Here is a 136,911-nt window from a genome sequence, read left to right on the forward strand (position 1 = left end):
GGAATAAATCCCACTTGGTCATGGTGAATAATCCTTTTAATGTACTGTTGAATCCTATTGGCTAGTATTTTGGCGAGAATTTTTGCATCTGTGTTCATCAAGGATATTGGTCTGTAGTTCTCTTTTTTGATGGGATCCTTGTCTGGTTTTGGGATCAAGGTGATGCTGGCCTCATAAAATGAGTTTGGAAGTTTTCCTTCCATTTCTATTTTTTGGAACAGTTTCAGGAGAATAGGAATTAGTTCTTCTTTAAATGTTTGGTAGAATTCCCCTGGGAAGCCATCTGGCCCTGGGCTTTTGTTTGTTTGGAGATTTTTGATGACTGTTTCAATCTCCTTACTGGTTATGGGTCTGTTCAGGCTTTCTATTTCTTCCTGGTTCAGTTGTGGTAGTTTATATGTCTCTAGGAATGCATCCATTTCTTCCAGATTGTCAAATTTGTTGGCGTAGAGTTGCTCATAGTATGTTCTTATAATTGTCTGTATTTCTTTGGTGTTAGTTGTGATCTCTCCTCTTTCATTCATGATTTTATTTATTTGGGTCCTTTCTCTTTTCTTTTTGATAAGTCTGGCCAGGGGTTTATCGATCTTATTAATTCTTTCAAAGAACCAGCTCCTAGTTTTGTTGATTTGTTCTATTGTTTTTTTGGTTTCTATTTCATTGGTTTCTGCTCTGATCTTTATGATTTCTCTTCTCCTGCTGGGTTTAGGGTTTCTTTCTTGTTCTTTCTCCAGCTCCTTTAGGTGTAGGGTTAGGTTGTGTACCTGAGACCTTTCTTGTTTCTTGAGAAAGGCTTGTACCGCTATATATTTTCCTCTCAGGACTGCCTTTGTTGTGTCCCACAGATTCTGAACCGTTGTGTTTTCATTATCATTTGTTTCCATGAAATTTTTCAATTCTTCTTTAATTTCCTGGTTGACCCATTCATTCTTTAGAAGGATGCTGTTTAGTCTCCATGTATTTGGGTTCTTTCCAAATTTCCTCTAGTGATTGAGTTCTAGCTTCAGAGCATTGTGGTCTGAAAATATGCAGGGAATGATTCCAATCTTTTGATAACGGTTGAGATCTGATTTAGGACCAAGAATGTGCTCTATTCTGGAGAATGTTCCATGTGCACTAGAGAAGAATGTGTATTCTGTTGCTTTGGGATGAAATGTTCTGAATATATCTGTGATGTCCATCTGGTCCAGTGTGTCATTTAAGGCCTTGATTTCCTTGTTGATCTTTTGCTTGGATGATCTGTCCATTTCAGTGAGGGGAGTGTTAAAGTCCCCTACTATTATTGTATTATTGTCGATGTGTTTCTTTGATTTTGTTATTAATTGGTTTATATAGTGGGCTGCTCCCACGTTAGGGGCATAGATATTTAAAATTGTTAGATCTTCTTGTTGGACAGTTCCTTTGAGTATGATATAGTGTCCTTCCTCATCTCTTATTATAGTCTTTGGCTTAAAATCTAATTGATCTGATATAAGGATTGCCACTCCTGCTTTCTTCTGATGTGCATTAGCATGGTAAATTCTTTTCCACCCCCTCACTTTAAACCTGGAGGTGTCTTCGGGTTTAAGATGAGTTTCTTGTAGGCAGCATATAGATGGGTTTTGTTTTTTTATCCATTCTGATACCCTGTGTCTTTTGATTGGGGCATTTAGCCCATTAACATTCAGGGTAAGTATTGAGAGATATGAATTTAGTGCCATTGTATTGCCTGTAAGGTGACTGTTATTGTATATTGTCTCTGTTTCTTTCTGATCTACTACTTTTCGGGTCTCCCTTTGCTTAGAGGACCCCTTTCAATATTTCCTGTAGAGCTGGTTTGGTGTTTGCAAATTCTTTCAGTTTTTGTTTGTCCTGGAAGCTTTTAATCTCTCCTTCTATTTTCAATGATAGCCTAGCTGGATATAGTATTCTTGGCTGCATGTTTTTCTCATTTAGTACTCTGAATATATCATGCCAGCTCTTTCTGGCCTGCCAGGTCTCTGTGGATAAGTCTGCTGCCAATCTAATATTTTTACCATTGTACGTTACAGACTTCTTTTCCCAGGCTGCTTTCAGGATTTTCTCTTTGTCACTAAGACTTGTAAATTTTACTGTTAGGTGACGGGGTGTGGACCTATTCTTATTGATTTTGAGGGGGGTTCTCTGAACCTCCTGGATTTTGATGCTTGTTCCCTTTGCCATATTGGGGAAATTCTCTCCAATAATTCTCTCCAATATACCTTCTGCTCCCCTCTCTGTTTCCTCTTCTTCTGAAATCATTATTCTAATGTTCTAATTCTCTAACATTATTCTAATGTTGTTTCGTCTTATGGTGTCACTTATCTCTCGAATTCTCCCCTCGTGGTCCAGTAGCTGTTTGTCCCTCTTTTGCTCAGCTTCTTTATTCTCTATCATTTGGTCTTCTATATCGCTAATTCTTTCTTCTGCCTCATTTATCCTAACAGTGAGAGCCTCCATTTTTTATTGCACCTCATTAATAGCTTTTTTGATTTCAACTTGGTTAGATTTTAGTTCTTTTATTTCTCCAGAAAGGGCTTTTATATCTCCCGAGAGGGTTTCTCTAATATCTTCCATGCCTTTTTCGAGCCCGGCTAGAACCTTGAGAATCGTCATTCTGAACTCTAGATCTGACATATTACCAATGTCTGTATTGATTAGGTCCCTAGCCTTTGGTACTGCCTCTTGTTCTTTTTTTTGTGGTGAATTTTTCCGCCTTGTCATTTTGTCCTGAGAAGAGTATATGAAGGAGCAAGTAAAATACTAAAAGGGTGGCAACAACCCCAGGAAAATATGCTTTAGCCAAATCAGAAGAGATCCCAAATCGTGAGGGGGGGAGAAAGGGGATAAAAAGAGGTTCAGAAAGAAGAAAAAAAAGAAGAAATTAAAAAAAGAAAACCAATAAAGAAAAAATATAAAAAGGAAAAAATATATATATATTAGATAAACTATTTTAAAAACTTTAAAAAAGAAAATGGTAAAAGTTAAAAAAAATTAGCAGAAGAAGAGAAAAAAATTGAAAAAGAAAAAAAAAATAAAAAAAATTAAATTAACTGCAAGGCTAAAGAATCATGGGGAGAAAGCCATGAGTTCCGTGCTTTGCTTTCTCCTCCTTTGGAATTCCGCTGCTCTCCTTGGTATTGAAACTGCACTCCTTGGTAGGTGAACTTGGTCCTGGCTGGGCTTCTTGTTGATCTTCTGGGGGAGGGGCCTGTTGTAGTGATTCTCAAGTGTCTTTGCCCCAGGCGGAGTTGCACCGCCCTTACTCGGGGCCGGGCTGAGTAATCCGCTCGGGTTTGCTGGGTTTGCTTTTGGGAGCTTTTGTTCCCTGAGCGCTTTCCATAGAGTTCCGGAGGGCGGGAATGAAGATGGCTCCTCCCGGAGGAGCCGAGAGCCCGGGGCCCCACTCCTCAGTGCGCCCTCAGAGAACAGCGCCCAATTACTCCCGTCACCCTGGCCTCCGGCCGCACTCCGAGCTGACCAAGCCTGTGACCGGTTCAAGGTAACCCCGAGCTTAGAGCTCACTACTCAGCTCTGTCTCTGTAGCCGGCTTCCCCGTTCTAATACCTGTAAGCTCTGCGACACTCAGACACCCCTGATCCTTCTGTGACCCTGCGGGACCTGAGGCCACACTGACCCCGCCTGGGCTTCACCCCGGTTAAGCCTCTGGAGCGATGTCCCTCAGTGGAACAGACTTTTAAAAGTCCTGATTTTGTGCTCCATTGCTCCGCCGCTTGCCAGGAGCTGGCCCCTCCCCCCGCGGTCTATCTTCCTGTCGCTTTGGATTCACTTCTCTGCCAGTCCTTTCTTTCAGAAAGTGGTTGATTTTCTGTTTCTAGAATTGTTGTTCTTCTTCTCTTCGATCTCCCGTTGGATTTGTAGGTGTTTGCAATCTTTAGATAAGCTATCTAGCTAATCTCCTGCTACCTGAAATAGTCTCAGCCTGCTACTTCTCCGCCATCTTGACTCCTCTCTTAATAGCTTTTGTGATTTCAACTTGGTTAGATTTTAGTTCTTTTAATTCTTCAGAAAGGAATTTTATTTCTACAGAAAGGGTTTCTCCCATATCTTCCATGCTTTTTTTTTGAGCCCAGCTAGCACCTTGATAATTGTCATTCTGAACTCTAGTTTTGACATCTTACTAATGTCCATATTGATTATGTCCCTATCCATCGGTACTGCCTCTTGTTCTTTTTTTTTTAAGTGAGTTTTTTTTTTGCCCTGTCATTTTATCTAGATAAAAATTGATGAATGAGAGAATAAATACTATAAGGTTAGCAAAGACCCCAGAAAAATATACACTAACCAAATAGGAAGATAGAGGAAATCAGTGGGAGAAGAAAGGAGAAAAAAAAAAGAAAAAAATGTATATATTAGACTGGTGAATAGAACAGAGCCACACATATTGATTTTGGGTATATTTTGGTCTGCCTCCCAAAATTTTAAAGAAAGAAAAACTGATATATATACAAAAATAAAGGTAAACCTAATGAAGGGATGGAATATGACTGTAAAGATGAAAATTAAAAGAGATTTTAAAAAAGGAATTGATAAGAAGTTGGTTGAAAAAGGAAAAAGAAAGAGAACAAAAAAATGTGATTAGGCTGGAGAGCAGAAGAAAGGTACATGCTAGATTTAGAGTACATTTTGATCTGTTAGAAGAAACTGTACCCCAAAATTTTAAAAAAAGAAAAACCTTTATGTATACAAAAAAATAAGATTAAATATGATTAAAGGATAGAATATGACTATAACAATGAAAATTTAAAAAAAATTTTTTTAAAAAGTATTGGTAAAATAGTTTAAAAAGCTTACATTAAGAAAGAGGAAAAATTTTTAAAAATAGAGTAAGAAAAAAATAAAATTAAAAAAAATTTAACTTTGAAAGACTAAAGAATCATAGGAAAAGAACCATGAATTCTATGTGGTGCTTTCCCCTAACTCTGGAGTTCCCTGGTTCTCACTGATAGGTGAACTTGGTCTTGGCTGGATGTTCTTGCTGATCTTCTTGGGGAGAGGCCTGTTTGCAGTGATTCTCAAATGTCTTTGCCTGAGGCAGAATTGCACCGCCCTTGCCAGGGGCCAGACTAAGTAATCTGCTTGGGTTTGTGCTCATAGCTTTTGTTCTCTGAAAGCTTTCCATAGGAGTTTGGAGGACGGGAATGAAAATGGTGGCCTCCTACTCTCCAGCTCGGGGCCCCACTCCTCAGTGCATTCTCAGAAAAAAGCAGTCAGTTGCTCCTGTCTCCTTGGTCTCTGGCTGCACGCTGATCTCACCTGGCCTGTAACCGAGCATTTCTATCTCTGGCACACAGCCCCATTTGGAATCTCCAAACCCAGCAGATTCCTAACATGCTGCTCCTCCAAGAGGAGGAGGAAGGTGAGTCTCCCCAGATCTGCTACTTGTGGGGTCCCTGCTTGAAGAGCTGTGGCCAGACTGTGCGTTGGATCACAGTTTAAAGTAACCCTGAGCTGACAGCTCACTGCTTGGCTCAGTGTCTGCCACCGGCTTCCCCACTCCGATGCCTGGGGGCTCTGCCACACTCAGGCATCCCCCAGTCTGTGACCCTGTGGGTCCTGAGACCACACTGTCCTCATAAGGGCTTCACCTCCCCCACCCCTGGCTTAGCCTCTGGAGCGAGGTCCCTCAATAGAGCAGATTTCTAAATGTTCCAATTTTGTACCCCACTGTGCTACCACTTGCCAGGAGCCAGCCCCCCCACCATGGTTTATCTTCTCATGGCCTCCAATTCACTTCTCCACATGTCCTACCTTCCAGAAAGTGGTTGCTTTTCTGTTCCTAGAATTGCTGCTCTTCATCTCTTCAGTCTCCTGTTGAGTTTGTAGGTGTTCAGAATGGTTTGATAACCATCTAGCTAAACTCCTGGGACCCAAGGATATTAGGTTTCCTATTCCTCCGCCATCTTGCTCCTCCCCCTATTTTCCTTTTCTAATATAAGCGCTTAATACTTTAAATTTTCTACTAAGCACAACTTTGGCTTCATCCTGCAAATTTTGATATGTTGCATTTTCCTTCAATTCAAAATACATTTAATTCCCCTTGAGACATCCTGTTGCAGCTAGGAATTATCTAGAAATGTGTTAATTTCCACGTGTTTTGAGATTTTTTTTCCTGTCACTTTGTTATTAATTTCTAATTTAAATCCATTACAGAGAACATATTTTGTATAATTTTTTTAATTTTTGGTAATTTTTGCTTTATGACTTAAGATATGGTCTATCATGGAAAATGTCCTATGTGTATATCAAAATAATATGTATTCTGCTGTTGTCAGGTGTTCTGCTATATTGTCAACTAGATTTAGAAATTACTAATGAAATGGTAATTGGTCAGTTCTTTGTTCTTGCCTAAGTTCTGTTTACTAGTTTTATCAATACCTGAGAGGAGAATATTAAAGTCTCCAAGTGCAAGTGAGGATTTATGTATTTCTTCTTTTAGTTGTCAGTTTTTACTTTATTTTATCTTGAATCTCTGTTGTTAGGTACATACACATTTAAGATTGTTATATCTCTTTAGAAAATTTATCCTTTTAATTCTCATATGACATTGTCTTTATCCAGTAATTTTCTTTGCTCTGAAGTCTACTTAACCTGATATTAATATAGGCACTCCAACTTTCCTTTACTTAATGATTATATAATGTATTTATATCTAACTTTTACTTTCAGCCTACCTATATCATTATATCTGAGATGTTTATTGTAGAGGGAATACATTTAGGTCATTTTTTAAAGAACATGTTCTAATAATGTTGGCCTTTTACTAGCTATTTTTATACATTTTACATTTAATATAATCATTGATATGTTTAGATTTATGTCTAACATTTTGTTACTTTTATCTCTCAAATTTTTAAAGAAGACTTTATTTATCTATTTGAAAGAGGGAGAGTGAATGAGAGAGAACTTGAGCAGGGAGAGGGGGAGAAGCAGACTTCCCTCCTGAGCAGGGAGCCTGACATGAGTCTCGATCCCAGGACCCTGGAATCATGACCTGAGCTGAAGGCAGTCACTTAACTGATTGAGCCACTTAGGCGCCCCTACCATTTTATTACTTGATTTCTGTTTGCTTTCTCAGTTTTTTTTTATCCCTTTCTTTTCCTTTTCCTTCCCTCTTTTAGGTTATTTAAATAACTTCATTATTCTATTTTCATTCAAGCTTGTTTCTTTTCCTTTGTTCTAGCAATTGCCCAAGGCATTAAATATAACATACTTATGTTATAATATATTTATGTTTCACTTTCTGTTTAGAATCAATATTTTACCACTTCAAGTGATATGTAGATGCCTTACCACCATATAAGTTCTCGTACCCTCTTCCTTTATGTTGTAGTTAACGTATATATTGTATCTACCTATGTTGGAAAACTTATCAGAAGATATAATTCTTTGCTTTCAGTGGATTGTATCCTGAACATTTTAAGTATTTTGTTATGCAGATTTGGGTCTTGTTGAAATCCTAGGTAGAATGTCATTTTTGTTTAGCAAGTATTTGACCTAGTTGGATTCACACCCCAATTTCTAACCAGGCTTGTGGTTTCAATATCAGTTCTATTTCATTGTCTTTCAGTTCTACTCAGACTTATTATACATATACTCTTTTCAGTGGTCAGTCTGGAACTCTGGAAGTGGCCTGTTCTATAGCTTAATTCTCAATATTATAGTATTCTATTTTGGGCCAGATTTGTGCATATGTACATGCTTAAGGATGAGCTCAGGTGTTTGCAAGCAACCTCATGTTTTGTTTTTCTGGGCTCCTTTCTGTCTTCAATCCTCATGGCACTTTCTGATTCTAGAGGCCTCTTAACCTCTCTTTTTGCAGTTCTCTGGCTAGAATGTTGGTGTTTATATACCCTATAGTGCACTTCTTCAACTGCTTCTATCTCCACACCTAAATGGTAAGAGAACAGAGAGACCAAAAAAATAATCGAAAGATGTTTGCCACACTTTCTGGGGACCACAGTTTCTTGTATCAAAGGGGACAATTCCCCTTCCACAGAGATGAAGGCCCTCTTACCTCTGCTTTTGCAGAATTGCGTAGGGGCCAGGAAGTAAAAGAACATAGAAAGGAGAAAAATACAAGAGTGTTAGGAAACTCCTTTCCTGATCTTCACAGTGAAATGAGAGGGCTACTTCTGGAACCCTCTGTAATTACCAACATCCACTTCTGGGTTTCAGACTGTATTGAGTCCAAGCCAAGGGATATCAGAGGAAAATAAAATCATGAAACTTTGAATTCTAGTCCTCTCCAATCATTCTGCCTTGGTTTACCTTTTAAAAATTCTGAAACTGGGGCGCCTGGGTGGCTCAGTGGGTTAAGCCGCTGCCTTCGGCTCAGGTCATGATCTCAGGGTCCTGGGATCGAGTCCCACATTGGGCTCTCTGCTCAGCAGGGAGCCTGCTTCCCTCTCTCTCTCTCTCTCTGCCTGCCTCTCTGTCTACTTGTGATCTCTCTCTCTGTCAAATAATAAATAAAAAAAAAAATTAAAAAAAAAATTCTGAAACTGACTTTCTAAGCATGTGATCCATATTTTACAGCTGCAAAGAATGGGAGAGATAGGGTGGTGTGTACTTACTCCATCTTACCTAGAACTGCAATCTGGAAATAACAGAGATAGAAAATGTAGGTATTAAACCCCAGAAGATGCCAGGATGGCTGTGAGATTTGCCCGAGGTAACATCCAGGGTTAGTAAGGAGTACTCTCCAGTGTATATTAGAGACAGAATGACCATCATCCAAACTAGGGCACCTTTTCAGAGTGAGGTTATTATAGAGGGACAACAGGTGTAAACCAGAAACCGAACATACAGTCACCTTATCTAGAAAATGGAGTGGGGAAATTATGCTCTTTTCCCATTGTATTCCACTGAGTTCAACTGTTTAATTACCATTCGTCTCCTATACGTAGAATATTTGTCTCAGTTGCCTGCTTTATTTTGGTTGATTTGCATGTAAGAAGTGTAAATCTGTCCCTAAGGCTGATTTGTCATTTTCAGTGTCTCCACCAACCTAGAAAGAGTATATTCTATAAAATGTTGGCTTAGGTAGTCCCTCCTGTGGCCTTTTCTGAGTATGTACAAACCTGAGGCTCAGGGTGAGCTTCTGTTATGCTAAGAACAAAACTGTGGACCACTGGATCGATCCGTTTTAGCAAAATTTATTTTCGAATAAAATAAACCTGGGTCAACTGGCTCAAAGAGGTTTCTGAGTCTTAGAGCTCAGTGAGCAGCTGGCAGGGAAAGCAGGGATGCTGGCCATCACCATAGCACAAGGACACAATGACAGTGTGGATACTTTCCCCACTGAGACCCTACAATGAGCCTTCCCACAAGAAACTTCCTCCAGGAATAATTTATACCTTTTAACTCATCTTTAACTTCATCACTGAAATTCCCAACAAGGATGTCGCTTGGTGCCAAAGCCGCAGTGGTTTTTCTGATGTGGGAGCCTCTGTGGAAAAACCACTCAAGAGCATTTCATACAGGCTCCAAGCGGTAGCCAGACAATGATGCCTTTTCACCATTCTGAACTTGGATCGTGTTCGTACCAGGGAATGTGACACATTACATTTGAATGAGCCCAGAAGTTGCTTGTCTTTATTGCTCAGACGAATCATTCCATTCAGACAGGGATGGCAGAGGGTGAAGATTTTATAGTCTCCTAGGAGCAGAACACTGTTGTGACTATAGTTTGAACTCTCCTAAGGAAAATGAATTTACGAGAATGTGATCCGCCTTGGCGGTCAGGAAAACTACTGGGTACTCTAGCATATTGCCCTGTTACTCAGGACTCAGCTGAGATCACTAGGTCAGGAAGCACATGAAAGGAATGCAGCCTCAATGGCAAGCGGCTCAGACCAAAGCTCTGTCCAAGCTCCATCCTTGTTGTCTTTTAAACAATGTATACACTTCCCAGACTTGTACCTTGGCTGCTAACTCTTGCCATTGCCTTTCTGCCTTGTAAGTGCTAAGCTGTTCCTTGTCTCCTCATTGGCCCAGTCATGATGACCTGCTTGGTCTCCATTTTCAGTGGACCGGAGTAAGGTGGTGTTCTTCATGCCCTGCCCAATGGCCAGCGGGACAAGGAGCAGCTGCTCCCCTAGCCTTGTGTCCGGCATAAGGCTACCTGCCTTGCCTATCACAGGAAGTGCTCCTTCCTCTATTTCCTCTGCTCAGAGGGTGCGCTTCCTTCAAGGACAGAGTAGTGACTGATGGTGGCCCCATGTGCACCTGTCCCCCTCTGGTTTCTGCCTTTCCCACTTACTTTCTGTGCTCCAGAGTCAGTAGGTGAATGTGGAGCAAGAACTTTTTTTTTTTTTCTTACAGAAAAGCTTTAGACAAAGATTAAATCAGTCACTTCGAATAAAATAATATTTATTTGATTGCAAATAGATATAAATTGATATATATAATAAATAGCAGACCTGGTAGCCGATAAACTCAAAGCAAAAGTGACTGTATCTGCCAGTTCAGCTCAGACCGCTTGGAAAGTCTGAGGGGCATTATGTGCTGAATGTGTGCAAGCATCCAGAGAATGTCTTCTCCCTCTGTCCAGAGGCTATCGGAGGCACTATCCAGAGCTTCGGGGTTATTCCCAGGCCTGCCAGGCTTGCTCAGAGTCACAAAACACTTCCCATCCTCTATGAGCTCGATCCGTGCTGTGTGTTCTGTCCATCCACATCTCTACTCACCAGAGACAGAGAGGAGATGGTTCAAGGTCTGCTTCACCATTTCCTAGGCTGGGAGCTCCTCCCAGTGGTTTCTGTTTTACTGAGTCATTTCCAGTGAAAAAATTCAGGGATACTTCTGAGATGGTTCCACCTGAATCCTTTCGAGTTTTTCACTGGCATATGGTAGCGTATCTGAGTCCAGAACCTGGAATTGGGAGGGACTGATTTTAAGTTTCTCCAAGTGACTGTGGGCAAAACGCGGAGAGCTCTTTTCACAAGATGAGGTAGAGACTCTGGCTCTTGGAAGGAGCAGAACTTAATTAAAATTAGTTTCAGTGTTTGATCATCCAAGGCCAGATTCACTGCGGCTTGTAGTTCAAAGACACTGGGTCCACTGACATAGCTGGGGCTCAAGATAAATATTCCTCTTCTACTTTTCTTAATCACATTCACAATGTCTTCCGCATACACTGGAAAAAGAGTTCAAGAAACTGTTATCGCTAAACCTGGAGTCTCCGTAACCCCGAATCTCTGAGTCTCCCAGATCTACCCAGAGGGTTCCTTTCAAAGGCACTCTTGGGGAAGGAGAAAAGCAAGCATGGTTTTCTATGCCCCTTTTTCAGTATTAGCTCTGCTGACACTTGAAGATATACTCTGGTCTCAGATGACTCTCAGATTTACATGCCTCTCTTTGTGTTCCATGTCCTCAAATGCTCAATTCCTCTAGGAGCAGAGCTTGTTGGCACAAGGCAGGCTGGGATAACAGGGGGGCATGGGATGACCCAGGCTCCCTGGTGGGATGCCTGGGGAAGGGGAAGGGAGGTACGGAGTGAGATCTGCACATCTGATGAGTGGTCAGTGCCTTACCCAGTGCTGAGTGTTGTGGCCAGTAGAGTCTTACAAAGCCGGGGGATCACTTATTTAGGATAACAGAGATGACTTCCTACAGAGGAGGCAGGAACTCTATCTTTGTTCAGGAAGGCCTCCCTAGGGCCCAGTCATTTTCTCTGAAGATGGATTTTTTTTTTTTTTTTTTTTTTTTTTTGGACAACAGAACATGTCTCTGCAATACATGTTCTCCTGCACTGTGGCCCAACCTATTCCAAGCTCATGGAACTTTCCAGAAGAGGTATATCCCAACAGAAGGAATGACAGGAAAGCCCACAGAGCACTTGTTTTCAACTGTCCTTTTTGTTCTAGATCTTCTCTTGGCACGCAGGACCTACCTCCTCCCGGGGCCACATCTCTTTCGAGCAAACACAAGTTGTATCCATATTTGTTTTCCAGAACTTCAGGGAACAGATTCAGAGCCAGGTATTCCTCGCTCAGAGAGGAAGTGACCTCACTCCCAAAAGAGCTCCATTTTGCATAAGATATAAAAGCATCAAATACCTTTTTATCTGAGGAAGAAAAACAATTTTTAAAAAATTCAACCATTTACCTATGCCTCACTATCGTGGTATCTCTACACGGGCTTTGTATCCTACTTTATATGGGCAAAAATTAAGTTTCGGGCTCCTTACTGAATTGATGTCACAATAAAAAGCAGCATCTGTGTCCGTTTCAGAATCACACTGCTGAGTGGTGTCGATTATCCCACCGGATTTGAATTCTAATTTATGACGCACTCTTGCCTTCTCACTGAGGTCAGATGAAACATCTGTGGCTTCTGTGATTAAATGACACATACTCGGGGGTTCCTCTGAGTTTTCTTTGCACCACACTGTTGCCGTCTCAGGAGTTACACATCAAAGACTCTGTTCTGTCAAAGCGTGGTAACATCCAGCCAGCAAAGCACTGCCAAGACCCAGCACCTTGCAGAGGACAGAGCCAGCAGCACATGCACCTATTTTAGAATCCTCGTGTGTGAAAGGCTGTAATAAGAACGCCCTGGTGGGGGCGCCTGGGTGGCTCAGTGGCTTAAAGCCTCTGCCTTCGGCTCAGGTCATGATTCCAGGATCGTGGGATCGAGCCCCACATCGGGCTCTCTGCTCGGCAGGGAGCCTGCTTCCTCCTCTCTCTCTCTCTCTCTCTCTCTCTCTCTCTCTCTCTGCTTCTCTGCCTATTTGTGATCTCTGTCAAAATAAATCAATAAAATCTTAAAAAAAAAAAAAGAACGCCCTAGTGGACAGTTTTCAGGGTTGCATGATATCAGGTATATAAAGTGCTTGGTGTCCAGCTCACAGTAGGCTCGAAGGATAAATATCCTTTTCCCCTGCTTTCCAGACGGGAAATCATATTTACAAAACTCGTTTCAGGGTACTTGTAAAGTCTCATGTGCCTCTGTTGAGCAGGTCATGACAAATGCACGTTGAGTACTGGGATGTGCTATGTAACTAACCAACCAAGAGAGGGAGAAAATCTCTAAAGTTCACTCATGGGCATGGGCATCTGGACATAATTGCGTCATATTCTAGTCCTTTGCACAATGGCTGGCAAATAGAAATGTTACAGTAGCAAATGATAGCCCGGGGTTGGGGGTGGGGGGCTGATGCTATTGGTGCTACACTTGCTGAACAGGACATAAAGAGAACCCCTAGTGGATGGAAATGCCAGCAGTAGAAAAAGAAGAGAGGGGGGAGGTCCAGGACACAAGAAAGGGGGATGCTGAAGAATGCCGAAGAATGGAGGCCCATAAGGCTCATCTGCAAAGTTCCTCACTGGCGGGGGGGGGGGGGGGGGGGGGGGATTGGGGAGATGGGGCATGGCCAGCAGAGAAGGGCTGTGCCATTTAAATGTGTGACACACCCTAGTCACCTCTGTTCCTTCCATATCCCTGTGAAACTCCAGCAGGCTTGGATTTTTCTGTAACCTGGAAACATTAAATTTCTTTGGAAATGAAGTTAGCGAATGGGAGTATTGGACCTCTCACGTAGGTCCTTTGCAACTTCGCCCATCTATGTCTCTCTAAAATTTTGGGTATCCAGCATTAACTTCTAAGGAAACAGCCATTTTGTTGTAAAACATTAGTTTGGCCACAGAAGAGCAATGAATCACCATGCCTTAAAACCGGGTTCTGCCTCCTCAATAGGTTACTGTCTATGCAAAGTGAAAAGAGGAAGGGCAGATTTAAAAGATTCATGGTTGATTGGCTCTCCTGTACAAGCTCTAGAATCTTAAGATAAATATCATTTTAATAAAAAAAAAAAGCATAAGTCATCTAGGGGAATGACTAATACATTGGTTAAATAACTTGCTCAACTCGTAAAAGCTAAAGAACCAATTTAAAGAAATAATTCTCAAAAAACAGTCTTGGCTTAAGGATTTCTTGCATGAATAATTGGTCCAAAGAAAGGAACAATTGATGCATCGCGTTACTTGTCCTTTTTCTGTAGATCTGACAGCTCCTTACTGCATTCTCAGTGCGGGACAAGCACTGACATGGGAAGTAATTAGCCTGGGAATCCAGCAGAAGGCATACTGCCCTTTCCAAGCAAGAGAATCATTCACTAAAACTGCAAATCTTCTGATCTTAGGGACCTCTGGGGCTAGAAAAACACTCAAGCAAGCTCTTCTATCCTAAAGAAGCAGACACTAGTAAGTACTATGATCCCGTCTCCTGGGGAAGTGTGCATTCATTGTAATAGTACTTGGATTTTATAGACTTTCATACTTCTTGAACATTGCCACCATCTTCAAAGCCCCTCATTTTATAGATGAGGCTAATCAAGGTAATAGCTAATGGGGGCTCTAAACGAAATCATCTGGGTCCAAATCTCCAATTCTAGCACCATCCCTGCAGTTCAGTTTTGGGCCCATGACTTCATGTCCCTGTGCCAGGCTTGCAGGATCACTGTGACAGTTCAAGCCACCAATACACCTGACTGGCATGCACTCAGTACTCAAGAGACAATAACAGTTGGCTTCTAGTGAATGTTTACTATGTGCTAGATGCTCTTCTAAATGATTATTATGTCTTAACTCAGTGAGTCCTCAGAGCATTCACTACAAAATGGTGATTACAATCCCATTTTACAGGAGAGGAAACTAAGGCACGGGGATGTTGGGTCATTTGTCATATTGCATTAGGTTGGTGAGCAGAGAGATTATTTTTGAGCTCAACATGCTCTATCTACAATAGCTTCGCTGGTCAGCAAGATTCCTGGTAAATGGACTGAGAAGAAGTTGTGCCTCCACCTGCTCCCAGCTCTCCCAGGTTTGAAGCCACCAGACGTGGAAGAAGGCCTCAAAGGCTGAGTGACAGGACCTTCTCTACCAGGGAACATGCATTTCTTGAGTTTCTCCCTCTAAGTCAGTTCAGAGAGGAAAATTCAGAAGCAAGTTGGGGGTCGCCTTACCCCCGAGGGTCTCATCCTTGCTCTGGTAGGTTCGGTACAGCAGGACTATTTCAATCCAGTACATGTAGAGCAGAGCAGCTGCCGTCAGCATGCCTGCCAGGGTCATGACCGTGCCAAGCAGGATGTATAGGAACACCACTGGGGGAAACATGGCAGCCATGAGCAAATGCAGAGACAGCTTTCCTGGGACAAGACCACATTCTAACCAATGCTGTGGACCCACCCAGCACCTTTTCTGATGCTATTATTTTATCAAAATCACTTCTCTTGGAAGCATCCTCTTGAAGCTGGAAACATGTACAATTACATCTCGAGGGGACTGTCTTGCAATGAATCGGAGACAGTTCACAGGAACGGGCCATTCCTGATTGGGGTGGCCAGGGAAATTGATCATGGCCACTTTTAGTTATTTTTCTCCCATAAACCTCCACACAACCCATTTACATCCTGTCATTGCATATCATAAATTATTTTCATGCACTATCATCACCAATAAAGTCTAAACTTCCTGAGGCCAGGAGCTATGTGTGGCTTGGTTACATTTCATACCCTCCACCATACCTAACACATCAGACCTTCCACACCCCTCTCCTAGCTGGAGCCCCATTACGGAGCATCCACTATGACCAAGCACAAATTTTGTCTCCTATAAGCCTCAGTAGCATTCAAAACTTGCATTTATTCATTTATTAATTAATTTATTAATTGAATGAATGATATCAAGCTTATCGTTGAGTGTCTTAAAGAAATTTCAAAACTATTCTCTACCAGGAATTTCCACTCCACCTTTAAAAGGCTGTGATCTGTGACGTTACACATACCACCCGGAGTAATAAGCAGGCTGACTCCAATACCCGATCATCATGTTCTCTGAATTGAGAAGGCAGGAAAAGAAAACCCTAACAGGGGGCTGGGTCCTAGCACGGTACCTATTAGGTATTTGTAGACTGAATAAATGAGTAAGTGAATGAATGAATGACAGGTTTTTCTAACAGAGCTCCCATACATAGGGTATTAGTTAAGATGACCAGTTCTGGATCACTGATATGAAGCTTACTAGTGATGTGTCCTTGGTCAGAGTATCAAATGGTTTAATACAAGTGAAGTGCAGAGTGTCCGGCGACTAGCAAGTATAATTGCTGTCATCATCATCATTATAATTCTTCAGGAAAATTCCTCTCCTCTCAGATACAAGCAGTTGTGTGCATGGTGTGGCAACCTTCCAGGCTTACCTGCTTGCTTTTCTTTCAGTTGGAGGGACTGGGTAGTGTTCCCGATGGAGTTCTGGGCGAAGCAAATAAGCTTCCTGCGAAGCTCCCTCTGAGTAACTTCTTTGAAGTGGATAACGCGGGCAATGACTTTATCCTTTTTGGTAGATTTTACACTAGGAAAGAAGGATGAGCACCCGACATATTCAGTAGCACAAACTGACCACCTTTTGTAATATTTGGCATTTATATTAGCTGCCAAACAGTTTGGCTTTCAGAAGAGCTAGGGGATCGAAGAGTAAAGGGAGATGCCCGAAGAACATAGGACTGACCATCTGATCATGGGGTAACATTTTTTGATTATTGAATCTGCTAGGCATCATTTTATGCATTTATACCAGGATTTAATTTCTGGCGGGCCTCATCTGACCTTTATTACTCTAAGCATTTCCCTTGAAAACAGACAGTAAAGAGGTGTGTGGTGGCTCAGTGGGTTAAGCCTCTGCCTTCAGCTCAGGTCATGATCTCAGGGTCCTGGGATCAAGCCCCGTGTTGGGCTCTCTGCTCAGCAGGGATCCGGCTTCCCCCCCTTTCTCTGCCTGCCTCTCTGCCTACTTGTGATCTCTGTCTTTCTGTCAAATAAATAAATAAAATATTAAATAAATAAATAAATAAAAATTTAAAAAAAGAAAACAGACAGTAAAAATACTTTAAGAATAATATTGACTATTGACTCACTTCCACCAGGGATTTATCATGTATCTGTGCTCACTCTTTTGAACACTAAATGTGGACTATCGAGTCTCCTTCATGCCTCACCTCACAGGAGCCCCCATGAGGTAAGAGTATGAACACCCCCACTTGGCCACCTGACTTGGCCACCAACACAAACAGTAGGTAGGTGACAGTCCAAGGTCACTGTGCTTGCAAGTGGCAGCCTGAGTCCTGAGCCTAAAGCCATTCTGCCCCATCCAGCAAATTGTAAGTCTCAGTATTTATTCACAGTCTGGGTTCTCTACAGTTGCGAATCTATAGTCTGTCTTTACATGAAGGGATACTGTTTATATGGATGGGGTTTTAGGCTGTGTTGCTTGGACCCTGCAATACCAACTCATAGTCACTGAATGCTTCTTACTGGTCAGGCGAGCATGTCACCTCTACTATATCAGCTCCCTACCAGGATCTTGGAAAGTGGACATAAGTGTCCATAGATTACAGGTGGTGGAATGGAGTCTTGCAGGGGTCAAAGGTCACATTGCCAATAGGTGGAAAACAGATATTCGAACCCGAGCGCTTTTGTGACTTCTCTTGTCTAAGAAGTTCTTGCTAAATTCTATTATTGTTATCAAAATTTGTTCTTTACTTTTTGTAGTAACGTGTACTTTTCAAAATATTATATTTGTTCATTGAAATGTTTTAAGAATCAGAAGGAAGTGCTTAATGCGTAGACTATTACTTGGGAACAGATTTTGGAAAAACAAGAGACTCTTTTTTAGTGACAGTCCTGACTGATTAGATCCAAACACTGAATCCTTCCAGGGACCAGAGTTCGGCTTCAAGAGGTGCTGGATAGCTCTGAATAGCTAGAGTTTTCCTTTCTATTAAGCCAAACTGTCTTCCCAGTAAATTCTGTCCACTAATCGGGGTTCTGTGCTCCAGAGAGCAACAAACTAAGTCTAGTTTCCATAAAACGTAAGGACTTCAAGACAGATATCCCATCTCTTAATCCTCTTTTCCATTTGGATTGCTTCAACTGTTCCTCACTTTACATATTTTTGGTCAGACTCATTATTGGCATTTTCCTCCAGATACATCCCAGACTGTTAATAACTGAAGATTTGGATGCCTGAACCCACCACTACTCTAAATAGAAGGCGCTGGGAAAAATGGGGTAGGGGGAGGGCAGCATTCTTTCCCATTGGCTGGACGTGTTACTTCTATTCAGGCAGCCTGGGTGGGTATGCCTGTCTGCTTGTCAGCCTGATGTTTTAAAGCTGCATCAAACTGTTGCTACAAACATTCACAAAACTTAGATATTTTATGGCTTATCAGAAACTGCTGTTTAAAATGAACCTGGGGGGGGGGTGCCTGGGTGGCTCAGTGGGTTAAGCCGCTGCCTTTGGCTCAGGTCATGATCCCAGGTCCTGGGCTTGAGCCCCACATCGGGCTTTCTGCTCAGCGGGGAGCCTGCTTCCTCCTCTCTCTCTGCATGCCTCTCTGCCTACTTGTGATTTCTCTCTGTCAAATAAATAAATAAAATCTTTAAAAATAAATAAATAAATAAAAAATAAAATGAACCTGGGGGTACCTGGCTGGTTCAGGGGGTTAAGCCTCTGCCTTCAGCTCAGGTCATGATCTCAGGGTCCTGGGATGGAGCCCCACATCAGGCTCTCTGCTCAGCAGGGAGCCTGCTTCCCCCTCTCTCTCTACCTGCCTCTGTGTGTGTGTCAAATAAATAAATAAATAAATAAATAAAAGTCTTTTTAAATTTTTAAAAAAATAATAAAATAAAATGAACCTGAACTTCGCATTTCCGTGCTTTTCTATTCACCACTAGTGGGCGCTAGTGGTCACACTGTCAACTTGGCCTGCCGGCTCACCTCTGGGTCTACATTTATTTTTATTAACATTAAATGTTATATTTGTTTCAGGGGTACAGGTCTGTGAATCATCAGTCTTACACAATTCACAGCACTCACCATAGCACATAACCTCCCCAGTGTCCATCCCCCAGCCACCCCATCCCTCCAGCATTTTTAAGGTTTCCAAAGGTGAAAGCATTCAGTGTGGATTAGAAATAATAATAGTCTGCTAATTTCCTTCTTACCTGATCTCCTCAGATGTTGGGACTTCCCACTCCTGGTCAGAATCTTTAATGTACCATTTTATTACAGGCATAAAGTCCTTTTGGTAGCCAAATCGTGCCGTGCAGTTAAGAGTTAAAGGCTTTCCTGAAAATGAAGGTGACGCAAAAAAAATAGGAAGTCCGTGAGAACGCTTTGTCCTCAGGAGGGACATTCCGCCTCAAGATCATTCATGACTGCAATCATGTTTGTAGGTAAAAAACAGCTGTGCCAGGGGTAACCAAACCTAGCTGTTTCTCATCTGGAAACAAACAAGAATGGGCAATACTTGTATCTCAAACCTGCGGCTATACAGTCATAGCACTAAGAATTCTGATGTGGCTGGAGGATAGACACGGGGAAAATGAGGAGTCCTCAGTGACCAGCCTGTTCTTCTAACGCTGCTGCTGTTCAGTACAAGGTGTGTCGACAAAGAACATTTTACTGCGGACCAGTATTTGCATATTAAATTAAAATTGTGAGGGGCACCTGGGTGGCTCAGTGGGTTAAGGCCTCTGCCTTCAGCTCAGGTCATGATCTCAGGGTCCTGGGAGCGAGCCCCGCATCGGGCTCTCTGCTCAGCGGGGAGCCTGCTTCCCCCACCCCCCGCCCCTCTCTGCCTGCCTCTCTGCCTACTTGTGATCTCTGACTGTCAAATAAATTAAAAATAAAATAAAATAAAATTGTGAGGTTATGCTAATGTGGTTTAAAGAAGAAATTATTTAGCTATCCATCAGTTTCCTGAACAAGGTAGGGATGCGTATTATTACATTATCCTCTTTCTACCCATTTTTTCCATAGGGACTATCCAGATACATTCTGCCTTAAACCCAAATTTTCACCTTTAAAAAAAAAAATCATCTTTGCATCTTAATAATGTCCCCCTGCCCTGTAATTCTTCAAAATTCACTGGAACCATATGTAGCTTGGCTATTTTTGAATTATTAATTTTTTTTCTTTCCTCCTTCCTTGCATTCTTGTGATGCTGCTGGTTTTGCAAATTCCATTTCCATAATCAGGACACACTGATACTGCCATCTAGCGGTCTTTTACCATAGTACCTATTTTGCCATTTATAATTATAAATATTTTAGCATTTAAAAGAGTGCTTATTTTATTGGAATAAACAGTCCTTGGTTTTAAATTGAGCAGTTCTTATTTTACTGTGTGCAAAAATGTAGATGTTATTGAAGTTGTTAAAATACAAAGAGACCGGGGCGCCTGGGTGGTTCAGTGGGTTAAAGCCTCTGCCTTCAGCTCAGGTCCTGATCCCAGGGTCCTGGGATTGAGCCCCGCATCAGGCTCTCTGCTCGGCAGGGATACTGCTTCCCTTCCTCTCTCTCTGTCTGCCTCTCTGCCTACTTGTGACCTCTGTCTGTCAAATAAATAAATAAAATCTTAAAAAAAAATACAAAGAGACCAATAGGAAAGTCACTTAGCACCTCTACCCAAAAGAAGACACTACTTGGGAATATGAGGGGATGTAGCGTTCCTCTATAATTATCTTAAAGGCCACACCAAACACCATGTTTGCAAAGATTCATGCTATTCAAGCTGGTAAATTGGTTAAACTTACAGACTCACCAATGGACCTAATAATATATGTAACATTTGCTTCTGGGATGAGTAAGTAAGAATCTAAAACCTATTGATCATGTCCGCTACACCAGCCACCTAAGATACATTAGCCTGTATTTCTTGATTCATCCAGATGAGGTCAGTTTTCTTCTGTCTGTTTACAGATTTAAAACCTGAAGCTTAGAAAGAATAAGTAACTCCGTTAAGGTCACAAAAGTAGCCATTGGCTGAGCCAAGATTCATACTCAATTCTGTTTGATTTCAAATATCAAGCCTCAGGATGCTTGGGTGGCTCATTCAGTAAAACATCTGCCTTTAGCTCAGGTCATGATCCCAGGGTTCTGGGATCGAGTCCCACCATGGGCTTCTTGCTCAGTGGGGAGCCTGCTTCTCCCTCTCCCTCTCCCTCTCTGCCCGACACTCCGCCAGCTTGTGTTCTCTTTCTCCCTTTTTCTCTGACAAATGAAATCTTTTTAAAAAATCCTGAGACTCTTTTCCTTATACCACACTTAGACCTGCTCCCAGAAGCACAGTGTCATTCAATGGCGATAACACAACCCACCTTACCAAGTTCTACTTCCAGTGTGTCCTTGATGGGATCCAGAATATCTGGTTTGTGATTAGTGTCTTTCACTAAAAGAGGAAAATAGAAATTATTATGTGCACTGGGAAATCTGAAAGCCCGCTTGCTGAAGATATGCATACAAAAGGGTACTTTGATCTCAATGCTTTGGGGCTCCCTCTTCAATTTCGAGTCATATTCTATAAGGCTAGGGACTTAGGTTTCCACGTGAAAAACAGTCCTCTGGGGCGCCTGGGTGGCTCAGTGGGTTAAAGCCTCTGCCTTCGGCTCAGGTCATGATCCCAGAGTCCTAGGATCGAGCCCCAAATCCGGCTCTCTACTCCTCAGGGAGCCTGCTCCCTCCCTCTCTCTGCCTGCCTCTCTGCCTACTTGTGATCTCTGTCTGTCAAGTAAATTAATAAAATCTTTAAAAAAAAAAAAAAGAAGAAGAAGAAGAAGAAGTCTCCAGAAACGACCAGGACATCAGGCCGCAGGTGTTAGCAAAAGGTGCATTCTCTTCCACACCAGCCCTGCTCAACCATCGCAGACCTGAGCCCCCATTCCTGTCTTCTCCTACAAGATTGCTTTTTAGCACCATCTGGCTGAGTAATTTAGAAGAAGGACACACCTGAGAAAATGCCCACATCAGCCAGCCTGGACTCCACCCCCTCCATTACCCAGTTCGTGGGTTACTTCAAAATAAAGGTGAGTCTGGCCCCACATTACTCATTTATCCCTTAACTTCCTGCCCCAAACTGTCAAATAGAGCGCCATGGTCAAACATCCTCTTGACTACGTCCTATCTCCTGATAAAGGAAAACTCATCACCTCTGCTCTAGACGTTGTCCTCTTACTTCTCAGGGACTTTTTCCCTCAAAGATTCCAGTTCTCCCTTGTATATTTGCCCCACTCTCTCTCTCTCTCTCTCTCTCTTTCTCTCTCCCTCTCTCTCTCCCTCTCCTCCTCTCCCACCACTTCTTCCCGTTGGCATTTATCCATGCTCAGTCTCTCTATCTTAAACTTTTTTTTTAAGATTTTATTTATTTATTTGACAGAGAGAGATCACAAGTAGGCAGAGAGGCAGGCAGAGAGAGAGGGGGAAGCAGGCTCCCTGCTGAGCAGAGAGCCTGACATGGGGTTGGATCCCAGGACCCTGAGATCATGACCTGAGCTGAAGGCAGAGGCTTTAACCCACTGAGCCACCCAGGTGCCCCAGTCTCTCTATCTTAAAACAGAGAAAAATCCCTTTACCTCATTTCCCTGCTGCATTCATTCTCCTTCTCTATGCTCATCCTCATTCTTTCACTTTCCGTGGAGTCCGATGCCTGCCCCCATCACTCTACAGATAGTGCTTTGGCTCAAGACCCCAGTAACCTCCTGGCACTTAATTCCATTGGGCACAACGGAGTTTTTCTTCAGTTTTATTTCCCAGTACCATTGGACACTGCTGGATGCCATCTCTTGGAACCCTCTCATCTTTTGCTTCCCTGCTTCCCTACTCTCCCATTCACCTTCTGCCTCTCTGCTCACTTCCCAGTGTGTTTGGGGGCTCCACTTTCTGTGTGGTTCTTGTGCTTATCAGTTTTCTTCCTTGCTCTCTGCTGTGCTGTTCACTCTCTAGGCCTCTTCCCTACAAAAGGTCTTGAACCTTGAAATGATCTCTCTCCCATGTCATCAATTTCACTTTCTTTACAGCTCTTCTCCCTATCCTTCCAACAGTACCCAGTTACTTATGTAAATAATGACTGCCATCTTCCCAGACCCTATGATGAGTTCTCAAACTTCAGCACCAAGGCAGAGCTTCACTCCCTCTGCCCGGAGATACTTTAGTCACTCGCCCTGGGGCAGTTTCCCTCGGTGCTCACACCCCTGCTCTAGCTCCTCTAGGAATCCTACCCTTCGTCCCAACCCCTCCAAGTACTGCAATCCTCCCGGCCTCCATTCAAGGCCCTCTTCTCTCTGGACTCACTCCCTTGGTGGCCCAACTTGTGACAATTTGAATGTGATCCAGAACTAAGCCTTCCCTGGGGGATGGAATCTAGGTTAATGAGAAAATTAATGTTTTCGTACATTTAAGGCTTCCTATGACTACCAGTATAGGATTATAATTTTTTTTTTTTCAAAAAAGGAAACCATGACTAAGCCAAAGGAATTTACTTTAATTGGGTAGTGGGGCTTCAAATCCCAGATCTTGATATGAAAATCTCTCTTACCGATGGTTGTCACTTGAACAACAGCTCTGACTGTCCATGAACTTGTGTTAACCAACTCCGTGTAATCACATACATATGTGCCATCCTGTTCTTCGTAAACTTCATCCACCAGGATTGAGTTGCTCCTTTCTTCAGGGAGTAGCTTTCCATTCTAATCCAAGGGATGAGAAAAATAAATAACCTTCTTTAGCCAAATAATTGTTATTAATATTTGTCACAACAATAGAAAAAATTCACAAATGAGAGCATCACCCAAGCTGTTCAGAAGCTATACTTGTAAGATTCTCATTGGCTCATGAGAGGCATTTTTAAATACAATTACCTTATCCGTTGAGATCGAGGCATTAAAGCCGACTGATCCACAAACGTACTTAGCCTAGTATTTCCCAAAGCATGACTTCAGCCTCTGAGAATATTCTAGAAAACTCATAGTGCTTTAAGGAGTTGATACCTCAATGATTTCTTTTTAAACTGTGTGTATTTATATTTATGGAAACTGACAATATTTTTTTTGTGTATGTATGGGGCTAATATAAAGTTTCTTCTCTAAATAGATTTAACTCAAAAAAGATGAAATTTAAATTAAAAGTATTAAGTAAATAACTAAACAGGTGTATACAGATATGACAAAGAATAATTGGTGAGTGAGAAACAAAGAACTCATGGAGGACCCAAACAATTATGAACATTTCTTTCCCTTATTAAGCATATCCATCAGGGATGCTCTTCTAAGGTCTGAAGTTCTCCCCCATCTGAACTTACCATGCCTTCCTGTTCTCATTTCCTGCTACTGCCTTTCCACCTACTAGCCATTTCCTAAATAACCATGTATTTTTTTTTAAGATTTTATTTATTTATTTGACAGACAGAGATCACAAGTAGGCAGAGAGGCAGGCAGAGAGAGAGGAGGAAGCAGGCTCCCTGCTGAGCAGAGAGCCTGATGTGGTGCTTAATCCCAGGACCCTGAGATCATGACCTGAGCTGACCGCAGAGGTTTTAACCCACTGAGCCACCCAGGTGCCCCAATAACAATGTTCTTTCTCCATCCATGTGTCCATACATCTCTCCCACCACTTTCCCCACCACTGGGTAAGCTGCAGCTCAGTCTTTAACTCTAACTCAAGACGTAACTCTTGCGGAGGGAGTGACCAGGCACTCTCCCAGCAGAACCAGTCCCTGCATGCTCCCAGACCTCCACGGTTGCTTATAGCCCTCTGGTCGTAATTTCTGTGGACAGTTACCTCTTTCTACATCGGTGTAGAGACAGCTTTTGTGCCAAGACACAGAGCTGCTCCGGGACACATTGGCAGGAATGAACATAGATCCCTCTCATCAGAGGATATGGAGTTGTGACTGCCTTCTGAGACTGGGAGAGCGCTCGGCAGACCCCAAGGACTAAGCCAGAGTATGAAGCACTTGGGCAGCCCTGGCTCAGTTAACAACAAGCAGGGATGCTCCCTCCAGGCTCATCAGAGCCTTGAAGAATATGCGGGAATCACTCCATTGAAGGTAAGTGCCATTCTGGAAACATCTGAAATGGAGTATGGCTATAGGAAATAAGGCCACGATGAAGAGGCTGATTGACGGATTTGGTCTTTATATCTCTAGTATATGGCAAGCAGGCCAGCATGAGGAAGCTCTTTGTAAATGCTGAGTGACTAACGTATGTATAATTGAAAGGTCTTGAAACGTAAGAGTTATGTAATCACCTTTGTATCACTAGGGGCTAAGACATAGTAAGGGCTCGATGAGTATCTGTTGCATGGTTGAGTTGCACTGTACCAATAATTCTGTAGCCCCTAACTTCCATGTAGCACATGGGCTTCCAGTCTCCAAAAATAGCCCCCAGACTGTATCTCTCATCACAGCAGTCCAAAGCAGAGATAAGGAACACAAATAACAAAATAATAAGTATCTCTTACCTATACAGATTATAAAATTCTTTCTCATGTGATTCACTCAAAGGATTCTCTGATTTGGACTGCACAGATCTAGAAGGAAACTGAAGTTTTGGAGTTCATATATTGCTCTGTATCCCAGAGCTAGCAACTGAGAGGACCAGGGGTCAATGTGAATTTTTCTGACTCTTGAGTTTCATGTTCTCATTGAGGAAAATCCCTTCCACTTCTCATGCTAACTCATAGAAGCAGGGATTCCCCTACTCCAAGTCTCTGGTGTGGTTTCTGTGGCCCAAGAAGGGACTTCCAGTAAGTTGGCAAAGAGCCTGAGCGTCAGAATGGGTCAGAGAGGGGCAGCTGCAGGCAGGAAGTAAAAGAAAACAAACAAGTGGGGCAGACAATGTTAAATATAGATCAACTGATCTCAAGGGTCAGGGACCCCTTCAAATGAAGGGTCAGAGCATGGAGTGAAATTCAGAGATAAAACTCTAGAGAATACAATAATCACATAGAATGAGTGACAATTGGAGCAGAGGTGTGTCATAAATCACCCAAGAAAGTAACGGGGGAGTGGATGCAGAGTCATGACTGAGACCTCAGCTGACCACAGTGGGGAATGGGTCAAAACATCTGATTATTTTTTTTTTTTCATAAAAAAGTAAGTATGGGGGTCCTAGGTGGCTCAGTTGCTTAAGCATCTGCCTTTGGCTCAGCTTGTGATCTCAGGGTCCTGGGATTGAGTCAGGTCCCCTGCTCAGCAGGGAGTCTGCTTTTCCCCCACCCCTGCTTGTGGGCTCTATCTCTCTCAAATAAATGAATAAAATCTTAAAAAATAAAAATTAAAGAGGTATGACTTCATATGTATTCTTAAGACTTAATGAGATGGAACTAAAAGGAAACATCAAAGAAAACAGTTAAGGGAGAGGCCATTTGTGTCAAGAATGATGGGGAACCCATTCTGGTAAGACGATCGCAAATGATTCCAGTAGGAAAGAGAGATGGTAATGGGGCTGTTTTGCTCAGCTATGGAACAGTCTTGAACAAAATGTGGAAGGAGGAACATCTCAATGTGAACCTGTATGAAGAATGTCAGTAAGTCTTAGAACGAAGGCATGCAGAAAAGAAGATGCTAAAACGGGACTTTAAATGAATGTGTGAAGGAAGAAGAACACAGAAAATGTATTCTAGGTAGAGCAGTTATTGAAATGTTACCTTCTACTGTCATCAAGCTCCAATACTACCAGGCAGTGCAACCACCCCAGGGAGGACAATACACACGGTGTTATTCTATGGGAGTGGTTCTCCCCACCATTGGACAACACAGTGGAGCTCCTCCTAGGGATTTTGCTATCTGCTCTGGGATGACTCCAGGCCTGGGCATCTTTAGCCCTACCCTCCTTTATGGACTTGACATTCCCATGTCTGGTTTTTTTTTTTTTTTTCCCATGTCTGTTTTAATGACTCATTACGTCCAGATCTATGTGAGCTCTTTGCATCCTTCATTGAATTCACTTCTACTGTCTCAACTTGCTAAATGTTGTGAATATTTGAGCCAGAAAGACCCAAAACATGAGTCATCTCTTTTATGTCCCCCAAACTATTTCATTTTGTATTTTATTCCTTGAAGATATCACTAGCATCCACCAACTCTTTTCTGTCCCCAAAGCTAGTTCCCTGGATCAGGATTCATACTCTTAAACTTCAATCACACCAAGAGGGACCCCCCAACAACCATACCACATAATCAACCTACAGCCTTTTTTTTCAGCCCTAAGCCTAAGTACACCTCTCTGCTCCTACCATGTTGAGCCATTCACCATTCATGTGTCCCTTGTGCTTTTGTTTTCTGTGACCCATCTGTCTTCTCCTGCAGCTTCAGTCTCCTGCCCTAATCATCAACTGGCCACATTCTAATTATCTATAAGTTTTGTACTCATATTTATCTTCTAAGTGGAAAAGGGTACATCATGAAAAGTATAGACTAATGAGCTAGATGTTCATCTCTAGCCAAAGTCTTGAATGGATTATTGGAAAGATAGCTTATGAGTTCTCAAAAAGGAAAAGTTGGTGACTATCAGCCAGCTTGTCCATTACCAACATTCATGTTAGTCTTGTAATTTTTTTCTGTATGATAAAATGAATACACCAGGGGCTCAGAGGAATACAGGAATAAAGGAGATGTTCCATCTTCACTGTAGTGAGTCATTTGGAAAATACATTGATGAGGTCTTTGTTAAATAAAATAGATACACATAGGCTGAATGAGTCAACATCTGGGTGCCCTTTTTAAGTTATCTGAACAGTAATACTTTCCAAGTTGTAGATTAAGGGACCATGGGATCAGCTAGAGTCAATAGCTGAGCTGACTGGTTGTTCAGTGCCAGGCTGTTCAGTATTTTTGCTAAGACTTATCATGCCTGCCTCTCATCCTCAAGTCACACGAGTCTGAGAATGATGGCTTAGTATGGTGGGTTTCAAAATAAATTCCAATGGATATGCAGAATGGTGAGCTAAAACCAACAAATCAGAATTTAATTAGAATAAATGTAAATTCTTGAATGTGGGTTACAAATTCTACTATGTTAGCACAAAAATGAATTGGCTTGATCACAGTTCTTGTGAAAAATGAAAAACAAAACAAAACAAAAGCCCCCTACCTGCCAACTAAAAATGAATTGACCACATTATGGAGCTGTCCCAAAGCTCATGCAATCGTAGACCGCATCGATATGCTGCTCAAGGCAAGGAAGAAAATAGTTTCTCTGTTTTCACTATTGGCTAGGCAACATGTGGGTTATAGCACTGAACAGATGTTAGGAAGTTGTGCAGGATTTTGAGCACTCTGAAATTGCTTGGTGAGAACAACTGAAGGGGCTACTATACTGACCTTGAAAATAATTTTTAGAAATCAAATCAAAATGATCTCTACTTCTTCCCTACTCGGAATCACATTGATCTTTGGTCTAACCAGTCTTGCCAACCCATTGGTTCCCTGGGTCACTAAGGCTCACAGAATGCCAGGAGTACTCGTGGCTATGAGAAAAGTAGGCCAAAAAGAAATGAGAAGGAAACGCAGCCAGTCTGAGTGCGTACATTCCATGGAACACAGGGCTCAGAGGTGATGGCAGGTCAGCATTGTGGCCAGTGAGTGTGGCATATGAGCGAGAGTGTCCTAAACCACCAATGGAAAGGTTGCTTGGGGCATACATCTAAGTGACAAAAAGACAGCAGGGTCGCTGACATTTGTGTCTCAATGCCATTGCGGAAGGACTTCTCCCGCTGCCCTGTTATGATTTTGCCCATGTCATAGCTTTGCTTAAAGAACGTAAAATGCCCTCTCATTGAATGTAATTTTCATTTATTTAAGATGAAATCTATGTAGACTATTTTTTATTATATTTTTAGAAATTAGCAAATACGGTGAAAATGTTCTTGGAGTAAAGAACAGATAATTCACTTTAACTCTGACTTTGTGGTCATTTAATATTTCAGTTAAGAATCTCCAGTTCCAACTGGGTGGCTCAGTTGTTAAGCATCTAGCTTCAGTTCAGGTCATGATTCCAGGGTCCTGGGATCGAGCCCAGCATTGGGCTCCCCACTCAGCGGGAAGCCTGCTTCTCCTTCTCCACTCCCCCTGCTTGTGTTCCCTCTTTCGCTGTCTCTCTGTTAAATAAATACAATCTTTAAAAATACATATTTTTTTAAAAATTGCCAAGCCTAAATTTTTTGACATGTCTATTAAAAATCTGAAAGCCCCCAGAGCCTCAAGCTCATTGATTTATTTCAGTGAGATATCCTATACATCTGGCAGAGGCATCCCCGGTCAGGACTTTCATCTGAATTCAATAACACCATGTTTACATCTGCTGAGTCAGTGTTAGCATCCGCAATCTCTTCTGAGATGGCTTAGGTGTGACCCACCCACCACCGGAGGACTGGGGATTCAGCATGAAGGAAAGGTGTATTGTGTATTATTTGCTGCCTAATGTCACCACTTCTTTTTGCGAGGTCTGGGACATATCAGGCTACTGCACACACGTACGTATGCATGTCTGTGCACGTGTGTGTGTGTACATGTGCACGCAGGTGCATGTAGGCACGCGCACACATACGTGCAACTGGGAAACCTAACTTGAATGATGACTTAATCCGAATCTGCATCAGAACGTACAATGATCAAGAGCCATTGTCTGCCCACTCTTAGGACAGATGCCTATTTACAGCTAAACACATTCCGACAAGACCTCAAGGACGTGAAATAAAGCTTCCTTCTGTGAATGTCATACCCTGTTAGGGTTTCTTTTATAAGAGCAATATATGCAGAAAGCTGGCAACTATTGTGTGGCTTCTGTTTCCCTGAGAGTGAAAACAGCCTTCATTTTAGGGGTACAATCCTTGAAAATATAAATGCATTTGGATCTGAAATGACTGGGGGCAAGCCTGCTTTACTGGCCTAGGAATAGCCTACCTTGATGTAGCAAATATCTGTCATCCTAGACCACAAATACTTTTGAATCCAGGGGAGTTTTGTTCTTAAGAGAACTGAAAATAGGGGCACCCGGCTGGCTCAGTCAGTTAAGCGGCTGCCTTTGGCTCAGGTCATGATCTCAGGGTCTTGGGATGGAGCTCTAAGTTGGTTCCCTGCTCAGAGGAGAGCCTGCTTCTCCCTCTCCCTCTACCTGCCACTCCTCCCCGCCTGTACACACTCTCTCTCTTTCTCTCTGTCTCTCTGTCAAATAAATAAGTGAAATCTTTAGTTAAAAAAAAGAACTGAAAATAATGAACGTAATCATGGCCTCTTCTGGCTAACCTCATTTTAAAGGTTATGAAATTAATACGTTACTTAAGTTGGGATTTTAGTGAGCCCTTTAAAATACAAATGTGAGACCTACAACACATCACATCACTTGTTCTCTCTGTGTACTTATTTCTTTTTTTAAAAAATATCATTTATTTATTTGAGAGAGAGAGAGAAAGAGAGAGAACACAGGCAGGGGGAGAAGCAGAGGGAGAGGGAGAATCAGGCTCCCCACTGAGCAGGGAACCTGATGTGGGCCTCGATCCCAGGACCCTGGGATCATGACCTGAGCTGAAGACAGACGCTTAACCAACTGAGCCACCCAGGTGCCCCGTATGCTTATTTCTATAGTGAACACCATAACACCTATCTACCCATGTGTCAGTGGAATCGAGTGAGGAAGTGGCTTCTCACACCACATTGCTTGTACCCACACGACTCTCTGATTGCTGAATCTTGGAGTGCATAGAGCCACCAGATAAACATGGGTCCCTTGTGTGACCCTTTCAGTGGCAATTTAAAATGATATTTTTATATTTAACAAACAAGTTTTGAAGTCATATTTAACATTTTATGTGACTTTTCACAGCAGAGTATTGAACTTTCAACAATGATTCCGAGTGTAGGAGGCAATTTAAATTCTATTCTTTGTTTCCACTGCCCAGGGGTCAACTACCATGGGGTTATGTTGAAGGACATGCTTATGCTGCATTTATCTATCTGTTAGCATGTGTAAAAACTGTAAGACGCCATGGCAACATGAAGTGTTCTTTGTTATAAAGCTGACTCACATGTGGTTCATAACTCAAAATCATTAGGAACATTGCCTCTTCCTTGCCCCCACCTCCTTTCCTCTTTATAATGCCTTTCTGTCCTCCCTGCCCCCCTCACCTGTGCAAGACACCTGTCACCTGGGCCACCTATACTTGCCATAACTGTCCTCTCAGATGTGCTCTCTTTGGAAAGCACTAGTCTCCTATTTTGTTCAGAAACCCTCTGGGCCTCACTTATTGGTGTCTCCCTTCCCCCTAAAAGTGCCCATTGTTTTCCAAAGACACTAGAAATGAATTCAACTGGTCTTCTGCATTAGTGGATGTTTGCAAGTTTATGTCTTCCCTCATGAATAATGCGCTCAAATTTTAGAAATTTTGCTGGCACTGAGCAAAAAGGTGACTCTCCTACTTGCACTATCACACTCTATGGCTCCCTAGGAGAAAGACAACTTTCTTGAAGAAGGTCAGGTCTTCTCTGTAGGCACAAGTATTTGCGAAGCTCTAGACCTCAGATTCGCAAACCCACATTTCTATAAAGCATCTATGGAGATGTTACCATAAAAACCATACTCTCACATGAGCTTTGGAGAAGTCATTCTTACCTGGTACCAGGTCATCTCTGGACTTTGTGCATCACTTTGGCAGTTGAGGCTAGGACAATGAATACGGGCAGTGCTACCAAGAAGAAGGTATTGCTCATGTGATACAGAGTTTTGTGGTATACAGGGTAGTTTTGTCTTGGGCTTAACTTCTAAGATGGTCTTGACACAACAAGGGCTCCTAGGAGAGGTAATAAGGTCTGTGAACATAAATGTTATATCCAGATAATATAGGATTGGAGAGTGTTTTTATATAAGAATGCATTTGGGACATACCCAATCCTGGGCCTACAGATATATGATCCAGGACTACGTATTTCCATGGTCAAAAAGTGTAGGATGCCCTTTTCAATGATGTGAGCAGAGTTGTTCATTATTTCCCATGGTTGACTTCCATTTGGAGGTTGTAGATACCACTGGACATCAGATAGGTCCTTGTAACCACTACAGGGCAAGTTTTCAGAACCTTGGGTTGGTGAGAGTTGACTTCTGTGGGATGAGTGGCATGTCTGTGACTCTGTTAAGTTACAAAATAAGACAAATTGCTCCCTCGTTGAGGAATATTCCCAAAGCACGTTCTTGGTGAAGCAATCTGAAAGCCACAAGGAACCAAGCAACAGAGAGCTGCATTAGGAGATGAAACTGTCCCTTGGCAATGAGTTTTTGGACATGACATCTAAAGCACAAGCAACCAGATAAAAAAATAAAGTATCAGGTGCCTGGGTGGCCCAGTCCATTAAGCATCTGCCTTCAGGTCAGGTCATGTTCTCAGGGGTCTGGGATGGAGCCCCACATCAGGCTCCCCACTCAGCAGGGAGTCTGCTTGTCCTTCTGTCCTCCCCACTGCTCACAATCTTTCTATCTCTCTGAAATAAATAAATAAAATCTTTAAAAAAATTAGCAAGTAGAACTACATCAAACTAAAAAGCTCCTGCACAGCAAAGAAATGATCAATGAAATGTAAAGATGACCTACAGAATAGGAAAAAAAAATCTTCAAAGCCATATCTAATAAAATATATCTGATTAACATCCAAAATACATCAAGAACACATACAACTCAAAAGCAAAACCAACAAACAAGAATGAACAAACAAAACCCCCCAAATAAACCACTTAAAAATGGGCAATGACCCCAAATAAGCATTTTTGAAAGAACATATATAATTGACCAACAGGTACATAAAAATGTGCTCAACATCACTGATCATTAGGGAACTGCAAATCAAAACCACAGTGAAATAACACCTCGCACCTGTCAGGATGGCTTACCGAAAAAAAGGAAGAAGTAAGAAATGCTGGCAAGGGGGTGGGGAAAAGGGAACCCTTGGGCACTGTTGGGTTTATAAATTGGTACATCTGATATGGAAAACAGTAGGGAGGCCCCTCAAAAAAATTAAAAATAGAACTACCATATGATGCAGAAAGTTCATTTCTGAAAATGTATCTAAAGGAAATGAAAACACTATGTTGAAGAGATATTCTGCACCCCTATGGTCATAGCAGTGTTATTCATAATAATCAAGATATGGAAATAGACTGTTCAACAGATGAATGAATAAAGAAGTTGGACACACACACACACACACACACACACACACACACACATATTATTCAGCCATAAAAAAAAGAGGAAATCCTGTCATTTGCAACAACATGGATGGACCTTGAGGGCATTATACTAAGTGAAATAAGTCAGAAAGACAGATACCATATGATATCACTTACATGTGGAGTCTCAAAACAAAACCAAAACAGAACAAAAACCAAACTTAGAAACATAATAAAAATAAATCAATATATAAAAATAAAATAAAGTGAAATTTAGTAACATTTAAAAAAATAACAAAAGAAACCGAACAAACTGAACAAATAAAATTATCTAATATTATTTTCAGTGTCTAACCGTGAAAAAGTAAAACAAATAATAGAAAAAAAAAGAGATCAGATTTGTGGTTACCTGAGGCTGGCTAGGGAGTGGGGAAATTGGATGAGGTGATCAAAAAGGCACAAACTTCCAGTTATAAGATACAGCAGTACTGGGAACGTACTGGAGAACACAAGGACTCTAGGTAACACTCCTGTCTGATAGATCTGAGAGTTGTTAAGAAAGTGGGTTCTAAGGGTTCTCATCATGATTAAAAAACAAGAAAGCTTCCTTTTTTTCTCTTTTTTGGGTAGCTATAAGACATAAAGGGTATTAACTAAACTTATCGTGGTAATCCTTTCACTCTACACGTAAGTCAAATCATTTTGCTGTGTATCTTAAATTTGTGCCATGCTGTCTGTCCCTTATATCTCAACAAAACTGGAGGGGAAAACAATCCAACTCTAACTGACATTTAGAAAGAGTCCAAGATTTCATGAAGAATTAGGCTCCTTTGTCTGTCTTCTTCCCTGCTTCCATTTAGAACGTCGTGCTCTGACTCCCTCCCGGTGAACTTGAGCTGGCCAGTAGCACAGCAATTGCCTTTTAAAGATGACCAAACTGTCCCTCATTCCTCTTCAGCTGCTCCCTCCAAACACCGCACTACCACAACTGGGCTCCTCATTGATGCATGGCATCTGCCGAAAGCTGTTCCCCCCCAGTCATTTCTCTCTTCCTGCACCCATCTCAACAGTAGGAAGGAAATTCTCTGTGTTAACAGGTCAAGCTGTTGATATATCAGATTACCTGACACTTCAAACCTTGACCACAAGACTCACAGTGTTAACATGAAAAGTGAAAACCCTACCTGAAGTAGTCATTTCTTTAATTCTCTCTCCTGTGACAAGCCAAAGAAATATCCAGCCCAAATAAAGCATCGTTCTCCCTGGGTCCTGTCATCACTTCGGTGAATTTGCTCTGTTGCCAGGCTGTGGAACGTTGTGTTTCAGAGCTCCTCCCTGAGAACCCTCTTCATTTCTGGAAGTCAAGAAGTGAGAAATGAAGAAATAAGAACCGGTGAGCAAAATGCAAGTCACACAGGAAGCCTTGAAAGGGGTGGGTCCTACCCAAATGTGCCTTCCCATGCCCACAATGGTGTGTGGCAGTCTCTGCATGTCATTTCTGATACCTCTAAAGGAGGGAGAGTGTCTCAAGCTCATGGTAACCACTTGGACCCTGTGTGTTCTTTTGGTGCCATTTCTTCAAGGACTTCTTCTTTTTCTTTTTTTTTTTCTTCCTTAACATTATCACCTAACATGACTATTTCCATGAGTGATTTGGAAAAAGTTAAATGAAACTTTTCCTGAAAAGGTGACCCAAGTTGATTAAAAATGTCAGAATCTCCATAGTTCTGGAAGCCTATGCTATAGCTCGTATGTGTAAGATTTGAGAATGTCCACATGTCTGTTTTATTTACTTTACTATCTGTATTAACTGTTAGAGAATAGACTCTTCGTACCCCAAATAAGAAAGTAAAAGTTGTCACTGGATGGCAATGCTACATAATACTCTGTGTAACACTCTTGGGGTTGGTTGTAGGAATAAGGAACTTTATCTAAAATTTGCCCTAAAACACTCCAATACTGACTTAGGCTCTTTAAAGTGAAAGGGAGGCTGGGTTTGGGCGGGGAGCAAAACAAACCTCTGAAATAGAAAAAGTGAGGGAACAAGATCACCTGAAGAGAGAGAATGAGAACCTGACCTGTGTTCATGGCACTTTTGTCCCCCTTACTGATAGGGTGGCCATTGGAATTTTCAAACCAGTAATAAGAGATGAGAGATAAGGATACTGGGTGGGAGTCTTAGTCCATTTGGGCTGCTAGACCAGAATACCACATGGTGGGTGGTTTATGCACAGTGGAAATTTATTGTTCACAGTTCTGGAGGCTGGGAAGTCCAAGTTTAAGTCATCAACATGGTTGTATTCTGCTGAAGGCCCTCTATCCAGCCTATGGTGCCTTTTCACTGTGTCCTCATGTGGAGAGATCTCCTCACTGGAGATCTCTCTGGAGTCTGTTTTATAAAAACACTAATTCTATTCATGAAGGCTTTACCCTTATGACCTAAGTAACTTCCAAAGACCCCACCTCCTAATACCATCATTAGTGGTATCATCTTTAAAGGTTAGAATTTCAGCATGTGAATTTGGAAAATCAAGTATAGTGTGTAATATTTGGTTATTGTTTAATGTTGTCTTGAGCAGAAAATAAAAGTAATTTCGTTATACAACTATTTCATCTGTCCTTCTAGAGTCCTGAACTATTATCACTAACATAAAAAGTATTCTGTATTACTCTGTGTATTACTCTTAGGGTTATGGGAATAAGAAGACTTACCCCTAAGCTTTACCGAAAAATTCCACCTGAAACACTCCCATGCTGTCTCAGGCTCTTTAAAGTGGGGGTAGTGTGGGACAAAATAAACAGTCCTCAAGCATCTGTCCTCAAACATCTGTCACAACGTGAAGAACATTGTTAAATAAAAAATTATTCTGACACTTACTGAAATAATTAGGAAGACTATTATTCAAGACTATTACAGGAAAGAGGAATCAAGCTCAACTCAGAGGACAACAAGAACAGGGGAGGATATAGCCAAGGAACAAGTTGAGGGGATCAGGGGCTGAGTTACTAAGGAAACATCAAAGTAGAAGGATTCTTACTAAACTAACCTAACAGAGTTCTTGCTCAAGGTGAGTCAAGGGCTTAGAAATTGAGGGTAGGAGGATGACTTAGCAGGATGCTTTGCTAAGACTAGGCTAGTAAGGCCAGACATAAAACTAGGGCGGGATTCGAGGTCTAGTGGGGAAGAGGTCTCAGAGGAGCCTGACTAAAATTTGGTCAGGAAGAGAGTCTTTGTCAACACAAACTGCAAATAAGCAATTACAGGAGGTTGCAAGACAGAAACAAATACAGTGATGACATAAAAGAAAAAAATAAAGAAGGAAGGAAGAAAAGGATAAAAAAAGAAGGAAAGAAAGGAAAGGGAAAAAAAGGAAGAAAAGTTACAAGAAATGTCATTTGGCCTTTTAAAAACCTTCCCACGATACCCACATTCTTTAGAAGCTGACAAAATCGATCTCTCTCTTTTCCATATCTACCCTGCCAAGCAAGTTCCTTTCCTCACCCCTCCCTGCCTTCACTGGTCCTTCCTGTGATGACTGCCTCCACCCCCCAACCTTCCCAGAACATTTCTTTCCAGGCATCTCCATTTTTTTCTCATAAATACATACTGGGCTTTCCTCATCTTATAAAATTCTTCATTTCTGACCAGTTTCCAACACACACACACACACACACACACACACACACACACACACACACCATATCTCTAACATCTTCAGATGCAGGAAAGATCAATTTTAATATCTATAATTTTTATTAATAAGTAATGTTTCTCTAAATTTAAAATTTTTAAAAAGATTTTACTTATTTGCCAGAGTGAGAGAGCAAGGGAGTGCACAAGCAAGGGGAGCGACAAGCAGAGGGAGAAGCAGGCTCCCCACGGAGCAAGAAGCCTGATATGGGACTCCATCTCAGGACCCCAGGATCATGACCTGAGCCAAAGGACTCGATTACAGGACCCCAGGATTAAGACCTGAGCTGAAGGCAGACATTTAACTTACTAAGCCACCAAGTGCCCCAAGTAATGGTTCTCTAACAGAAACACTGAACTTGAGGCATCTTTGGGGACCCAGTTGGGGCATTGCAAAGGAAGCCAAGTGACTCAGAAATGCTTCTGGGGGTCAGAGTTCAAGCCAGGAGCACCTATAAGCTGCAAGGAGAGGTCAGACAGATTTCCTGGAAGAACAGGAGCCTGGAGAAGGTGGGTCAAAGCCAAGGCTGAAATGAAGAAGAATAAACCCAAAAGGAAGAAAAGAAATGGAACATGGAGACCATCCTGATACTAAGCATGGAGAGAGTCTGGAGGCAAAATGGGATGTCAGTGTCAGAAGCTATAGAGTTGACATGAAAAGGACTGAGAAGTGTCTTCTGTGTTTGGCTCCAATAGATCAGATCAGCTTGTGTGGGGGCCAGGGGTGAGCTGACAGAGAGCAGCACAAGAAAAAGAAGTAGTGTGACGGGTGGAGACAAGCCATGTAGTCCACAGGCTACACTGTGCAGGGAAGTCAGATACGGAATTGGAGCATTTGTTGACAAGGGCAGAGCTTAGAAACCATTCAGCTGTGAGGGGAATGAGCGAGCAGGTTGGCAAGTCAAGTACAAGTGAGAGTGAGGAAGTAGGAAAAGACAGAATGCCTAAAAGCACGGAGAGATCAGCCTTGGACAGGAGGCTGCAGGGCCATGCAGGGTGGGAAAGTCTATCCTGACCAGTTTACCCAGGTGGGGACCAGCGTACTGGTGGCTGCCTGTTGAGAGGAGAGGATGCTCGGGAGAGGAGCAGCTTCATGGGATGGTGGAGCACCTTGAAGAGAGCCAGGCCTGGGGACGGGAGTCTCTGCATTGTTTATCCCCACTGGTGACAAATGATGGCTCTTCTTATAAGGACTATGGTCAAGGAACAAGGCAGGATCAGCTACTGCCTTTTGAGATGTGGTCTCAAATTCTTTGCCTCAAAGAATAATCTCTCCATCTCCAACCTCTAGAAGCATCTTCCTGAAGAGAAAACCTGAGCATGCCATTTCCATGCTGCAGACTTCAACAGCTGCGCTGCACATGAGATAAAAAATTCATTCCAAGGTGCCTGGGTGGCTGAATCAGTTAAGAATCTGACTTCAGCTCGGGTCATGCTCTCAGGGTCCTGGGATCAAACTCCACATTGGGCTCCATGCACAGTGGGGAGTCTGTTTGAGGATTCTGTCTCTCCCTCTTCTTCTGCCTCTCCCCCTGCTCACTTGCGAAAGCTCTCTCATTCTTTCTCTCTCTCTCCCTCTCTCTAAAACAAATAAATAAATATATTTTTAAAAAATCCATTCCAGCCACCATTTGCAAAACACTGTAGGGCTTGGTTCAGCTTTCTCATGTCTTACATTGCATTTCTTCTCCACAGAGACCTTGTCTGGCCATTGGAATCATGAAGTCCATCCTTCCCTTCTCACCACTGTGCCAGCCGGCAGCCATCTTGTTATTCGTCTTCTATGACTGTGTAGTACCTCACCTTATGGTCTCAAAATACATTGTTTTAAAAACTTCTGCCCCAACAAGAATCGAAACTCCATGCCAGTAGGATCTGGGTCTGTCTTTTCCAGCCTGCATGCTCTCTCCAGGAATAGTGTCTGGCTAACAACAAGGCTGGAGTAACTCCGTGTTCTTAGTTTACCCTCACCACAGTATGATTGTTATCACATATACTGTGTTCTCCACGAGACTGGGAGCTCCGTAAGAGCAGGGATCTTGTTTCAGAAATCGTAGCTCCAAATCCTAGGACAAAGCTTTAAGTATGGGTCACAATCAATTCTCTTATCCAGATAAATGCAAAACACTTCAGGAAGGGTCAGAACGAATGCTTATCATCTAGGTTTGAACATTAACTTGCTGTGTGACTCCAGTTAAGACACTTAACCTTTCTCTGTACTTCAGTTTTCTCATCTGCAAAATGAATTCATTGGGTTGTATCAGTATTCCTTCACCTCAGACCTAGGGAATCTGAACTTCTGTTAAACTAGGAAACGTGTCTTTTTTTTAAATTTCCTTGGCTTGGAAACCATGAGAACATGATTGCTAAGATCATCTCAGCTCTAACATTTTGTGATTCCATGTTTGAATGCCAAGCCTATAGCAAATTGGTTACCATCCCTGGCTGCCTTCAGACCCCAGGAGTTTCCATCCCAACATTGACCCAACAGAAGTTCTCTCCATGATGCATGCATCCGCTGCCTATGACGTTAGGCTGCCTGGAGCTGTTTCTAGACTATAGCTGTCTCTGGGACATCATTTCTCAAATTTTCCTGATTACAATAGTCACCTGGAACACTGACTAAAAAAATGCAGATTTCTGGGCTCTCCAAACCATATTGAATCAGATTCTTGCAGAGAACCCTGGAGTCTATGTTAACAACAAGGGTTTCTAGGATCTAGGAAGCATCCTTGGGAAGCCCCACCCAGAGACAAGAATAGAGCCTAGAGAGGCGGGTCCATGCTGAGTAATAAGAGCTGTTGTCAGCACAGTTGGCAACTGAACAACACAAGGGCAAACCTATTCTGGAAACCCCATTTATATGGGATAACACGCTATGTGATTTGTTTGTCCACATCTACCTATTTAGGACTATTTAACATTTAGGTGATGACTCTCATTCCACCATCACCAAAATGCTTTCAGAATCATAAGGAATCACGTAAGATACATAGTATATGGTTTGTTGAGCAAGGGCAACTTAATTCGAAACAGTCTGTAGAGTCTCTCTTGAGGGGAGTTAAAACCATAGGCAGGTGTCACTGAACATAGTGCACTGCTCTCATTTATTTTCTGATCACACATGGGAAGATGATTGTCTTTCTTATTTTACTAATGGGCAACCAAACCTCACATTGTTTGAAACAGTGGACCCCACTATTAATGATAATCACACATCTGGCAAGTATAAAAAGAATTGATGTCCAGATTTAGAGGGTCTCATAGCCTCTGATTTTCCCATCACCACTTGATAGCCCCTCACAGAAGGAGACAAGAGCCCAACAGAACAACATCAAGTACCTGAAGGATCTCTCCAAAAAATTTTCATACTTGCTTTTTGAGAGCCACAGTTCTTTTCTCAGAGGTTGATGATTCCTCACCTCCACTGGTCAAAGCTATACCTTCAACTATCTTAGGTTAACAATGAACTAAAATTTTTGCTGACCAATGTTTTTGATGGCATAAGGCAAAAGAGAAGAAAATGCTGGAGAAGGCAGGTATCAATAGAGATTTAAAAATGGAAATATTATTGTAAAAGACAAACTACTTTAGGGGCACCTGGGTGACTCAGTCAGTTAGGCATCTATCTACCTTCAGCTTGGGTCACGATCCCAGGTCCTGGGATCAAGCCCAGAGTCAGGCTTCCAGCTCATCAGGGAGTCTGTTTCTCCCTCTGCCTCTCCCTTCCCCCCTGACTTATGCTATCTCTCTCTCTCTCAAATAAATAAATAACATATTTTTTAAAGACCCTACTTTATAATTGCCCACAAGATCAGCAGTGACTACACACAGAGAATACAGGTACACACAGAGATTTGTTCTAGTGTAATAGTGAGTGTTTGATTCAACTAATATTGTTACTATTTTCACATGGTCCCTGTTAGCTTTATACCTCTTTGTCTGGGAAATACAGAAAATCTACTGTGTAGTCCCTGCTCTCACTCACTTGAGCTTATGGTCACATCGAGACAAACATTAGAATTTGGCAAACATCTAGAGCCCTTCTACACTTAGCCAAAACCCACAAAATGCTCAAATCACTATACCTCAGTTTTTTGATAGCTGTCATGGTTTATGTAAAGTGAAAACTCTATATAAAGTGAGGTACAAATTTTTTCAGACAACACATCTGTTATTTAAAAATTTCGTGAGAGGTGCCTGGGTGGTTCACTGGGTTAAGTGTCCACCTTTTTCTCAGGTCTGGATCCCAGGGCTCTGGGATGGAGTCCCACTCTCCCTCTCCCTCTGCCTGCTACCCCCTCTGCTTGGGCGCTCTCTCTCTCTCTCTCTCTCTCTCTTTCTCTCTCCCTCCCTCTGTCAAGTAAATAAATAAAATATTTAAAAAAAAACTTTAAAAAGCTTTAAAAATTTTCATGAAAAAGAATTGTGTTAGAAATTCACTTTGAAAATTATTTAAGCTCTTTTCTCAACTTATATTTTCTGGTTAAGAGATCTAGTGAAAACAATTCTTATATTTATCGCCTGTTCTTAAGACATAAAAAAAAAAAGAGGAAGGAACTTTGAGTCTTTATTTCAGTAACTGCCAGTTTTTCTATCTGAAGAACATGAGAATATCCATTTTCAGAGTTCTCTTATATATCTCTTCCTAGACAGAGAAACACCTGAAGAAGACATAACAGCCATTTAACTCACACATGTTTGGAAATAGGGAGTTATACTTGGAGGAAAAAAGAAAACATTTATTAATTTGCAAATGACCATTGTCTTTGTCAAAACTTTGGCATACAGAGAAAAATCCAATGAACTGTTACCAATAGAAGGAAATGTCCTGAAGATGAAGCATTGAAAACTCTTCTGTGACCAAACACCTCAACTAGATAAGGTTTGTGGTTAGGTTTAGTTGAAAGAATGAGTAAGCCTGTTTCCTTTACAGGAATTTCCTGTAAAGAATATTAGCACTCAATTTCTCAACTTCTTTTTTTTCTCTTTTTTGTCTTGTAAAACTAACCTCTGAATGTTTAACCCTTAAGATACAAGCTTAAGCCTTTCTTATGACCAATTTTAATTCTGGAAGAGGAAAACAATCTCTCTCCCACACTGTTTATATACAGTAATAATTTATTGACAGAAAGGGAAATAAAATTTAAAATCTAAAATCACCCAGGTTTTTTTGGTACCTATTTATTAATAGAGAAAACTTCAAAATATAATATATAATTAAGAGTGCCACCGTTCCTTTGATAGAACAACTAAAATCACCTCATAAGGACCCTGAGACCACACAAGTCCAAAAGAGTGCCGCCCAGAAAGCATACTAGGTAAATCTTGATATCACCTTCCCTCAAGAAGCTCATATTCTGGCAAAGATAAGGCTGATTCATCTGAATGCATCAGAGCTCCAGGACTATCTCTACACATAAATAGAGGAGAACAAAAAACATAGGTGAAGACCAAGTTCACTTAGAGATGAAGGCAAAAGAACTGTTTACCTGAGGTGAGGGTAGAATGATAGAAGAGGGAATTGGTGATTACAGCCAGAAGTGGACCCCTAAAGATATCTGCCACTAATCATAAATCTGTCTGGGATTCCAAGAGGATATGACTGCTTTTTTCAGACCTATTCCAAGAGAGGTCATAAAAATAATAGGAATGTGAAGTTCCGGGCTCACAGTGTCCTGTGGGAGCAGCACAGTGACAAGAAGAAAGGCAGCAGACCTGGGATCCGGGGAGAAACATGGGTAGGATGGAAGGAGAAGTTTAAACATAAGGTGTTGTTTATGATAGGTATTCAATAATTGATTAATTAAACTAGATTTGAGTGAATCAGAGTGTGGAAACAGCCCTTCTGAAGTTTCAGAGATCCTAATGCAGACTTTGATAATGAATTTGATCACTTTAATATTATTTGAATAGGTTTGCAGGAGGTGGGCTATCCTGGTATAGGCAGAGTGGGGATAGCGTCCCCAAAATGGCTGCCATCAATTCCTCTGCTCCATGATGTGCATTCTGCTTTACATGTCCAGAAGTAGAGTCTATTTTCCCTGTTCTTAAATCTGGATTGACTTTGTGACTTGCTTTGACCAATAGAATGCAGTAGAAGTGACAATGTGCCAGCTCTGAATCCAGTCTTTGAAAGATCTTCAGCTTCTACTTCCTCTCTTTTGGAAGTCAGGCACAATATAAGAATTCCAAATATCTTAAAATCATTTTCTGTAAGGAAACCCAAGTTGGCCAGTTTGTAAAAACAAGGAGGAAGGGAGGGAGAGACAGGAAAAGAGAGAGAGAGAGAAGTCTGGTCAGACTCTAGTTGTTTCAACCATTCCAGCTTCAGACACATGAGTAAAGAACATCTTGAATGTTCCAGTCCCAGCAGACACCACATGGAGAAGGGAAATGGTCCAGCTGAGCCCATCCAGATTGCATAACTGTGAGAAATAATAATAAAATGTTATGTTTAAGCAACTAAGTTTTAGGATAGTTTGTTAGCAATAAATAACTGAAACATATATTACTATTGGATGAATGAATTCTATTTCACTAGGGATAAATTGCCAATGCAATTAAACAAGAAAAAGCAATTAGAGGCATTGGAATTCCCTTCCAGTTCCAGTGCCTCTAATTACTTATCTCTAATTAATTATATGTAATTGCACATCTCTTTTTGGAGATGATATGATTATATGTAGAGAACTTAACATGAAATAGCCAAAATCTTTAAGAGAACTTAACATGAAATAGCCAAAATCTTTAAGAGAAAAACTATCAAACACTCCAGAAAGAATCAAAGACATATTTAAACAAGGAGAAAGATATTCTATGTTCTTGGTTAGGTAGAAACAACCTCAAAAAAAAAAAAAATCAATCTTCCCTATGTTAACTTAAAAATTCTAATGTGAACCCAATAAAACGCCATCAGGTTTTTCTTTGGAATTAAGCATGCTAATTGTTAAGCTCTTTAGGAAGAAAAAACATGTGAAAAATATCAGAAAATCAGAAAAATAGGAGCTTTGGGGTGCAGCAAGGGACATAGGCATTACAAGATATTGAAATATAATTTTAAATCTCTATAATTAAAACAATGTGGTATTATTGCATGAATAGAAAGTTGACCAATAGAAAAGACTAGATGGTCTAGGAACAGATCTGATGGCATATGAAAGTTTAATGGAAGTTACATCAGTGGGTAAAAGATGGTATTTTTAGAAAACAGTGTTGTGCTAGCTGGACTGCTATGTAGAATATGTTGCAGTATATCCATTCCTTGCACTGCATACCAGAACAAATTTCAAATGAATTTAAGATTTAAATTTTTAAAAGTGAATATATACAAATATTGGAAGAAAGCATACATTTCTCTATAATCAGGAAATGGGTAAATGCCAATAGTAAAGTAGAAATATTATAGATTGGGAACACAAATATTTGCAACTACATTGCAGGGTTCTAACGGCTTGTGTGTAAAGATCTTCCAATGACAGAGATGAACAAGATCATTATCTTTACAGAAAACTTGGCGAAAGCTAACGTAAGTACTCCTTACATTGCTAATGGGAATTCAAAAGGACAATCCCTATGAAAAGGCAATATTAAGCCAAAGTCCATATGTATTATCCTCTGATGCAGAGATCCTACTTCCAGCAATCTATCCCCCAAAATATTCTGGCAAAAATGTGAGAATATGTATACATAAGACTATTCTTTACAACATAATCTAAGATTGCAAAAGACTGGAACTGGGATTGTTGAATAAACTGTGGTAAAACCTCACATGTATCTCCAAGAAAGAAGGAGAAATAGCACCACATGCAAATAGGCAATGATCTCTGAAATATATTATGAAATGGGGAAACAAGGCAGAAAAATTGTATATATTACGCTACCCTTTATCTGTGAGAGGTGAAGGATTTAGATATATGTGTATCTTTATCTATATAAAAATGGAAGGATATATTGACATCATTTTTAGAAAGGTTTGCCTATATGGGAGGGAGCAAACAAGCAGCAGGGAGAGGAATAGAAGCTGGATTTTTCTGCATGTACCTTATTTTATAGATTTACTCTAGAAGGCTGTAACTATCTTGCATTATTATAAAACCAAACAAAATTTCAAGAAGCAATCCTTAAAAATCGAAATCAAAGAAATTGAACTATTTATTGAGTTGACAAAACTACATCAAGAAAAATAAGAACACAAGAACACAAGAACTTGTCTTTATTATATCCTAATGGGATATTCTCAAGGTATAAAATAGTACCTCCCCCCAAATCTTGAACTTTTTTAATAAGCAAAATATGGATAGCTGTGTTAGTATTATAAATTATTCTGAGGCTATTATGTTTATTGTGGGATAAAGCAAATTAATAATGTTAGTCCTGGTAGACCCAGGTACCTAGAAGCAATAGGCTTTTTCAGCCCTGGACAATTCCACAGTATGGGTTTTTCCCGCTACTTCAACTCCAGACTAGTTCAGGAGCTGGTAACTACAGCAAGAGCATCCTAATTGAGCAGATTTCTTCTTGTTTGTGGTAGGATCAGCAGCTCCTTTGACAGCCTGGTTTTTTGTGTGACTTTCGAAGATACTCTTGGAAGGTTAGTCTAGGGTCTGTTTTTTTCCCTCTCTGAGCAATTCTAGAACAGTTTCTGTTTAAACTAGCTAGAGTGGATTATGTTCATTACATCTAAACCATGACCTATTCAGAGGTATTTTATTTTTGTAAATAAAGTGACTATGTGGAACCTCAACATAAAAATGGGTAAAAGCAGTGTTGGTCTAGTTGAGGTATCTAGAAGGAATGAGCACTGGGGAGAAGACTGAACCCAGTTCCCATATTCCCCCTCACTCCACCTCACTGCCCAGGATGGTCCCTAAGGCACCATGAGGATCCCTAGGACTCCCAAAACACAATCTGGAACTCTATTCTTAACATGTTCACCATTGATTATTAAGCATGCCCATCAGGTTGTATGCCTTGACGTATAAATGGCGATAACAGAAATCACATTCATGGGGTGTGTATGAGAAACCACAAGATGGACTGTAGAGATAAAACCTTGTTGTCACAAGCCTCACACAGAAATGTTGGTCTCAGAGCCCCCAGCCTGGACTGTGGTCATTACTGGTGTAGCATGCAGGAAGGACCATGTACCCTGCCCACAGCGTGTGCGTGTGCACACACACACACACACACACACCATTTCCTGTTAGATCTGTGGCTTGCTCGCCCTTTGAAGAGCCCTCTGTTACTCCTAAACCCACTTCTCAGAGTAGCTTCTGCTCAAAAAGATGGCTTCCCCCAGACACTGGGTCTCCTCCCTCAGAGCTGCACTTCACTATTTCCTCCTAGAATTTAAAGCTACAATTCGACTTGGCCTTGGAAACCGGTTTTGCCATTGTCCCTGCTTTAGACAAGTATGTTGATAACTGCAGGGAAGCTCCTCCTCTCTGTGCCTCGCTGACCATCCTGGCCAACCATCAGCATCAACACAGCGTGAGCTCCTAGTTCCTGTCAGAGGTCTAACTCCCTGTATCTTGGCAGATGCCACAGCAGACATGCTCTAGTCAAGTGTACACTTTCATCCTTCATAGGACTGAGTGCTCTTTCCCCCCTTTATCCTTATCCTAGTAGCCTAGAAGAAAGGCTGAAGATCCTTTATACTCTTTCATCCTCCTCTGAGCTAGTTCCTAAGTAGCCATGCTTCTACTGTGCAGGCTTTGCCCTAGACCCCCTTTGTATAAGGTGCCCCCCCCCCCAGGAAAGTGCCAGCACCCTCCAAAAACTTGTTTCAAGACTCCCTGTCCAAAGGCTTTCAACAACTGGAGGAGCAAGATGGCAGAGGAGTCAAATACTTAAATATCCCCAGGTCCCAGGAGTTCAGCTAGATAGTTATCAAGCCATTCTGAACACCTACAAACTCAACAGGAGATAAAAGAGAAGAAGAGCAGTGATTCTAGGAACAGAAAAGCAACAACTTTCTGGAAGGTAGGACATGCAGAGAAGTGAATCCGAGGCGATACATGGGAAGATAGACCACTGGGGGAGGGGCCGGCTCCTGGCAAGTGAGAGAGCAGCAGAGCACAATATCAAAACTTTCAGAAGTCTGCTCCACTGAGGCATGTTGCTCCAGAGGCTAGGCAGGCCGGAGCGGGGGGGGGGGGGGGAGTTGTGTGGAGCCCTCACAGGAACAGTGTGGTCTTAGGACCCTCAGATTCACAAAAAGACCGGGGGGTGTCTGAGTGTGGCAGAGCTGCCAGGAACCAGACGGGGAAGCCAGCTGTAGGGATGGAGCTGAGGAGTGGGTTCTCAGGTCAGGGTTACCTTAAACCATGATCCAAGGCACAGTCAGACCACTGCTCTTCAAGTAGGGACCCCACAAGTGGCAGATCTGGGGAGACTCACCTTCCTCCTCTGGGAAGAGTGGCATGGGAACACACTGCAGGAATCTGCTGGGTTTGGAGACTCCAAATGGGCTGTGCGCCAGAGACAGAAACGTTCTGTCAGAGGTTGGGTGAGCTTAGAGTGCAGCTGGAGGCCAGGGAGACAGGAAGGATTGACCCCTTTTCTCTGAGGGTGCACTGAGCAGTGGGCCCAGAGCTCTTGGCTCCTCTGGGCCAGAGACTGGGAGACTGCCAGTTTCATTTCCCTTCTCCAAAGCTATACGGAAACCATTCAGGGAACAAAAGCTCCTAGCGTGAACCTAAGCAGATTACTTAGCCTGGCCCCTGGCAAGGGCGGTGCAAGTCTGCCTCAGGCAAAGACATTTGAGAATCACTGCAACAGGCCCCTCCCCCAGAAGATCAGCAAGAATGTCCAGCCAAGACCAAGTTCACTGATCAATGAGAACCATGGAACTCCAGAGTTAGGGAAAAGCAACACATAGAATTCATGGCTATTTTCCCATGATTCTTTAGTTTTTTAAATTTAAATTTTGTTCAATTTTATTTTTTTTCTTATTCTATTTTTTTCAATTTTTCCTCTTTTGTATTTTAACCTTTTTAAACTATCTTATCAGTACCTTTTTAAAAATCTTTTTTTTTTCTTTCTCTCATGACGTATTTCATTTTGGAATCTTTACAGGTAAGACTTTTCCACAGAGTGACAATGCATTCCCAAATTCGACAAATCTCTATTCCATGCAAAGATTATTTTAGAACCTAATTAGCAGTTTTCAGACTCTTGAGAACCATAGGCTCATGGTCTAAGTTCCAATTAAGACTCCCCCTAGTAATGTCACCCCTTGCACAACTAGAGTGGGGTTTTTTTTAAAAAAATCTTTTTTTAATTTTCATTGTTATAGTCATATTCTATCCCTTCATTGTATTTAACCTTATTTTTTGTATATGTATAGGTTTTTCTTTCTTTAAAATTTTGGGTACAGTTTCTTCTAACAGATCAAAATACACCCTAAATCTAGTGCATGGCTTTGTTCTAGTCTCCAATCTAATCACGTTCTTTCCTCTTTTTTTCTTTTTCAACCAACTTCTTATCAACTCCTTTTTCAATTTTCATCTTTACAACCATATTCCATCTCTTCATTGGGTTTACCCATATATATATATGTATATATATATATATATATATATATGGGTAATATGTACATATACATGTATATGTACATGTATATATATATATAATGTTTTTCTTTCTTTAAAATTCTGGGAGGGAGTTTCTTCTAACAGACCAAAATACACCCAAAATCAAGTGTGTGGCTCTTTTCTGTTCACCAGTCTAATATATATATATATTTTTTTTTTTTCTTTTTTCTTCTCCCCCTGATTTCATATCTCTTCTGATTTGGTTAGTGTATATTTTGCTGGGGTCATTGCAACTCTTTTAGTATTTTGTTATCTCAGTCATCAGTTCTTATCTGGATAAAATGACAAGGCAAAAAAACTCACCTCAAAAAAAAAAAAAAAAAGAACAAGAGGAAGTACCGATGGCTAGGGACCTAATCAATATGGACATTAGTAAGATGTCCAAACTAGAGTTCAGAATGATTATCAAGGTGCTTGCTGGGCTTGAAAAAAGCATGGAAGAGACTAGAGAATCCCTTTCTGGAGAAATAAAAGCCCTTTCTGGAGAATTAACAGAACAAAAATCTAACCAAGCTGAAATCAAAAAAGCTATTAATGAGATGAAATAAAAAATGGAGGCTCTTACTGCTAGGATAAATGAGGCAGAAGAGAGAATTAGTGATACAGAAGACTGACAATGGACAGAATGGGAGAAGATATTTGCAAATGACATAACAGATAAAGGGCTAGTATCCAAAGTCTATAAAGAACTCATCAAACTCAACACCCAAAGAACAAAGAATCCAATCAAGAAATGGGCAGGAGACATGAACAGACATTTCTGCAAAGAAGACATCCAGATAGCCAACAGACACATGAAAAAGTGCTCCACATCACTCAGCATCAGGGAAATACAAATCAAAACCACAGTGAGATGCCACCTCACACCAGCCAGAATGGCTAAAATTAACCAGTCAGGAAATGATAGGTATTGGCAAGGATGCAGAGAAAGGGGAATCCTCCTACACTGCTGGTGGGAATGCAAGCTGATATAGCCACTCTGGAAAACAGTATGGAGGTTCCTCAAAAAGTTGAAAATAGAGCACCTATGACCCAGCAATTGCACTATTGGGTATTTACCCTAAAGATACAAATGTAGTGATCCTAAGGGGCACGTTTATAGCAGCAATGTTCACAAATAACCAAACTACGGAAAGAATCTAGATGTCCATCAACAGATGAATGGATAAAGAAGTGGGGTGTGTGTGTGTGTGTGTGTGTGTGTGTGTGTGTGTGTGTGATGGAATATTATGCAGCCATCAAAAAATGAAAATCTTGCCGTTTGCAATGATGTGGATTGAAATTGAGGGCATTATGGTAAACAAAATAATTCTATCAGAGAAAGACAAATATCATATGCTTTCTCTGATATGAGGAATTTGAGAGGCAGGGTGAGGGTTATGGAGGGAAGGGAGGGGGGAAAAAATGAAACATGATGGGACCAGGGAGGGAGACAAACCATAAGAGACTCTTAATCTCAGGAAACAAACTGAGGGTTGCTGGAGGGGAGGGAAGGGATGGGGTGGTTGGGTGATGGACACTGGGGAGGGTATGTGCTATGGTGTGTGCTGTGAATAGTGTAAGACTGATGATCCACAGACCTGTACCCTTGAAGCACATAATACATTATATGTTAATTAAAAAAAAAAAAAAAAAAGACTCACTGTCCCAACAGGCAACTCCAAAGAGAAGAGACAACACCTCTCTCTGCGCCCAGCTGCCACACTAGGCAGTGGTGTGATCTGGGCCAACTCCCTGTACTTAGAGCGTTTCAGCTTCCTGGGTTTGGACTATGTGGCTAATAAGCTCTCTCTTTGCTTTGAGAGAATATAACTTTATTTTAATGAATGTTTCCAGTACATAATAGAGATGTACTGGCTGGCTGTTGATGGATTCTCTGAAATGGCCCCCACAGTTTAAGGACACCTGTATCCCCAGAAAAGAATGCCATTATTCTATCAATAACACTTGTTTATTGGTTGTAGTTGAAAGTGTTTGCACTTAAAAATATGAACATGAATTAACTGGCATGTGCAGAGCTAATACTCATGCTGTGTATTGAGTGTCTTCATAGCTTTGGAGAAGGGAATTCTCCTTTTGCTCGGGAAGGAATGTGCAACAAAGAACGTAGGTACAATTTAATTTGACATTAAAAAAGGCAGAAGAAGATAGATGTAGGAGTCCATTTTGGATGACCCATATCTTATTAAAACAGGTGGGAATATAGAGAATGAGGAAGTGGAATCTTCATGTGAGTGAAAAAGGTTATCAAGAGGCATTCCAAAATTAAGACCACTAGACCAATGGTTTATTACTTTTATTTTTTTATTTTTTCAAAGATTTTATTTATTTATTTGACAGACAGAGATCACAAGTAGGCAGAGAGGCAGGCGGGGAGAGGGGGACATGCTGAGCAGAGCCGGATGCGGGGCTCGATCTCAGGACCCTGGGATCATGACCCGAGCCAAAGGCAGAGGCTCTAACCCACTGAGCCACCCAGGTGCCCCATTACTGTCTTCTAAAGCATATATTTATTATATGTATTTAACACACAATACAAAATACACTTAATGTATTTTACAGCACACACAATAAAAGAGAAGAGCAAAATCATTCTATGTATTAGAGACATGGATGATAGCAATAACCTTTCTCTAGACCATGTGTTTTCACACATAAAACATTCAGTTAGTAATCAAATTCTTTACTTTTTTTTAGCTACCTAAGTAGCACACAAAATTTTAAGCTCTACAAAAGTAAATCAGTTTCTCACATCAAAAATCTAGTAAAATCTCAATTTGTTAATTTTCAGCAATATCTACTACAGCTGTTTTTAACCACCTCTGCTTTAAAACTCTCTGGATCATTCACTCTGCACCCATACATTCTATCCAGGCTTCCTTTTCTTTCTGTGTAAGATGGCTATTTGTCACTCACTCAGTGATTTGGGCAGCCATGACTGCTGAACCCACCAAGAAGGCCTACAGTGCTGGACTCACTTTAGGGTGACAGACATGACTGCCAAAGTCAAAAGTTTCACACATCTAATGGAGAAATATCTTCCGCCATATTGATATGCTTCTCTCTATATATAAATGTCCTCAAGTCAAAACTGCCTTCCTTCCAGATCTCTTTCCCTTTCCTGCTCTCTGCCTTCTATCTTAGTTCACTACTAAATAATTCATCTAACAATTAATAATAACAATATTAACAATTAAAATAATAGCAGTAATAGCCACACATAGATTTTTTAGTCTGTGACAAAAACTGTTGTAAGTACTTTATTTGTATCTATTCATTTAGTTCCCCTGTGAAGTAGGTACTGTTACTATAAATTCTAACTTTACAGATGAGGAAATGGAGGAGCAGATTGGTTCAAAAGGCTCCAGGGGTCCCCAAAGTGAGTAGCAAGCCCAGGATTCGAGCTCAAGTGTCTTGACTGCATGGCTCGTGCTCAACCCCATGCCATGGTGCCTCCACCTGAAAGGGTTTTTTTTTGTTTGTTTGTTTGTTTGTTTGTTTTTAACAAATCAAGCCAGTAACTATCCTATCTTGCTGTGGCTAATGTATAATATTGACTACTGGCTAATACAGAAGAGATGATCTGACATCGGGACTATAAACATTCTTGTTAAATCAACAAATGTTTTAGACCATTTTTGAAAAACCCAGAGAATTATATTAACTCAGATGTGTGCCTCTCATGAAAGATAAAACAGTTTGGGGAAGTTCCCTCCAAACAGGCCCAAATAAGCAAGCCCTGAGCAGTGCTTCAGGGGGTTCTGAAAACAGTGGGTCTGCAGCTGTGGCCAGGACACATTAAACATGTCCTGAGGCTAAGGCCCTGTCACACCTGGGTCCCCGGTGCATACAGCCCCACCAGCTCTCTGCCATGTCTCAGGCACTATCCCTGGTGCTTAGCTATAGGCTGCACTGTGGGAGAGTAAAGGCAACATTCCTGCTATTATGTCACCTACCGGATCCTAGAAAATGCTTACAATCCTTTAATTCAAGCGTTAGCATTAAAAACATAGAGACAGGACTGGAAGAGATTATGCTGAGTGAAATAAGTCAAGCAGAGAGAGTCAATTATCATATGGTTTCACTTATTTGTGGAGCATAATAAATAGCATGGAGGACAAGGGGAGATGGAGAGGAGAAGGAAGTTGGGGGAAATTGGAAGGGAAGGTGAACCATGAGACACTATGGACTCTGAAAAACAATCTGAGGATTTTGAAGGGTCGGGGTGTGGGAGGTTGGGGGAACCAGGTGGTGGGTATTAGAGAGGGCACAGATTGCATGGAGCACTGGGTGTGGTGCAAAAACAATGAATACTGTTACGCTGAAAAGAAATAAAAACAAAACAAAACAAAACATAGAGACAGGCCCTTTTTATAAGGGCCTAAGTAAGGTATTCTGCTTCATGCCCTGCCTCACAGTTGCTGAACATGAATTGAGAATGAACACCTATAGCCAATTATCAAGGAGGGAGAAAGAGGAGATGCATTGCTTTGGAATTCCAGGTTCCTCCAGGAGCACATGAGCGCAGCTCATTGTTCAGTCTTATCCCTGGCAACCTAATGACGACTGTCATCTTCGAACCGTAAGAAGGATTTTCAGAGAGGTAAATATTTTTAACAGTGCCTTTGTTAAAAACAGGCCCATCCACTCCGGGCCCAGAGCATCAACAATTCTTTCTTATGTTCAGCTTTCCTAAAGCTCAGGACCGTGAAAGAACAGGTAGGACTTCAGATTCAGCTCCACAGGGCTTGACTGTTTTTGCAGGCATCAGATAAAGAAGATTTTTCCAGAACCTTGAGTTATACGATGGAGGTTTATCAGCATTCCACTTCAGAACTTGGTGGGATTTCAAAAGCTGTAGTGACTGGGGGAAGAACATGAAATCTCTCACAGGTGTAAACTCAATTAAGATGACTTTAATTTTCTTCTCTACCAGTGCTTCATGGAGTCCGCTTTCAAGTTCGTACCTGACTTCATTAGACATGTAGCTTTTACTTAGGACAATGATCAGTCTTCGACTTTTTTCTATCAATGAGTGGATTTCGTCAACAACAGCTAAAAATGCAAGATGTGGCATAGTAATTAAAGAGAACTAAAAAGGCAGACAGGAGATGAAGGTCTGATTTTGTATTATTTAACTCTACTTCCCTAATAAGTTTTTCAAGACAAACCACTTATTCTCAACTTTTACACACTGTTAAAAACAATCAACCAGGTAACAGCAATAATGAACACTTGGCGGCTACTCTGTGCCAAAACCTCTTCTAGATGTTTTATGTATATCAACTCATTACAGCATCACAATGACCCTACAAAGACAGTGTCATCACCACCATTTTACCAATGAAAAAGCCGAAGTACAGAATGGTTAAGCAACTAGACCAGAATCCGATAGTCAGCCAATTCTAGAGTCAGAGTCAGGACCTAGGCGGTCTGCTTCTGGAGTCCTGTGATGCTATCTCACCTCTCTGCAGGCAGGGAGGAACACCCCGAAATCTGAATTCAAAGATAAAAATATATATATCCCACCACGATTCTGGACCAGAAGTTGACAAACTTTCTGTAAAGGGCCAGAGAGTGACTATTTCTGGTTTTATATTACCCATCTCTGCTGTTTAGCTCAAAGGCAGCTGGCAGACCACACACGAACAGCTCTTTGCTGGGTTTTAACAAGGCTGATAGCCTGGATTTCACCCATGTGTGATCGACTGTCAACTTCTGGGCTAGATCTCTACCCCTTCTCCAATAGAGGTTTTGACCCAAGCTCTTTATAATTAAATATACATACAGTCTTTATTTTCATTTGAAAACTAAGAACAAACCTATTTTATGTATCTATCTATCTATCTATCTATCTATTTATTAAAAAGTAGGGGCACCTGGGTGGCTCAGTGGGTTAAAGCCTCTACCTTTGGCTCAGGTCATGATCCCAGGGTCCTAGGATGGAGCCCCAAATCGGGCTCTCTGCTCAGCAGGGAGCCTGCTTCCCCCTCTCTCTGCCCACTTGTGATCTCTGTCTGTCAAATAAATAAATAAAATCTTAAAAAAAATAGTATGTTTTCTCCTTCTAATTGGTAGTATTTTCCCCTTCTCAGTTGTAATCTAGGAAGGGGAAAAACACAGCTGTGTCTTATTTACTGCCATGTCTTCAATGCCCAGCTCAGAATCTGCCATGAGTATACGTTGGCTGACTGAGTGATGGTGGCAATAGAAATACTTATATTGTATCCTTGGTAATGCATCAGCACCCAAAGTATTCTGACACCAGATTTCAAATACTTGCTCTGGAAGACCTCAGAGAATATACAGACATTGTTACTTAATTTCTTGGTTTCGAACTGGAATTTGCTTCAATATGTGTTTTATGGTCATCTGTATTCAGATACTAATAAAAAAACTGAACTGCATAACTAAAATCTGACATGAATCACCAATCGCCCTTTATTTATCCTTTTCCAACTCTCCTATCTGCTACTATAATTTTCACACCAGTGCCAACCCAATAAAGAACGAGTATTTTCTGGTAAGAATGAATGATGTTTATAGTCCAGAGGGTCACGTGTTAAGTCAGGAACCAATCCTGTTGTATAAAATATTATATTGATTTAGCTGATTATTTCTGATTTACAGGATCGTGTTTATTCCTTTGTTTTTAAGCAAAACAGGATTGCCTTTCATAAGGCTACACTATTCAGCTTTTAAAAAGAAAATCTTCCCACTGGTTTTCTATCTGGTATTACTTTCTTACCTCCTCCAGGTACCACATCCCTTTCAAATATGCATAATTTATACCCAAAGTGTTTCTCCAACACCTGGGGCAGAATCTCCACAGCAAAGGTGTGCTCCTCTCCATTCTCGGGTCCACATTCTTTCAGGTAAGACACAAAAGCATCGTATGTTTTTCCATCTAGGAAATAAGGTTTACTCTTTTAATTACAGTGCAAATAAAATTTGAGTGAAAGTTGTGAAAAATGGGAGAGGAACCATCGTAAAGGAAAAAGACTAAACAGAGTATCCTCATGTCCAAACTCGTTAAATTGTACCCATTAAATATGTGCAGTTCCTTGTACATCAGTTAGAGCTCAATGAAGCCATTCAAAAAAAGGATACAGAAAAAAAATTTTTTTTGCCAGAAAACCAATTAAAAAACAAAACAAACATGTTTAAACAAGGTAACTCATAAAATTCATCAAATATTTTTTGGTTCTATGATTCTTCTTAGGCGTTATTCGCTCTCTCTGATTTTTTAAGTTGTCAAAAAACAAGAAATAAATTCAATTATTATTAAAGACACACAAAAAAATAGCCTCCATGAACCTCAAATGCTAATCAAGCAACCAATTAGCAAATTGTTTTTTAAGCATGTAGATTAAGATTCTCACTGTATGACACCATAGAGTGATGGAGAGAAATACAAGATATAAATCCAGGAATTAAAGTAATTTAAAGGCAACAAAAGGCCAAGGAGCCCTGCTATGTCCTTGTTCCAGGAATGGAAAGCAAATCTCACCTTAGCTTATTACCTAATCCTACCAGCATCTTAATATGTCTATACTCAAAATGACCAACTGGAAAATGAAGACAGAAACAAAGCAGAGCGTTTACACTGGCAAGCAGGAAGAAACAATAGAGGTGATTTAAACACTGGGCTATCACAACACGTGCTGTGATATTTAAAAGTAAATATGGTCCTAGATGCCAATATGAAAATTTCTGGTCTATTGAAAGATTTTCATAGATAATAACATTGGCTCCTATTAAATTCCTGATAATCATAAAGCAATGCTCAGAAGGCTAATGGGACAAAGTCAAGATGAAAGTGTTACCTAAATAACAAAGACCACCATACTAACTGGGAAACTGCAAAATTATATACATGTCCTTCTTCTACCTTCATCCAACCTATCTCAGAAGACAAAGCAAGCAAATGCAACAACTTGTAAAAGTTTACAAATAACACATTAGCAGTGCGAGGCAGTGTAACAAAACAGGCAAAACAAACAGAATCAATGTGGTCAGAGACTAAAAAGTGATCTCTAGGGGCCCTGCTTCCTGAGAAAAGGAAATTTTGAGTCAGGTCCTAAATGACGCAATTGATGCTAACTGGGATTGGTAGAGGAAGAAGGGGAAGTGGGAGGGGAATGGTCTACCCCTGTCCCATGATAATTGATTAGATGGTACAGGGGTTGGAGTACAGCTTTATTCTTACCCATGAAAGATGAAAAATGGTTTTTCAACTATTGATTGCTTTGAAATGCCCAATTTCAAGCAATTCTCTTTTTGGTTTAGCAAATCTTGTAATATATATTACAATTTATTTTAAACCCACATAACTGAATGACTTGCTGGCTTTGATAACTGACAAAGTAAAGTGTTTAAGATAAGGTATTTACAAACTAATAGTAATTATTTTGGGTTCTGTATAAACAAAACCCTCATGTCAATGTATATTTGGGGCTTTAAGGAGTCAGGCTAGTGCTTCTCAAACTGTGTTGGGCGAATGACCATGCTTTCATTGAGTTTGACTGATTTGGGTTGTTCAGTTTCTTTCATTTCCAGTCCTTCAAAAACTAATACTGAAAACATTCTTGGATATTGCAGCAATATCAAATTGCTATGAAAGTTTTAGTTTTTGTACTTATGTCTCTATTTCTGGCTTTTTCACAACTTATCACTGTCACAGGTCACACTTGAAATAGAGCTGATGTAGAGCCCATCTGTAAATGTTTCTATGCACTGCCATGCTGGGAAGCAGGAAGTATGAACTGAAAAAAATTATCTGTGAATTGGGTCAAACACAACAGAGAGGGGAAAAAAAAAATCTTCGTTGAAGATCAGAAAGGTATTAGTGAATGCCCATTTTGAGATATGTTCAGGTCCATGCAAGTAGAAACCTGTTCAAAAAGGTACCAAAAATAGACCTCTCAGTTATAGTGTTTCTCTCCATCCCCAAAATTGCATACACATAATTAAGCTCAAAGCTTAATTAATGGGCATTGTTAATTTGATATTATTAACTAAAAGCTGTAAATGTGAATCATGAATCTAGAAAAATCCCACAGGAACACATGAGACTTCTTTTGTAACTTGTGGTCAAGATCTTTCTACTTGTGACCACAAATCTAGAAACCATAAAAGGATAAACTTGAGTACATTAAAAAAATCTTCCATAATGATAAAAATGTGTACCTGAAACTAATATAACACTGTGTCAATTATACTTTAAGAATAATAAAAAAATCTTCCACATATTACACTAATATAAGCAAAATCAAAAGACAAATTACAATCTGAGAACAATATTTTCATTTCATAGTATAGACAATAGTTAACCTCTTTAAAGCATAAATAGCTCTTAGAAGTAAACAAGAGGGAAAAAAGGCCAAGTTTTTTGTCTATACTTTCTACTACCTTCATAGTGTAGATAATAGTTAGTTAAACTCCTTAAAATATAAATAGCTCTTAGAAATAAACAAGAGAAAAAAAACAATAGAAAAGTGGCAAAGGATATGAATGAGTACTTTGAGAATGTAAATACAAATGAGCCTTAAAAAAATGAAAAATTACACTCTTGCATAGTAAGTGAAATACAAATGAAAACTACACTGAGATATAACTTTACCTATCAGATTGGCACATAGCCAAAAGGTTGTGGGTAAGGCCATGCAGAAAAAGTAACCCCCATTCTTTGAAGGTGGTAGGAGTACAATAGAAGGGAGGTCAAATTGGCTATGCCTATCCAATGAACAACTGTATCTACCCTTCAATATCGCCAGCAATTCCACTTTGGGAAGTTTTTCCTTCAGTTACACTGCACACAGATGAAACGAGACTCTACAGAACTCTCTGTCACATCACTTCTGTAATAACAAAAGGTTGTGAATAACTCAAAAGGTGACCAAACAAACAGGGATACATCTTCAGATATAAAACACTGTAAGACTCTAACAGGAGGCTTTATGAACTGTTATGGAAGGGCAACCAAGGCATAGCAAAACAAAGAAGTTCAGAAGAGTGTACATGATTGGCCAGGATTTGTTTTTAGCACAGGAGTGGAATTTGATCCCATATGCATATTTATTTAGATATATGTACTATCAGTGACAGATGATGTGAGAAACAGAGACATGGGAAAGGCTAACAGGTGATTTTCTACTCTTAGACTTTCTGTGTTTTGAACTGTGTCCTACACACACACACACACACGCAGCAAGTGCAATGGATTAGACTGATTTGTTTCAATTCAGGAATTATCTTTTTTTACTTAAGTATAGTTGACACAATTCAGTAATTATCTTATAACTTGAGGACTTCTTCAAATTACCTTTAAAAATAGAGAAATCAGATTGGAAAATAGAGTCCTCAGATAGAAACAGCCATAGAGAAAAACACAGATCTAGGAAGCTAGAACCCAGGTCATTTGGCTTCTAGTTCAGGGTTCTTATAGATACATAAGGCTACCTCCTTTGTCAGGTTAAAATAATGAACTACAATACAATTCAATTCTATTTAATGAGGTTTATTGAATGTGCACATTATATAAGGTGTCCAGATCATGTGCGAATAATGACAGTCCCTAGGCACAAGCATCTCACAGGGCATTTAGGAGGACATGACATACATATATCAAACAATTAACAATTGCTTGGCAAATAATTTTTGGCAACATACACGTAAGCACAAAAAAAAAGATACGAGACAACGTTCATGATGGATGATCTGTTCAAACCAGTCTTTCCTGTGGAAAACCTCTCCCACACAGTAAGACAACAATATAATCAAAATGAAAGGAAGATTAATGTTTCTTTATTCGGTTTCTTAATGAAGCCATAAGACAAGAAATCCCAGTATTACGATATCTGTTACCTGTTAATGTTTCATCTTTTCCCATGAAATTTCTATAAAATAGGGCCAGGTCAACTCTATAAATGATGCCCATTATTACTAGGCACACAACCACCACTGAGATCAGAACAGCTATGATCATTCCTCTGGTGAAGACGTAGCCTGGGATGTCAACCATATCTTCTAGAAAGAAAAAGCAAACAGGAATAACTAGTGAAAGACAGTTTACCAGTGTCCTCCAACATCATACCACAGTTGTCAGTTTTTACACTGAACATGAATCCAGGTGTCTTTCTGATACATCCCATCGACTTCATCCACATGCCAGCCTTTGGTCCAGAGTACTAATCGTTCCACTCCAGTTTTTTGAAGAACAAAAGTGTGTACAAGGACATTCAGAGACCTGAACTGAAATCATTGTAATATAGCCTATCCCCACTTGGGGAAGGTGAGTCTCTAGGATGGTAAGATACCAGGGTGAAATGCAGAGGGACCCAAACCAACGTCTTAGCTAGTATATTGCAAACATAAATGGAACTGCATAGTTTTGAGAGAGCGGGTGCTGAACTGAGGTCATCTGGGCTCCCCACCTGGCTCTATCACTTAGTCTGTGTCCTAGGGAAAGTCACTGATGTCCTTAACTCTTAGTGTCTTCGCCATAGTATGAAGCCACTTCCGAGCAGCTACTGGGCCAATGGCCCTGGGTTGTACTGTATTGGTAGAGGACAGAGGGGGACGGCTCTGGAATGCTCCATCAGTCAGGCAGTGCAAAATTTTAGGAGTCCACTGATGCAACCTAACAATTGTCCACCTGCCAGGTCCTGAGACTGGTTCAAGGTCAATCTTTGTTGAATGAATGACCACACCCAAGGGTCCCCTGTGCCCTGTGCCCTGTGCCCTGTGCCCAGCTAAGGTAGGCTGGAGGCAATAGTACAATCATTATCATTGGCCTCACCCTATGCTGAGCTGCAAGCTTGCCTCCCATTGTCGTAGGCATGCCAGAGCTGCCCCCTGCCTCTCCTTCACACCAGCCACACATCTCTGCCTCCAGTCTGCGTCTGCTTCCCTGTTCAGGCCTCTGGTTTCTACCTGGGTCTGCAATATGATTGAGGGCAAAAGAATAGTGTTTTCATTCTCTGCACAAAATCAATGCACAGGGGACTCCAGCAGGGGACTGAGCCCCAGGTTAGCCTAAATGCCTGTGACACAAGGTAGACCATTTCATCTCTTGGGAGCTTGCTTCCTGGGGTGTAAAAGGAGAGAGTGGTGATCTTCAAGGGGTCTCTCAGCCGCAATATTCCAAGCTTCCACAAGCTTCCACGACAAAACTTTCCCATACCTTTTTTCAACAAGACAAAGCTTATAATGTCTGTGCCTCCCTCGCTGGCCACAGAACAATTATATGAAAAGTTTAGATTTTTTTCATTAATATTCTCAATTCTCAATATTCTTGATGCATACAATTTGCCATCTGGAGTCCTGTAAAAGAGGAAATAATTCTGTGATAGGCTTTGGTCATTGCCAGCAACATTACCCATGAGAGTGGAGTTCTCATGTGAAAATACTCAAAAGCAGTAGATCTGTTGGCTCCATGGAACCTTCCTTTTCTGAAGGGGACTCAGGGTGTGGGCAACCATGAACCTTGACTCCTCCGGAGAGTGTCAGGGCAGACAGAAACAGCCCTCCTGAATCACCTAGGGAACGACACCATGCACTGTCCAGAATGAATATGCTAGAAGGTAATGATGCTGAGTTGAAAACACAAGAAAATAGTGTCTCAACTATTTCCCCTCCTTCTCTTCTCCTAACCACTTAGCGTTCCTCCCACAGGGAGGTCTCCATGGATTGTGACAAGGCGGCAAATGGTTTGGCATAAATACAGATTCCTATCAAATTTCTCCATGCGATCCTAAAGATCACTTTTGTTTTGTTCAGCATTGAAAATAAACTTAAGAATGACACTATTTGGGGCACCTGGGTGGCTCAGTCAGTTAAGTGTCTGCCTCTTGATTTCGGCTCAGGTCATGATCTCAGGGTCCTGGGATAGAGCCTTGTGTCGGGCTCTGAGCTCAGTGTGGAGCCTGCTTGAGATTCCTTCCCTTTTCGTCTGCCCTTCGGCTGCTCTCTCTCTCTCTCAAATAAATAAATCTTAAAAAAAATTAAAAAAGAATGAAACTATTCTCAGATGCACCCACAGGCATGTGAGAAATACCAATAAAGCTGTTCAGGAGGTGTCAGAAAATGACTCAGACAAACACCAGCAGAAAGTTGTCTTTCTCTTCTCAAAAGATCCACGTTGTGCTGTCGTTGATACGAGGTAACAGCTCATGATATCTGCTTCCCTGCCAGTGACAACTTGGGAAAGCCCTCCCCCGGGTGGCTCACTCACCTGCCACCCCCCTAGCAGCAGGTGTTTCCAGTACACGGGACACGGAACCCACCTTAGCCTTCAACGGTCTCAAACACAGGTTAGAACATACTTCTGTGCAGAAGTCACCAATCCAGGAATATCAACTATCTAACATCAGTGCAAGACCCCGAAAGTAAGGCACAAAAGGCAGAATAAAGCTCATCACCTAACTCTAAAGAAAGACTACCTGGCTCCCCTAGCTTAGCTTAAGCTCCATTTCAAATAGTTCGGTGAGTTGGTCTTCTATCCCTCCAAAGATTAGCGATAGATCACTAGAAGGGGGATCACAGAACTCCAGTGAGGGTCCGATGCTGAGGAGAAGACACAATGGCAAGGCGTCCATGCTGTTCAGCGGGACCGATGTTTACACGTCTGCTGTCGGGCGAGGCCACACACCTGACACTGTTAGGAACTCACCGACAAGTGTCAGCAAGAATTGAGAGCTGCCGGCATGATGACAAAGAAAATTCTGAAGTGTAAAAGGCAGGAAAAAAAAAACTCAAGATTGCAGCCAAGGTGACAGACACCTTGGGATCACTACTCACTAAAACCTGAGTTTATCAATACATTATTAAGTAGAGTAATGACCCGAAGTCATTCAGAAACACTTAAATGACCACAGGCTGAGCATGTTTTGTTTTAATAAGAGTGACCATTCCTTCCTGGAAGAACATAGGCAATGGAAGTACTAATACACAACAATTTGAAACTGTTTGAACCAAAGCTACCTCCTAGATATTTATATCTAACAATGCCCTCTTCATTTATTTTTTTAATTTCTTTTACCTGTTCTTATTGTGTTTCTAATTTCCGTTAATGGACTCTTGACAGCAAAATGTTACAGTAATAACTATGTTCGATGTCAATCTGCCAACAATGAATGCCACAGTGTAGGTGATGGGGACATTAGCGTTTCCTTGAGACAAAACTTACATCTGACAAGTTTGGAGTCTCTTATATGATTACTAACTTTATCAGATGCTTAAGTAAAATTCCCATCCCCAACATATCCTGACCGACCAAAAGCTACTTTTGTAAGCTGATGTGAAACAGCCTCACCGAACTTCTTTTTCTAGCTTAGATCTTGGCATTAGATTTCTACATAATCCATCAACCTAGAGCATGCTGAAAGTATAAAATATGTAAATTATTATTAAAATGTAAACATACCTAAAATATCCAATCAGCCATTCAGTATTCTGGGTTTTGTGTTTGCTTTTTGCCTTTGCAATTGCACTACAGGTATTTGCCCAAAGGGTTCAAACATACTGATTCAAAGGGGCACCTGCACCCCAATGTTTATGCAGCAATGTCCACAATAGCCAAACTATGGAAAGAGCCCAGATGCCCAGCATGCTGATGTTTTTATATCATGTATCTACAACACAATGTGATTTGTATATGTAGTGATAAATAATACGTCACATATACATACCTAATTCTTGTTATGTTCTCTTCATGTACATTAGGTTCCTTTCCATTTTCTTCCCACACATTCCAATAAAAAGCATCCTTTTCATTTGCCAAAGCAGAGCAGTTGAGTTCTACGTCTTTTCCTATGTGAAAGTTGACAACCAATGTTCTGATCTTAGAAACTCAGATTTCCCAAAGGTTTAAAATGAATATAATCAATATATGTTAACTTAATATATAAAGCTAATACAGTGCTACATTCCAGAAACAGAACAGCTATGCCTTGTTTTTAAATTTTAAAAAATGATACAGATGTAGTGAAAAGAAAGGCCATCTGTACCCCAATGTTCATAGCAGCAATGGCCAGCGTCATCAAAGTGTGGAAAGAGCCAAGATGACCTTCAACAGATGAATGGATAAAGATGTGGCCCATATATACAATGGAATATTATGCCTCCATCAGAAAGGATGAAAACCCAACTTCTGTATCAACATGTGTGGGACTGGAGGAGATTATGCTGAGTGAAATAAGTCAAGCAGAGTCAATTATCACATGGTTTCACTTACTTGTGGAGCATAAGGAATAACATGAAGGACATTGGGAGTTGGAAAGGAGAAGTGAACTGGGGGAAATTGGAGGAGGAAATGAACCATGAAAGACTGTGGACTCTGAGAAACAAACTGAGGGCTTTGGAGGGGCGGGGGTGGGGGGTTGGGTGATCCTGGTGGTGGGTATTATGGAGGGCACGTATTGCATGGAGCACTGGGTGTGGTGCATAAAAAATGAACCCTGGAACACTGAAAAAAATAAAAAATAAATTTTTAAAAAATTTATAAAGCAGAGAAATTAGTAGCAATTATAAGTCACCACCAAAATATGAATTGGTTTCTTTTCAAATGTTTATGTTTAAGTCAATTATTAAAAATGAGAGTAGCCAGTGGACTTTCTTTTCAACATACAATTTAGGAGGGAGTGTCAGACCAACACTCCCATGGCAATTTCTAGAAAAACAAAATGGATAAATCACATGTAAAAAAAAAAATGAAATTAGCTAAAAATTAAAGACCTCCACGTGCAGAGAAAACAAAGAGAAATAGAACAGCTGGAAACGCAGTCAGGAAAAAGCCCTTCTGCGGGGAGCTGAGATAGCCAGCCATCTTATTCTTGGGAGAAATTTGTTTTGGTTTGTACAGTGTGGAGGGAATCTCATAGAGAAAAGAGAGCCTAGTGGAAATTCTAACAGTCACATGGGCTTGTAGGATGCCTGCTGGGGAGGCTGCAAAGGCTGAACGGTTTCTCCTGCAGTCTCATAAGACTTAGAAGAGAAAGTTCCCCATGGAGGAAGTGATGTACAAGAAACACAGGACTGAGGTCCCACGCCCCTCCCCCACCCCCACATAACCACATTTGGAGAAATCCCAAAGGAAGTTCTCAGACTCCTGAAAAATTATCCCAGAGGAAAGCAAGGAACTACAGGAACAAATGAGGTCAAAAGGAAATACAAATATTTGCATAAATATAAAAGACTGAGGATTACTTAAAGCACTATTAATGCTGATCTATTATGAGTTTTAGCACATATGCTGGAGAGAAATATGTAACAGCATAACGGGAGATAGGAGGAACAAATGCAATGAACCATTTGCAAGGTCCTCGCATGCTGTGAAGTTATAAATATGCTGAGATTACGTCTGTCTGTTGCAGTCAGACAAGGATACACATTGTAATCTCTAGACCTACTGAGGAAGGATAATAAAGTATAACTAAAAAGAAAACAAAGCAGATAAATAAAGGAAAGAAAAATACTTTATGAATCCAAAAGGAAGGGAGGAACAGCAGGAAGGAAGGATATATAAGCTAACTAAAACACAGGTAGCAAGAGGAGAGGTTGCACACCACCTCCATGGGTAGTTCATTAAATGTAAATAGATGACACATTATACAGACTGGGTTTCAAAAAAAGATCCAATGATATGCTGTTTATGTGAAACACATTTAATGTGCATTTGATTTACAAAGAAATGTTAAAACAAAAGGATGTAAAAAAGAGAGAGCCTGCCAACCTCAAACAAAAGAAAACTGATATGTCTATTATCCGAGAAGTAGGCACTCAGGAAAGAAGCATGATAGATGAAGAGAGAAATTTGATAACGATGAAGTATCAGTTCAACACGCATCAATTTGCATGTGCCCATAAGGTAACCTCAGCATATACAAAGAAACAATTGATGGAACTAAAGGATACAGAGATAAATTGACCATCGTAGTTGGAGATGTTAACATCTCTTGGTAACAGATAAAGAAAACACACAAAACTTGGTTAAAATATAGATGATCTAGGGGCGCTTGGGTGGCTTAGTGGGTTAAAGCCTCTGCCTTCGGCTCAGGTCATGATCCCAGGGTCCTGGGATCGAGCCCCCCATCGGGCTCTCAGCTCAGCAGAAAGCCTGCTTCCCCCCCGCCCACCGCCGCCTGCCTCTCTGCCTACTTGTGATCTCTGTCTGTCAAATAAATAAATAAATAAATAAATAAAATCTTTAAAAAAATAGAGAGAGATGATCTGAACAATACCATTGGCTAACTTCACATAAGTGATATTTACGGAATGATAAAACCAAAACATGCAGAATGCCTATTTGTTTTACATGTATTTGGAACATTCATCAAGACCCACCACATTCTGGTCCTGAAGCAAGTTACTACAAACTTCATAGGACTGAAATGATACAGTGTCTAATCTTGGACCAGAATGGAACTTAACTGGATATCGATATCAATATCAGCCACAACAACAAAACAACGAGAAAATCCTCCAAAGATCTGGAAAGTAAGAACTACAAATAATCAATAGAATAAAGAAGAAATCACAAGGGAAGTTTTTTTTTTTTTAATGTTTGAACCAAATAGTAATGAAAATACGGCATACGTGTATTTCTTGGAAACAGCTCAAGTCGTGATTAGAGGGAACTTTGGAGCTTAAAATGCATGTGCTACAAGAGAGAATAACTGAATCTAATTCTGTCTCCAAAAATGAGGTGCAAATTAAGCCCAAAACGAGAAGAAAGAAATAATAGAGCTAAGTTTGGAAATCAATAAAAAGCAGGCAAACCACAGTTGCAAATGGCAAACTATCCAAGCGACGCTGGGCAGATCCAGTCCCACAAACAATTGTGGCAGATGTTGGTCCTAAGATGTGAGCTTAGGAAATAGTCAACAGCAACTTGAATCCCAGCTTTGCCACTTTTTACTAGTTTAACTTTAGATAAATTACTGAACCCTTCTGGGCTTTGGTCATTTAATCCACCAGATGGGAATAATACCACTTGGAGTTGTTTGGAGGATGTAATTCAAGAATATATTTCAATCATCTTATACAAAACATGGTTTAGCATATGGGAATTTCTTCTTTACCTTCCTTCTTTCCTTTTTGGAAAGGAATTACGCACCTGGACACATTGATTTCATTAAGCCCTGTCTAGACAAATCTTAAATGTACAGTCAACTAAGTCCAATGATTCAAAGCCCATTGATTCATCAACCAAATGTTCAGACCACAGAACAAGTCTGAATCATTCCTCCAAAGCGTTCTCTCACAGTTTCATATTTAAAAGTGATCGTAAAGACTATTAGAGAAAAGCCACCGCAGGGCGACCAAAACCCTATCTAAAAACCACAAATGGTTCTATCATGTTTTCAACAGACTGTTCATTTTCATCAGCCAAAAAATGGCAACATTCAAACAATGACAGGCTTTTCTTCCCTTTGTAATGTTCTTCACTAAACCTGGCATGCGTGAGGCACATGCAATTGGATTGATCATGAGTCAGATTTAGCCTTGGAAGACTCAGTGATACCCCCATTCTGAAATGCAAACTATACGTATGTCAAAATATACCTAATTCCACCTTCACATAGTTCAGCTTTGGTCCAAGAAGAACAGGAGTTATTTTGCTGCGATCTAAAAGTGAAAGAAGAAAAGAGGAATGTGTCAGCATTGCACTCTGCTCCTCTAAGACAAGTATTTGCAGGAACATAATGTTACCCCATGTAACAAAGATTCTAATAGTCATCACTTTACACTTCGGTCATATTTTCAGTAACTAATGGTTGCGGCTAACAGTGTTTGTCATTTGCATTTCCATCAACTCAAAGCTAACGTAATGGGAGAAAACATCCTGAATTGGGTTTCCCTCAACTCAAATCTGTGGTTTCGGCAACTAAAAGCCAGAGGAAGATGTTCGTCCTGACGGACAACTCACCTGCAGGACTTAGATGTCAAGTCTCAGGGAACTGCCTTTCTGCTCTGCCTTTATTCCTCCAGTCGCCCCCCACCCCCTCAACTCCTCAGACAGGTGTACTGGGGACAGGGTCTCTACTCCTTGAGGTAGGCAAAGCAGTCATTCTCAGGTGTCAACCCTTCCTGCTCAGGCACTCAGGAGAGCACCCTGTCAATTTTGTGTTCTGGATGCCTCCCTTGCCTCAGTGCTGGCTGGCCCTGTGGGGGTGTCCACACCTCTGGGCTCAGCTCTGCTTCTATTCCTGAACGACTTCTGACCCTGACTAGAGGAACCCAATTCTGTCTGCCTCAACCTCCTTCTGAATGCTGTCATAGAAAACTGAGGGCAGCTCGTAACTGTAGAACACTGAGAGCACACATTGAACCTGCTGTGTTGTCAAGTTCTTGTTAGTCCAATGATCAGCACTGGCAACTTTCATCATGACTTGGACTCTACCTTTTGGTACAGCTGGTGCTTCTGGGGCATTTACAAGTATGTACAGAGCAGTCATTACTGGTGCTCAGCAAACTCCTGGGACTTACTGGTGCTCAGCAAACACAAGGCCTGTGCACAAGGAGTGATGGGAGACTGGGGAGCTCTCCTAAACCAGCACCCTGGTTAGGAAGTGTGGTGCTACAGAATGAAGGGTAGAGAACGGATTGGTGAGTGTGTGGGTAAATCTGGAGGATGAAACTCGCAAAGTTGAAACTCCAGGCAAGTCAGGTTTGATTCTTCTGGGATTCAGACTCTCTGGGCAAGCATGGAATACCGACAGGGAGACAGGAGGACCTGGATGCCTCCAGAGAAAGAAGGAACTCTCAAGTCTTGAGAATACTGATGGACATGAGTTGACTCAAGGACAAAGGGGTGGCTTTATGGAAAATTGCTGTTGCTTATCTTTTTCTAGATCTGTCTTTTGCCGTCCCCACCTTCCCCACAGGAATGTCAGTAGGAGCCCTGGGGGAGAGGTGGTATAAAAGGGTATCTTTAAGACGGTATGCCATCCACTAAAACTTGAAGTGTACCATTGAAAACCCAGAGCACACTGTCCTCAGCAGGTCCTCCTGCCCACCTGTCATGGTCAACCTCTAAACTCAGCTCAGAGTCCCCTGACTCTGATCTTCCTCTGACTCTCTCTGAATCCTTAACACCTCACAGATGAATCTGGTTTCATAAGTGAGGGCACTCCTACGTGGTTTACCAACTCCCCTGCCTATAATCAAATTCCTCTTCATTTCTTATTTCCCTGCCTCCTTTACTTTGATGCTCAGTACAGTTTATTGAATATAGACACTTTGATGAATATCTGTTGGGTGAAAGCGTATCCTAAACCACAAGAGATTCCACAAATTCCTCCATGAAATAAGAGCATTGGCTCATGGGAGGCTCACATATATAAAGGTCATTTACTACCACCGACCCTACCAAGCCAAAAAAAAAAATCTTTCCAGTGCAGTAAATGATGCCCCAGTGATTTGACCCTTATATTTGAGCTAGTGATGTGGTCACAACTCCAAGTAAGTTGCCTCTGGATTCCTGTGCTACATGACAAAGAAAACTCAGTTTTACAAAGATGCATTTGTTTCTTTCTGATTCTCAAATTTCTCTTACCTCCAACTACTGTTATATTGTAGGTTTTGGTGACATGAAATAGTTTTCCATTATGAGGAATGAAATACACACAAGTGTAATATCCTTGATCTTCAAACTCTGCATTCTTCTGTAAAACTGCGTTTTTATTGTTCTCTATCTCCTGACAGTTCTGTTTTATAAAAAAGAAGAAGAAAAAGCAAGTTAAAATATTTTAAGTAAAAGCAGTATCATATAACATTGATTCAAATTTTTAAAAGGTTTTTATTAAAAAGGGGAAACAGAATGAAAGCTGGCAATTTCTGAGTCAATGTCCCAGTGCTTTGGGATTGCTTCTGTGGCAACGATGATACATAGTCCCATTACTGTTATTATCATTGTTATTAATACATGCTGGGAAACAGAATATGGGGGGTGCTGTAGCTGCTCCTGTCATTTTCTTTTAATTTCTCTTTTTACACACAAAGGGTGGGAAGGGTAAAGAGAAAGGGAGAGGGAGACGGGAGGAAGGATGGAGGTAAAGGAGGAGAGAGAGAAAGAGTGCGCGTGCATTACAACAAAAAAATCCCTGCTTATATGTAAACTTTTGTACAACTCTATTTTCTAACACTTTTAGTCTAAGTCCATATACTCAGGACTACCCGTCCTAGGGGTGGGAGCAGAATTACATGCATACCTGAGTATCTAGAAGACCACCCACCCCCTTGATGTCTTCCACCAGAAGTCAGTGGACTGATTAGAAATTTATCAAGAATATTTGAATCCATAGGCACACACAAACATGTCTCTCCATCATAAATTTCCATACAGGTCACAAGAAGGAATGATAAAATAGCCACCTTCTTCAATCTAGCCATCAGCCACCCATAGAAGAGGTTCCGAAGCGATCTAAGATCCAGATATGGAATATGGAAACTAAACTGCTAACTTGACTATGCTATACCATTTCTGCAAACAGCAAACAAGGAGAATGTACTGCCCATAGACCTCTCTTGAAGGTACCAAAGCTGGCAGCAACTGGGGCTAGGCCCTGAGGGTGCTTAGCATGGGTTTGTGAAGGATTCACATGTGTTCTCACTTCAGTAAATTGTTTCTGTGTATGTCAAACTTTTATGACCCCAAACGGTTTTTAATAAGGCACATTAAAATATCAAAGACTCTTCACTTTTATTTCCAATCATTTGTTTTCTGATTTAGCTTCCTTGCTGTCCTCCCCTCAGGCAGGCCATGATCTGTAAATAGGCTGAGAATACCGAGCCCTGTGTTTAATCATCTAGCTAGAAATATCCTCAACAGTTCTATTTTCTAAATTTAAATATCCACAGGTTGAGATTTCTTGAAACCTAGTACACTGAAACTCACAAATTCATATGTACTGTCAAATATTTGCACTTTTGATAGGAAATAGAGTCAAGTCAACTCAGGACTGACTCAGACATTTAGAAAACGTTTGGCGAAGAGCTCTCCTTCAAAAATCTCTAGTAAACAGTAGTGAACCAAAATATGCAAACAAAGTTTTCTAGGAAATCATTTGTAGCTTCAACTCTCTGAAGGGCTTCTGTCTGGCTCATTCTCCCATAGAATTCTTTAAAATTTCTGTAACAGAGTTACATTTGTCCAGTTTGTTCTTCTAGAGAAATAATATAATTTGTGTTGGATGTCTGCGTGTATGTATGTTATGTATGTAAATGAATTATATATGTGTATAAGTTTATATATGATATATTTGTGAATGTATATATAATCTCCATAGTATTGTCTAAAAGAGCTCTTATAATTCAAGTAAAAGGTACACCAGCTGAAGAAAATAGATAATCCACAAAAGAAGTAATACTAAGGTGTAATAAATATATAAAAATGTTCAATTCATTATTAAGAAAAGAAATGGGGAAAAAACTACTAAAAATTACAGAAACTGTGCATATCAGATTTCACAGTGTGTGGTGGTGGTTGAAAAAGAGGGTTTTGAACTAGCATAGCTCTCCAGAGAGTTGTTTAATAATGTGGAGCAAAAGCCATAAATGTACTCATAGCCTTTGAGCCGATAATTCTACTTTAGGGATGAGATTGAAGAATAAAATCATACATACATCCTAAGACTTATGAGAATGATATTTTATTTTAGCCTTGTAAATAATAGTGAAAAGTAGGAAACTAACAAATGTCCAATACCAGGGGAATAGGTAAACACACGTGTAAGAAACAACAGAATCCCATGTTTGGAAGGATGTTTAAAGACGTAGGGGAATAATTACCATATACTTTTTAATGACTAGAGGAAAAATATAAGCCATTAAAAATACCATTTTTATTTTTTAAAATATTTTATAATTACCACTTTTAAAAAATAGATGTTCTTACACACACACACACACACACACACACACACAAACACATACAAACACACACATCCCAAAGACTCTGGCTGGTGGAATTCTGAGTGAGCTCTGCTCTCTTCACTGTGCATTTTTCCATCTTCCATTTTTATAAAAGGAACTCATATGTTTAGAAAAAAAGTACATATACAATAGAATTTAAAATCTTAAATATATGTGGCAGAAGAAAATGAAAATCCATAAGCTAGCATTCTTAGAAATTTATCAAAAGAGAAGGAAAATGAAGGAGGGGCAAGGAAGAGGAAGCTGTTACCATTTACTGAACACATAACATGGGGCAGGAGCTCATCTGAGCAACCCTGTTGGGAGCACCTTGCTCAGGTGGGCTGGCTGAGCTGTCGAGGGGTCAAGTAGCTTGTATGTGACAACACAAGGATGTCCACAGCCAGGAGATTCTCATTTTGGGTTTTTGTCTTTTTTTCCTCAAGTCTTAAGTTAAAATACTTTTTTAAAGATTTTATTTATTTACTTGACAGAGAGAGATCACAAGTAGACAGAGAGGCAGGCAGAGAGAGAGAGGGAAGCAGGCTCCCTGCTGAGCAGAGAGCCCAATGTGAGACTCGATCCCAGGACCCTGAGATCATGACCTGACCCGAAGGCAGAGGCTTAACCCACTGAGCCACCCAGGCACCCCAAGTTAAAATATTTTTTAAAGACTCATTTATTTGGGGCGCCTGGGTGGCTCAGTGGGTTAAAGCCTCTGCCTTCGGCTCAGGTCATGATCCCAGGGTCCTGGGATCGAGCCCCACATCGGGCTCTCTGCTCAGCGGGGAGCCTGCTTCCTCCTCTCTCTCTGCCTGCCTCTCGGCCTACTTGTGATCTCTGTCAAGTAAATAAATAAAATCTTTAAAAAAAAAAAATAAAGACTCATTTATTTAAGAGAGAGAGAGAGGGAGACCGTGGTGGGGAGGGGCCAAGGGAGAGGAGAATCTCAAGAAGACTCTCGGTTGAGCCCAGAGCCTGATGTTGGGCTCAATCTCATGACCCTGAGCTCATGACTTGAGCTGAATCAAGAGTCATACACTTAAACCACTGAGCCACCCAGTTGCCCCTTAAGTTAAAATACTTTAAAAGTGCTACCTTATACAGTGATGTTCTGTTGGCCAGTTTTTGATAGTGTATATTTATACATTCGACGTGCAAATATTTCTGAACTTCCACAGATTTACTAATTAGTAGTTTTTCAGCAAAACATCTGTGTTTACTTTTTCCAATGACATTTAATTTCCATTCACGTGTATTATTTCTATGAAATAAAGGTTTAAAGATATTTTATGATTAGTACAGAGACTTTGCAAATACGACCTTTTAGTGACCAATCCACCCACCTTATTTTCATATTAAGAGGCTCATTCACTGATGCCCAGACCCTGCTGTGTCCCATTTTGGTTAAGTGCAGCAAGAAATTTAACAATTGTCATGGGACAAGGCTAAAGGGCAGTGAAAGAGAAAAACCTGAGCAGTTCTACACACACAAACACACTCACCCTATGCAGAGCATATATTATGGGTGTCTGAACAGAAATGTCTAAAACTTCAATGATCTTTGGAGATGGACAAGTCCAAAGATTCTCAACTCAGAATGGGACAGTAGCAGTGGGTTGATGAGGTCCACAAACAGACTCCTGAACTTGTTTTCTGGAAGTCTGTATAAATGCACTGGGTTTTATATTTCTCTGGGTGGTTTCTTCCAATCCTCTTCTCTTACTGTTGATTAAAGCCAAGTCTGGAGTGACTGCATAGCTATATTAGCATTCTACTAAGCAAACATTAGTTTGAGTAGATTTCATTGATGTTGTTCCTTCTGATTAGAAATTAGTAATCTGGAAGATGAAATAACTTTAACAGTTTTTAAAAAGGAGCTTCTAAACAAGGAAATGTTTGCAACCTGATGTTTGTTGAAGCTACATATATGACATATAGATCCCCATACTAAATACAACAGACGTGTGTTAAGTTGTCCTCTGTGCCTTCTGTACCCACCACAGGCCCTTGCAGTCCCCCTCTAGGTCTACAGGAGCATGGAAGGAAGACTAGTGCTCCCTGAGCTCCAGGCATTGTACTGTGCATGTGCAATGGGCATGACGATTTCTCTTATGCGAAATAAGAAAGCTAAGCTTCACTTAAAGCTGAGTACCTGGCCCAAGTTCCCACACCAGTCAGCAGCAAGGTCAGGATGCAACACAATTCGGTTTGGCGCTGAAGGCCAGGCCTGCACTGCCCAATACTATGTTCTCACAGTCAAGGTGGGTCTGGCCCTTCCCTTGGGTGTGCATTCATTCAAGAGTGGTCATGGCTGGGCGGGAAGCGACGAGTGCACTGACAAGCTGTCCTAAAGGTTAAAGGCAGTAGGTCAAAGGCCATGGAATATAATAGAGCTACCTGGCCCTTGGAAGGGATTCAGAATCCCATTGACATCATCCTCTTCTCAAATGTGTCTAATGTTTTCCCAACTTCAGCCCTGCTGAGCTGGACAGAGATTTATTTCTAAATCTTTCTGTCCTGTTGCTTCTAAGGAAGAGAGTATATGCATATTTCCAACTTATTGGGCCATATTGTTCTCTACCTCTGCAGTCCCCAATTCCTAACACCCAGTAAGTACTGACTGGCAGAATGCCTCCATGTCCCAGCCACTGCACTGGGAATGAGGAAACAAGGGGACACCGACCATCCTTGCTCAGGAAGCTTGAAGGTCAGTGTGACACTGAGGCCAACTGCCCCAAAGCTGTGACCATTCCTGTTCCCTTACAAGGCCATCCATTCCTGGTCACAGGAGCCACTCCTGCCACACAAGAGGGGATTTGTAAAGCTCTAGCATTCTTGGGAGGCCCCTTACTAAGCCAATCTAGAATGTGATTGTGAGACTTCTGCATGTGCTTTTCTCTCTATCTTCATGCCCTTCCCTCAAGCATCAAAACCCCCCTCTCTCCTGCATCCCCTCCCTTCTCGGTGGATTTCCTCCTTAAATTTGATCTGACTTCACAATTCACCTATCAGTCTCCAGGGACCTTTGATTATGAGCTGAAAATTCCCGAAAAACAAAAGGATTATGGTTCTAATGGAGGGATTCCAGGGTTGGAATCTGGTCTTAGACAGATTCCATGTGAAATTAGAAAGACTTACTCAATCTAAATCTGTGCACACGTGCACACATGTGCACACACACACAGGTGTTCCAAATTTAAAGAAATCCCCATCTTCAATGCCCCTATGCATCCAAAACAACCTGTGTAGGTTCCCATTGATTTTCTCTTTTTATTTCTTTTTTTAAAAGCTTTATGTATTTATTTGAGAGAATGAGTAAAAGAGAGAGAGTGACCACAAGCTAGGGGAGAGGGCGAAGCAGACTCCCTGCTGCGGGGAGCCTGATGCGGGGCTCAATCCCAGGACCCCAAGATCATGACTGGAGCCAAAGGCAGATGCTCAGCTCAACAGACTCAGCCACCCACATGCCGCCCCCCGCCCCCCACCCGTTGATTTTTCAAAACCACTGTCAGGGCTCTCCTCATTCCATCACTTTAGTCTCACATTATTGCTCAGCCTCCAACACCTTTCAAAGTTCATCACCACAACCACTGAGCCACCTTGCTTTTCCTGCCCTGTCAGATCATATTCCTAGATCTCCACACTTCTCCAACAGTCTGTTTCTAGTTGATGCTTCCACTTTGCCTTCCTAACCCAGGCTATGTTCTTCACCCTCCCTATCAGAGAGGCAGTTAATGGCTTTTGTCCCTATCTGTCTCCAAGCATCCTCTGTGGATAACTGGCTCTTCTTCCCCTCAATGTGTTCTTCCTGCCCTGTCCGGGGTACTTCTTCCATTTAAATCATGCCTTTATTCGATCAAGCTTAGAGATCTTTTTTTAACCCCATTTGTGAGTATTCATTCTACTTTAGTGCAAAAACACCCAACTGTGACCTACTTCTAGAATCGTCCCTCTTCAGGGAACACGTAAAATTCATAACAGTTCAAAACAAACAATAGGAAAAGAGTTCTTGAATTTCTTTCTGACTCCTGGGAGTTCCTATGTACAGAAACAAACCCAAATGACCTCATTTTATGCAAAACCACACAAGTGATAACAAGGTTTCACCAGGATGCCTCACTCTGCTCTCAACACCACTGTTGATAACGATCGGGACCCACCCCAGAAATCTACTACATCCAAGAGCACACCACCACCACTCCCTCAGTTGGCCCTGAGCTCTCTTCCACCAGATCAGATCTCAGATCTCAGCCTCAGATCTCTATAATCAAGACCAATAATCCATCAACAGAACATTGCTTGTCCCAGTTGCTCCTTCCCAGCCTACCAAAGAAAGTATAGAGAAAACCTAATTCAGTGATAGTCACTGAAACATTCAGTTGGTTTTTCTAATTTCATAGAACTGATGACTCCTGGACTCTTGATTATGAGCATCCTGGCATAGACTACAGGGGTCTGTCCCATGAAGGTCATGCAAAGCCTTTTCTGTGCTCTTCTTTCTCACTACCCCTGGCTATAGGTCTGTGATGGGCTGTAAGGCTCACACATCCTTTACTCACACTACCACCGGATACCCAATAAACCCTGGAAAACTGGCTCGGGATGAGTCTACACCCCTTCTGACCCTGAGCGCGAGCCCGAGGACACCACCTGGGAAGCTGACATTGCCCCCCCTCACCACATGGTCATTAAGGAGTCTTCACTGATCCCATCTGACCAGCGACTCTACACCATAGGAGCAGCTGAATTTTAAAATGAATTTCATTTGGCACCCACTTATCTTTGGTTAGGATCCCCTAAAAGAAATATTAAGGTCCTCTTTCACTAAGATCACTAAGCAGATAAACACAAGGGCAAATATTTAATTTGATTTTTCCATAACAAAGTATTTATTGCATGGTGTAGGAAGGGCAGGGGAGAGTAAATGCACGGATTATCCTCTCAGATTGTTGTATATCTGATTTGCTGAGCTAAGTCCAAGAGTGCGATGAACAATGCTGACACAAAAAGAAGCTATACTCACCCCATACGGAAAAAGTAAGATCCACTGTCCTCCAGTTCCACTGGCCAAAACTCCAAAACATGATTGTGCAGAGAAATTCTGGGAAAACTGCTTGAGTTTAGCTCAATGAGCCCGTGGGATCCACTACTCTTGTACCATTTTACGGTGGCTGTTTCATTCTTGGGCTCAGGTGCTGATGAGCAATATTTCAGATAGAAAGGCTCCCCTCTGACTGCGGTGATGTTAAAACGTAAAGTACAGGTTTCTTCATAAGATTAGCAAAGTAGAAGGGAAAAAAAAATGAGAATGACAAAGGTGAATGTTTTTCTTTCCTAATGGATGAGCCAAATAAGCCAGGTGAGTAAGGAAGTCCTGAGCAACCCCAATGTCTCAGTCTTGTGAGTTCTCATTTTAGGGTCAATCTTTCCAACACTAAGAGACAGGTCAATCTTTCCAACACTAGGACACTCTCAGGGATAAATGAAGACAAAATTTCCAACAACTTTTTCCAAACAGGGCATCACCAAAACCTAACCTACCAGAGTGAGAAGACAGATGAATGCAGTGAAAGCTTTTCAAAGAAAATGTTACACATGACAGCTTCCTCCTAAGGAAAGCCACAGAGGTCACAGTGTTGCCACACCCCCCCCCCCAAAATGTCGCTAGCTGGGGCATCTGCACGGAAATCAAAACAAGAAATCTAGAGGCCTCAGAGTTCCTCACCTGGCTCACCAGAAGTGTACCTTCAATCAGTTTACCTGACCATTCCCTGGGTAGCCCAGGAGATGGTTAAGGGGCTCCTGTGTAGCTCAGAGTGTGTGTGAGCCCATTATCTCTCCAAGTTACCACATGAATCATCAAGAAGTGATTAATACAATATCACTCCAAGTCTAGGCATCTGTTAATTCCCTCCTTGAGTGCTCTTGCAAGCTTTCCCTCTTCCTCCCTCCCTCTTTCTCAATCAACCCAGGTACTCTGGCAAGTTATCTGATCCTTTCAGCTAAGAGTCATCATTCCCCTTGTTTTGAACTTCTGATAGTTCAAAGTCAGCCCTCATGGACCCTTTCCATATCCTGTTCTCCAGTGGCTCCAGCGTGCCCTTTTATTTTATTCAAGTATAAATAACATCCAGTGTTATTATTTTCAGGTATACAACATATTGATTCAACAATTCTATACATTACTTGGTGTTAACCATCATTCAATGTCGTCATCCTTTATCACATACAATGTTATTACAAAATTATTGTCCATACTGCCTATGCTATAATTTTCATCCCCATGATTTATTTATTTTATTATAATAACTGGAAGATATACTTCTTAATCTCCTTTATGTATTTTACTCTCCCCTGCCTCCCTTCTGGCAACCACCAATTGGTTCTCTGTATTTTAAAGAGTCTGCATTTGCTTGTTGGTTTATTCATTTATTTTTTAGATTCCACATATAAGCAAAATTATATGGTATTTGTCTTTCTCTTTCTGACTTATTTCACTTAACATAATACACTTTAGGTCCATCCATGTTGTCCCAAATGGCAAGATCTTACTCTTTTTTGTGGTTGAGTAATATTTTATTGTGTGTGTATATATATATATATCCACAACTGTCTTCATCCATTCATCTATCAATGGATAGATGGCCATTGTAAATAACACTGCAGTCAACATAGGGATGCATGTATCTTTTCAAATTAGTGTTTTTGTTTCCTTTGGATAAATACGCAGAAGTGAAATTACTGAATCGTATGGTCTATTTGTAATTTTTTGAGGAACCTCCATAGAGTTTTCTGCAGTGGCTGCATCAATTTACTTTCCCACCCACGGTGCCCTTTAACTGAATTTTGAGAATGAGAATCCTTAAATTAAGTAGAACATTTCTCTGAGGGCATGGAGAAAATGCCTCCTCTCCAGTTAGGGTCTATTTCTCAAAGCAACGGTCTGGTTTTAACTTAATGTTGTTAACCACAATGTCAAGAGGAAATGGCTCAAATGGTAGAAGCAAGCATTCTTTGAAAACATGGATGTCAAATTTACCTCAAAGTACAAGTGTTAATGTATACCGACCTTGAATTTGGTGGTTGTTATAGAAACTCCATCTTACATTTCACTACTTCAACACAGAAGGTGTGATACATGTGTAAGTGTTGGTGTTAGTTTTAATTGACATCCGAAAGGATGGCAAGTCAAAACCAATTTCATTTATTTTCCTGTTTCAGGGATGTGATATACATAAAACAAAGGACACAGATCCCACAGTCTGTACTCATCATGTCTCCGATAGACATCCATGTTGCTGCATGAAGCAGTGATTTGTGCTTTCCTCATAGGTAGTACATCCAGTAGTGTTCATATTTGACAATTTATCCATTCCATGGGTGTTGAACATATGGGTTATTTCTAGGTTTTGGTCACACTTAAAAAAACTCAAACACTTCTATAAACACCTGTGCTTGTGTTGTGATAGACACACTCACCATTTCTTTGAGGGAGGACCTATCATTTGCAGAAACCTAACCTGGCTTTTAGATTCTCCAGGGGTAGATGGCTGGAGATGAAAGTTCATGCTCCCCTAGCAGCTAACAGCTTCTGCTACCTAATCTTCAGCTTCACACTGTAGGCTTTGTAGATTAGAAATGGTTTTTGGTTGAAAAAAAAAATGAATGGAGTTCAAAGTGTATGGACTGTCCAGAGCAGGTCCTCCCATTCCTACATGAACAGAGAGTAAGAATCCAACAGGGTCAACAACCTGGATCCTGTGGAAGGATGGGTGCATTTGGAAATGTCTAGAGTTTGGACAACACATGGGATATTGTCATTCAACTTCTAATAGGTTAAATCAATCCTCATGTGGAATATTGTCATATTTGTCCAGAGTCAACCCTTTATGAAAGGTGCTCTTCAGACACCTAAAAGGACAAAGAGCTGGGACCTTAGTAGCCTTATAGAATGGGCTATGTGACTATTTTTGTACCTGAAACGTGTCATCGTAACTTGGGAGCAAGGTTTTTTGTGCATGTCTATGGAACAAGGTACCCACAGTGCACGCTTTCTTGCCTCTTGCTTTTTCACTCTGCAGTTTGTAACAGATTAGTCATCTGGCATCAAGAGGAGCACATCTACCTCCTTCCCTTTACATCTGGGTAGTATTGCATTATCTGGATCTCAACAAAAATGGACCCACTTAAGTAAATTTGGGACTGGAATTATTTGAAAGTGTCAATAACTTAAATTCCCTATCTCTTCAGCAATAATTCTCAAAGTAGGGGATATGGGCTCATGTGTTACCCCCTCCTAGATAACAGAATAAGGCAAATCAGTATTTGTGTTCCCACCTGGTCCTCCAAAGCATAAGGAGAACCGTGCTAATCAGTCATGAATCTCTTCTCCAAAGAATCCTGATGAACCCACAGAATCCTTCTCGATAAAAGTCTCCAAGCCATCACTGCTAATCAGTTTTAACTTGTACCTGCCACCTGATATAAATCCTACTTGCTTTTCCCAGTCTATGCAGTCTTTCTTATGTACTCTTTCTAACTGGAATATTTACCACTCACTGTCTTCACTACCTAAATAATGAGATGAATCTTGGCCTTCATGTTGGAAGAAAAAGAATGTGTGTAAAACTTTCTAAAAGTCAATAATAAAGATGGCTGTGAACTCTTCAGTTTTAAATAACATAAAGCAGATTTTCATCTCAGACCGATGTAATTTGTTTCCAGATACAATCCTGCTCTCTCTGCATAAACTCAGAGAACTAAATCTTTTCCTTTTCATTAAACCCATAGGATTCTTTACTTTATTTCATTCCTATGAACCTTTTGTTCTCTATGCCCGGGACATCAAAGGGTTGACAAGTTTCACAGTAAAATCTAAAACCACTAATTTTAATAAATTCAGCATCCTCAATAGCCACCTCCACATACAGAAGTGAAACCTTGATATTCCCTCTAGACTACCCATTAAGTACGCTTGTGAATGATGACGCTTACTTACCTGAGGTGCCTGTAAACATGAACACCAGAAATGTCAAGAGTAGCTCTATACGGTGCATCTTGAGGATTCTGCTTCTAGTGGTTTCTCTGGAAAACAGAATAAGACAGGTTCAGCCAAAATTTGCAAACAAACATACACCTGTCTCATGAAGGAGATTTTTAAAAATCTAGCACACAGACTTTTTAAAAATCAGTGAAGTAAGTTTTCATACCTCTTTATAGACTCACCAAGTATCCTCAGAACTTTCAGCCACATAGAATTCATAAAATTTCAAGGTAATGAACTTCAGCATCCAGAAAAAATTCCTATGTGTGCAATTTTCTAATATAAGTGAGTCTGCTGTATTTTGAGCCTGGTCTACTAAAACTTACCTCGAAGGTCAAAGGTGAGAACAAAAATATTTCCAGAAAATCTACTGCTCTATGAATAGACGGTCTGCGGTATACTGAGATATGTATGGCAGGTCTGCCCATGTACAGATGTGTGTGTCTGTGTGTGTGTCCTTTTTTCTCTCATCATACCAAAATGCTCATCATAATCTTCATCTGTGGCTTGAATCTTTTTTAACAATTTTATTTATTTATTTATTTGTCAGAGAGACAGAGAAGGAGAGCACAAGCAGGCAGAGTGGCGGGCAGAGGCAGAGAGAGAAGTGGGCTCCCTGCTGAGCAAGGAGCCCAATGCAGTACCCCATCCCAGGATCCTGGGATCATGACCTAAGCCATAGGCAGCGGCTTAACCGACTGAGCCACCCAGGTGTCACTTGTGGCTTCGATTTTTAAATATCCAACTCCCTTCTTCAGAACTAAGTTCTTTATAAGTTAGGAACTGAGTCTATTTTGTTCATTACTGTATCACCAGAGTCCAGAACAATGCCTAGCACAGAATAAGCATTAATACTTGTTACACAGGAATAGGTGTATGGGTGTGTGTTTATTTGAGGGAAATGGAGAAACAAAACAGGAGTTTCCTACACTCCAAATGCCTAATCTCCATGAACTCAAATATGTGTTGAATTTCAATCCTACTCAATCCATCTTTTATCCTATGAATTACAGATTTAGAGAGGAAGGGGGCATTGGGTCTCTGACACTAGTGTGAATATTGCATAAACAATCCCATGATCCTTGCGTAGCACACACCAAACTCCACCGGGTGGACAGAAGAGCTTGCTTCCTGGGGCACACAAACCTGGGTCGGCATTCCAGCTTGAGCCTTGACCACTGGTGTAACCTTAGACAAGTTACTTAAAGTCTCAGATCTTATCTACTCATTACCAAAATGGAGATGAGTAAGAAGGCCTATCACCAAAATTATTGGTCCTATCTTCTCATTACCAAATGTAATAAAACATACCTTATCTGCTCATTACCAAAATGGAGATGAGGAAGAAGGCCTATCATCAAAATTATTGAGTCATTAGATGAGCTAAGTAACAAAAAGCTTTCTGGATGCATGGTAACCTCTCAGTCCCAAATAATTCTGTTACCAACTGCCACTCACCTCCCATATTTAAAAAAGAAGGAGCAGGAGGAGGAGGAGGGGGATGGGGGGAAGACTGTTAATGCCCAATTCCTGAATGAAGTTTAGTGGCTAAGTTTAGTGGCTAAGGCTATTCATTCAATCTTAATGAATAACAAAGCATCTGCTGTAATTTCCAAGAAATAACAATCAATAAAGTAAAGACAAAGAGTTAAATACATATGGAAAGCACAAACTGTTCAAAACCAAATTAGATCTCTATGGTTCTATGGTTTGAAATCAACCCCCCACACCCACATACATATACACATTTATTATTAACTATCCATTCTCTTACCTCAGATAGAAAGAAAAGTATTGTTTCCTCCGGTTAAGGTTGACACAGTCTTGTAAATGGCACTGCTGTTTTCTTCTTGGTTTGGGTTTCTGTTAATTTTTAAGGTCTGCTGAGAGATAAAGTTTCTATGAAATAATTCAGTATTCCGATGAGTTACCTCTGAGTTTCAATATGAAACATGTTATGATCCCAAATTAGCTGATATTGGCACTGTTCTGTGTGTGTAGATACATAAATTTTAATGTACTTATTATAGATTTAAAAGATCAAGATATTAAATAATAGAACTCATTTCCAAAAGAAAAGCTGTTCTAAGAAATGTCATAGATATCCTAGTATTAATAAGACATACATAGAATATAAATATTAAATTTCTTGCATGAAGGAATTTGGGGGGGTTTGGTGTTATGTTTTACATTGATTTTTTTTTTTGCCTTTCCATAATTTTTAAATTTTTTTCTTTCTTTTCTTTCTCTCTCTTTCTTTTTAAAAAATTGTTTTTGATTTCTAAAGTAGTATAATGCCCAATATAGGACATTATAAAATGAAGATTGAAAAGAAGAAAATGATCTCAATATGCATAATACTTTAACATGCTTCCTTGTACTTTTTCTGCATGATTTTCAAATAATTAAGATGTTAAAAAATGTTCATATCCTGCATTTTCTACTTAATCAATGATCACTTTGCTGTGTCACAAAAATCTCTTTGTTAATATCATTCTTAATCGCTACATATATCCCTCAGTATGTGTCTATTATAATTTATAAGATATATTTTATTACAAAATAATCCCTATGACTACCTTTTTGTGTTAGGCGGTATAGATGAGGTTTGGGAGCACAGTCTCTGGCACCAGACTGGCTGGATTTGAATCCTCATCCTATTCTTTCCCAGCTGAACTAACTTTGGACCAATCACTTATCCTCCCTGCTCTTCAGTTTCTTTATCCAGGAAAGAGAATAACAATACCTCCTCCCGGAAGTGATGTGAAGGTTTCATGAATTACTACCGCAAAGTATCCACGTGTCATAAATATCACTTCAATGTTAGTTACTTATCTACCTTTTTAATTATTTTCTTGGTGTTATGACAATGGCAATACAATTTATAGGATAGAGAATACATTTTAAACATGATAAACACCTACTACCAAACTGCATTCCAGAAATGTAATAATTCATACTCCTCAGTTGTAGAAGATAATATACATCTACCACACCCATATAAGCATTGGGCGTTCTCATTCTTTAAATGTACTTCACTCTTCAAATTGGTAATGATGTCTCATGGTTTTCTTAAACCTGCATTTCTGCTGATATAAATATGGGAGAATATTAAGCATATAGTTTTTAGCTATTTTATTCCTTTGTGTATGAACTATTTTTTTTATGCCTTTGGTCCAGTTCTTAGATGTTTTAGTGTTTTGTTTTGTTTTGTTTTAATTTGTTGAGTTTACTTTCAAATTCTTCCTTTTCTGTTTTCACATCTGGGAGACTTTACATTTACAAAGTCAAGCCCACCATGTTTTCCTTTGTGACTTTTCCATTACTTTTCCATTGTTGAACATTCCTTTCCCCTCAGTTGTCAGATGCATACTCAAGGTATACTTTCTTCATTTTTATGGCTTAGGGATTTTTTTGGTTTTTGTTTTTTTACATTAGAACTGTTTTACCCATTAACAATTTTCTTGTTTGGTATGAAGCTAGGTCTAACTCAACTTGTTTTTCTCAAAGAGCTACTAATTCCTTCTCTATAATTAATTAAAGAGTCCTGCCATTCCTTTACAGTGTGCTGACAGTATAAGTTAATCACGTACGGGTTGTCTGCAAGCGCTCTATGGAGATCTAACAGCATGACCGCTTGGGAGCAAATACGTGCACTATGCATGCGTGTGTGTGTAAACACATGTGCGTGCCCACTCATGTGCGCACACACCACTCTCTCCTCTTCCTCTGCGCTTTGTTTTTCCATTCATAGCACTTGTCCCCAACTGACATACTTTATGTTTGTTTATTATTTGCTAAATTGATGAATGCATTCAATTCATCAAGTATAAACAGTTTGGTGTCTTAGGTGATCATTTGATCCTCTGTGACATCTGCCTAATCTTACCTTTGAAATACTTCTAATATTATGACATCTCAGAAAATACGTTGTAACAACTGATATGAAGGCTAGGGCACTCATCGCCCCCTGGAACTTAAATAACAATAACCACCACCACCACCACCACCACCACAACACGTTGGTCCCCAGCCAGACAGCTGAGGTACAGTCTAAGCATCCTGCCTGCTAAAAATCCTCCAGGTGATTCTAATATGCAACCATGGTAGACACTAATCTAGGGGACTTATTTGTATACCTAAAAGTAAATTTAATATATCAGAAGTATATATATATATTTTTTTTAAGATTTTATTTATTTATTTGACAGAGATGACAAGCAGGCAGAGAGGCAGGCAGAGAGAGAGAGGGGAGAAGCAGGCTCCCTGCTGAGCAGAGAGCCCGATGCGGGGCTCGATCCCAGGACCCTGGGATCATGACCTGAGCCGAAGGCAGAGGCTTTAACCCACTGAGCCACCCAGGCGCCCCCAGAAGTATATATTTTTAACAATAAGTTACTATTTAAGACACATTGAGTATACACACACACACACACACACACACACACACACACACACTTAGTATTTTTAAAACTATATTGATGTATATACATATCTGCATGTATACATATATATACACAGCCCCTACATATGATGGCTCCACTTAGGTTTTTTTGATTGTGTGATGGTGCAAAAGAGATACACATTCAGTGGAAACCATACTTGGATTTTGAATTTGGATTTTTTTCCCCAGGCTAGTGATATGTTCTATGATCCCCATCAGCTGCAACTCCTAGTCCCCGTGGGGATCATGAGGGTGAACAAGAGATGGAAGTGTTCTGAGCACCTTCAAGGTAAGCTGGGCTAAGTGTGTTGTTCAGGAGGTTAGATGTATTAAATGCATGTTCCAGTGACAGGCTATTTCCAGCTTCGGCGGGGTTTTTCAGAACTACCATCAGAAGTGGAGGAAGATCTGTACACATAACGGCACTCGTTCTTAACCGATCTTGTTTTTAGAAGCCCTGCCCCGAGGCTGGGGCGCCTCTTGCCTCTTCCCTGGCGGGCTGGCGGCAGAGGGCAGTGGGAAGAGGGTGCGGCTGGCAGCGGGGCGCGGCTCCTTACCTTCAAAGCCGAGTTCCGCGAGGCCGCGGCGGGGGCGGCCGTCCCTCCTGCACTCTGGTCGCGACCGCGGAGGCAGGGGTTCCAGAAGCAGGTGAGAAACCGGTGCGCTGCCTCCCTAGCACTGGGACTGGGAAACAGGAAAGGAACGAGAGGAACCGCAAGTGTGATTAAAGATGTAAGGCAACTAGAGAAGGTTGGGGAAAGAAAGAAAGAAAAGAAAGAAAGAAAAAAAAAAAAAAGGAACAGAGAGTAAGAGGAAAGAAAAGGCGTCTGGCAGCCGCGGAGGCTGTAGGTGGGACGCAGATCCGTGTCCGCAGTGCTAGGTGGGGCGCTGTTCTGTCCCGCGGAGTGTCCCGGGTCTGGGATGCTCCAATCAGAGATGCTCCTCGTCGGGGATTCCTCCCAGTGAGGGTCGGGGGCGGGAATCCTCCCAGTTCGTGGTGTTCCTAGGTGGGGGCGTGGGGTACGCCCGGTTCCGGATGCTTTGGCTCTGGGGTGCACCTGGTCTGGGGCGCCCCTCGCAGCGTGCCGGGTATATGGACTCCTCCACTGGGCGCCCCGCCTCTGAGTTCCGGGAGCCTCTTGATCGCGGGCGCTACTGCACGAAGCAGGAAAATCCCACACCTCGCCCTTGCGCCGAGACCGGCTGTGGTCCCAGCAGCGGGTGGCGAGTTTCGGGAGCTCGCGGGCGGTGGGCGGTGTCCATGGGACCTGTAGAGCCCCGGGACGCTCGGTGCTGCTCCTTGCGCACCCTACAGGTCGCCGAGAGATTTGCACCAGAGTCAGGCTGGGGAAGAAACAGCCTGCACTGGGCAGAGGGGCACCACCTGTGGTTAAGGGGAAGGAGGACAAGGAAGAGGCCCCCAAACACAGGAATGCTCCCTGGGGTCATCCAAAGTGAGGAGGAGGCCATTCTCTGAGGCACTCAAGTCTCAGATCTGTGCTGAGGACTTCTGTTTAGGCCTGGGGGGCGGGGGGGGGTAATCTCTTTTAGGAAGTCAAAGAGAGGGAGCAGAAGTGTTCAATTGAGATTTTTTAACTGTTTAGAAGAAAAGGAGGCAAAAAGAGAACATGTGTTTCAAAGTTTTTAGATTGGTCTGTAGTAGGATCTTTCCATCAAAACCGAAGAATGGCTGACAATGAGAGGGTTTAATCAGACAGTGATTTTCATCCCTTTTCTTCAGTCAAAATAGTTCATCACAAAATAAAAGAGAAAGATCATACAATTATCCCAATAAATGCAATAAGAACAAGCATCTGTCAAAATTCAACAGCTTTTCCTTCATTAACAACACTTGGAATACTGAAAACCAAAAGGAACATTCCTAATCTGATAAAGTGGAGAACAAGATAAGGATTGTCTTTTTGTGAAAAGTAAAGAATTAAAAATAGAAGGCATACGGATTGTAAAGGAAAAGATAAGACTACTCTTTCTGATAGACGGCATAATTTTATGTAGCTCGCCCTTTGAAATTTACTAAAGAGCTGCTGGAAGTCATAAATGAGTTTAGCAAGATCGTGGAATAAAAATTCAATATACAAAAATCAATTATCATTCTATATGCTGGTAATGGAAATTTGAAAAATGAAATTTGTTAAAAATACCATTTACAATACCATAAAAAATCAAATATCAAAGTATAAATCTCGTAAAATGTGTACAAAATGTCTACCATGAAATCAACAAAATACTGCTAAGAGACATGAAAGACATAAAAATAGAGGGATATGCCATATTTATGGATTAGAAGATTCATTGTTAAGATATTTATTCTGCACAAATTGTGGAGTTCATAGAGTCTATACATTTTTAGACTCTATAGGTTATAGAGTCTGTATATTTCATGCAATCCAAATCCCGGGAGGAATTTTCAAAGGAATTGAGAAACTGGTTTTAAAATATACATGAAAATGCAAATGATCTGGAACAGTCAGAACAATGTTGGACATAAAGAACAAAGTCAGAGAACTTACCCTGACTTGAAGACTTACAATAAGGAACTACTAATCTTGACAGTGTGATATTTGCATGAGCATATAAATGAAAAATAATAGAAAGTAGAATAATAGACCCACACATATACAGCCTAATGATTTTTGACCAGAGCACCATGTCAGTTCAATAGAGAAAGAAAAGTCTTCCACAATTGTTGCTGAAACAATTGGGCATCTCTATAGGAAAAAAAAAAAAAGAACATTGACCCTTACCTCATTCTGTATGCGAACATCAACTCACAGTGGACCATAGACTTAAATAGAGAAGCTGGAAACTGGAATATTTCATAAAGATACATGAAGAAATATCTCCAGACCTCGAGGTTAAACCAAACAAACAAATAAAACAACACTTAGCTAAGACACAGAAAACACTAACCATATAAGAAAAATTGACCAATTGTGGGGCACCTGGATGGCTCAGTCATTAGGCATCTGCCTTCAGCTCAGGTCATGATCCCGGGGTCCTGGGATCGAGCCCCATATCAGGCTTCCTGCTCAGTGCGAAGCCTGCTTCTCCCTCTCCCACTTCCCTTGCTTGTATTCCCTCTCTTGCTGTCCCTTTCTCTGTCAAAGAAATAAATAAAATCTTTTAAAAAAATGACCAATTGAATGTTACCAAATTAAAAATGTCTGCTAATCAATGATACCATTAAAAAAATGAAGAGGAAAGAAGATAAACCTGGGAAAATTGTCACCTTATACCTATCTGAAAAGGAATTCATATCCAGAATATATAAAAAATTTTCACACATCAACAACATGAAGAAAAGCAACGCAATCTTTAAATGTATAGAAGATTCTACTTTCACTGAGTGATACATGAATCTTCTGGTGAATAAGAGCATGAAAAAGTTCAACATCATTAATCGTCAGACCACTGCAAATTAAAACCACAATAAGATTCTTTTAACACCTCCTGAAATAACTAAAATTCAAAGTAACCTGACAGTACCAATCATCAGTGAGGAGGTAGAACAAGAACGGTCTCATACTTAACTGGAGGAAACGTAAAATGGTACAATTAGTTTGTCAGTTTGACAGTTTTCTACAAGAGACCACTCCCTGGTATTGAGCCAAGAGAAGTAAGAACACATGTCCCCAAGAATGTCCACAGTCTCCATAGTCACGAGAGGTACCACGTGAAACAACCCATACGTCCATCACCAAGGGAGAGGTGAAACTGTGTCCAGCCACACAACGGAATACAACTCAGTAACACAGAGGAAAGAAGTATGGACACATGCGAACCATGGATACATCTCCAAAATTTTACATTGTGTGGAAGCAGGGAGTCCCAGAGCTGTCCATCTGACTTTATTGATAGAAATTTCAAGATCTGACAAAACTAATCCATGGAGATAGAAATTGGAACATTGTTTGCCTCCGAGGAAGGAGAGGGATTGACTGGAAAATGGCTGGATGGAACTTCCCTGGGAGGTGATAGAAATACTTCTTTTTTAAAAGAGTTATTATTTATCCCTCTATTTGAGAGAGAGAGAGAAAGAAAGGATACAAGTCGGGGCAGGGGTAGGGGGGGAGAATCTCAAGCAGACTCCCCACTGACTGAGGAGCCTGACATTGGGGCCTGATCTCATGACCCAGGAGATCATGACCTAAGCCAAAATCTAGACTCAGACGCTTAACTGACTGAGCCACCCAGGTGCCCCTGATGGAAATATTTCTACCTGATTTGAGATGGCAACTACACAGGTATGTGTGATTGTCAAGACTCATCAAAATTAACAATCTGCATTTTATCACATGGAAATTTGATCTGAGAAAGGGCAATTCCTTGTGTTTTTATAATTCACCAGAATTTTTACTAGGATCCTATAGTAGACACCCCACTGGTTTTGGCTGAATTCATTTCATTCACATTACCTTGTGTGGTAGGCGAAGCATCTGTTATTGTCGCCGCACAGAGGAAGAAACTAGGAGAGGTTGGTGGTGTGCTGGCCTGAGAAGCCAGACTTCTGGCAGTTCCGCAGCTGCTCTGTGAGCATGCGCTTGGAATCAGCCGCTTGGAGTTGAGGAAGCCCTCAGAGCTCTTCTCCTCCATCCTCCCATGATTTAGTTGCAGAAACTGAAGCTCGAGTGACTTGGGAGGTGGTGTGTAGGTTTGGGAAAAAAGAGCTCAGCAACGTCAGAGTTTGCCCTGGGGCCAGTCCTCTCTGGGTTCTGTGAAGTCTTTCCCTCATCCCTCTGGGTTTCCTCAATGGATTCAAACCCCATAAGGTTAATAAGGAGCATGCCTGATTACCCTGTGTACGCCTCCACAGCCTTTCTTCTCCCTGCCCCTGTCAAAGAGATACTCAGCACACGTTCAGAAAAATGTAAGTGATAAATTACAAAGCAGCTTACAATATAGATGGTTAAAATACATTCAAAAATAAAATAATAAAAAAACAAGGAAGAGATTATTATAACTTGCTTGTTATATCCTATGTACTTGCTGTAGAAAGAGCCCAAGTTGGGCTCTGTGTGTCCAAGTAGCTAACTGAAGAGGAAAATAAAATCAGTTGTAAAATTATTTATGTCCACATATCAAAAACAGTTCTGTCAGTCTTGGTCAGTGGGGAAGCAGGATTAAAGGCACATCTCTTCCTGATGATATTACTCATAGTCACAAAGCCGGCTGATAGCAGAGGATGGCTTGTTGATTCCATATTAAGTGATGTTAACCAATCAACTAGACGGCATCCTTCCCACAGACTAGTTGTTTTAGCAGTTCCGTAAAATCAAATATCACCATATAAAAGCACAATAACTAACCAGAGTAGGGCAGCCAGATTTAGCAAATAAAAACACAAGAGTCCCAGCTAAATGTGAAGTTCAGATTAATTTCAGATGAAATTTCATTCTTTGAATTCAACTAATGTCTTGTGTTTTATCTGGCAACCTTAATCCGGGGAGTATAGATTCAGGTTATATGGTATATAAAGGGATGGGTAACTACAGGTCCTTTAGGCAATCTTCCAGAAATACAATTTCTTTTCAGGCATTGAATGACAGTTCAAAATTACACTCCCTGTCGAGGGGCTGGCGTGCAGTTTTCTTTTGCAGTTAAGCCCCAAATCAGAGGGGCAAGGGTGGCTCAGTTGGTTAAGTGTCTGCCTTCTATTCAGGTCATGATTCCAGGGTCCTGGGATTGAGCCCCGCATCAGGCTCCCTGCTCAGCTGGGAGCCTGTTTCTCCCTCTCCCTCTGCCTTGTGCTCTCTCTCTCTTTTTCTCTCTCTTTGTCAAATAAATAAATAAAATCTCCCCAATATACACTTTTTAAAGAAGCTCAGTTAGGGGGGCGCCTGGGTGGCTTAGTTGTTAGGCGGCTGCCTTCGGCTCAGGTCATGATCCTAGGGTTCTGAGATCGAAAATCACTTCTGGCTCCCTGCTTGGTGGGAAGCCTGCTTCTCCCTCTGCCACTCCCCCTGCTTGTGTGCTCTGTCTCTCTCTCACTGTCTTTCTCTTTGTCAAATAAATAAAATATTTTTTAAAAAATAAATCTGTTTCTTTATTAAAAAAAAAAAAAAGAAAAAGCTCAGCTAAGGGTAGGATCTCCATCCACTTGTAAAATCTGAGCTCTCACAAGACTCCCAGCCTGAGAAGACACTGCTGGCACTGAGGGCATGTGAACTCCTTTAGGGAATTAATGGCAGTGGTATTGACTGTGCACCTTACCTTCCCTTTTGCTAAATGGTTCTGCCAAAATGCCCTACAGATTTCATAGAAATGTTGCAACAAACCAATTTCTTAAATTAAAAAGAAATCATAATTGGGAAATATAAGATATACTGACATGGCCATTGAAGAATTACTTATTATTATGGCCGTTTTCATTCAACACAACTCAAATATACAACAATAAATAATGAGGTACATCAACTGTGGCACAACCATGAAATAGAATTCTATGAATATTTAAAATATTAAAATTTAAGTGACATGTCAAAATTTTTTTCTCATGATGTAAAATAGGAAAAAATATAAAAACTACACACTGTATGAGCTCACTACATAAATGGTATGTTTTAGCACAAATTCAAATTTTTTTCGAATACAAATTTACCACAATGTTTAAGAGTCATTATCTTAGGATAATGGATTTATGGATAATTTTTGCTCTTTTCTTCTTTCATATTTTCTGTTCTTCTGTAACTTTTAGAGGGAGAAAAAAATTTCTCTCTCTTTTTTAAAGATTTTATTCATTTATTTGACAGAGAGAGTGAAAGTGAGAGAGATCACAGAGAGAGAGGGAGAAGCAGACTCCCAGCTGAGCAGAGAGCCAGATGCAGGACTCAATCCCAGGACCCTGGGATCATGACCTGAGCCGAAGACAGATGCTCCACCAAGTGAACCACCCAGGAACCTGAAAAAAATATTTCTAAAGAGAATGAAAATCTCTGAAAGAAATTTTAGAGCAGCAAAAATTTGATTATAATGGCAACCAGGTAAGCCCATCCAATAACATTGACAACATCGAGATGAAAAAACCCAGCATCCAGTCAAATAAAATAGAATAAATGCTGGTCTGGTTGGGAATAAGAAGGACTGTTACTGTTCTGCTTGCGGAAATCTGAGTGTTCTTCAAGGTTGCATGAAAATTTAGCTCTAACACTTCCAGCTTGAAGTTTAACGTGTGGAGTATTGACAAGGAATAAGGAGAAGGAGAACGGGAAAGAGAGAGAAAGAGGGGAAAAAAGGATAATGAAAAAATACTAGGCCACATGGAGAAAGATCAGTAAAGGGAGAAAAGACAGGAAAAGTGGGCTGAAGAGAGAGGGGTCGAGAAAAGAAATTTCTGGCTGTTTTGCATCCCCCCATAATCAGGAAAATGGGAGTCAAGTTGGTAAATGAAATCAGAGACCAGCCTCCTCTAGACATCACCACTCCTCCTGCCCCTGCTCCAGTGTCTGGTCCAGTGTCGTCATCCAGGAGTAGGAGTTCAGGTCAGTGGAAAGTGGGTGCCTTACTAGCACACCAAAGCCAGCACTACTGCTCCTGGGCGCTCAGGGAAGCCAAACTGGGTGTCTTCCCCAGGGGTTTGTTGGGCACAGGCATGCGGTACCTCACGTGCTTCCAGAATTTGGAATTCAGCGACCGTTTGTCAGCCATGTGGTCTTGCCTCCACTTGATGGTACCCTGCACTTCCACGAGGTGCCGGAGGGACTCTTGAAGCTCCTCAAACCGCAGTCCACCGGGCTTGCTCAGAGCCTCCATTTCTATCAGGATCACCTTGGAGTCATTCTGGATGAGGGCGCTGTGTAGGGCGATCTCCTGTTCGTAGGCAAACTCCCTGCTGTGGACCAGCTCAGGAGTCAGGATAAAAATCTGCCGCCGGCTCTTTCGTATGTTGTTCTCCACGGCAATGGCTGCGTCTGGGAATAAAAGCCCCGGATCACATTTCCTGATGCTGCGTTTTGAAATCTAATGCTTTGATCATGAATGCTCTGGACTTAAAAAAAAAAAAAAAAGTTATGGTTTTAATCTGTTATGGGATTCTGACACTGATCAGTTCTTCATTCAGGAAAGGGGGAATGTGCTTGAAGGGACAACCTGTTATGTTTGACTTACCCCTCTCTCTGTGAGCACATCAGTCCCAAGCCCCTCTTCCTTCCCAGGTAGGTCAGTTCTAACTAAAATGAATCCTTGGAGTTACATAGCAGGTAGAGATATTTAGTGGGAGAATCAGAATTCAAGTTCATTAGCTATGTATTATCTTCTTAGAATATTAGCGTATGTGTTTTGCCAGGGCTTAGTACGTTCACTCTTAGGGACTGTTGCTCCTCTGAACTGATTAAAATCTCTAAGGGAGTCCTGGATTCACGTCACTCCCCAATGTCTCTGTTTGAGAAGCTGATTTGATTCAGACTAGAAAGATCTTAAGGAAGACCAGATCCCCTTATCAATTTAGAGTTTATACGGCATCAGCTCCATGGTGATAGCAGGAAACTTCTGGGCAGACTTAGAAAGCACATGTAAAATACTCAGCTCTCCCTGCAAGGAGGGACTGGAGAAATCAAAGAAATGCAACCATGAACGAAACCACTCAAGAATTTCTTAGAGCAGGGCAGCCAAAAGACTGCCAACCCATGTAGTGTGTGAACTAGGGAAGTAAGTGTTGAATAGCACCAGATAGAGACTTCATGTTGGTCAGGATCCTAACAGAAAACTCAGCACACTCAAAAGGACTGACTTAAGAGAGTTTAATGAGAGGAGAATTTATAAAAGATGTGGACAGAGCCAAGAGAAATCAACGAGAGATGCCTCGGAACCCCAGCACCGGAAATAGCCAGGGAGGCATTACCCCCCTCCAGGTGTGAAGGGGAAGAAGCAATTATGAAAGCTAAGGTCTATAAAGGCAGCTAACAGGAGCCCATGTTCTGGGAGAGAAGAGCCCAGCTCCCCTGGCAACCTTGCCCGATGCCTGCCTCTGTACTTCTGCTTCCATTGGCGGAACCCAGCAGGGAGCAGAGGGCAGGGGCCTGATAGATTCCATAATGACCAGCTCTTCCCCCACTCTCCCCGGGGCCACTGGATGGAGCAGGGTGCAGAGTAGATTTGAAGGGGCAAAGCTCCAGAAGGTAACTAGCATGGGAAGAAATACCACTGATGCAGTCACGAACTTTTCCAAAGGGACGAGTGAAGTTTGGTGTTGTTTTGTTATATCTGACCTTCCTTGGGTTAAAGTAAGGTTCAGAGGACATGCTTGAGGGAGGGGGGTGGGAACATTCCCAGGTGAAAAACAGCACGATGCAGGCCACGCAAGCTTGAGCCTCAGCACGCCGGTGTTCACACTGGGCTGGAGCGAGGTAGAACTAGAAAGGAGGTCGATGGATCTGAGACAAAAGCGATGAAGGGTTTGCAGCCAGATGTGGCAGGTGGTGTGACGTCACAAACAGCTGGGGTCCCTGCAGCTTCCTGAGCAGATGTGTAACATGAAAAGAGCGTTTGAGCACCGCAGCTCATTTCTTTCTACTGGAATGAGTAGCCAACGGGAGAGCTGGAGGAAGAAGAAAGCTTCTAGAGAAAACTGGGATTCCGTTTTCCTGAATCATTCATTTTACAAAGTTACCCACACCATTGTGGGGGGATTAACATTGCCTAAATATTCCAGGATGAAGTAGATTCACCTGCTGGGTGTTCCTTTACGTCTACAGATGCTTGAATCCCTCTTTGCAGTGGAAATGCCAGTTTAAATTCACAGTCTACTAAGCATTCACTTTATTGGACTTACCCTCAGTGATGCTTCTGCCTCAGGAAAATTCCAAACACTTCCTGGTCTCTGAGGAATTAGAGAAGAGCTATAAGGAGGGCTCATGGGTACTTGACATAAATATAGAGGGAGGAGGAGAACACCTACTGAAAGGCCAGAATTGTGACAAACTATGGAAGGTACATGGAATCGACTAAGAAACAGGAGACAGCTCTAGTGGATGTGGTGAGAATACACATTTGCAAATGTTTCTCCAAAACAGGGGAAAGCACGAAGACTTTCTGAATCCTTGCAAATATTTCAGTCAATGCCTCTAGGTATGAGAACACATTTCTTTGTTGTTGGTGGTTTTTTTTTTTTTTCTTTTTTGAGTCTTCTTTCAGCTCTTCTAGAGAGAATTAAGATGTATGTCAGTTATCCTAGCAGTGGACATGGGAAGTCAAATAGGGGCCATGTCTTGCTAAATCCGCATAGCAGTGTCCTCACATCACTGATACTCTTATGAAGACCTCATGATCAGGTCGGCTATGGGGGAAGGACAAGCAAAGAATAAGTATCTCCTTCTTCTGGAGACATATTTTAAAACTCTGGTCTTAAGGCCTGGAATAATGATTGTATTTCCTTATCCAACACAGGGATAAGACCACCTATCCTTGGCCTTCTGATAAACGTGACTTTCTGTCCCTGATGTGTGTTGATAGCTTTACCTTCTCCCGGTAGCAGATCTCTCCCATAAATGCATAAGTTATAGCCACATTTATTTTCAAGAACTTCAGGCAGAATCTGGTGAACAAAGTGGCCCACGGCATTGGCCCTCTCGGGACTATTTTTATAGTTCCGCGGATAGATAACGTAAGCATCATAGATCTTTCCATCTGAAAATAAGAACAAGAAGTACAACTTTATTCCTTGGCTCTGGAAATTCCCATTTGACTCCTCCTAGACATTCTCCCCCGAATTTTATTATTGTTGGTGTGTGTATCCCATCCCCCAAAACATTCTAGAATCCAGAGATGGTGACCACAACTCACTACCGCAAAATGTCATCAGAAAACCAATCTTAATCTGCAAGTATTCTCCCTTTACTGCCTCAGACTGAATGGTAGAGAGGCAAGTTTAGCATACACCATACTGTCAAATTTAATTAATAACTTATTGATAAATATCTGTCATGGATAAGGGATCTTCTGTTTTTGGAGTAGATCTCAGTTTTAGCTGTTGTTTTCCCCTAACCTAGGAAATGAAAATGCGAAAGGAGAATTTTTTTAAGGGATCTATATTTCCCACAAATCAAATAATTAGCCCTAGTTGAGTGGACCATATGGAAAATGTAGAGTATATCTGCCTCCAAAGGAGAGAATGTTGTCTGATTTAGCAGGCATAAATGTATTCTTTCAGGTGTATACTTGTGCACACAGGTAGGGCTCTGTAAGGAGTGGGCTTTCTGGTAAAATACACCTGCCTTCTGATGGCTCTGTCTAAGCTGTTCACATCTGGAAAGCAGGAACACTTTAGTTAATGTTTTGAATTCCATGAAGTTTTCCAATACACATTTTCCAAAATGATTAAACTTTTCTGGGCTTGGGCTGATTCTGTTCTTGATTTAGCAGGAACAGCAAGCCTATTGGGGGAGGAGATTTGAGCTGTTGAGATGTATCTCAGAACCATACGGAGCATCAAAAAGGACAGAGACTGGCCTCCGAGTGGACTGAGAAAAAAAAAAAAAAGATCTGCTAACAATATGTTAGCCAGCAAAATCTGGGTTTAGTACCATAGCTATTAAGAGATCAACAAATGAGCCACCAACAGCCAGCATGGATCCTTTTCTTTGAAGAAAAATGTGGAACTTGCCACTTACCATTCCTCACTTTGTGAGGTCTAGCTAGGTCTCTCCAGAGCAGATTAACCTCAATCCAGAACACTTTGAGCATTATGGCCATGACGTTGATTAGCATTAACAAGGTGCTAAATCCCGCCAGGATGTAGTAGGTGCTTTGCTTGTCATCTATTCAAAAGATAAGGGGAGGACAAAAATGATCACTAATATTCCTACAACAAGGTAAAATAAACAGACCTCCACTGGGAGGACGAGAAATTCGTACAGGAGATGCCTGCCTGGCATTTGCATGTCTGCATTAGGAATCAGTAAGTAAACATTTACTGAGTGCCTCCCCTAGGCAAGACAGCAAGCTAGGCATGGTAGGGGCTTCTCAAAGCATACAAGGTGTGGCCCCAAATGTAAACTTAACTAAGATAGGAGGTAAAAGTGTGATTGGAGCTGGCAGAGGTTTTTAGGAGTGCTCCCTCCAGGCTGGAGTGGGTAATGGAGGCTTCCTGCAGGGGGAGAGAAGTTTTAGAGAACCAGGAAACAAAAAAAATGCACTCCTGACAAGAGGAGCTGCTGTGAGCCCAAGGGCAGAGATGTGGTGTATTCTGAGGAACCGGAGTAATCCAGCATGGGGAAGTAGTGGAAGAAACAACAAGAAATGTGTCTCAGGGCTCGGTTCTGACCAAAGTTGGGGCTCCCATTCCGGCATTTTGCCTTTATTCGGGAAGGTCACGGGAGCCACTGATGAGTGTTGAGTGGGATGTTAACAATGAAAGCGGTTGACAAGCAGGATTAATCTGAAGGTAGGGGAAGATTTGTCTCTGTGGGAAGAGACCATAATTACTTAGAAGAAAATGGACGGGAAGTTTCTGCAATACTTGTGGTGAAACATAAGGAGGGTTCAGACCTGTGTAATAATGAGAAAAGAACAGATACATCTGGAGTTGGGGCATTAAGGAGAACGAATCAAAAGGTCTTGGTGTCTTACTGCATAGGAAAGCAGGGAAGAGACAGGGGCCATGTAAGTCTCTAAAGCATAATTGATGGGGAAGTCATATTCCTGGGGTGCTAGGTTCTAAACACACCCCTTATTTTTCTCATCACTGCACTGCATCTCGTACTCACTGTTGCACAAAGCGTATACGTGAGATGGTTCCCGATTTCAAGGACTTGGAACAGATACGTACAAATTGTATACAAGCATTGTACTCATTAATGGTATTTTTTGGCTGTTGTATGTTTACTTCTCTCTTTAGAATTAACTCTCCTCTTACAAGTAGTCTCACTTAAAGATGACCATGAGAACAATCTCAAAGGAGATTTGTCTCTTGTAACACCCTCCCTGCCTTTTTTGTCTAAAATCCCAAATCATGAAGCTCCAGTCTTGCCCTAGAAAATCATTATTCACAGATTCCTCCCATTGTTCATCAGCACCCTGAGGATCCAGAACTGTGAAATCAAGAATGGCTAAGGCAAAGAGATTCAACACGGGGGAGCAGGGGGGCACGGTGGAGGAGGCGTATTGCTGAAAATTGGTAGAGAGCTTACTATCTGCACTGTCATCAGTTTAAACGATAAATATGCCCTAAGGAAAGCATTTCAACAGGATTCCCCTTCAGGTCACTCTCTCTAAAAGTCCTATCTGGATACCCTCTGGGAACGTCCATTTCTTGGGGACATCGAGGTGAAGTAACTGGGCGTGTGTGTGGCCACTTCCACTGGGAGGAGAGAAGTTAATCTGAGACAGTAAAGAAAGTTGAAGTTCAGTATCTTTCTGTTAATGACTTTAAACCTGTGTAAATAACTCCGTATGTGGTGAGTAAACACTAAATACTTTCTGAAAGTGTTTATAAACAGGAAAACACTGCCTAAGTTTGAGTTCTGGCTCTAACTCCAATTCCTCAAGCTTTTTAACCTCCTCTTATTTCCTCATCAGCAAAACTGGGTGATAGTAACAGTCTCTTCCTCATGTGTTATTGATCAAATAAATAAGAAATGAGATGGGAAATAATCAGAGAGGCCCAAAGAAAACAATGAATAAAAGTGTACTACTATGATTAGGAGTGTCAAATATTTATTTAATCACATCAAGGAATATGGGAACATAAGCTTTTAAAGTTTTTGTTGTTGAAATTCGAGACAATGTTGTAATTTATTTTGTGATGGGAAATAAACGATGTGTCAAAATGTGATGATTAAACTGCCATAGCAACAATTTGTTTAATGTTCACAGTTGTCAAAACAGAGTGTAACCACGTTAATTTGAAGAAGAACAGGGGAAGGGTAGCACATACAAATAAACTAGAAGGAAAAAAGTCACCAAGTACATGTAACATGAAGACAATTCCAATACACAGGTCGTCGGAGAACATTCATACAGTGACAATGTAAACAAGTCATGAGGATATCGAGGCAATGGCAATTCCGGGGGGAAGGGCACAGCTTCCCCTCTCCTTGAAGATCCACTGTGCCAGCTACCGTCCAATACTACATGGTGACGTGGTCCATATGTCCTGGGGTGATTCCATTATTACTGGTAGAAACCTGGCGACCCATGGAACTCGATAGCACTCAATGTCATGATTCTGTTTGTTTTACAAATTGGTGATTTGAATCTAAATTAAAGCAAAACTTCCAAGCACCATTTCAGACAGAGATTTAACCACAAGCACATGAACTTGGTGGTCTGCTTATCTATTACCCCCAATTTTTTTTCATCAGGTTGTGCCTCTGTGTGTTTATTCAAATTAATCTGGACTATGTCCCACTTAGGGGTATAAACTGAGGACTTAAATCTCCCTTTGACTATGTGACAAACACATTAAATAATTTCCATGTAGTTGTGCATGGAGTAACAAGTGTAAAAATACCACATTTTTCTCCCCATTTATACTGGATTCAATGCTTCATCTGACAAACAAGATGTCTTTGCCTGGAAATGCAAACAAGGGAGAAAGTTGACAGGTGCTCAGGAAGGAAATGTTTGTAAAACTATTTTTGCTGACATCACTGCACACAACGACATACCAAGGGAGGGGGAGCAAGAAGAAATCTGTCCCCCAGAGGACAAGTGTGTCATCACTGACATTGGTTAGTGTTGTCTGGGTAAGGTGATGATTAAAAGCACAATGAGTCTGCGGTGCGGAGGTGTCAATCAGTTAAGTGTCTGCCTTTGGCTCAGTTCCTGATCCCAGGATCCTGGGGTTGAGCCAGAGGCCCTGGAGTTGAGCCCTGTATCAAGTCCCCTGTCAGACTCCTTGCTCAGCAGGGGTATCTCTTTCTTCCTCTCTCTCTGCCCCTTCCCCACCCTTGTGCTCTCTCTCTCACTCTCTCTCTCACTCACTCTCTCTCTCAAATAAATAAATAAAATCATTTTTAAAAAAGCACAATGACTCTTAGATGGTCTTATTACTGTTTCAGATTCTTTACAGACAATGTACCTTGTTACCTATACCCAAGACGGATCATTCTCTCCATTTAATTTTAAAAGATTATATATAGTATCTGAACCTACTGAAGGATAGTCAGTTTCCTGTTTTTGTTATATCTTATTGCATCAGATTATAATGAAGTCATTAAAGGCACAGTAGATTCAGATAAAACTATTGAGAAGTTATTAAACAATTTGGCCTTTCCAAGTTACTGGGAAGTTTATCTACCCTAACAAACATAAATGTAAGCTGTTGCTTTGTTGAATAATTAAGCCTTATAGCTAAAGCAGTGGAAATGTACAAAAATCATTTTCCTTGATACCTTTGGTATGCGTTCATTTATTCATTCAACAAATTGTTATAGAGTACATGCTATAGGTACCAGAGGCGCTGTGCTACAGATGGAGGACATGAAGATGGGTGAGACGCCATCTTGCCCTCATGGAGCTTAGAGTCACGTTCAGCAGACTCTCAAACAGATTTCTGTTAAGTGTGGGGGTGTAGACATAGAGACAGGGCCCTACAGGAACACCAGGAAGGAATATAGACCCCAAACTCATAGCCAAAGAAGGCTCCTCATAAAAGGTGGTCCTGAATTGCTTGTTGAATAAGAGATACAATAAAGAAATGAGCTGAGCTACCAGACGTCCTGTGAGTTTCACCTACACTGAGATTGGTAATTACCAGGGGTAGATGTGGGGAAGGGAGAAATAGGTGAACGGATTGTGTTTTCTTTTTTTAGTTTAAATACATTGAACCTCTAAAAAAAAAAAAAACAAAATAAAACAAAACAAAAACAAACAGAAAAAGAAAGACATGTAGCTCAAAAATGTATTTGGTGAAATAAATGATGGTTTCTCTGTATAATGGGATACTATGAAGCCATTAAAAATCATGGTGTAGAAGAACATTTACTATCATGGGAAGATTTCTATTATACATTAAATAATTATAAAATAAGCTATAAAACTTTCTATGTAACTTGTAGCAAAGCATGTTTATAATCTAAATATATCGAAGAGAATTTATGTGGCAATACAAAGGTCAAAGAACAGCCAAGGCAATCTTGAAGAAGAATAAAATTGGAAGACTTACTCTACCCAAAATCAAGGTTGACTGTACAGCTACAGGAAATAAGACAGTATAGCATTAGAGCATAAACGTTTTTCTTTTAAAAAGAGACAGGATGTAAGAGATCACACGCTTTTCCTGGAAGTGACCAGAGAGTAAATACTTTAGGTTTTGCAAGTAGAAAATAAATAAATAAATAAATAAATAAATAAATAAATAGATTTACTATTTTATAAAGTTTAACAATAATGGCACATAATGTCTTATTACAAAGTAGTGTCCTAAGATCTTCTTCCTGGAATGGGCAGTAATTACATACTTCATCTTTTCATCTACTTTGCCAGCCTCACTAACAAAATGTGCATTCTTTAGGACCAAAAAAAAATTTATAGAAGGGAACATGTTTATAACGTGCCATAAAAGTCATGAAAGGTAACATAGAACATATTCACATTTGCTGTTAGTGTGTTCTTTCATATATAGTGAGACAGAAAGAGCTAATGAAAGCAGAAGGATGGCCAAGGAAGCAGCTGCGTGTTAAAGAGGAACCAAAATGAGAAGGTAAGGGGGGGGTGGGTAAAGAAAGGAGGAAGGGGTGGGAGGGGGGAGAGAAGGAAGAGGAAGAGGAAGGGGAGGAGAGGGAGGATGGGTGGAGGCAAAGGAGGAGGAGGGTGGCAAGAGGGAGGGGGGAGGAGGGGAAAGAAAGGAGGAGGGGGTAGGAGGAAGAGGAGAGGAGGAGATGGAGGGTAGGAGAAGGTGGAGGGAGAGGAGAAAGGGTGAGAGAAGGGAGAAGAGGGAGAGGAGCAGGAAGGGGGAAGTAAAGCTGTAGAGAAGCAACCAGGGAAACCATACTACAAAGGTCAGTGTTCTTTACAGGAGAAGCACATTCTACGAGGTGGGTCATGTCCATTGTTGTGAGAGATGCGCCCTGGAACCACACTCCAACACATTGTTCTCTAAGAAATGATTTCAGCTTACAGTTGATGCAGCTAACTTGGGTGACCAAAGTCTCAGGAACACTCCTTACTTGGTCTTTTCCTCTTTAGTCTCACGATGTGCCGTATCCAGCCATGCAGACTCTGAGCCAGACATTCGTACCGCAGCGACAAGTCCTCCTCTCTCACACCATCTATTCTCAAAGTAGTGTTCTGACAAGTCAGCTCATTGCTAGAGCTAAAAAGGCAACATGTTATGTTCAGTGCTTACTTTGCTGTTGCAAATTGTGTGGGAGGAAAAGGGGATGTATCAGCCTCAATATAAAAAAATACCTTTGATTTTGCTCCTGTTCCTCTTGAATTCTTGCTTCACCAAAGTTCTGAACTGTGGTTCTGTTCACCTTCCATCGGACACCAGCCATGAACTGAGATCCTTTCCCAAAGCAAGCAGAGCAGAGTATGTTTGCTGGTTTTCCTGGATGAGAAGCGAAGAAATTCACCAATAAAAATCAGTTCTTCCAGTAGTATTTCATTCAGTGTGAAAAAAGTCATTGAATACTTGGGCTGTGCCAGGAACTGATTCCAATCCCCTTCCTTATCATTAACATCCTCCTCCCTACATCAGACCTTCGCCTTGCCTCCACCACCTTCATTCACAGTTGGGAGGAAGCTCAGCTCCCTCTCTCCCCTCACCTGCTGCGTAAACTCAGCAGGTAAATAACTCTGGCTTCATCAATCCCACTTTATATGGAGGGGCTTCTTTTTACTCTAAGTTGGAATTTCTTTGTAACTTCCTTCTTCCACATCTTTCTCCTTCTACCGAATTCTCTTCATCTCTCTGGAAGCCCCTTTGTTGGTAAAACTGTGTTTTGCTGGACCCAGCTACAATCCCAGTACTGAGTCCTTCAAGGGAACTCTCCTTTATTACTCCTCCTTTTACTGGACGCTTCCTCTGCCCCGAGCTGAAAGCATGAGGGCTGCCGCCCACCTGGGCACATGCATTTAGCCATCCCTTCCTGAGCCCTTGGTTCCTGGGTCAAGAAGTGTGCAGATGGATGAGGAATGCAGAGTGTCTCAGACAGTGACAATGGCACACCCAAATGATTAAAATACAAGGTACTCTACTCTTCTATAGAAAGACTGACAAATTACATGTGAATACAGAGGGAGAAGTCATCCTAGGGAGCAGGACTGCCACACTGTATAAGAAAATGTTTTCCTTGGACCAGATTGGATGGAGGATCTTGGGGTGCCCACCGGTAGGTAAGGAGGGTGGCGTTGGGGAATGGTATTTAATTCACTGTTGAGAGATGAGAAGAAGGAACATCATGGACAAAGGCAAGAAAGAATATGGAAATGCTGCCTTCTCAGTGTCACAACTGTGAGGGGGTCAGGATGGAAGGGACACAGAGCACGTGGGGTTAACAGCTGCAAATAAGCCAGGACGCAGTGAGAACCAGTTCATGAAGGATCTTCTCTTACAGGCCAAGAAGGTGGAGCTGTATCTCATTTCTGGTAGGGAACCAAAGAAGGCAGAGATACGCAGAGTCGGAAAGCCTGGGTTCTTATCCTTCTATCACCAATTATTCACAACCCTGGGCATGTCATTGATCCTACCTGAGCCTAAGTATTCACACGCATAAATTGGGAATGATGTCCACCTCCAGGAGAGAAGTAAGAATGAAGTAAAACAGTACGTGTGAGAGCACCCTGAGCTACAAGTACATTGCAAATGTAAATGCTGGGTATTCCGAATATTAACAAGTACCCAAATGAATATTTCTACACATGACATTTCATTCAGTTCCCAAGATCCATCGTGTTAACTGCTTGACCCATGCTTAGGAAATTCAGATCAAGAGTCCTATGGAAGGATTCTCCAAGTAACATTTATAGCATTCTTAAAATTTTCTTACCAATTTCCACTTCTTTTGTTTCATTTTGTGGAGGGGCTATAATTACTGGAAACCAAGAAACGCTTTCTTCCTCTTAAATCAAAGACAAAGAGATTACAAATATTAGGGTTAAAACAAATGTGAGTCCAACACATTAAATAAATTGCATAACTTGGCAATTGCTAGAAAACCACAATTCTACAGAACAAGCACAACACTACAGGAAAGAAGTTCCAAAGTTCTGTGAAACACTAGCATATATAAGATACTTAATAAATGCTTATTGAATGAAAAAAAAATAAAAAAGTTCTATGACAACCATAAACACGTAAGTCCACACTTCGGTCACAGATTTCCACCACTGTGGAAATTCTAATTGCTGTGGCACTGGTGCCTAGGGACAGTGAAGGGGATCTTCTGGAGCACTGCTGCATTCCTACACCCCTGGATTCTCATTTATTTCAAGATAGTGTGAAGCTAAGGAAACCCTGAAATCTCCTTATAGATTTGAGAGCCTTGGTGGTGAGGTATTTTTATAGACTTTAACATTTGAAAAACACTTTTTAGAATCAAATTATCTACTTGAGGTCATTGATAACATAGAAAATACTGCAAACCAGGATTGTGTGAAAGGCGAAATGGAATGGTGTCACTTATGTCAAGGGGGGTTGAAATGGAGCCAGGAGGCCATTAAGGAGATGGGTCCCATGACCTCACTGGTGGAATCATGAACTTTTGAACTAGTGAGACTACAAATATTCCAAGACTAAGCCCAAACATCTACAACTTGGTACAATAAGAGACTTGCCTTTGATAGCCTTAGTCACCAATTGTATTAAGTGAAGCTTAGCTTTCTACTGCCAATAGTCATCAGAATTCTTTGTAAACAATGTCTATACACATTCCCTCTGTGCTTTAAAATCACCTGACTTTTGCTCTCTAGTGGGACACTAGCTGGGTTGCTACTCAAATCTGTGTACCCCAAATTACAATTCTTTGATCCCCCCATAAACACTTTTGCTTACTTATTGCCTCCTGATAACTTTGGGTTCACAATTAAAAACCACCCAACAATATCTATCCATCCCCTTACAGAACCTCTCAATAAATTTCTAATCCAGTTAAGTACAGTAGAGATTAAATAGATTTTTTTTCTATTTACAGAACTTCTCACAACAAATTGGGAGAAGGAAAGTTCATCTTGCTCTGCAAACACTTGTATTGCCATCCCCAAATAAGTTTATTAAGTTAGCATTCAGATCACACCATCTTAGGAAAGTTTAAGTCATATAGGAGAGAACAGATTTGATTTCAGATTAGTAGCATAAACTCCCTCTAAAATTCCTGAAATCTTGAGAGTGCATTTAGAAAAGTTCTTTGCTCTGTTGTTGAGAATGTGCAAGAGGAGATGAAGCCAGAAGACATATCGGGACCATGAAGTATGGTCACTTGTTTTGCTTTTCACGTGGATACGTGGTCAACCTCAGTCCAAAAAGATTACATTGAAAATTCCAGAAATAAACAACTCATAATTTTTAAATTGCTCACTGTTCTGAGTAGCATAATAAAATCTCACAGTGCTCCACTCGGTCCCATCCAGGAAGTGAACTGTCCCTTTGTCTAGCAGATCTGCCCCGTATCTACCACATGTCCCTTAGCCACTTGGTAGCTTTCTTGGTTATGAGCAGACTTTCCTGGCATCCCACTCCTTGTGTTCAGGTAACCCCTCTTTTACTTAATAGTGTCCCCAAAGCACAAAAGTAATGATGCTGGCAATGCAGAGAAGCCAGAGAAGCCATTAAACACTTCCTCGAAGTGAAAAGGTGAAAGCTCTCGACTTTAATAAGGAAAGAGAAAAACATCATATGCTGAATTTGCTAAGACCTATAGTAACTTTTATTTTGGTATTTTGTTGTAATCATTCTATTTTATTATTAGTTATATTTGCTAATCTCTTACCGTGCCCAGCGTATCAATTAAACCTTATCATAGGTATGTATGGACAGGAAAATACATAGTATATATAAGACCAGTACTATCCCCTATTTCAGGCATCCACTGGGGGTTTTGGAATGTATCCCTTGCAGATAAGGGGGTCTGCAGTCAAGGAAAATCAACAAGAAGGGCACAATTCCACTCGCGTTATTTTTTTTAAATATTATGTTTTGTTAAATTCGGTAGGCTTACCTTTCACAATGAATGATCTGGTTGTTGTGACACCGTAACTGACTCCATTTTCATTGTGCATAAATTTGCATGTATAATCACCTGTGTCCTTGCTAGTTGCATTGTCAATCAGCACATAGGTCTTGTGTATGTGATACCTTGGTCCATGAAGAGCTTTACAATTCTGCAAGGAAACATTCCATTCCATGTTCAGTGACTCTTTACTTGCCCTTGTTTTGTGTAATTATCAGCCATTTCCCCCAAGTGTCCTTTTACCTTAAACCACTCAACAGGTGCTGTCCAGTTGTAGAGGTCAATTGTAGGACAATGTATTTTGGAATTTTTTTCTGATCCTGATGTTGTTGAATAAATCAGATGATCTGGAACATTGCAATCTGGTTGTTTTCTATAGATGGTGACATTTACATACCCAGTCTTGTTAGAGGTAGGACTAAAAATAAGTCAAACGATTTAAAAAGTTACTCAGCATTATGAAATGACTTCATTCAATTCTAAGCTTTTACTTAATACTGCTTTTTTTTTTCTTCAAACAATTGATGTACAGGAATTGTTTTCTTATTTAAAAACATCTATAAAAATCTAGAGTTTTAATGAAACAAGACAAAAGCAGAGAGGGAGATAAACAATAAGAGACTCTTAATCTCAGGAAACAAATGGAGGGTTGCTGGAAGGGAGGAGTGAGGGGGGATGGGGTGCCTGGGTGATTGACACTGGGGAGGGTGCGTGCTATGGTGAGTGCTGTGAGTTGTGTAAGACTGAGGAGTACAGACCTGTATCCCTGAAACAAATAATACATTATATGTTAATTTAAAAAATTTAGAGTTTTAAATATTTTTTGTGTTACATTTGAGATAAAACATATTCCTTATATTAGCCCTATCATGACTCCCTCGCCATTTCTTTATACACTAGATCTGCTGTCATGCCAAGAACAGGATTTTATAAAGATAATTGATATTTAATGAGAGTTTACTGTGTATCATTCATGGTGCTAACATTACATTATTTTCTTCTCATAAGGATGTTTTGAAGTAGGCTATATTATCGTATGTATTTTACAGATAAGGAAAGAGAAGAACAGAGAAATCACTGCTGGCATCACATACCCAACTAGTGACAAGACAGGAATTTGAAACTAAGACTGGTCTGACCTCAGAAGCTAGATGCCTAACTAATCACATCCCACATTTTGATGTAGTTCATCTGACATATTGTATATACCAAATACAGGCACAAGATCAGAACATTTAACAATATATATGTAGAGTAAATAACCTGCAGGCACACAATCTTACACAACCCTCTTTGGCTTACCCTTCAGGTTTACGGCACTGCTAACAGCCCTTTTGCTCCCACTATAGGCCTCCTTGATGCCCAGCATCTAGCTTACTGGGTCTTTTTGCTGGTTTGTTCCTACTTCCAGCCAAAGTGAGTGATTGCTCTCAGTTTTCTTGGTCACTACAAAAGCTAGGTCTTTTCCTAATTGGACTACAAATTCTTGCAATTCTATCTTTAAATTGTTCATAATCACCCAAAACCCAACCAGATGGTGTTCCTAGAAGTACCCTTCTATTCAAACCACTTTATAAATTCAGCTGTCCCACAAAGGTCTAGAAAGGAAAGGAAAGGAAGGACAGCTCACACTGTCAATTAGCAAAGAAAAGGGAACAAGCTGAAGATTATGGTGACTGCCTTGTTAATACCTTCTGATAATGCAAGTATAAATTCCAGAATCATTGACTTTGGCAGGGAGAAACTTAAGCTGTTCCCCGGCAGCCAACACATGATTTCTTTTCTGGGTGGTTATACTTTTATTGGTTTTCAGGTAATACCAATCCACAGGGTATCGAGACTTTCCTTGCCTAGGACATCTCACAATTAAAGCCTCATTTTCCAGGCCCCAGGATGATTTGCCTGCAGATACAAAAAGCAAACAAACAAAACATAAATAGGATCCTGAAATGACCATGTAACAACATTATATTCTTATACTGTATCCTTCTGGGATTAAATATAGAAATGGACCATTTTCTGTAACACTTTCACTGTGAAAGAATAGTAAATGATGAAGATCTTCTATGAAATGCTCTAATGCATACCACAGGTTAGTGAATTAACTTGCAGCCAATCCTCCTACACTGTTCCAGTGACAAAGCAGCCACATGTCTCTCTGCGAAGTATACTGTGGGACAACAAACGCTTATAGCACCTCCTACATGTGGGCTGCAGGATAAATTTTGATATATTTAAATATGTAAAACTAAAATTATGATATACTTGTTGTGAAGAATTTGTCCTGATAGATTACTGATAAAGAATGACTGTGAAGCATAAATGAATTTTCCAGAAACAACCAGAAGCAAGCAGTTTAAAACAGGGCAAATGATGGGGTGCCTGGGTGGCTTAGTTGGTTCCATTAAGCCTCCTCCTTCAGCTCAGGTCATGCTCTCAGTGTCCTGGGATTGAGCCCTGCATCAGGCTCCCTGCTCAGCGGAGAGTCTGCTTCTCCCTCTCTCTCTGCCATTCCCCATGGCTCGTGCTGTCTCTCTCACTCTCTCAAATAAATAAATAAAATGTTTTAAAAAAGTCAAATGTTTTTGGAATTACTTAATTTTAAAATTTTATAATCGTGCCGTCTCTCTCAAATAAATAAATAAAACCTTTAAGAAAAAAAAACAAGGCAAACATCTTTGGAATTACTTAATTTAAAAATTTTACAATTTCAGTTGAAAAGCAGTACTTACTAAATTTAGCTGCTGTGAAATGTACAAGAATTGTTAGAAGTGTCAAGACCCAAAGTCTCATTCTCAGTTTATCAATCCGGAGCAAGTGTTGGTAACTGATTGTTGAGATTATTCAAAATGAATCTGTGACATATGATGGTGAAGGTCTCCCCTAGGAGGTTGAAAGTACCCCTTGAGATTTACAGCAGGATAGAGTTTCAATGTCTCTACTGAAACATACATCACACAAAATCATAAGCAAAATACTTACTGTCAAGATTTTTACTTATTCAATTCCCCCCAGGAGAATTAATCAATCAACAGGTATTTGTTAGGTATGAATATGTTTAACAGCAGGATTTCAGACATGAAACATTGCATTTATTCCTACTGAAACTTTGGGCCCCATAGGCTTTATAATAGTTGTACTGTTTCATATTATGATGACAATGTGCTGGAAGAAGCTGAATTAGGAGGAAAGAAAACTAGTTTCTATTTTAGAAACAAATTTAAAAACTATAAAAAATTCAACAGACCCTAGAAAACACAATGTTCTAAATGCCAAGGTAAAAACCACAGCTATCCACACAGGCTGGGGGTTGTGTGCACTCATATGTGACCCACATGCAGGTGTACGTGCAAATAGTCATCACAAAGCAACTAAAACTATAGGCAAGGGACAGGTCAAGCATTAATCGAGTAATTGCCCTAGACACAATGCCAAACCCTCAAAAATGTGTGCCCACCTCAACCTGTCTCCAAAATTCACCAGTTTTTCTAAGAATAGTTGGAGGTCTGTGAAAAATATTTACATGCTTTTCTTTTTCCTTTCACCAAAAAAATCATTTAACTAGATTTTTTTTTTTTTCTTAAAAAGTCAGGGAAGGGATTGAACGAATACAGAAACTAGCTAATAGAACAATAGACACAGCAACCCTAAACAGACTTCAAGAAAGCACATTTCCTCTAAACATCGTCTGCTGGTACTTTTCTTATTATGTGTATGGAAAAGTTTTTAGTATAAGCTTTAGATAAGTAATTGATGCTTACCCAACCTAAAGGATGGAAGGGAGTGATCTCCAAGTCGATGACTGAGCTAAGAATAGTTTCCAGCTCTTGTGACTCCAGCCCCAAAGTCTCCTCAGGTGCACACATTCTCTCTTTTATTTTGAAGGGGAGACACTCGAAGACATCCTGGAATTCATTACTCCACCCACACTGAAATTTGATTTTTAGTCACAGTTCACGACTGGTTCAAAAATAGGGGTGTGTCATGTACCAAGAATTCTTGACCTTGGTACATAAATACGTCAACATAAGGGCAACACTGAGTAATCCCTCTAGGTGAAGTCATCAAACCACCTCCCCTTATTTTAGCATCGGTTTCTTAAGCTAAATAATGCTCGCTGTTTATTGCCCTGATATTATTACTCATTTGGTTTTCAGTGATCTTTTTAAAAAATATTTTATTTATTTATTTGAGACAGGCAGAGAGAAATAACAAGTAGGCAGAGAGGCAGGCAGAGAGATAGGGGGAAGCAGGCTCCCTGCTGAGCAGAGAGCCCAAGGCAGGGCTCTATCCCAGGACCCTGAGACCATGACCTGAGCTGAAGGCAGTGGCTTAACCCACTGAGCCACCCAGGTGCCGCAGGTTCTCAATGATCTTGAAGTCCTGGGGCCTTGAATCTGTCTTTCTAGATATCCTTTGACACTTCATTTGGCAAATTCTAGCTCAGCATGCTCATCCAGTTTGGGCTGGATGAACTACAAAGAGTTCCAAAAACGAATGAGGAGACAAGCAATGAGGAGTAAGCCAAACTTTATGGAGGTTTGTAAGCGCTCTTCTTATGGTTCAGAATGTGACACAGTCTCTCCAAAACCAGATTCCCCCAGCATCTTACTCCTCAGATATAAGTCCCTGTAGGGACTCAGATCAGTTTTGCTGGAAAAGGACAGGTTTTCTAAGGAGTTCAGGAGCATAGAGGGAAACTATGAGTAAGAAGGCTACCTCAAGGGGACTGATAGGAAGACCATAAACTTCAACTCTTGAACCCCATGTAAAATGAATGTTAATTGCAAAATTAGATTTGAGCTATACATAGCTATAATGACTCCATCATGAGTAAATTCAATTCACTTTTAAAACTTAACACATCTTCAAAGAATTCAGGGACTAATTGCAGACTGGAGCAATAATATAATGATAATAGTTAAGCTTTCTCTAGAACTCACTCTATGCCAAGATCCAGTTCCTAGTGACTTACATGTGTTAACTCCTTCATTGCCACAACACCCATGGAGGCAAGCATTCTTATTATAATACATACCCATTTTACAGATAAGGACAGGGAGGTCCAGAAAAGTTAAACAACTTGGCCAAGGCACATACTGCTAAGAGACAGAACCCAAGCAGGCTGGCTCAAAGGGCTAGGTGTCTAATCACAAAGTCACACTGCCACTGGGTGACCAAGATAGAGAGAGGAGGTTCCTGCTAACAAAGGATTCTTCTAATAGCTTTTCATTCCCCACACTGTGGCAGGCAGTGATCTTGAGCAGGCATACCCATCTGCTTGGGGATTCAGTCATAGTTTAGACATCAGTCATGTGCTCTGGGAGGAAGAAATACAAAATTCTGTCACAGCTAGATTTACCATGAGATGTTCAGTGTCAATTCGAGGAACCGGGTCTGCTTATTTCTAGTCTCAAGTTAGTTGTCCAAGCTCTTACTATCAAGAGCATATGAGTTTCACATTGAGACCACAGAATCAGGAGCAAGGGAGCTAGAAACAGTGCCCAGAGCATGGTTAAACTCTGGAGAACATTTTGTTAAATAAAATAATATGAACCTGAATGTTCTTATACTTGAATATGGACTTTTATTTTACACACTAAATTATTTTCAAAAGGTTTGATTAAATGTAGGCATTTCTTCATAAGACTAGACCATGTTTCCATGAGTTTCCTAGTTTCAAATATAAGATTTCTCAGTTAAAATTCAGATTCCAATTAGAATGTTAATATGATCTTGAAACCTGGCAGAAACATTTCATAAAATCTAATGATTACAATAAGATAATCTAATAATCCATTCAGTAATTAAGTCCTTTCAGTCAAAGAACTGAAGTACTTATCATCAATACTACTCAACTTTTACAGATTAAAATAAAACCCATAGAGGAGACTGGTTAAATCATCAGACCAAGCTCATCCACTTGTGGCTAGGGTTGAAACCAAACTTGTTGAACCTCAAAGTCAAGGCTTTTTTTTTTTTTTTCTCTTGAATACCAACTAAAAAGGAGAGAGAAAAAAAAAACAAAAACAGAGCAGTCAAGATTGCTTTCTTATAATTGTGGGCTGGGTTATTAAACAAAATAAGCTAGTCTAATTTCCCAAAAGCTTCTTTTTATAAATAACTAAACTACTTTGGTTTCTCACTACTATGACACCATCCAATATAAACGTATAATGATTCATAATAACAGATAAAATGTGAAAGGAAAGGACCTCTAACTAATACAACAGTGATTTTGAGCACTTGTGAAATCTCTTGAGTTAAGCAGAAAGCGTTCAATGTCTGCTTATTTCTCTAGCAGACACACTATTTTAAGGATTTCTCAGACCTACTCTTCATTTTAAAAATAACCTAGCCTAATTTGGCTATAACTTTGTTCTGATTTTTGGATTTAGCCATAATTTCCTTCTGATTTTGGGTGAGAGTTTTGAAATCTGGCATGTCCCTATTTATAATCTAAAATAAACAAAAATAAACAAAAATAAACAAAAATTTTTGCCAAAATAAACTTTTTTTTTGCCAAAAATAAACAAAAACCAAAAGCCCTGATTTTCAGAGTAACAGCAAGCAACTTGCATTTGGACTGTGGCACTCAAGTATTTCATAACTAGTAAGATATCATGTAAGACTTCTCCATTTGTCTTGCCTGGTATCATAACTAAATCAAGATGTACTCTCATAGTCCAGAGCTGGCCATGTATGGCCAGGTCTTACTGTAAGCCATGTCAAAAGCAAGGACATTTTTGTTATGTTGCACATATAAGAATCCAAGTGGGTCAGGTTCTCAGTAATTCTCACAAGAATAAGCAAAGGGGAAATCTTTTCCCCCATTTCTCCTGATGCGGTATTTGTAGAGCCTGCAATGGACTGGGGGGGGGGGGCAGATCCAGGGTGGTGGTAGGTGGTCTTGGGAAAAGGCTCTAGGGACAGCCCCACCCACAGTGTTCCTTGGGAAGAGTGCTTATCTTTTGATTCTTCTTTGCCACACTTCAAACTCTAGGAGCTCTCGATGCTCCTTCCCTGCCTCACCCCTATGAAAAGCAACTTCTCTCATAGTCTTCTTCAGTCTCAGTGGGGGCATCCATTCTTCAAGTTGCTCAAGACAAAATTCACCATCTGTAATTGGCTCTTCTTCTCCTCACACATCTGACCTGCAATCCACCAGGACATCCTGTAGTTTTCACCTTCAAACACATCCTATTTGCAAACACTTCTGCCGACCTCCACCACCATCTTCCTCTCCCTAGCCACCATCATCTCTCACCTCGACTGCAACAGTAGCTTATAATAGTTATGCGTGCTTCCACAAGTCCCCTTCTTCAGACTGTTCCTAATAAAGAGGCTCCAGAAATCCTATTAAAACCTGTCAGATCATATAGGCCTCCAATGTCTTCCCACATCACCCAGAGGAAAAGCCAACCCCCTTACAGCAGCTCTGAGGGCCCATGTAATCTGAGGCTACCCATCACTCTTCTGACTCCTCCTTTCCAACCCTGAACACACAAGGGCAGTTTCTACTGTACACTTGCTCTTCCTTCTGTCTGGACAGTTTCTTCCAGTTACCCAATAGGTTAACTCTCTCACCTCCTGGAAGTCAGGGCTCCTGTAGTATCTTCTCAAAAAGACTTACCCTGACTATGTAATTTTCTTTATTTCTCTCTTCTTTTTTCCCCTTCCTTTCTTTTTCTTCTTTCCCTTCTTTCCCTTCCTTCTTTCCTCCCTTTCTCTTTCTTTCCTTCTTTTGTTTCTGAGTAACTTTTTTCTTATTGAGCTTAAATTCACATAACATAAAATTAATCAGTTGAAAGTGACAATTCAGTATCATTTAGTATACTCACAATACTGTGAACTACCACCTCTTTCTAGTTTCCAAACATTTTCATCACTCCAAATAAAATCCCATTCCCAATAGTAAATACTCCCCCCTTCCTTTCATTCCCCAGCCCCTAGCAACCACCAGTCTGCTTTCTGCCTCTATGTATCTGCCTCTTCTGAATATTTCATATATATGGAATCATCCAATAAGTACCTTTATGTCTGGCCCCTTTCATTTAGCACAGTATATTCAAGGTTCTTCTATGTTGAAGAATGTATAAGTACTTCATTCCTTTAGTGGCTGAATCATATCCATCCTATGAATATACCACAATTTCTTTATCCATCCATTCATTCATGGACATTTGGGTTGCTTCTACCTTCAACTATTGTGAATACCACAGTCATGGACACTGGTGTCAAAGCATTCATTTGAGTATCTGATCACCTGAATTTAAACTGCAATGTTTCCTCCCTATTTTCTTACCCAGCTCTGGCTTTTTACTGGGGCACCCATCATCTTTTCTACTATGAATTGTATTTCTTGTTTGTATTCTGTTTTCCACCATTAGATTACGAGCTCCAGAAAAGGAGGTAATTTAGTGTTTTGCCCATGAATACAGCTCATGTGCCTGGCAGAGGGCCCAAGACAAAGCAGATGCTTGGAAATGTTTGTTGAATGAACTGGTACAACCAACTAGGGGTTGAAATGTCTGGTTTGAAAAGGAAAGGTCTGTATCAAACCTGAGCAGGAGCAATGTACTTTGGGCTGTGGTTTTCCATCTCCTCCTTGAAACTCTGGCTTTTCTGTTCTCTCTTATGGTAAGGTGAGGCCTAAGTCAGTCTTGGAATGTCCCATGGGAACTCCTGAGGCTAAGAAGAGGGTGTTGTGCAAACCAGAAGGAACTCTGTGGACTGAGGACAGAGAGGAGGGAGAAATAGAGTTGCTGGCCATATGAAAACCAGCCAGCATTCTTAAGTGCTTGCATATGTGCAATGACTAAATTATAACCAATATCCCCTCAAGACTAATTCCATATGATGATTTTATAACCTGCAGCCCACATGTGTCATTCTTCATTTACTTCATGTAGATCTTCCTTTCTCTTGGGCTCAGTCTGGCCTTTATTTTCCCAACATTAGAGTCAGCATCTATAATTTCTATGAGAATTCTAAAATGTACCTGGAAGTTCAAGTGCATAGAATAACCAAAAGATTGTTCAAAAATAAGAACAAAGTTGGAGGACTTACATAACACAACTTTAAGATTGAATATAAAGCTGGAATAATGGAAACAGTGTGGTATTGGCATTAAGATGGACATAGAGATCAAAGGACCATAGAAGAAAGAGTCCAGAAATAGACTCAAACACACAGAAAATTGATTTTTGATAAAAGCACCAACATAAACCTATGGGGAAAGCATAGTTTTCAACAAATGATGATAGAAAAACAGGCTATCTTTATGGATGAAAGACATATCTTTAGTTCACATTATACATAGAAATAAAAATCAAAATAGATCATATTTGTAAAAAAGTTACATAGTGAAAAATCTTCGTACTTTTCCTATTGGACAAGGACAAATATTTCTTAGACTAGATACAAAAATCAGTAATCATGAAAGAAAACTAAATAATTTAGACTGTACCAAAATGAAGAACTTCTGTTCTTCATAGGACATCATTAAAATTTGAATAGGCCAACCTGCAGGCAGACAAAATACAATTTATACATCTGATGGAAGACCTGTAGCTATAATTTATAAATGGCTCATACAAATCAATATGAAGAAGACAAAACAGCCTGATTTTTTTAAAAAATCATAAAGACTCAAACTGTGATTTCACAAAATATACTGATGGCCAGCAAACACATAAAAAAGGTGCTCAAAATTGTTAGTCTTTAGAGAAATGTAAATAGTCTGATGAGACTCTATTGATGGGATGAGATTCTATTTGATGAGATCCTATTTGATGGCATCACAAAGACTGACAATCCCAAATGTTGACAAAAGGCTGTGGTGTAACTAGAACCCTTATACAACCCTGGTGGGAGTGTAAAATCATAAATGACTTTGGAACACAGTTTGGAAGCTTCTGGTAACTGCTAGAAATTCTTCTCCTAAGGATTTACTCAAAGAAAATCAAAACTTATACCCACAAAAAGACTCACACCCAAATGTTCACAGAATCTTGATGGCCAACAACAAGTGGATGGATCAACTATTTTCCCCTCATGATGGAAAGCTGTTCGGCAATTAAAAAACAAAAGGAAGAACACAATACAGATGGATTTCAGAAACCCTGGACTGTGTGGAAAAAGCCAGGTGTAAAAGAGCACACACTGTATGATTCCATTCTATATTGTTTATTCTATAATTCTAACATTCTATAATGTTTATAAACTGCAAAGGTAACGGGAGGGGGTTGTGGGAGTCAATTAACTGTAAAGGAGAGTAAGAGAATTTGATGGGATGATACCTGAATTTGAGATGATGGTTTCATATGGTATACATTCGTCATAGCTGACTGAACTTTACACCTAAAACATGCATATTTTATTGCATGTACATCTCAAGGAGTCGATAAATGAAACCAAAAGTTAAGGAACATCTGCTCTGCAACATCACAATTCCACTTTAAGTATTTACCCAAGAGAATTAAAAGCACGTGTCCACAAAACACTTACAAAAGGATGTTTATGAATACCGTATTCATATACCAGAAACAGAAAACAATTCAAACATCTATCAGCAGAATGGATTAAGAAAAGGCATTAAAAAAAGGAACTACTGATACAATACTATGATGAATCTTGAAAAGATCACATCCAGTAAGTTTGAGTTTGTTGAAAAATAAAAAACAAAAAAGCACTGCCCCCAACAAATTATGCCTAAATATGGAAAAGTACATATTATATGATGAAGCTCAATGACAGGCTAATTAACTTTTGCTGGGAATCAGAAAGCATGTGTTTGAAATTGTGGGAATTTGGTGGGAAAAGTGTGGGTAGGAACTTTCTGGGAAGAAGTATTTTCCACGGTGTTTGGGATGGTGATTACATGAGTGAATGCAATCATTAAATCTCATTCAACATTTAAGATCTATGGTTTCAACTGAGTGTTATTTATTCCCAGTAAAAGAGTAAAATAAAATAAAGTCTTATTTTCACACGTATATAATAGGAGCAACACTGTACTGAAGTCAAGAGACCTAAGTTCATTTCTGGGATACCATGAGAAATCTTCATGGGAGGTCTTGCCAGTGTTTTGTCACCAAACTTCCCCAAATAAATGATCTGTAGAGAGTACTGTTAATTTTGAGGGTGGGGGGAGAGTCAGGGTAGAGAATGATTCCAGGAACAAGCTGTCCAGAACAAATTCTGTGGCCTGTTCTTTTCCCAAAAAACTTTTTAGGTAAATTTCCTTTCCGAATTTATCTCAATTTTTCTATCCAAGGTTACGAGCAACCAGCTAAGCTTATTGGTCATTTCTCAGATGAGAGCGAAGGCAATGCTTGAAATCTCTGACAGAAGCAACGTCACGTGGCGCTGACCAGTGACAAGGACACCAGCCACTGCAAAGGAGCTGGGCTTAACCCTGTGTTTTCTGGATTATGGAGGAAGGGGGTGCCAGGGAAGTACAGTGGAGGGTACTGTTAGGAATTATTTCAGTGTTTTAATAATTATTAAGGAATTATTTCAGTGTTTTACTCATTAGTAAGGAATTATTTCAGTGTTTTAATAATTAGCATGGTCCTGCCTACCAACTCAGCCTCAACAGGACTTGGAAGCACAAAATGCTGAACCCAGACCCCCCCTGCCACTGTGAGGGCCTCTGTTAGATGTCCATCGCTGCTTCAGATACAGGGGTCCAGCAGTCCACCACACAGAACAAAGACAGATGAAAATACCCACCCATGTGGAATTTACCTCCTGGCAGAGAAGAAAGATCATAAACAATAGAAAGAAGTAAAAGATATTTATAACCAATGTTAGATGGTGTTACAATTAGAAAAAGAAAGCAGACTAGGGAGGGAAAGAGAGGGGGAGAAATGGAATTTTCAGGAGGGGGGCCTGGGAAGGATACACGTTTGGATACACAGCTGAAGGAGGGCCCAGGCAGAAGGGGCAGGCAGTGTGGATGGCCTGGAGCAGAGCAAACCTGGTAAGTCGGAGTAGCTGCAGGGAACCACATGCTTGAGTGGAATAAGAAATGGCAAAAATAAGAGGAGGTTGGAGAGATCTGGCAATCCAAGCCTATCAAGCTCCATGAGTCATCTTGGGCACTTGGACTCTTACTCAGTGAGAAGAAAACCGTTGGAGGACTTCAAGCCAAGGAATGGCATGGGAGCTGAAAATGCCCTTAAGGAGGATGAGGGCTGAAGGAGGAGAACGAATCAGAAGGCTCTGTGGTCCTCCAGGTGAGAGGGAGATGGCAATGTAAGTGGCAAGAGAAGGACTAGAGTTTGGATATATGTTGACATACTGTGGGCAAGATTTCTTGATGGTTAGGATCTGGGATGTGAGAGAAAGAGAGTGGCCAAAGGTGACTCCAAGGTTTGACCTAAGCAACTGGATGAAGGGGTTACTAGTCACTGAGATGGGGAGACTGCAGGTGGAATAGATTTGGGGGTAAGACTGGCTCGGTGGGGGACATAGCTTGACAAATCTATTAGACATACACTGATGGCAAGTCAACGGGGTGCTCCTGGATCAAGTCAACGTCCTTGCTCCTGACGTTCAGCAAATACATTCAGGCTAAGGAAACAAACTTGGGAGATGTCAGTGAACATAGATGAAATTAAGCCCAGGAGACTAAGACTAAAAGAAGACAGGCCATCAGGGCACAAAAGTTTTATTTTCACCATAAAATGTCCCTGCAGAAAAGTATTCACCTCTCCCTAAAAGACAAATTTGTATCTCTCTCATAAAATACTGGAGAACTGTTGAGAATTCAACATAAGTTAAAATAAGTTGTTAACTTAGAATCATTTCTCTGTTTCTTTTTCTCGTTTCGTGTGTTTGCTTGGTTGTTTTGTAAATAACTTGATCGACTCTGAACCCACTTTGGGAACACTGAATTACTTATTTCTTTAACTTTCAATTTGTTAATAAAGAGGTAAGATCCTAATGGCATTATGCTATTGTCGATGTCACTGATCACCCCTATGTCCTTGCTAAAGCCAGTGTCAGTCATCTACCTTCACCTTCCCTTGAAGGTGTCTCAGTCACAGGTGAGAGACTTCTCCTTCATCTTCCTGTAGGACCCCCACTGGCTGTTCCTTCAGTTCCCTCACCTCTCCCCACCACTTCATGATTTAGTCCTTGGACCTCTTTTCTTCTCTAAGGGCACTCATCCCTCATGTGATGTCATCCAGTTTCTGTGGGTTCCCAACCTCCTCAGGCGCTTCCCAGGCATTATCTGAAACTGGCCCCCATATGTGGGGGGGCAGGGAGAGGCTGAAAAAAGAGGCAGGCCACCCCAGGTAGGTAGGTAGCAGTCTTAATGGGCAAGGGAACTTACTTGTGAGGTAACAGCAAGACAAATAGATCTCTGCATTTGCCTGCCAAATCTTAAATGTTGGTACAGAGGATTTAACTGGGTTCAGTAGTGTAGACCATCCAGATGGTCTCGACCTCACATTGCTCTCTCAAGTGTATGTCCTTAGAGCAGCCTCTGGGAATGGAGAAAGCAAGCAGGACGCACATTCCAAGGATAGGGGAGGAGGGGAGGAGCTTCTGACTTCCAGCTTGAGGGGCAACCAACAGTCACATCTTCTCGATGACCTCCCCCAAGAGTCCTGGCTCTAAACGTCACCTGTTCCACCAAAACCTGCTCTTCCAATCTCTCTCTCTCTCTTTTTTTAAGATTTTATTTATTTGACAGAGAGAGATCACAAGTGGGCAGAGAGGCAAGCAGAGAGAGAGAGAGGAGGAAGCAGGCTCCCCGCAGAGCAGAGAGCCCGATGTGGGACTCGATCCCAGGACCCTGAGATCATGAACTGAGCTGAAGGCAGAGGCTTAACCCACTGAGCCACTCAGGTGCCCCTCTTCCAATCTCTTTTAACAGCCTGGTTGATGGTAACTCCATCTTCACAGCTGCATAGATAGAAGTCCCTGGAGGAGTCCTTATGCTTCTTTTTCCCCAACACGTTCTCTCTAATCCATCAGCAAGTCCCACTGAATCTACTTTCCAGGCATATTCAGGGCCCAAGCACGTGCCCCCTTGCCCCCTTGTTATGGCCCTTACTGGTGGTCCAGGCTACCTCTATCTCTTCCCTGGATGATTGCAATGGCCTCCAAATTCATCTCTTTGGTCTCTTCCTTTCCTCTTATAATCTACTTTCAGAGCAGAAAACATTGTGACCCTGTCAATCACTCTTCTTCTCAAACTTTCCCTTTTATTCAATAAAGACCAAATTCTCTGTAATGAACAAAAAGCCCTCTGTGGTCTGCCATCCTTCACACCTCTCTGATTCAGGTTTTTCCATGCTCTCTACCCTACAGTCATTCCACCCCAGGCACACCTTTCTCCTCCCTCTCCCTTAAATATCCCACACTACCTCTAAGCATTTGCACCAGTGGTTCCTCTATCTTAGATTCCCCTCTATCAGGTATATGTCCAGCTCATTCCCTCACTTTCTCCTTAATGGGGTCTACCCCCTCCCCAACTCCCAGTCTCCATCCTCTGCTCTATTCTTTTCTGTGACTTATATTACCCTCAAACATACAAAATCCTTGGCTTATGCACCACATATATTTTTTTCTGTTTTGTTCCCCTGTGTATTCCATTATAGATCCTCAATAAATAGCTTATGAATGAACAAATGAAGAAACATTGTTAGGTAAGCATAAAGATTAATTTCCTCTCTCAATAGATTGTTAGTGAATTGAATCTTTTTGTTTATAAACAAATTATTTTTAAGGAATTAAAATTATTTTTAAGGAATTAAAATAAACAAAGTTATTTTAATTATTTAAGGATGTTTTCATTATGAAGGTGGAAGGAGAAATAGAAGGTGAATGGATCAGCTTTCTGTTTGGCTCAGAGGCCAGAGGCACAAAGCATCACTAACAGATTGAAGAAAGGGAAAATTAAAGTGAGAACATACATATATACAAAAGGACAGAGAAAAAAGAAAAGTCAAAAGGATTCATGCTTGAATTCTACCTCTGATTTGTTCAAAATATAATGACAGAGGAGAAAAAGTCATTCTAAGATCATTTACTTGGTCACCATGATTTATTTTAAAATGTCTTCATTTTATAAAGCTTAATGTTGATCACTTTTTGAAAGCCTTAATTTTTAATTTTATATTTTGAAAAAGAATTTCCTGATGTATTTAAAAATTGATAATTATGTCAGTAGCAATCTAACAGAGACTTGTTGGGTGTGACATGCTTACATTTCCCAGAAACAATGCCCCCACCCAAAAATAATCAAAATGAGGATAAGGCACTTTTGAATATTCCAACCCAGAATCTATAGGAGCCCTGCACAAAGAGAGAAAAAAGATGAAGGAATTCACAACTGAACACTTTGTCTTTACTTCTCTACTTATCATTCCTACAGAGCAGGAAAAACTCTAGGAAACTTGTCCCCCTTGAATGCTGGAGTCAAGAGACGGATTTTTTTTTTGTATTAATAGTTACCACTTAGATGGTGAATTGAAGCCTTTAGTGTATAGAAAGCCAGGCTTCCGGCAGAGAGTGGCTGATGTTTTCTGGCCAACCTAGGACTCGGGGTGAAGAGGACTTTAGAAAGAGCAGGTTGGTCCTGGGAGTGGGCTGAGAGTGTGAGGAGCAGGGAGAGAGACCAACAACCTCAGATCAATTCATGTCATCCCATTCCCTTTCCTCAAGGATAAGCTTCTGTCCTGGGATCCTCAGTGGGGCAAGTAGGGCCAAGAGTGTGGAGGCTCCTGTGTACAGGGGCTCACCCTCCAGTCCTTTTAGCACCTTGACCACAAGGCTTCTGGGAGGAACACAGAGGGAAGTCTTGATTGCAAGCTTACAGTGAGATCAAATGACACCTAACATCCACACTTAAGTCACACTGAAGGAAATTGTCAAAAACCGTCTTGGACAGGTTCTTCAGCTGTTGAAATTCCAAGTTATCCATCCACCCAGGGAATAAGTTATAAGGTCTTGTTTAAACTCTTACATTGTCGTGGACACGATCTTTATTCTGTTTTTCCATCACAGCACTGTCCCCTTGCACCTGGGGCTGAGCCACACACCAATCCAACAGACTCAACCCAACCCTTATTGTGCTCATGTTTAGTCTTGCTACAGTGAGCCCAAGTCTTCCCCAGCATTGACATGGCATAAGAGTTGAATGCACAGAATTCAAATCAGCCAGAGCTGGGGTTCTCCCCCACATCACAGAATCATCCTAAGGACAACAGGATATGGTAGATGGAGAGCAATTGGCTCAGGCACCCGCGCAGAGCAGAACCCCTCAATAATTATGATTGCTGCTTCTGCTACGTTATTACAAGTGCACTAAAGACAACTGTGTCCCACACAGGCTGGAGCCTAGTTTCAATAAAACTCCTAAAAGAAAATAGAGGGGAAAAGCTTCATGACATTGGTCTTGACAATGATTTCAGGGATAAGACACCAAAAGCAGAGTAAAATAGACAAAAATCAAGAGGAGAAATAGAACTAAATGAACTAAAAACCTCTGCATGGCAAAGGAAATGGCAGGCGAGAATTCTACCACTGAACCACCCATGCTATGGCAAAGGAAATGATCAACAGAGTGAAATGGCAATCTGTGGAAGGAAAAAAACATTTGCAAGCCATATGTCCCATGAGGATTTGACCTCCAAAATATATAAGCAGCTCTTACTATTCAATACCAAAGAAAGACAAACCCAATTAAAACATAGGCTAATGACTCGAACAGACATTTATCCCAAGAAGACATACAGACGCTAAGAGGTACATGAAAAATGCTCAACATCGCTAACCATCCAGTAAGGGTAAATGCAACCCCACAATGAGATAGCACCTGCCACCTCCCAGGAAAGTTATTATCAAAGAAACAAAAGATAAGCATTGGCAAACATGTGGAGAAATTGGAACTGTTGTACACTGCTGATGAGAATGCAAAATGGGATAGTTCTTAAGGATAACTTACTGAGGTTCCCAAACAAGTTAAAAATGGAAAATAGAATGAGTGATCCAGCAATCCCACTTCTGGGTATTTATCGAGATCTCAAAGGATATTAGCCTTCCTGTTTTCACTGCAACACTCTTCACAATAGCCAGGGTGTGGAAATGGTTTAAGTCCATGGGGGGAGATGAATGGGCAAAGAAAGTGGAGTACACACATACAATAAAATGATGATATTCAGTCTGAATCTTGAGGACATTATGCTAAGTGAAACAGACCAGTCACAGAAGAACAAATATTATGTGATTCCACAGATGTAAAGTCAAATACATAGAACCAAAGAGTGGAATGTTGGCTTTCTGGAGCTCAGAGGAGGGAGAAGGGTGAGGGTTGGTAACCAACAAGCATAAGGTTTCAGTTAAACAAGATGAGTAATTTCTAGAGATCTGCTGTACAATACTATACTTTTAGTTAACAATACCAGATGGCACACTTAAAAATTTATTAAAATGGTAGGTCTCATGTTAAGGATTTTACCGCAATAAAATTAAAAATAATAATAATAAAGTCTCCTGTTTTAGAATCTAAATAGCCTGGCTGGCTCTTTTCCCTTCTTGTTTTTGGAAACTGGACTTGGTTGCTGTCAGAGTTCTGTTCCAGACCAGAGGGACTTTTCCCTTTACCCTGAACAAGGACCAGTCCTATGACATACACACACACATGCTACACTGACACGGTTTCAGCCTCCACCCTGCTGGGAGACTCTGGCTTTGTGCCTACCCACTGCATGTTTGCACTTGGATCCCAATGTCATCCCAGACTTTGCAGACTCTCTCCTTCGAAGTTGTCCATCTCTGCAGCCACAGAAAACTGGGAGGTGTGGAGGGGTGAGCAGAGAAAGACAGACCCTCCCAATCACAGGATGAGTATTTGGAAGGACTCAGACGAAGAGCTCCCTTCCTGCAGAAAGAAGTATCTGAAAACACACTAGATCCGCTTGAGCTACTGTTCTCCAAGAGTAGAGGCGTCAGTTAGGAAAACACTCTGGGGACCAATCACCTCATCTAAACAACTCGTTCGAGAACAGAGAGAACCTGATGACTTCCTGGGGATTCTGTAAAGTCCAAACCAGCATCCCGACAGCCCGTCTGCCAGGCACAGACATAAGAGTTTCCAGAGCAGGAAAGGAAAAACATAATGACGACAAGGAGGGCTGAAATTACTCAGCATTTACTGTCAGCAAGGTATACTGAACTAAACACTCTGCATCCATTTCATATTTAGAAACCACCCTCAAGAGTTTGGACATTAGAGCTAACATGTTGGTTTCATGGGTAAAGAATACAAAAATGAAAGCAGTTAGTTGAATTACCTAGAGTTGTGCATCTCATGAGTGTAAGAGCAGAGATTAGATGCAATTCTGCACCCCCAGAGCTTTCTGTCTCAAATACTCTACACAGAATAGCAGAAATAGGACAGCAATGTTCCTACTGATATCTGGGGCGCAAGAACACACAGACAGTTCGGCCTCAGACACTGGTAAGAGAACCGTTGCAGCCATGGGGAAGCATAGATCCCATGTCTCTGCTCCTGGAAGAAATTATTAGGAAATGCTGAGGTTCAGTGGGTAAGGCTTTGGGGGTCAGCTCTGCCATATTTGGATCGACACGCTTGGTAGGGCAGCTTTCAGTGAGAAAGAGAATGGAGCCATCAGGCAGAACCTCAGAGCAGGCACCAAGATAAATGTGAACTGAAATCACTTATTCACCCTAGTCCTCCTCCATGTACCCTCCACTTGTTTTCCATCCTGTTTTCTTCTCCCTGTTGGCTGACTTCCCTCCCATGCCACATGCCTCCCCCTCCCCCGCCACTGCCCAGAAGCAGTGTGAACTTCCTTAGCTCTTTTCCCCATCCCATGGGGATTTTCAGGGATTCCAGAAAGACTAGCTGGAATACGCAGGCTGTGTCTACACTGCGAGGCCCCCTTGCTTTCCCGCCCTCTCCCAGAACTTTCTAACCCACGAAGCCAAAATCCCATATCACACAAACAAGAGTACAAAACACTCCATCAATCACTAACTTGATTTTCCCAACCAGTAATACTATTTTTCCCTAAACAACAACAACAAAAATGGAGAGCAATTATTCTTTTTAACCTAAATTTCTGCTTTAAAATTTCATTCCCTTTGCGATAGAAGTATTTAGAGAACAACCCGAGGGCACTTACCAGCAGCGAGTCACACTTGAGCTCTTTCTTCCCCTACTTTCTACCAACAGAGCTTAACTCTGAACACCAATTTGTCTAACAGATCTCTGCTAGATATAATAAGCCACTCTTTCTTTAAAAACCTCCCATTTTATTTATCAGTGAAGACACCGGAACCAGGCTCCTGATAAGCTAAACTCCTGAACAGTGCTGGTAATAAACACTGACTACTATTTTCATCACATTGTCTATTTCAAAGGTCTCTGATAATGCCCTCCTCCCGATGTTCACCTTATCTCCCTAGATGGTTACATTTCACCTTAAGCAGACTTTTCTTCCCTTGTGGGTGACTTTCTCAGCAAAACCTCCCCGACTCCTTGTAGGTGGCAGGTCACTCAGTGCCTCGAGAGTGGGTTGGCAGCTGTAACTTCCTGAAAGCTGCAGGTCCTAAAGCAACTGTGCACGTCCTGCAGCAAGTTTTATACCTGCTGGGGCCTCAGCGTGAATGGTTTGAAAGTCTGAATGCATATTGGGCATATAAGTGGGAGCCAGGGTCTGTGGGCAGGGACTTGGCACATTCAATCCCAGGCACTCCTCAGAGCCTTATCGGAGGCTCAGAAAGGCTGATGATTCCCTTGCCCAAGGCAACAGACAGGACAAGGAAAGGCAAATTCCTTAATCTCTCTATGTCTCCTGTGCAAAGGGAATTGTCATCAATATTAAGTGAATAGTCTGTATAATGAATCACCCGTATCAAGGGATACTGATGGCTTTCTGCTCTATCATGTACTCAACCTATTCTGCCCACCACCATTATTCCTGCGCGCACACACACACACACACACACACTCATGCACATTCCCCCAAAATACCTCTTTTCATGGTTGCTTCAAGAACACAGTCTCAACAAGGGAGTCAACGACCTCTTCTCCTTACCTATGGCCACTATACATAAAAGATGAAGATTGACAGCAGAATCTAATTACACATTACATAATCTTGATATGGAACATGCTTTCACATAAGGTCATTTATCATTTCTTGCTTGCTGCTAGAGACCTGGGGAAATCACGCTCAAACAAGAAACCGAACAGTACTCCTTGAGGCACCCAACATGGTATCAGGCACTGTGAAAGGTGTGAGAGAACTAGAAGACTCATTTCGGACCTCAAGGAAATTAAATTTTAAGAAGAAAAAATAAGGTGTATGTGGGTGGAGGGGAATGTAGCATTTTACAAATCTGAAAATTGTGAGTTTAAATTAGAACTTAAATTAATTAAATTAATAAATTTAAATTAAATTTGCAACAATATGGATATATTTTTAAAAGTAGGGTAGGTTATTGAGAGACCATCAACTTGTTTTTATTCAAGAGTGGAATTTGAAAAATCTTTCTGGCCTGATTAAGCTACTGGTCTCCTCTAACTCTAGATCTCTTGATATCCTTTACCATCATATGAGTATTGAGACAGCAGTGTTTAGAAACTTGTGTCAACTCTGCTGTGGACTTTATCTCTCAAAGACTCTCTCAGAATTGGTACTTACATATTCTAATGTTATCAGGATGAGTAATGGCACTTTCAATGCTTCCATCAACAGTGTAAGCAATTTGAAGTTCAAGGAGGCCAATGCCTCTTGAGGTCCTTCAAGTTTATTTGAAGGAACATAGAGGGGCCTCATAGTCATGGGCAGCTTCAGGAAATTTCTCTTTAACCATCCCTCTAACTGCCAGGGCACTGAAAAGTGTGGAATTCAGAGATTTCTACTGAGGTGCCACCTGGGAGGGAAAGACTAGGAGACTATGGGAGAGAGGAGACCCCACCCTCTCCAGAGTCTCTCCCCAAGATGGTGCACTCCAAGTATGATTTTCCCTCAGGCCATACCCACTCGAACTGACTGGACTCCTTAGAGGTGAATCTCCTAAGCTAAAGCCCCCAGAACAAACAGGAGATGATGCTTCTCTGTGACAGAGCAGAGAAACATGCAGTAATTCGCCATTCAGTGACATGAAAGGAGAGATCGAAAGTGGCCAAACTCCTTTATCTGTAATGAGAACAGCAGATTGGTACTGTTGAAAGAGCAGAAATGTGTTTGGGGTGTGGGTGTGTGTGTGCGCACGTGCACACGCACGCACATGCACACATACACACCCATGCGTGCAGAAGCTTGTTTGTGTGTTTGCACGTGGGCTTTTGTCCACATGGAGAGAACATCTTAGCTCTACACCCAAACCAAAATGAGCTCTCAAATGTCAAGAATCTCACCAAATTGCCAAAACCAAGAGGTGAGCTGGACTTTCTTGCACCTTGGAGAACTAGGAATAATTGGTTCATACCCACCACCAATATCATAACCAAATGGCAACCCAGGTCTTCCCTATGAGGTCCACTATAGCATGAGTCCATTATGTCAAGGTCCTCCCTGTCCCCGGCAGCTGTCTGCAGAAGTCCCATCTATTCTACTTGGCAGCAGCCTAGAATTCAGATCCTTTTCCAGTGTGTACACAAGAAATCCATTTACACCAAACAGTTCTAAAATGTGGCAAGCAAAGACTGGTGCATCACAGCAGATTTCATGGCCTCCTACATCTGTGGGTGCTCTCTCCTTCATTCCCTCCCAACATCTGCTCGTCACCAACCCATCCCTCCCAGAGGGGCTCAGGAGTCTTTCACTTCCTCCCAGTGCCTGTCCTTATATGAGAGCACCCCAAATCCACCAAGGTACTAGGCAGCTTAAAAGGCTGCACCCCCCCCCCTTTTAGAAAGAAGCTGAAGGTACAGATTGTCCATTCATTTCTGTCACTTCCACCTTTGTTTCACCTTTCCATCCTCATGAGCACCCTTTTCCCCCTTCTAGCACCTTCTCAACTCTTACCTGGTTGCTACAACCCATTGAATATGTTGACTGGTAAGCTTTGTTGCTTTATTTTCCCAAGGAGCAGAGAATTACTCAAAAAGTAGGAAAGCCTTATAAATACAAAATCTGAATAACTGATAAGATAATCTCAGCATCTGTGGAAAAATAACAGAAAACTGTAGGAGTGATGTTTTAACTCAGAAAACTCAAATATAATTGAATATATAAACAGAAACTTTACTTCCTTATCCAACTAGCCTTGTGGGTCTCTACCTCACCCTTCACCCTGAGTCCCTGTTCTCCTCACTGTATTTAAGAGGAAATAAAAATTCAACCTTCTTTCATGGTCACACTATACTAAGTTCTTTCAGATCTTTTATGATTGAATATATAGGTAAAATATTTTTTTATCTTTAGGACTTTAATTGGCTGTTCATGATTTTATTGAAGCAATTACCCTTAATAATTGGCTCCCACTTATCCTAATATAATCTACAATGACTTCTATAAAATACATTTAAACTGCTTCACATTTTAACAATATTCATGTGTCCACTGGCAGGCTTGGGCAGTTCAAACAAAAGAATGAGCAATTGGGAAGCTAGAAACTGTGAGGTCCCAAGAAAAAGCACCTTCAGTAGGCATGGGAGCCAGCTTCCAAGATGGCCCCCAGTGATCTCTGCCCCCCTTATGCAGTCCTTGCCCATGCTGTACCAGGCAAGTCTACGTGGCCAATAAAATATGAAACAAGTACACACTTGCCACTTCCAAGATTAGGTAAAGTTTCCCTGTTGAATCACTCACCCCAAGAGAAGCCATGTGGTGGAGAGCCCAGGAGTGGTGCACATGGAGAGGTAATAAAGACGTTTAAAAAAAAAAAAACCCAAAAACAAAACTCTAAAATTTTAGACTATTTTGTTATGCAGCAGTAGATAACTACTAGTTGATAATAACTTATCTACAACCATTTGTAGTTCTATCAAAGAGGAGATAGAAGTCGGGGTCCTTGCTAATATAAAATGACTTGACCTCCAGGGGTTTTGGCATTGTATCTCCCTTACAAAGTATCAAAAATTCAACCTCTATTCCTACTTAATAGGTCTTTTTCTCTCTGTGTTGTTAGGACTTCCTGTCTCAGAGATTGCTCCCCAGTTCTTGAAAGCACTCTTCTGCTAGTCTCATAAGATCAAGTATCTACATGCACAATCTATGTATTAGACAGATCTCTGCCCACTTGTCAGAAGAAAAAAAATTCATTTTTAAAGATTTATATATTATATATTTATAATATATTTATATATATTATATATATTTATATATTTATTTGAGAGAGAGAGTGTGTATGAGAGTGGGGGAGGGGCAGAGGAAGAAGGGGAGAGAGAATCTTAAGCAGACTTCACACTGAGCCCCATGCAGGGCTTGATCTCACAACCCTGAAAACAGGACCTGAGCCAAAACAAAGAGTCAAACAACCCAATGCACCACCCAGGTGCCCCATGAAGGAAACAAATTTGTTTTATCATAAAAAGCAACATTGTTGGGGCACCTGGGTGGCTCAGGGGGTTAAAGTCTCTGCCTTCGGCTCCAGTTGTGATCCCAGGGTCCTGGGATCGAGCCCCACATCGGGGCTCTCTGCTCAGCGCGGGGCCTGCTTCCTCCTCTCTCTCCGTCTGCCTGTCTGTCTACTTGTGATCTTTGTCTGTCAAATAAATAAATAAATAAATAAATCTTAAAAAAAAAAAAAAAAGGCAACATTGCATTATTGTTTCCTTGAAATCTAAGGTCTGTACCATGTCTGTACTGGGCAGCAATGGCATCTGAGAGGCCTCATGGGGACAGGTCTCTAAGGACAGTAAGATGACCCAGTTGGAAAGGGAGGGGTTAGTGAGAGCTATGGGTGCGAGTCACGGCCCAATCTTGGGCAGGGGGGTCTGTGACTTCTGGCAAACAGTCTTTGTCTTGATCAGAAATGTTCTTACTGTGATGCGATGCTTCCTCTTGTCATAGCTTTGCTCCTTGGACTCTCAAGCAAATGCTTTGGCTTCTAATGCACTGAGTGTGTAAGAGGAAAACCCAACTGTAGGTCATGTCCTCCATATTTCCCCTGTGTGGAGGCCCCTGTTCTCTGGTGTCTCAGTCACTTCTCTTATCTTCTCATCTTGTAAGAGCATGAGAGGAAGGTCAAACTGTAGTCATCTTCTCATGCTTTCCCTTATCTAAATAGATGTCAACATTTTCCTTCATGACCCTACGTCTCCTATACCTAGAAATCCTGAAGCAAGCTTCCCTATGGGGCTGTTAAAAGCTTAAACATGGTCTTTATTTTATAAATATTCATGACAGGTCACATTCTGAGATCAAGTGCAGATACTCTGAAGGATTCCAAGAGAATTTAGATTTAGAAAGAAAGGAGAATTAAGAAAGGAAGGAAGGGTATTTCAACAGAGACCATCCACATGTGTTTTCAGAAAGTCATTTTACTCATCCACTTAAGATTGTTTCTCTGCAGGATCCTGTCCAGTTCTCCCAAAATCAACTTCCTTCATTGATAACATGTTTTGTTTTGCTTTAAAACAATTTATTTGCCAGTGTACTTGTGTAATACATAGCTCATGATATCTAAGAGGTACTATCCTTATGTCTGAAGCACAAAACAACAGAATACTAGGGCATCAGAGTCATCTTAAAATCATGTGTTTCTGACAATGTAAGTGATGTTAAGAGAAGACATTTTGAGTATTTCTGAGTGTTATCTCTAGTACTTACAGATAATAATTTCTAACATCTTCATCTATTTCTAAACCCTACTTCTAAGAGTGTGTGTATGAATATAATTGTGCAAGATATATATAATTATGTATAAACATGATGTATATATACACACAGCAAAAAGACAGGGAAGAGACAAAAACAAGAAAAAGAAGAGTCATGTTATGTTTTTACAAGAGATAATATAATATAATATAATATAATTTTTTACAAGAGATAATATAATATAATAAAACATAATAATATAACAATGTAAAGCAGAATGAGTGTTTTTGGACTTTGGCAAAATAATTCTAAAATTAAATTGGAGAATAAATAAAAACAGCAAAACTAACACTTTATTAAGTTCCCATGTGTTCTAGGCTTGGTTCCAGCCACCATGTGAGCAATCACTGTCAAAATTAACTTATAAAGTAGCGACTATTGGTACCCCTACTTTCTAGATAAGGAAGCTGGACCATGAAGAAGTGAATTAATTTTCTGGGTCAGCTGGGGACCTGCAGTTTGAACTCAGTTATTGGGAAAGCGAAGCCCACACTACACCCAACAGCTATAGTGTTTCTCAACTTTCCAGGAATATTTGAAAAAATGAGTAACATCTTCCAGGAAAATGTTAAAAATAATAAGAGAAAAATAAATGATAAAAGGTTGAGGGAATGGGTGATTTATCCTTCTAAATATTTTCTCCAAATATTTCTCACAGCCTACTGTTGTCAAATAAGCTTTCAATAATTAAAATAATGTGGAACAGGCACAGGAGACAAATTTCTTGATGGAACAAACAGAAAATCTGGAAGAAGATCTAAACATTCAGAAGAATTTATCACAAGATGATAAAAAAAAACAACAACATAACAAATCTAGGGTCAAGAACATGTTTTAAATAAATAGTGTGAAAGACATTTAAATTTACCCAAGCAAAGTAAATGTTTTAATATGAGCATTATGAAATATAATCAGTGGGAGAATAAAGTTCAATTGATGAAAAAATTAAGTTCCAAATAAATTAAAGTTTTAAAAGTAAAAAAAAAAATTTACGCTGTGAACAAATAGAACAGAATATTGACTTGGTTATGAAGTAGGAGTACTCTTTGGCTTTCTAAAGTACAATGATAAAGACAGAAACCATAATGACAAAGGTCAAATCAATTTCCTTACATCTGAATATACTACAAATAGCAAGCAAAAGCCTGGGGAAATAATATATTACATATATATAATATATATCATTTATATATATATAAAATATGGCTTATATAGTCATACACACATAAACACACACAAACACACACACATATACACACAAGTTATATATATACTTTCTATAGAAATATATCTTATACAGCAATAACAGAAAGCATGACTTAAATTCTTTAACTGGCAAAGAATAAAAATAGGCAATATAAAAAAGAGATTGTAGAACTTTTTGATAAGTAATCCAGAAGAACAAATAAAAATCAATAAAAATACCATATTTACTTACTGAATTTATGAAAAGCTTTACAAAATTACAGTATCTGATACTGGCAAAAAAGTATAGGAAGATGATGGATGGATATACAAACGGGTACAACCTTTCTAGAGGGTAGTATGGACACTTAAGTCAAAATCCTCTTTAACTTCGTAACTTGTTTTCTGTTAATATATTTGAGGAAATCATGGATGCTCAAAAATATTAAGCTTCTTGGGGCATCTGTGTGGCTCAGTCATTAAGCATCTGCCTTCAGTTCAGGTCATGATTCCAGAGTCCTGGGATCAAGACCGCATCAGGCTCCCTGCTCAGCAGGAAGCCTGCTTCTCCCTCTCCCCTCTCCCACTCCCCCTGCTTGTGTTCCCTCTCTCCCTGTGTTCTTCTCTGACAAATAAATAAAATCTTTTAAAAAAAATATTAAGCTTTTCACTGGCAATGTTGTGGGTAAGAGTGGGGAAATAACCATGCACTTTAGTTGATTGAATAATCTATGCCACTTCTAACTGATAAAATATTTGGCAGTCATCAAAAAATTATTTAGATTAATGACACTTAAACAGGAAATGTTTGTGACATATTTTAAGTGTGTAAAGAAGAGGTCTTGTGATTTCCATTTCCAGCCAAGATGGAGTAACAGGGACTAGAGTCATCCTTCCTTCTAAAACAACTAAGAACTGGACAAACTGCGTGAGCAACAGCTCTCAAGATACCGATATCAGGCAATGGATGGCAATGGCCTCTGAGAGATGAGAGGCACATGAGGTCAGACCATGATCTGATTGCCTAGACAGTTTCTGGGATGTGGCATAGGACTGGGAAAGAGATGGGCCCAGCGGTCACTCTGAGTAGAAGTGTCAGAGAGGGGGGTCTGGGGAGGAGGGAGCACCACATAGAATCATCTGCAGAGAGGCTCCTCAGTCATTCAGCGGGGTACTGAACAGTTCACACTTGGGAAGAAATTCTCTGAAGCCAAGGAAAGAAATGCCCAAAAGATTACAGAGAATAATCATTACAGCTCATGCAGAACCAGGAATAGTACTCTTCCCATCCCACTATCCAGAATGGAAAATGATATAATCCATGAGTCATCAAACAGCCTCCTAGAAAGGTTTGGTCTCAGCAGCCACGTAAATTAACCTTTAACTAAATACTTCCCTGGTTACACATGAGACAACCTGAAGACCCGAAAGGATCACATTGTTTCTGTGCAATTTAACAGTGCACTGGAGCATAACCAAAGGACAGCTATAGGAACACAAAAATATCTAGAACCCGGCAAGGTAAAGTTCACCTCGTCTGACATCCAATCAAAAAGTATCAAGATGTAAAGGAGCTGGAGAATACTACCTCTGATGAAAAGAAAAGAGAGCCCATTAAAACTGACCAAAAACTGATACAGATGGTAGAATCGGTAGAAAAACACACGAAAACAGCTTTTATGTCTGAATTCTACGTTTTCAAAAACCACGTGAAAGACTGTGTTAAGCAGAGACATGGAAGATATTAAAAACAAACAAAACAAAAACAAAAAGAGCTCCTGCAGATAAAAATGAAATATTTCAGAAAAAAACACATAGTGAGAGAATAGAGACTATACAAAATGAAACACAGAAAGAAAAAAGACCAGAAAAAACAAGAGCATCAGTGAGATGTGGGAAGATTTCAACTCATGTACTATAAATATAATTTGAGTCTGAAGGAAGGGAGCAAAAAAGAAGGCAGGGGGAAAAAAGCATTTGGAAGAAGTAATGGCCCCAAACATTCCAAATTTGATGAAAGATATAAAAACCCTAAGTCCAAGAAGCTCAGTGAAATTCAAACATTAAAAAAATATAAAACTACCCGAGGGCACATCAGAATCAAATCACTCAAAATCAGTGATAAAGAGAAACGCTTAAAACTCACAGGGGAAAAACACATGTTCCTACACAAAGATAAAGATTATATCAGATTTCCTGCAAGAAAGAAGATGCTAGAACAAAGTCTTCAAAGTACTGTAAAAAAAAAATCACCTTAGAAACCCTTACCCAATAAAAACGCTGTTCAAAAATGAATGTGAAATAAAGATTTTTTTTCAGACATAATAACAGCTGAAAAAAAATTCATCAACAACAAAACAGTACTGTGAGATATTTCAGTGGAAAGGCCTTTACATAGAAAGAAATGATACCAGATAAAAATCTGAATCTATACCCAGGTATGCTGACCAAAAAAGTTAACAATGAGGGTAGATATACAGATTTTTATTTCTTACTACTGGGATCGCCTAAAAGGTAAAGTATCACTTAAATAAAAAAGAATTACAATGTAATGTGGAGTTTATAATACAGGCAGAAGTGACATATACAAAAACAATAGCAGAAAACCCAAGAGAGGAGAAATGGAATTGTACTGCCTTAAATCCCTCATATGTAAGTAAACTAGTAAAATATCACCTGAAGGTAGACTGCTATTTAAAGTACATGGAGCACCTGGAGGCTCAGTCGGTTAAGCATCCGACTATTGATTTTAGCTCAAGTCATGATCCGAGGGTGGTGAGACTGAGCCCCTCCTTGGGCTCTGTGCTAGACATGGAGCCTGCTTGAGAATCTCTTTCTCCCTCTCCATCTGCCCACCATTTCCACCTGCTCATGCACACATGCACACTCTTCCAAAAAAATAAATAAAATAAAATAAAAATCTATACTACAAGGACGTCTGGGTGGCTCAGCGTGTTAAAGCCTCTGCCTTCAGCTCAGGTCATGATCCTAGGGTCCTAGGATCGAGCCCTGCATCAGGCTCTCTGCTCGGCAGGGAGCCTGCTTCCTCCTCTCTCTCTGCCTGCTTCTCTGCCTACTTGCGATCTCTGTCTGTCAAATAAATAAATAAAATCTTTTTAAAAAAGGTAAACTACAAACACTCAAAAAACCACTAAACTAACAACAGAGTACAGTGAAGAGCTTAAAACGAAGGAAAATTGCTATCATAAAAAGCATGCAATTGATCCAAAGAAATCAGAAAAAGGAGAAAAGAATGAAAAACAATTGGCTCAAAGAGAAAACAAACAGCAAGGTGAGAACTTTATTTTTTTTAAATTTTTAAAAGATTTTGCTTATTTATTTAACAGACAGAGATCACAAGTAGGCAGACAGGCAGGCAGAGAGAGAGAGGGAAGCAGGCTCCCTGCCAAGCAGAGAGCCTGATGTGGGGCTCAATTCCAGGACTCTGGGATCATGACCTGAGCTGAAGGCAGAGGCTTAACCCACTGAGCCACCCAGGTGCCCCGAGAACTTTATTTTTTTAAGATATTTATTTATTTATTTATTTATTTATTTATTTGAGAGAGCGAGAAAGCATATGCGTGAGCAGGGGCAGGAGTAGACGGGGAGAGGTAAGGGGAAAGAATCGCAAGCAGACAGTGCTAAGTGAGGAGGCCAATGCAGGGCCCAATGTGGGCCTCAATCTCATGACCCTGGGATCGACCTGAGCCAAAACCAAGAGTTGGACACACAACTGACTGAGCCACCCGGGCACCCCCAGATGAGAGTTTTAAACCTAACCATCTCAATATCTGCCTTAAATGTGGATCAGATTGAATTAAACTATCAGACTGGATTTAAAAAGGAAAGCCCAGGGGCGCCTGGGTGGCTCAGTCATTAAGTGTCTGCCTTCGGCTCAGGTCATGATCCCAGGGTCCTGAGATTGAGCCCCGTATCAGGCTCTCTGCTCAGTGGGGAGCCTGCTTCCCCCTCTTCCACTCCCTCTGCTTGTGTTCCCTCTCTCACTGTCTCTCTTTCTGTCAAATAAATAAATAAAATCTTTTAAAAAAAGTAAAAGAAATAAAATAAAAATAAAGAGGAAAGCCCAGCAAAATCTACCTGTACAAATTCTAATTTAAGTGGAAATACAAATCAGCTAAAGGTAAAAGGAAGAAAAAAAGATATACAGTACTATTCCATACTAATGCCAATGAAAACAAAGCTGGGTGGCAATCTTAATATCAGACAAAGTAGATTTTAGAACAAAAAAATACCACCGGAAATAAAGAAGTTTATTTCATAAGGGTGTAAGAGTCAATTTATCAAGAAAATAGAGCAACAACCCAGGTATTTATGCTTTTAATGGTAGAGCTTCAAAATACATGAGAGAAAAACCATAAAACTACAAGGAGAAATACAGAAATCGTGTATTAGAGTCAGAGATTTCAATATCCTTATTTCAGTAACTGATAGAATAAATAAAACATCACTGGGTATATAGGAAGCTTGAAAAATGTCAACAAATTGGACGTAATTGACGTCTTTCGAACTCTCTACCCAACAGCAGCAAAATACTTATTCTTCTCAAAGTCTCATGGGTAATTTACTATGAGAATCCATATTCTGATCTCTAAAACAAGTCTCAGTATATCTGAAAAGCTTCAAGGCATACAAGGACAGTATGTTACCTGACAACAATGGCATTGAATCAGAAATCAACACAGAAGTACGTAGAAAACCCTCAAATATTTGGAAACTAAATAATACACTTCTAAATAACCCATGGGTCAAAGACATCAAAAGGAAAATTCAAAAGTATTTTGACTGAGTGGAAGCAAAAACACAACATATCAAAACTGGGGAAATCAATAATAAAACAGAGTCAAGATGGCGGAGAAGTAGCAGGCTGAGACTACTTCAGGTAGCGGGAGATCAGCTAGATAGCTTATCTAAAGATTGCAAACACCTACAAATCCAACGGGAGATCGAAGAGAAGAAGAACAGCAACTCTAGAAACAGAAAATCAACCACTTTCTGAGGTAGGACAGGCGGAGAAGTGAATCCAAAGCGACGGGAAGATAGACCGCGGGGGGAGGGGCCGGCT

General features: G+C 40.8%; 3 protein-coding genes across 5 annotated transcripts; all 3 read right to left on the reverse strand.

The window, feature by feature from the left end:
* Positions 1-10,455: 10,455 nt before the first annotated feature.
* LOC111155894 (interleukin 18 receptor accessory protein) lies at positions 10,456-34,262 on the reverse strand. Of its 2 annotated transcripts, none has more exons than XM_022516352.1 (10): positions 34,193-34,262; positions 31,740-32,050; positions 31,462-31,656; positions 23,391-23,541; positions 21,183-21,248; positions 19,022-19,145; positions 16,219-16,370; positions 14,987-15,124; positions 11,915-12,088; positions 10,456-11,158 (listed from the first exon to the last, which is right to left on the reverse strand). In XM_022516352.1, the coding sequence occupies exons 1-10, from the start codon at positions 34,260-34,262 to the stop codon at positions 10,794-10,796; spliced, it is 1,746 nt and encodes a 581-aa protein (XP_022372060.1). In that variant the 3' UTR covers positions 10,456-10,793. The 2 variants fall into 2 exon arrangements, with proteins under 2 accessions (XP_022372060.1, XP_022372059.1); XM_022516351.1 differs by having other exon boundaries at positions 31,462-31,639; positions 31,735-32,050.
* An 18,342-nt stretch (positions 34,263-52,604) lies between these two features.
* On the reverse strand, positions 52,605-89,150 carry LOC111155909 (interleukin 18 receptor 1). Of its 2 annotated transcripts, XM_022516374.1 has the most exons (13): positions 89,137-89,150; positions 85,258-85,441; positions 82,031-82,139; positions 80,212-80,297; positions 76,237-76,480; positions 72,309-72,474; positions 68,854-69,004; positions 66,861-66,923; positions 62,987-63,107; positions 60,481-60,620; positions 59,163-59,324; positions 55,045-55,203; positions 52,605-53,351 (listed from the first exon to the last, which is right to left on the reverse strand). In XM_022516374.1, exons 4-13 carry the CDS (start codon positions 80,267-80,269, stop codon positions 52,996-52,998), a joined length of 1,620 nt encoding a protein of 539 aa, XP_022372082.1. In that variant the 5' UTR covers positions 80,270-80,297; positions 82,031-82,139; positions 85,258-85,441; positions 89,137-89,150; the 3' UTR covers positions 52,605-52,995. The 2 variants fall into 2 exon arrangements, with proteins under 2 accessions (XP_022372082.1, XP_022372081.1); XM_022516373.1 differs by lacking the exon at positions 89,137-89,150 and having other exon boundaries at positions 82,031-82,136; positions 85,258-85,969.
* A 2,536-nt stretch (positions 89,151-91,686) lies between these two features.
* LOC111155900 (interleukin 1 receptor like 1) lies at positions 91,687-108,709 on the reverse strand. Its single transcript, XM_022516366.1, has 10 exons — positions 108,558-108,709; positions 107,517-107,727; positions 106,069-106,243; positions 105,814-105,976; positions 103,648-103,719; positions 102,065-102,206; positions 101,824-101,969; positions 96,325-96,471; positions 95,174-95,341; positions 91,687-92,628 (listed from the first exon to the last, which is right to left on the reverse strand). The coding sequence occupies exons 1-10, from the start codon at positions 108,616-108,618 to the stop codon at positions 92,243-92,245; spliced, it is 1,671 nt and encodes a 556-aa protein (XP_022372074.1). The 5' UTR covers positions 108,619-108,709; the 3' UTR covers positions 91,687-92,242.
* Positions 108,710-136,911: the final 28,202 nt, after the last annotated feature.

The sequence above is a fragment of the Enhydra lutris genome, unplaced genomic scaffold (genome assembly GCF_002288905.1).
Source record: "Enhydra lutris kenyoni isolate GAN:26980312 unplaced genomic scaffold, ASM228890v2 scaffoldscaffold44, whole genome shotgun sequence".
Classification (NCBI taxonomy): domain Eukaryota; kingdom Metazoa; phylum Chordata; class Mammalia; order Carnivora; family Mustelidae; genus Enhydra; species Enhydra lutris.

Excerpts from the sequence above, each read along its gene's own strand:
- LOC111155894 (XM_022516352.1), bottom strand. The coding sequence starts at position 34,262 with ATGCTTTATTTGGGCTGGATATTTCTTTGGCTTGTCACAGGAGAGAGA. Across the intron at positions 19,146-21,182 it reads CACACTGGAAGTAGAACTTG|GAAAGCCTTTAACTCTTAAC; the intron begins GTAAGGTGGGTT and ends CTTCATTTTCAG. Across the intron at positions 16,371-19,021 it reads CCAACATCTGAGGAGATCAG|TGTAAAATCTACCAAAAAGG; the intron begins GTAAGAAGGAAA and ends CTTCTTTCCTAG.
- LOC111155900 (XM_022516366.1), bottom strand. The coding sequence starts at position 108,618 with ATGAGACTTTGGGTCTTGACACTTCTAACAATTCTTGTACATTTCACA. Across the intron at positions 106,244-107,516 it reads TATACTTGCATTATCAGAAG|TCCTACCTCTAACAAGACTG; the intron begins GTATTAACAAGG and ends ACTTATTTTTAG. Across the intron at positions 101,970-102,064 it reads GAACAGGAGCAAAATCAAAG|CTCTAGCAATGAGCTGACTT; the intron begins GTATTTTTTTAT and ends TTGCCTTTTTAG.
- LOC111155909 (XM_022516374.1), bottom strand. The coding sequence starts at position 80,269 with ATGCACCGTATAGAGCTACTCTTGACATTTCTGGTGTTCATGTTTACA. Across the intron at positions 72,475-76,236 it reads TCTTACTTTTTCCGTATGGG|AAATAATACACGTGAATGGA; the intron begins GTGAGTATAGCT and ends TTTATTTCATAG. Across the intron at positions 53,352-55,044 it reads GGATGTGGTACCTGGAGGAG|CTGTTGTTGACGAAATCCAC; the intron begins GTAAGAAAGTAA and ends TTGCATTTTTAG.